The 126,890-nt window shown below is 45.9% G+C and overlaps 21 protein-coding genes, 2 long non-coding RNA genes and 4 pseudogenes across 29 annotated transcripts; 12 read left to right on the forward strand and 15 right to left on the reverse strand.

The window, feature by feature from the left end:
* Nucleotides 1-6,080: 6,080 nt before the first annotated feature.
* On the reverse strand, nt 6,081-6,476 carry LOC112347447. Its single transcript, XR_002992769.1, has 3 exons — nt 6,418-6,476; nt 6,206-6,358; nt 6,081-6,145 (listed from the first exon to the last, which is right to left on the reverse strand). It is a non-coding gene; the product is annotated as an uncharacterized LOC112347447 (long non-coding RNA).
* Nucleotides 6,477-12,441: 5,965 nt separating this feature from the next.
* Nucleotides 12,442-13,615, reverse strand: LOC112347346. The gene is made up of 5 exons (XM_024678062.1): nt 13,499-13,615; nt 13,133-13,441; nt 12,861-13,070; nt 12,709-12,790; nt 12,442-12,651 (listed from the first exon to the last, which is right to left on the reverse strand). Exons 1-5 carry the CDS (start codon nt 13,580-13,582, stop codon nt 12,545-12,547), a joined length of 792 nt encoding a protein of 263 aa, XP_024533830.1. The 5' UTR covers nt 13,583-13,615; the 3' UTR covers nt 12,442-12,544.
* A 2,721-nt stretch (nt 13,616-16,336) lies between these two features.
* LOC112347461 (LIMR family protein SELMODRAFT_432208-like) lies at nt 16,337-23,240 on the forward strand. Its single transcript, XM_024678383.1, has 11 exons — nt 16,337-16,432; nt 16,526-16,797; nt 16,924-17,009; nt 17,069-17,199; nt 17,271-17,381; nt 17,434-17,532; nt 17,594-17,791; nt 22,657-22,721; nt 22,787-22,896; nt 22,948-23,062; nt 23,105-23,240. Exons 1-11 carry the CDS (start codon nt 16,337-16,339, stop codon nt 23,238-23,240), a joined length of 1,419 nt encoding a protein of 472 aa, XP_024534151.1.
* Nucleotides 20,560-21,686, reverse strand: LOC112347412. The gene is made up of 5 exons (XM_024678180.1): nt 21,592-21,686; nt 21,226-21,534; nt 20,954-21,163; nt 20,813-20,894; nt 20,560-20,755 (listed from the first exon to the last, which is right to left on the reverse strand). The coding sequence occupies exons 1-5, from the start codon at nt 21,673-21,675 to the stop codon at nt 20,649-20,651; spliced, it is 792 nt and encodes a 263-aa protein (XP_024533948.1). The 5' UTR covers nt 21,676-21,686; the 3' UTR covers nt 20,560-20,648.
* A 6,243-nt stretch (nt 23,241-29,483) lies between the features above and the next one.
* On the reverse strand, nt 29,484-32,747 carry LOC9637784 (nuclear pore complex protein NUP85). Its single transcript, XM_024678179.1, has 18 exons — nt 32,386-32,747; nt 32,268-32,334; nt 32,090-32,197; nt 31,949-32,032; nt 31,811-31,882; nt 31,701-31,757; nt 31,515-31,634; nt 31,261-31,461; nt 31,101-31,208; nt 31,015-31,052; nt 30,813-30,969; nt 30,661-30,762; nt 30,551-30,607; nt 30,339-30,491; nt 30,208-30,278; nt 30,037-30,151; nt 29,928-29,984; nt 29,484-29,875 (listed from the first exon to the last, which is right to left on the reverse strand). The coding sequence occupies exons 1-18, from the start codon at nt 32,706-32,708 to the stop codon at nt 29,678-29,680; spliced, it is 2,088 nt and encodes a 695-aa protein (XP_024533947.1). The 5' UTR covers nt 32,709-32,747; the 3' UTR covers nt 29,484-29,677.
* A 1-nt stretch (nt 32,748) lies between these two features.
* On the forward strand, nt 32,749-35,582 carry LOC9641369 (LIMR family protein SELMODRAFT_432208-like). The gene is made up of 14 exons (XM_024678181.1): nt 32,749-33,190; nt 33,307-33,392; nt 33,452-33,594; nt 33,688-33,798; nt 33,850-33,948; nt 34,012-34,134; nt 34,216-34,278; nt 34,339-34,403; nt 34,465-34,574; nt 34,626-34,740; nt 34,803-34,868; nt 34,917-35,027; nt 35,103-35,169; nt 35,228-35,582. The coding sequence occupies exons 1-14, from the start codon at nt 32,844-32,846 to the stop codon at nt 35,327-35,329; spliced, it is 1,608 nt and encodes a 535-aa protein (XP_024533949.1). The 5' UTR covers nt 32,749-32,843; the 3' UTR covers nt 35,330-35,582.
* Nucleotides 35,583-36,748: 1,166 nt separating this feature from the next.
* Nucleotides 36,749-37,499, forward strand: LOC112347462. Its single transcript, XM_024678384.1, has one exon. The coding sequence runs from the start codon at nt 36,749-36,751 to the stop codon at nt 37,316-37,318; it is 570 nt and encodes a 189-aa protein (XP_024534152.1). The 3' UTR covers nt 37,319-37,499.
* A 1,330-nt stretch (nt 37,500-38,829) lies between these two features.
* Nucleotides 38,830-39,886, forward strand: LOC9637785 (octanoyltransferase). Its single transcript, XM_002973064.2, has one exon. It carries the CDS (start codon nt 39,163-39,165, stop codon nt 39,874-39,876), a length of 714 nt encoding a protein of 237 aa, XP_002973110.1. The 5' UTR covers nt 38,830-39,162; the 3' UTR covers nt 39,877-39,886.
* Nucleotides 39,887-39,922: 36 nt separating this feature from the next.
* On the forward strand, nt 39,923-40,528 carry LOC112347342. Its single transcript, XM_024678058.1, has 4 exons — nt 39,923-40,134; nt 40,192-40,218; nt 40,272-40,364; nt 40,412-40,528. The coding sequence occupies exons 1-4, from the start codon at nt 39,923-39,925 to the stop codon at nt 40,449-40,451; spliced, it is 372 nt and encodes a 123-aa protein (XP_024533826.1). The 3' UTR covers nt 40,452-40,528.
* Nucleotides 40,529-41,034: 506 nt separating this feature from the next.
* On the forward strand, nt 41,035-44,058 carry LOC9637786 (L-galactono-1,4-lactone dehydrogenase 1, mitochondrial). 3 transcript variants are annotated; one of them, XM_024678049.1, is made up of 10 exons: nt 41,035-41,062; nt 41,119-41,147; nt 41,196-41,227; nt 41,280-41,495; nt 41,549-42,350; nt 42,408-42,658; nt 42,718-42,900; nt 42,958-43,435; nt 43,491-43,631; nt 43,694-44,058. In XM_024678049.1, exons 5-10 carry the CDS (start codon nt 41,550-41,552, stop codon nt 43,856-43,858), a joined length of 2,019 nt encoding a protein of 672 aa, XP_024533817.1. In that variant the 5' UTR covers nt 41,035-41,062; nt 41,119-41,147; nt 41,196-41,227; nt 41,280-41,495; nt 41,549; the 3' UTR covers nt 43,859-44,058. The 3 variants fall into 3 exon arrangements, with proteins under 3 accessions (XP_024533817.1, XP_024533819.1, XP_024533818.1); XM_024678051.1 differs by lacking the exon at nt 41,119-41,147 and having other exon boundaries at nt 41,036-41,062; XM_024678050.1 differs by lacking the exon at nt 41,035-41,062 and having other exon boundaries at nt 41,137-41,227.
* An 82-nt stretch (nt 44,059-44,140) lies between these two features.
* LOC112347339 (pentatricopeptide repeat-containing protein At4g02750-like) lies at nt 44,141-46,315 on the reverse strand. Its single transcript, XM_024678048.1, has 2 exons — nt 46,130-46,315; nt 44,141-46,072 (listed from the first exon to the last, which is right to left on the reverse strand). Exons 1-2 carry the CDS (start codon nt 46,297-46,299, stop codon nt 44,152-44,154), a joined length of 2,091 nt encoding a protein of 696 aa, XP_024533816.1. The 5' UTR covers nt 46,300-46,315; the 3' UTR covers nt 44,141-44,151.
* LOC9637787 (O-fucosyltransferase 1) lies at nt 46,281-48,651 on the reverse strand. 2 transcript variants are annotated; one of them, XM_024678052.1, is made up of 8 exons: nt 48,542-48,651; nt 48,132-48,342; nt 47,970-48,048; nt 47,828-47,898; nt 47,679-47,767; nt 47,489-47,609; nt 47,158-47,441; nt 46,281-47,106 (listed from the first exon to the last, which is right to left on the reverse strand). In XM_024678052.1, the coding sequence occupies exons 1-8, from the start codon at nt 48,547-48,549 to the stop codon at nt 46,362-46,364; spliced, it is 1,608 nt and encodes a 535-aa protein (XP_024533820.1). In that variant the 5' UTR covers nt 48,550-48,651; the 3' UTR covers nt 46,281-46,361. The 2 variants fall into 2 exon arrangements, with proteins under 2 accessions (XP_024533820.1, XP_002973302.2); XM_002973256.2 differs by lacking the exon at nt 48,542-48,651 and adding an exon at nt 48,420-48,535.
* A 661-nt stretch (nt 48,652-49,312) lies between these two features.
* LOC112347341 (uncharacterized protein sll0103-like) lies at nt 49,313-51,010 on the reverse strand. Its single transcript, XM_024678053.1, has 2 exons — nt 49,573-51,010; nt 49,313-49,509 (listed from the first exon to the last, which is right to left on the reverse strand). Exons 1-2 carry the CDS (start codon nt 50,993-50,995, stop codon nt 49,412-49,414), a joined length of 1,521 nt encoding a protein of 506 aa, XP_024533821.1. The 5' UTR covers nt 50,996-51,010; the 3' UTR covers nt 49,313-49,411.
* Nucleotides 51,011-52,883: 1,873 nt separating this feature from the next.
* LOC112347463 lies at nt 52,884-55,027 on the forward strand (annotated as a pseudogene).
* Nucleotides 55,028-55,690: 663 nt separating this feature from the next.
* Nucleotides 55,691-56,340, forward strand: LOC112347464. Its single transcript, XM_024678385.1, has 3 exons — nt 55,691-55,957; nt 56,021-56,137; nt 56,191-56,340. The coding sequence occupies exons 1-3, from the start codon at nt 55,691-55,693 to the stop codon at nt 56,317-56,319; spliced, it is 513 nt and encodes a 170-aa protein (XP_024534153.1). The 3' UTR covers nt 56,320-56,340.
* LOC9641371 (O-fucosyltransferase 1) lies at nt 56,312-58,289 on the reverse strand. Of its 4 annotated transcripts, none has more exons than XM_024678055.1 (8): nt 58,181-58,289; nt 58,059-58,073; nt 57,771-57,981; nt 57,617-57,695; nt 57,475-57,545; nt 57,326-57,414; nt 56,846-57,256; nt 56,312-56,794 (listed from the first exon to the last, which is right to left on the reverse strand). In XM_024678055.1, the coding sequence occupies exons 1-8, from the start codon at nt 58,186-58,188 to the stop codon at nt 56,575-56,577; spliced, it is 1,104 nt and encodes a 367-aa protein (XP_024533823.1). In that variant the 5' UTR covers nt 58,189-58,289; the 3' UTR covers nt 56,312-56,574. The 4 variants fall into 4 exon arrangements, with proteins under 4 accessions (XP_024533823.1, XP_024533825.1, XP_024533824.1 ...); XM_024678057.1 differs by having other exon boundaries at nt 58,052-58,073; XM_024678056.1 differs by lacking the exon at nt 58,059-58,073.
* Nucleotides 58,290-65,642: 7,353 nt separating this feature from the next.
* Nucleotides 65,643-67,413, forward strand: LOC112347465 (annotated as a pseudogene).
* Nucleotides 67,414-68,240: 827 nt separating this feature from the next.
* Nucleotides 68,241-69,246, reverse strand: LOC112347466 (annotated as a pseudogene).
* Nucleotides 69,141-70,132, reverse strand: LOC9637789. The gene is made up of 3 exons (XM_024678202.1): nt 69,586-70,132; nt 69,468-69,509; nt 69,141-69,396 (listed from the first exon to the last, which is right to left on the reverse strand). The coding sequence occupies exons 1-3, from the start codon at nt 69,797-69,799 to the stop codon at nt 69,248-69,250; spliced, it is 405 nt and encodes a 134-aa protein (XP_024533970.1). The 5' UTR covers nt 69,800-70,132; the 3' UTR covers nt 69,141-69,247.
* An 8,841-nt stretch (nt 70,133-78,973) lies between these two features.
* LOC9641374 (sugar transport protein 7) lies at nt 78,974-80,958 on the forward strand. Its single transcript, XM_024678042.1, has 4 exons — nt 78,974-79,119; nt 79,199-79,518; nt 79,777-80,403; nt 80,455-80,958. Exons 1-4 carry the CDS (start codon nt 78,978-78,980, stop codon nt 80,890-80,892), a joined length of 1,527 nt encoding a protein of 508 aa, XP_024533810.1. The 5' UTR covers nt 78,974-78,977; the 3' UTR covers nt 80,893-80,958.
* A 2,524-nt stretch (nt 80,959-83,482) lies between these two features.
* Nucleotides 83,483-85,802, forward strand: LOC9637791 (annotated as a pseudogene).
* LOC112347467 (pentatricopeptide repeat-containing protein At3g26782, mitochondrial-like) lies at nt 85,775-87,950 on the reverse strand. The gene has a single exon (XM_024678387.1). The coding sequence runs from the start codon at nt 87,948-87,950 to the stop codon at nt 85,797-85,799; it is 2,154 nt and encodes a 717-aa protein (XP_024534155.1). The 3' UTR covers nt 85,775-85,796.
* Nucleotides 87,951-87,969: 19 nt separating this feature from the next.
* On the forward strand, nt 87,970-90,853 carry LOC112347468 (pentatricopeptide repeat-containing protein At4g39530-like). Its single transcript, XM_024678388.1, has 2 exons — nt 87,970-88,229; nt 88,348-90,853. The coding sequence occupies exons 1-2, from the start codon at nt 87,970-87,972 to the stop codon at nt 90,851-90,853; spliced, it is 2,766 nt and encodes a 921-aa protein (XP_024534156.1).
* Nucleotides 90,854-90,974: 121 nt separating this feature from the next.
* On the reverse strand, nt 90,975-91,883 carry LOC9637792. Its single transcript, XM_002973261.2, has 2 exons — nt 91,663-91,883; nt 90,975-91,607 (listed from the first exon to the last, which is right to left on the reverse strand). The coding sequence occupies exons 1-2, from the start codon at nt 91,880-91,882 to the stop codon at nt 91,066-91,068; spliced, it is 762 nt and encodes a 253-aa protein (XP_002973307.1). The 5' UTR covers nt 91,883; the 3' UTR covers nt 90,975-91,065.
* A 397-nt stretch (nt 91,884-92,280) lies between these two features.
* LOC9641375 lies at nt 92,281-93,152 on the reverse strand. Its single transcript, XM_002973262.2, has 2 exons — nt 92,924-93,152; nt 92,281-92,874 (listed from the first exon to the last, which is right to left on the reverse strand). Exons 1-2 carry the CDS (start codon nt 93,144-93,146, stop codon nt 92,336-92,338), a joined length of 762 nt encoding a protein of 253 aa, XP_002973308.1. The 5' UTR covers nt 93,147-93,152; the 3' UTR covers nt 92,281-92,335.
* Nucleotides 93,153-95,229: 2,077 nt separating this feature from the next.
* LOC9641376 lies at nt 95,230-95,597 on the reverse strand. The gene is made up of 2 exons (XR_002992763.1): nt 95,458-95,597; nt 95,230-95,405 (listed from the first exon to the last, which is right to left on the reverse strand). It is a non-coding gene; the product is annotated as an uncharacterized LOC9641376 (long non-coding RNA).
* A 4,318-nt stretch (nt 95,598-99,915) lies between these two features.
* Nucleotides 99,916-100,840, reverse strand: LOC9637793. The gene is made up of 2 exons (XM_024678209.1): nt 100,608-100,840; nt 99,916-100,556 (listed from the first exon to the last, which is right to left on the reverse strand). Exons 1-2 carry the CDS (start codon nt 100,825-100,827, stop codon nt 100,012-100,014), a joined length of 765 nt encoding a protein of 254 aa, XP_024533977.1. The 5' UTR covers nt 100,828-100,840; the 3' UTR covers nt 99,916-100,011.
* Nucleotides 100,841-126,890: the final 26,050 nt, after the last annotated feature.

Below are 126,890 nucleotides of genomic sequence, written 5' to 3' on the forward strand. Positions count from 1 at the left end.
CTGGTTCTACCACTTCAATTCCTGCTGCAAGTCAGAGTGGAAGCAATCCCAGTGGGAGCAACTCCAATAAACAGAAGAGGTGGCCTATTCGTTGTAACTATTGTAAAAAGCCTGGCCATTATGCAAAGGAGTGTCTGGTAGTTTTTGGTAGTCTGGCTTATACCAAAAATCTGGATCGAGCTTGCCTCTAGGACTATCAAAGCAATTTTCGTTGGTTATAGAGATGACACTAAAGCTTATTGACTTTAGAATTCTTTATCTCTAGGGATGTTCGTGTGTTTGAAGACATATTTCCTTTCAAGCAGCTTGAACTGCCAACCCTTGCAAAATGGCAGCTGGTTGATGACTGGCCAGTAGCAGATGTTCCAGTTCTAGTGGGAGCACTCCCACCACCGCCACCTATAAATCTGCCTCCGTCGCCACCACCTCCTATTCCACCTCAGGATGATGCTGATCGGCCGCAAGCTCAAAGTGATACTTCTAATATCTATTCAGGTTTAAGCTTTTTATTTTGCTAATGCTGAAACTATTCCTGAGCCACAGTCAGTTGATGAAGTGTTATCAAGTCCACATGCCTCTTCTTCGAGAGTAGCCATGGACTCTGAGTACAATTCTTTAATGCGCAACAACACTTGGATTTTGGTTTCCAAGCCAGCAGATTTGAGTACGAAGTGGCTCTTTCGTGTGAAGCGCAATGCTAACAATCAAGTTATTCGTTTCAAAGCCCGATTTGTTGCACGCTGCTTTACACAGATTGCAGGGCTTGACTTCACCGACACTTACTCCCCAGTGGTTCGAATGGCCTCTATACGAGTCATGTTGGCATTGGCAGCGCAGTACAATTGGGAAATCCATCAATGGACGTGCGTATAGCATTTCTGCATGGCGATTTAGAAGAAGAGATTTTTATTTCCCAGCCTAACGGATTTCCCGAAGAGCCAAACTTATTAGCTTGGTTCACCAAGATATTGGTTTCTCTCGAAATGCAGCTGATCAAAATGTTTATTTCAAACACTTTGGTGACTTGCTTGTGATCTTGGCTCTTTACGTTAATGATTTAATCTTAGTCTCCAAAAATCTGCCTTTTCTTCATGAGATTAAATCAGAGATCACATCTCAGTTTGAGATGGATGATATAGGCGAGATTCAGTATTGTCTTGGCCTTCATATTTTGCGAGATAGAGTTCGCGGCTATCTTTATCTATCTCATCAGCGATACATTGACGAGGTTCTATAGATGCAGGATTGTACTCCTATGGAGATCGATCTTCATCTCTCCTCTGGTCAGTCTCCTGAAACTCCCGCTAATCGTGAGGCTATGCAACGTTTTCCTTATTGAGCTGCCATGGGCAGTCTCATGTATTGGTCTGCACTCGTCCAGATCTAGCACATGCAGTGGGCATTGTCGCCAAGTTTTCTGAGAATCCAGGCATGGCACATTGGCAAGCGATCAAGAGAATTTTTCGCTATCTTCAAGGGATTTGCTCCTTTGTCCTCATTCTTCTGTCCTAGATGACTTCCAGCTACGTGGATATTGTGATGCCGACTGGGCTGATGATTTTGAGACCAGGAAGTCTACATCTGGCTATATTTTCTTTTTGGGCAGCAGTGCTATTACTTGGCAGTGAAGAGAAGAAGAGTGGAAGCTAAGATGGACAAGGATGACTCGAAAAATAGTCGTATATAATATCATAAATATATATACATGATCAAGAATACCTGGAGCAGTGAAGTGACACTACTGCCACCTAAGATCATGTCATAGAGAGCGTATACCTCAACAGGTAGAGCAAGTGCCAATCTGTCACAGCTTTATCTTCCAAAGAGTCTGAGTATATTACAACTTGCTCCACCTGTAAGGAAGCAGCATGGCTGCGCCTCTTTCTGTCAGAGCTTGGCTTTTCCCAGGATCAGCTGACTCTACTTTACTGTGATAATATCAGTGTTATACTTTGACCAAGACAACCAAGTTTCATGAATATTCAACTTCGATATCATTATGTGCAAGAACAAGTTTTACATGGCATGATTGTTCTCCAGTTTTGCACTACTTATGAGCAGCTAGCTGACTTGCTCACGAAGGTGTTAGTTCTTGAGAAGTTTATTGCTGATTGCAGTAAACTTCAACTCTTGGAGTTGCCAGATAAATAAATCCAGACACTGGAGTTTCATTTATCTAGCTAATGGAGGTATAGCACTATCCAGCTCATGGAAATATGCAGCTTATATGCAGATCCAGCTATTGGAGACCTTGTGCACCACTCTGAGCAGTAAGTCCAGACCCAAATTGAGTGGGAGTGTTAGTAGCTTTTGAACCAAAAAATTTATAACTTTAAACTGGCTGTGGTTGGATGGCCGTCCCCCGTCAGCAGTCAGCAGGGCAACATGGCGGACGGAAGATGTTCCCTCCACCAAGATTTACAAGGCTGGAGACAAGATCAAGCTTGTCTTTCCTTTCCTCAACGTAGGACGGAAGGATGTACACCCAGAGCCCAAGGAAGATAGTGGCAGACATGGCATCTAAGGCTTTCCCAGCTTAATGCGTGGGGAACCCGACTTGTATCGACACAGGACAGAAACACCCTCCATCTTCTGAGTTGTGGCGAGGATTGGCTATCAGAAGGCGTGGCCCGTGGAAGTGAACGCTCCTGCCTAGCATGGAGAGCTGTTATTGCGTTCTCCCGCAACGAGTTTGGCCTGCAATTCACCTTCAGAAGAGGTATGTACACCAGAAGAAGACTCAATTTCTATAATGGCGTAAATGAGTTAGTTTAATGTTTATACCAAAATGAAGTATAGCTTGACTCATCGCAGCACGTGCTGCATGACTTTGTCATACATATACCTCCAAAAATGCAGTATACCCGGCAAAACGTGATTAGGTGGATTGAGCGTTCTGATGAATTAGTTTAGTGCAGAACACGAGTTCGGTGCAGGAAACGCGTTTACACCAAACGCGTTCGGTGCAGTAGCCATGACTTTGAAAAAAATCAGGTATCGTTTCATATTCTTTACGCATATGCTTTTAAGGCATGATAAGGTTCCGTACAGTTCTCTGGTTACTCCACTTGGTAGATTGCAGCGAGCTCAGACTTCGGATTCTCCTTGCCAAACGCGTATACGACTTTGCCCCAGCCGGTTGCTGGAACGGCATCGCGTCGCAAAGGAACCAGCGCTTGTGGAAAACCACAGGTCCACTAAGTCACAAAAGCTTTGACAGCATCGTCCCGGAGAGTTCAAAAACATAAGCTTTATTCGGAATATTGATGGTGAAGGAAAACGACTGGCAAGCCGTTCCCCCTGCGTTTCAGGAAATGGGCCGTGAACGTCAACAGGGAAGGACCTTTTGCAAGCACGTTCCCACCTAAGCCCAGGTAACCTGAGACGGTCCAGATTGTGAATTAAATGTCCCAAGTAGAATATTCTTTTAATTCCATGCCCTTTATATAGTCATGCCATACCCATGCATCACCCCTGCTCATTCCATGTCATACCTCGTGTCCATGCATCCAAGTTTAATGCATTGCTACTTCACGTATCTAAGATGTTTGGAGGACCAAAATGAAACCCTTTTTCATTCACCAAACTTTGGATAAAGAGCATGAAAATGCCAAGAACATTTTATCCACTTGACCTAAAGCATAAATCTCTATAACAACACTTTCTGAGTCACAACTACTCCACTTTTCACCATAAACAATAAATGCTGCTATTGTTTTTACTTCCCTAGGATACATAAAAAACCTCCAACATTTATGTTCTTCTAGTAGTGTTATGTGCCTTATCACATCTCGACCCACCTATTGCAAGTGCTCAATGTAATTTGTATTGCACCTCCTATATAACTCTGTGATATATTGTTGTTTTACTAACCTAGAAGTAGAATTTAATATCAATACTGAAGACATTAAGTAACATAAACAAATTTAATGTCATTTGCGAGTACATACTTGTGAATTAGAAATAAAGCTTTATTTTGTAGTGAATCAAGAATATGACCAAAGTGCTTTGCTAAAATCTAAATTTATATTCTTTTAACCTCATCATAACATTTGAGAATGTTTTTTTCTTCGTCATAAGAGTAAAAATGTTCAATGACAATATATTTAAAACAACATTCAATATATAATACACTTATGTTCCTTTTCCACTTAGACAATGTTGGATAGTGTTTTGAAATATGCTGTCTTCTGTAAACATAAGTGTTATATAACATTTAATCTTTCCAATAGATCTTTCTATTTGTGGATGTCAAAGTAACACAATATTTGTCACATATTGCTATTAGTGATGTTGCCACATCACGTGAAACTCCTCTATCCACCATTTTCTTCCTGGATTATTAAAAAATACATTAATATCAAGATCTATAAACAAATAAAGAGGTGTTTTTTTGTTTTGCCATAACATTAACAATGCAAGTATCTATGAAGAGAATTTAAATTTTCCCATCTTGAGTAGTCATAATGCAAAAGCTTAGAATAGAGGGTCCTGACCTATTGACATTATGTTAAAACATAAGATGACATTCAGTACATATGATAGAAATATTAAGTTTCATATTGATCTTGTTTGTATCATATAGATTCATATCTAGCAATACTTTTTTGATTTTGTGTAAGAATCCCAAGAGATTTTGCTATAAGATCTAGATTAAAATCAATCTAAAAAGAAAAAAGGAAACAAAGCTATCTAAATTTTTATGTTACTAGTATTTTCAATACTAACACTTCTTGATCAACACTTGGGGTTGGCTCAACACTTTAGTCTTGTTTGGCCGAAAATTTTCAATCTCACTTTTAATTTGATTGTTAATTTAAAAATAAAATTTATTGAGAAGAAAAATATTTTACAAGGGCAACAAACTTGCATAAGTGGAAGATCCAACTTTTCCCATACTAGATGCTTCTTTTTGCAATTCAACAATCAAGATTTTTCTATGGCATAAACAATTAAACACAATCAACATTTTCATAGTTGTTTATGTGCGTTTTTTGGGTATGCACTAAGCTAAACAATCTTAACCATACCAAAAAGAAGTATATTAAAACCTAAAGACAAGAGATTCAATGTTTATTTTTTCTTGGATTGATATCCTTTGAAGGAAAATTAACTTATTAGTGATCATAGTGTAGGAGATTTAAATTGTCACCATCATAACCATTCCATATTGTAGAATTCAGTTCTTGCAAAACCCTACCCTAATGAGCTTACAAGATACATTAAATTTTTAGAGACATTTAGTGTTTAGCCAATGTCCTAAAATTTCAAATCAAAGCGGGAAAATAAATATGCCCATGACATGGTCATCGACCCATAATCTACCTAGTAGACATTAAATTTAACATAATGTCTACTACAATATTTAGTTCAGATCTGGATAGTCTGCAAGATCATGTTACATGGGCTAATGAGACATTCCTTTGCTAGAGTAGCAAAAGCTTGTTTGGGCTTGTCCAATTGGGATGGAACTAAGCATGAAATGCTTCTAGTGTAGGGAGGTGTTGCACATATCTGGTTTCCCGATCCCAGCAGAGTATGAAGGGACAATGTTGCTGCAGTAGTGCTTGGTTTTTGAGGGTGACTAGCAAATCAACGTAGCCATGATTAATTGCTGATGAAAAGCTAACATTTTCGATGACTGAAGACCATGTTGACTAAATATTGACTTTTACGGTCAAACTATTTGCTCAGACTCAGGCTTTTGAATTGTACACTTCAAGAAGAATTCCAACAGAAAAACGATCAGCTTTGCAAGATGGCACGGCCCAAGTCGGATGCCAGCGCCAATCTCACGCGATCCACAGCGCCAGGCTCTGCGGTGCTTAGGATGTCGTTCTCTAGCCGGTCCCTGGCGAGGAAGAGTTCCTGGCAGCAGAGTAGAGTGTTTGTTTCGGACTCGCTAACCAGCACTTGCTCCGGCCATTCCAGCAGCTCCACCTGATCGATCGGAAGTTTAGAGTGTAAACGAGATGCGAGAAACAGCTCCATACCGATGCTGCCTTGAAGTTCTTGTACCTGCGTCAAGTTAGACGTTAGCTCCGGATAGTTTCGCAACTGTATAAAGTGAGTACCTTGCTAAGAACGACAGGCCTTGATGCTTCGTTGCTCCCGAGCCAAGGATGTCACAGAGACCCTCAAAATGCTGGCATGGGAAAAGAGCGTTAAAAGTGTGCGTGTATCAAATAAAACGTAAGACTGCTACCTCGAGATTATCCAGATTATCAGCTTCACCAGACGTTATTGTGTCCAAAATCTGATCCGCAAGAGTAGAAAGCCTCTGCTCGTCTCGGGCCAATCGAAGCCACATTATCCCTTGGCCCTTCTTTCCATGCTTTAAACTATGAACACCAACAGCCTGGAAGACATAAAACACAGGTGAGAACCCCAAGCCTGGAAAGGAAGAGGATACTAAACCCTGGCGATGGCTGTGCTCACGGTATCAAGTTCATAGAGGCGGCATATCTCTAGTGCCTGTTGAACAAAATTCACATTGAGATTTAAGAAAACGTCACACCAAGACCAACCGTCAATGCCAGTTTCTGATTGGAACATCTCTGCTTCATTAGGAGAGCTTCAAGCATTCCCAGGCCTTGCTTTGGGCAAGCCGCGAGGTAAACAGGTGCTAGCTGAGACAATTGTTAGACAGACATCAAGAAGGAGGACAGTACTTGAGAATAAACCAAACGATGGAGTTATTTCAAGCTCAAGCCGCCTAGAGTTTGCCTGCCTTCTTCAAGAAGAGATCGAACGTCCTCCCCTTTTGCTATCAGGAGATCATCAATGCGCCATCATCCTGATAGAAAATTTATATAAATATTCGACATGAGAAGTTCTTACCACTGTGAGGGGGAAGAGCATTTACCTAGGTGTCGTTGCTGATAATTGCAGATAAAAGTTCTTGAAGGTCTTCGTCCCCAGAACTTTTCAATCCTTTGCACTTGGAAGCTATGCTACGCATTCCATCTAAGACCTGCACCCGATAATTGCAAGTGAACTTAGCACACTACACAGTTCATACATACCAAAGAACAAGGTATCAGATGTAGGAAATGCGCCACCAGCAGCTCCATCCAGTGAAACGTAGAGCGCTGTAGAACATCAACGTTTCCCAATAGCACCTGTATTAGCTTCTGAAGACCAAGAAGCATCCCACGGTGGTTGCATTCCGCCCAAAACACACTATTTTCAAGCTTGGAAACCTGACTTCGCCAATTTTTCCCTTGCCTGCATGTAATAAAATCTGAGAAACTAAAAACTTTGCTGCAACCACATCAAACCTTAGAAAAGTCAGGCTTAAAACCTATAGCAACACCAGGACTTCCATCAGGGAGCCTCGGGCGCAGCTGCGGCATTTGCATAATGAGCAGTGTCACTGCTTCTACGAGGCCATTTTCAGTCTGCCAAGACATAAAAAAAGCATCCGGAAGTTAACGCAAATCAACAAAACAGCATGGAGAAAGAAACCTGCCGGTGATCGCATTAAACACAATAATAGGATCAATACTCTTCACGGTAATGTCGTTTTATGTTTTGTTTTCTTCCTGCAGATGTTTGGAGGTGTTGGAATGGCAACATTACCACTGAGCCTCATATTTGCGTTCAAGAATAGGCCCAAGTGTGTTATTACTCGTGCTCAATACGTAAAGGTGTGTGCTTCAATTCTTTTTACGTTTCTTGCAACTAATCTCTTCAAGGTGATGGCTTGGCAGGAGGTGACTGCCAAGCGCTCCAACGAGCTTGGGTCTCCAACGCGAAGAAAGAGGTGGGAAGAAAGGACGAAAGTTTCGGAAAAATGTGAAGAAAGTCCAGCAGGTCAGCTCCGCTGGGCACAGAGGAAAAAAAAAAAAAAAAAAAAACAACAATGGTGGACGTGATCGTGTTGACAAATGCATATGTGTAGCTCGATTCAGGAGCTTGTCTTTTTGGAAGATGATGTTCAAGCTCTGAATGAGGCATTCCCACAGGGAGAGAAGGTATCTCTAGTTTCCCATTTAAGTTATTTCATTGCTGGATTTTCTCTCAGGCAGACACATCCTGGGCTGTTACAGTTCTTTTCTACTTAGCCAAGCTTGTTTTTGGCATTCTCGGGTAAGAAATAGACTCCGAAGGCTTGACAAAGATATTCACTTTTTCTTTTCTTTTTCTTGTTGCAGCTTGGCTTTGTCTATAATTTGGCTTCTCCACATCATTGTTTTCATGCTAGTCAATCCTCCAGCTTTTCCGTTTCTGAACCAAGTCTTTATTCAGCTCGACAGTGCTTGGGGTACTTGCTGTAGATGCGATTTCTAAATCTGATTTGGTTCCTTCCTTTCAGGCTTGCTAGGAACCACAGCGTTTGCAATCTTTTGCTACTACCTCATCATGTCTGTCATATCTGGAGAGATGCATTCCATTCATCCAATGAAGTAAGCACATTTTTTATAAAAAAAAAAAGTTTTTTCTATGAAACTATAGGTACCAAGGCACGCTCATGAACTCGTTTCTTTTCAACGTGGCCATTATCCTTCTATGTTCAACAAGGTGATCCAGCGATCCAATGTGGCTCCACGCGCAGAGCATGCACGAGAATGTGATCGCATCGGGCGCGCACATGGTTCCAGCAGCTGGAGCGCCGATCGGCCGTGCCCAGTGCGGCATAGCATCGAAGACCGATCGCGCGAGATCGACCTCGCTGGAGGAGACGCTGGGGTGGAGGAAATTGTTCCAGCTCGAGACGTCCCTCTCGGCGTCGCGGAAGAACTCCTGGGCTTCGCAAATTTGCCCGCATTGGGCAATTGCTGCGATCATCGCGTTCGCCGAGTCGACGCTCCGGGCAGGCATCCGCGCGAAGACCTCCCGCGCCTCCCCGATTCGGAGGCGCTGTGCGGCGATGGTGAGCATCGAGTTCCAGGTGATGACGTCGCGGCGGGGGGATTCCACGAACAGGGATCGCGCGTCGAGGAAGCAGCCGTTCTGGGCAAGCGCGGCGATGATGATATTGATGGTGAAGAGGTTGCGGACGCGGAGCTCGCGGAAGGCGGCCATGGCGCTGGCAATGGAGCGGCAGGCGCCATACATCTGGATGAGGAGATTGGCGACGAAGAGATCGGTGCGCCAGCCAGAGCGGACGATCTGCGCGTGCAATCGCCGGCCGCCCTCCAGATCCCTGCCCGCGATGCATCGCTGCAGCAGCACGACGTAGCCCGACGCCCCGGGATCGCTCATCCTCCTCGTCCCCGTGCATTTCCAAGGAGGAAGAACAAATCTGGATAGGCATAATCTAAACTCTAAAGTAACTTTAAACTCAGCTAGCCCTAAACTCTAAAGTAACTTTAAAATTAGGGCTCTTGGAAGAATATAAATAAGCATAATCCACGTCCGCCCTAATTCTTGTATGGCAAGAGAAGCCTTTAGCAGTGGAAAGAGCAGTCCTTGCTCTTTGGTGACTTCTGCAGACTGGAGCTGATGGAGGTCGGATTAAATCGTGTAGCGCCAGTCGGCCTCCAGGCTTGTCGCGATCCAGCCTTTAAATCGAAACGCTGGCACTTCTTCATTCTTGCAGACGCTCTCCAGATCGATCAGCACGTACTTCTCTTTTGAGTAGTCATACATGATCTTGTGCACCAAGCCTGGAAGTTTACAAACAAGGATGAGACAGACACTAGAAGAAAAGAAAATTAAGAATGCTTACCAGCTTCGTGCAAAGCTTTCAATCCTCGCAAAACTCCCTACACCATGTCGCACATGTCCTCCTCGTTGTCGGGGTATTTCTTCGCATAGACCAGTAGAGTTTCCACCTTGTAAACCGCCTTCATCGCCTTGATCACTTCCGTGCTCTTGGTGATCATCGCCAATCTCGCTCTCTTTCTCCTCCTGCCGCCACTGCCGCTGCTACTGTCTGATGAAGAAGATCGTTCTGATGATTCCGAGATATCAGAACCTACGTGTGCTTCGGGATGGCAGTGAGAGTCACCTCGCACATGAGTTCTACCTCCTTGGACTCAAGTGTAAGCCCGAACACGCTACTGATCATATGTCCGCCACCTTCTATGGCAGCAATGTAAGCGGCCTCGAGACCGGAAAGACAGACCTCGTGCTCGGAAGAATACGCTTCGAAGTGCACGATTCTCTTCACAGCGCCCTTGAGCGTGAGCTTGATTTCCCAGTGACCATGGAGAACAAACGTATCAAGCGGAGGATCTAGTCAGTACGGAATCGGTGCGAGCTTGTTCATCACTCACGGCCACGCTCGCATCCATTCATAGCAACAAGAAGTAGAGCTTGAGCGGTACGTGCTTAGTCACATCCAGCACGTCAGTCACTGGCGCGAGGACTCCCTGCGCCAAAAGAACGTTAGAAAACAGAGATTTCTCAGTGTATCAACGCTTCTTGCTTGCAGCATGAAAAACTGGACGAACTGGCCTGCAGCTGCGTAGCATATCACAATCTTGAGCTTCCGATTCATTGCCGGAGGGAGTTCCATGATCTTCGCAGCGAGCTCGGCCTTCGCCTTCTCAAAATTGTTGGGATTCTTCCTCTCCTCGCCAAACGCGCTTTGTCCCCGGCCCATGATGATATTGCGCGGCCGATTCGACTTGCTGAAGAAATTCCATCATGGAAGTTCCATGATGACTCCTTCGCAATCTTCCCGGTAGCGCTCTTCGATAAGCATCTGGGACACACAATCTCTCAGCAGGTCCCAGATTCGCTGGAACTGCGTCGGAGTACTCCTCCCCGGCCACCAAGGAACCAAGCAAGTGGAAAACCGCCCAGCCTCATTCGTGACATCGAAGAACTCATCCATGGAGGAAGGAGGGGGAACACGACGTCGAGACGTCGAAGTCGGATAGAAAAGCTTTCACGTCGTCGTCGGGCCCAGACGATATACAGCGAGCAGGCTTTCAGGATCTCCTCGGTGCCTGGAAGAGATATCAATGCTCATTCTGATCAAGAAGAAATCACGAGGGGCTGCTGGCTGCTGGTTGGATGGCCGTCCCCGTTAGCAGGGCAACAAGGCGGGAGGGCTTGTACGGAAGATGTTCCCTCCACCATACAAGGCTGGAGACAAGATCAAGCTTGTCTGTCCTTTCCTCAACGTAGGGCGGAAGGATGTACACCCAGAGCCCAGGGACGATGGTGGCAGACATGGCAGCGAAGGCTTTCCCAGCTTAATGCGTACTTGTATCGATGCAGGACAGAAACACCCTCCATCTTCTACTCGACTGCAATATGAGTTGTGGCGAGGCTTGGCTAGGATTGATCTTCAGAAGGCAGTGGAAGTGAACGCTCCTGCCTAGCCTGGAGAGCTGTTATTGCGTTCTCCCGCAACGAGTTTGGCACCAGCCTTAAGATTGGGAGGTATTTGACAGGCAAGGAGGGAGCGAGCACCAAGTACGACGGGACCTGCTGCGAGAGGAAGAAAATCAAAGTAGCCGTACATGTGTATTGTGTGACTAATATTGACTTTTAAGAAGGTCATGGGCAAACTATTGGCTTAATGTTTAAACTTTAGACTGGTCGTAAATATGAGCAAGGATAATTCAACCATGTCAGAACGCAGGACGTATTCATTCAGAACTCATGCTTGAGTTAGACAAACCTATGCTCTCAGCTGGACAAGAAACTAAGAAAAGAAAAAAGTGAAGTTGATGTTTTGGAAAGATTCGCGCATTTGGCTTATTAGATTTCAATAATTTAAAATTTTACAACTGTATTAACGTCTGGATCGTCATGTCCCGGAGTAGATTTCTAGGATCCTAAAAAATTGACCCTATAGCAGGAGATGTCACGCCTACTGATCAGTACGTAAGCATTTGCCAAAGAAAACTTACAATGTGCTCGCCACAAAGTTCGTGAGTTACAGGAGGAGGAAACGCTCGACGGTTTTGAGGGCCTCCCTTTGCCTTGTTCCATCAGCACTAGCTCCAAGCCGTTTACAACAAAAACGCCCAGTAACATTCTTTAAAGTTCTATTCTCGAAGTTCTGTTCCTTTTCAAAGTAAATTTAGATATTACCTTGTCTGAGAGACCTTGTTGCTCTACAATATTATTGCGACAGTGTTCCTGTGGTCGTTTGCATCAAAGCGACAGGATCGGAAAATCCAGCACCAGATGGAGAGCCAAATGGCACTCGGCTTAGAGCTGATTGAGCGTGTCCCTGGCTAACTTGTGGTAACCTTGAGCGCGAAGAACCTACAGAGACCAACGAGACAATGATCTACACATGGCAAACTGTCCTGTTTCGTTTTATTAATATATCACAAAGAATACTTGATGGGCACCACAAGACTATAAACAGTATATAGATAGATAGATAAACTTATCATCACCTTTCAATGTTCCAGTGGAAGGCAAAACATTGCTACATTGACAAAAGTACTTGGAATCCAAAGCATCTAGCTTTTAGATATTTATTACTTTATTGTAGTTTGTCGTTCCAGGCTGATTGTCTCTTTTCAGAAATTGAGATTAACACATGTAAACACAATAGATCATTATTATCTAGGAAGATGTTTTAGCTTGAAGAAAAGGGCATCTTGGCTCGATTGACACAGCCTGGATATTAGAAACAAAAGATGTTATCTGCAGCCTCCACAGCCTTCTTTTTGGCATCTGGGTTCATCTTGTCAATGACCTCCTTGCATGGCTTAAACTTACGGAATGTGAACTCTGCAAATAGAACAAAATGACCGTGCAATTTTCAGTGGTTTACATTAGACACCTCACCTCCAGTGATGCCATTGGAATCCTCCTGATGGTACAGAATACGGTTGCTATCGGACCAAGCAAAGAGTTTGATGCGGTACACCTGTACTGAAAAACATGAGCTGTGACTGAAATACAAAGGGCAGCCTGGGCAAGGCTGAAGAAATACAAACCTTGAAGTACGGGTTTTGCATATCAGGGTACATTAAGACCCTGATGTCAATTATGGTCTTCTCGTGGTGCTCATTCTTGGCTAAGAAGGTTTTAAAGCTGTTAATGGTCGCCCCTGACTGAGCAACAATGCGCCCAAGAACTTCAATGTCGATCTTGGTTGATTTCAGGACGTCCTCATCTGCAATGAGATTCACAAACCAGGTCTGAACCTGTGACGAGAGAAGGCCGCAACGGTTAATAGAGCTCTTATATAATACATAACTTCTATTACCGCTTTCACAATAGCTGCATCCGGTGACCCGTCAAACTTGAAATCGTCAGAGCTTTTGTTGATAAACTTGTCAGCTCTGCTAATCCCATCGCCCATTGGCTCAACCAGGGGATTTTGCATGAACATGGAGTTGACCTTCTCCCAAGTTCGCTCTTTCGGTGGCACTTTGGCAAGAAGGGTTGTGGTTCCCGAGATGCAAACTTTGAGAACCTCATCCATCTTCTTCACTGTTTCTGCATTCAATCCCCCAAACGATGGTGTCAGGTTGGTTTGGAGGTAGTCCTCAGCACTCTTGGAACGCACATCAATCTGGAGCATTCCACAAGGAGTTAAGCACTGCTTTGGGCAATACAGGTTCCACTTTACCTTGCTGAAATCAAAATTCGCCACAATGTCACCAATCTCCTTCAATGAACCGAAGGCTCCCAGCATTGTCGCCATGGTTGCCATTGCAATTCACCTTCAGAAGAAGTATGTACACCAGAAGAGGTATGTACACTCAATTTTTATAATGGGGTAAATGAGTTAGTTTAGTGCAGAAAAGATGTTTATACCAAAATGAAGTATAGCTTGACTCATTGCAGCACGTGCTGCATGACTTTGTCATACATATACCTCCAAAAACATGCAGGTATACCCGGTTAAAAAACAAAAGGTGATTTGGATTGAGCGTTTTTTCGCAATGGATCGCGATCGCGAGCGTGAGCGATGCGATCCTATTAACACACCTCCTTCTTAAATGCTACCTAGGAAAAGAGTACGACTTGTTTAGTGCAGAAAAAGAGTTCGGTGCAGGAAACGCATCTACACCAAACGCGTTTGGTGCAAAACGCCAAGCCTCCTTCGTTGCAGTAGTCTAGCTTGACCCAACGCCAAAAATCAGGTATTGTTTCATATTCTTTATGCATATGCTTTTAGGGCATGATAAACTGCAGCATTTAACTTGTTTGGATTCTTCCTCTCCTCGCCAAATGCGTAGACGGCTTTGCCCCAGCCGGTCGCTGGAACCACATCGCGTCGCAAAGGAACCAGCGCTTGTGGAAAACCACAGGTCCACTAAGTCAAGTTTCACAGCATCGTCTCGGAGAGTGGTGAAATGAAATGGGCCGTGATGAAATCACACACTCGTTTCATGCGCTGGTCTGGGGCCTTTTGCAAGAGTAGCAAAAGCTTGATTGGGCATGTCTGAGATTGGGAGCCCGACTTATATCCATCCAAGGCAGGCGTGAGATGCTTCGGGTGCCTGAGACTAGGGAGGCGTTGCGGGCATCTGCAGAGTACGAAGGGACGACGCTGGTGTAGCAGTGCTTGGTTCTGAGGGTGCCTAACAAATCAACGTAGCCGTACATGTATAGATTAATTGCTGAGTTCAAGTATGAAAATCAATGAAAAGCTAACATTTTCAATGACAGAAGACTATGTTGACTAAATATTGACTTTTAGCGAAGTTCTACGGTCAAACTATTAGACTCACGCTTCTGAATTGTACAGTTCAAGAAGAAATCCTACCTTTGTCTGACAACGAAGAAACGATCAGCTTTGCAAGATGGCACGGCCCAAGGTGGATGCCAGTGCCAATCTCAGGCGATCCACAGCGCCAGGCTCTGCGGTGCTTAGGATGTCGTTCTCTAGCCGGTTTAGACATCAAGAAGAAAGAAATCAAAGACATACCTGCCAGGTTAAGCTGTGTGAAGACAGTACTTGAGAATAAACCAAACGATGGAGTTCTGTCAAGGTCTTCTTCAAGAAGAGATCGAACGTCCTCCCCTTTTGCTATCAGGAGATCATCAACATGCGCCATCATCCTGATAGAAAATTTATATAAATATTCGACATGAGAAGTTCTTACCACTGTGACGGGGAAGAGCATTTACCTCGGTGTCGTTGCTGATAATTGCAGATAAAAGTTCTTGAAGGTCTTCATCCCCAGAACTTTTCAATCCTTTGCACTTGGAAGCTATGCTACGCATTCCATCTAAGACCTGCACCCGATAATTGCAAGTGAACTTAGCACACTACACAGTTCATACATACCAAAGAAAAAGGTATCAGATGTAGGAAATGCGCCACCAGCAGCTCCATCCAGTGAAACGTAGAGAGCTGTAGAACATCAACGTTTCCCAATAGCACCTGTATTAGCTTCTTAAGACCAAGAAGCGTCCCACGGTGGTTGCATTCCGCCCAAAACACACTATTTTCAAGCTTGGAAACCTGACTTCGCCAATTTTTCCCTCGGCCTGCATGTAATCAAATCTGAGAAACTTGCTGCAACCAAATCAAACCTTAGAAAAGTCAGGCTTAAAACCTATAGCAACACCAGGACTTCCATCAGGGAGCCTCGGGCGCAGCCGCGGCATTTGCATAATGAGCAGTGTAACTGCTTCTACGAGGCCATTTTCAGTCTGCCAAGACATAAAAAAGCATCCGGAAGTTAACGCAAGTCAACAGAACAGCATGGAGAAAGAAACCTGCCGGTCATCAAGCTGATCCAATCGATACGATCCATGCATCCGCAAGAACGCTATCTGGAAGATTAAGATTACCAATGGAACTTACACGGACACTTTTACAACTTCCAACAACGTCAAGCCATCCGACTGACAACGCCGAAGCCATTGCATCCCAGAAAGCTACATCGTCTTCGGGAAACTGCAAGTGCACGTTAAAAAATGATACACAAAGAGAAAACAAAAAGCTGCAAGACTTCGAACTTACTTGAATCTCGGAAAGCTTCCGCTGGAACGACACCACCTTGGAATGTACAGTGTCTTCATCACTGAAGAGGACTTCGTCATGCTCCTGCAAAGCTCACAGGCAAATCAATCATAAGTCAAGAAAAAACTCACTGCTTCTTACCGCTAGCCAGTCTACAAGACACTCCGGAAGCCACCATGTCGCGCTTCTGTCCACATAGAAAACTTCTATGAGCTCCCACACAGCCTTAAGCATCGAGGTCTTCTCCTCCTGCAAGAAAAAAACAAAAAAAATCTTTCACATCATTCGCTCACGCATGATACAATGGCTAACCTTGCCTTGCGTGGGCTGGTCGAGAACGCTGTGAATGCTCTTGCTATACTCTAATACATGCTCCCACCTGCGATCACACCTAGCGTTTCTAGAGTAAAAAGAGAAGAATTTTTCATACCATGGGTTGTAGCCCAATTGCCGGTGGTTCTGGAGAAGAGCAAAAGCCGGGAGAGAATCATGCCGCCTCTCGGCATCCCATCCTTCTCCCAGATGAATCTCCGTGACTCTTCCACCGCCTCCCACAGCATTCTCGATGTAGGAGAGCTGGAGCTGGTTCCCATTGCTCCACGACACCCACGCTATAGATTACCGCGGCCGAGGAGCTGAGGATCCATCGCCACCGGCATTACGCTCCCCGTTCTCCAGCTCCTCGAGACGCCGGATCCCCGGCATCACGCGCTCCAGAATCAGGCCTATCTTCCCAAGATCATCGTCGTGATTGGGCTCAGCATTGCCCAACTCTCGATCCTGATGCTCCCGGCGGACGTCGCGAATCGCCATTCCTGCGAGAAGAATCTCTACGTCGGGGCGTGTAAGCTCACTCTCCCGATGAAGCAGCTGTGGTGGGCGGTTTACATCATCGACACTGTGCTCGTCATTCCTTTCGCGATCTTCTTCTACGAGAGCGACCAGGAGAAGTAATCTTCCATCTTTTTGTTCTTGTTCTTAGAACACTCGATCGACCGAGCTCCTCCTAGAGTTTCTTAAGTTCTTTCTATTCCTCCATGATCTCAAAAGCTTTCTTTGTTCGTGGTGATTTCCAGGACTGTGACACAAAGGGTAAAGAACGCTCTCTTGTGGGTGGTGATACTCCTCACAGTCCTCTGCCTCCTCTTGGGAATTCTCTATGGTAAGAAGCTGTTTTCCATCTTTTGTTCTTAAACCCTTTTTCTACGTGATTGCTTGAAGCTGTTATCGGCTATGCTGATTTCACCGTGAGACGTCTTTCATCCACGACGTTGGCGTTCACCAATGATTTTAGCTCGCTCAATGCAAAGGTTCCGTGCTTGTTTTCGGCTAGTTTCTCATTGTCTTCTAATGTTACTCTCATGGTAAGCCTTTTCTTCTACATTTTCCCTTTCTTCATTCATGTGGCAATATTGTGTGACAGTGTGCAGCTTATACGTCTGGATCTCTGGTTAAAACTACGTGGTCTGTGCGTGCGCCCTTCCCGACTTACGTGATCGCATTAAACACAATAATAGGATCAATACTCTTCACAGTAATGTCGTTTTATGTGTTGTTTTCTAGAAGATCTGATTTCCTTCCTGCAGATGTTTGGAGGTGTTGGAATGGCAACATTACCAGTGAGCCTCATATTTGCGTTCAAGAATAGGCCCAAGTGTGTTATTACTCGTGCTCAATACGTAAAGGTGTGTGTGTGATTTGTTCTCGTTTCTTGCAACTAATATCTTCAAGGTGATGGCTTTACAGGAGGCGACTGATCTAGCCAAGCGCTCTAACGAGCTAAAAACGGCGACTTTGGGCCTCCAACGCGAAGAGAGAGGTGAGAAGAAAGGACGGATGTTTCGAAAAAATGTGAAGAAAGTCCAGTGTAGCTCGATTCAGGAGCTTTTCTTTTTGGAAGATGATGTTGAAGCTTTGAACGAGGCATTCCCACAGGGACAGAAGGTACCGTTCTAGTTTACCATTAAGTTTTTGTGCTGATTCTACTGCTGGTTTTCTCTCAGGCAGACACGTCCTGGGCTCTTCTAGCTAGCCAAGCTTGTTTTTGGCATTGTCGGGTAAGAAAGTCCTTCAAGTCTTAAGAAAAAGATTCAGTCTTATTATTTCTCTTGTTGCAGTTTGGCTTTGTCTATAATTTGGCTTCTCCACATCATTGTTTTCATGCTTGTCAATCCTCCAGCTTTTCCGTTTCTGAATCAAGTCTTTATTCAGCTTGACAGTGCCGGGGGTACTTTCTGTCAATGCGATCTCTAGACCTGAATAGTTTCCTTCCTTTCAGGCTTGCTAGGAACCACTGCGTTTGCAATCTTTTGCTACTATCTCGTCATGTCTGGCATATCTGGAGAGATGCATCTGGGAATGAGGCTTTTGTTTCTTTCCATTCATCCAATGAAGTAAGCACTTTTTTTTATATGCATTTTCTAGAATGTAATGGTTTTTATTATGAAACTATAGGTACCAAGGCACGCTCATGAACTCGATCCAATGTGGCACGAGAATGTGATCGCGTCGGGCGCGCAACCGTCGAGCGCCATGGATTCCAGCAGCTGGAGCGCCGATCGGCCGTGCCGGCCTTGGCCGTGGCCGTGATGGCGATATTCCAAGAAACCGTGCTCTGTCGATCATCCCCTGGAAGATCTCGCACGCGTCGTCCAGCCGCCCCGATCGGCTGAAGAGATGGACGAGGGAATTCCCCACCGCGCCCTCGTGGTAGAGGCGCTGTGGCGGATATCGGGTAGGATGTGGTGCGCCAGCGATGGATCTTGGATCGCCGTGGCCGCGAAAAGCACGCTCATGATCGTCTCAAGATCCATGATCCGGAAGAGCTGGATCGCGTCGGCGCCGGCGCCGTGCTGCGCGTAAGGCCGTGATCATCGTCGTCCACGACACGATGTTTGGCTCCGGCATGGCGTCGAGGATCGATCGCGCCTCGCGGAGCTGCCGCGTGCATCACCGCCGCCCAGGTCACCACGTTCTTGTCCAGGGTTTGATCGAAGAGCTCCCTCGCGCGATCCACCAGTCCCGCCTGTGCGTAGGCCGAGATGATCGTGTTCCAGGACGAGAGATTCCTCGGCGCCGTCATCGAATTGAATGCCTGCCGCGCCTCCTCGATTCGGCCATTCTCGGCGAGCGCCTGGATCATCACGTTCCAGGCAACGGTGTTCCAGTGCTTCATCCGCGAGAAGAGCTCCCTCGCCTGGTTGATCTTCCCCACGGATCCATAGCCCGTGATCATGGACGTGATGGACATGAGATCCGGATGATCCAGCGCGAGGAATAGCTCCTCGGCGTTGCGCATCAGCGCTCGGCGTAGCCCTGGATCATGCTCAACCACACGACACAATCCCAGTGCGGCATAGCATCGAAGACCGACCGCGCGAGATCGACCTCGCTGGAGGAGACGCTGGCGTGGAGGAGATTTTTCCAGCTCGAGACGTCCCTCTCGGCTATGGCGTCGCGGAAGAACTCCTGGGCTTCGCCAATTTGCCCGCATTGGGCAAATGCTGCGATCATCGCGTTTGCAGAGACGACGCTCCGGGCAGGCATCCGCGCGAAGACCTCCCGCGCCTCGCCGATCCGGAGGCGGTGCGCGGCGATAGTGAGCATCGAGTTCCAGGTGACGACGTCTCGGCGGGGGAATTCCACGAACAGGGATCGCGCGTCGCGGAAGCAGCCGTTCTGGGCAAGCGCGGCGATGGTGATGTTGATGGTGAAGAGGTTGCGGACGCGGAGCTCGCGGAAGACGACCATGCGCTGGCGATGGAGCGGCAGGCGCCATACATCTGGATGAGGAGATTGGCGACGAAGAGATCGGTGTGCCAGCCCGAGCGGACGATCTGCGCGTGCAACCGCCGGCCGCCCTCTAGATCCCTGCCCGCGATGCATCGCCGCAGCAGCACGACGTAGCCCGACGCCCCGGGATCGCTCATCCTCCTCGTCCCCGCGCCCTAATTTTTCTTCTATGGCATATTCTTATTCCAACTAAAAGCCTTTTAACTTTTAAGAAGGTCATGGTCAAACTATTTGCTTAATGTAAATATGAGCAAGGACATCAGAAGGCTGGACTATTCATTTAGAAACTCATGCTTGTAGACAAACCTATGTTCTCAGCTGGACAAGAAACTAAGAAAAGACCAAAGTGACGTTGCTGTTTTGGAAAGATTCGCGCATTTAGCTTATTAATTTAAAAAATTTACAACTGTATTAACGTCTTGATCGTCTTGTCCCGGAGTAGATTTCTAGGATCCTAAAAACTTGACCCTATAGCAGGAGATGTCACGCCTACTGATCAGTATGTAAGCATTTGCCAAAGAAAACTTATAATGTGCTCGCGACAAAGTTCGTGAGTGACAGAAGGAGGTAAAGCTTGACGGTTTTGAGGGCCTGCCTTTGCCTTGTTCCATCAGCACTGGCTGCGCTGTGCCAAGCCGTTTACAATAAAAACGCCCAGTAGCATTCTCTACGAAATTCTGTTCCTTGTCAAAATCCAATGATAATGATCTCCACATGGCATACTGTTCTGTTTCGTTTTATTAATAATACGTAAGACTACCACTAGACTATAAACAGTATATAGATAAACTTATCATCACCTTTCAATGTTCCAGTCATTGACAAAAGTACTTGGAATCCAAAGCATCTAGGTTTTAGATATCTATTACTTTTATTGTAGTTTGTCGTTCCTTTTTTTTTGAAATTGAGATTAAAAAATATCAAGACAATAGACAGCTGTTATTTTCAAGTAGGTCATGTATTTAGAAAGATGTTGTAGCTTTAGAGGCATCTTGGCTCAATTTAGATATTAGAAACCAAAGATGTTATCTGCAGCTTCCACGGCCTTCCTTTTGGCGTCTGGGTTCATCTTGTCAATGACCTCCTTGCGCGGCTTAAACTTACGGAAGGTGAACTCTGCAAATAGAACAAAAGGAGCGTGCAGTCTTCAGTGGTTTACATTAGACACCTCACCTCCAATGATGCCATTGGAATCCTCCTGATGGAACACAATACGGTTGCTATCAGACCAAGCAAAGAGTTTGATGCGGTACACCTGTACTCATAATAAGCATGAGCTGTGACTGAAATACAAAAGGCAGCCTGGGCACAAACCTTGAAGTACGGGTTTTGCATATCAGGGTACCTTAAGACCCCGATGTCAATTATGGTCTTCTCGTGGTGCTCATGCTTGGCAAAGAAATTTTCAAAGCTGGTAATGGTCGCCCCTGACTGAGCAACAATGCGCCCAAGAACTTCAATGTCGATCTTGGTTGATTTCAGGACGTCCTCATCTGCAATGAGATTCACAAACCAGGTCTGAACCTGTGACGAGAGAAGGCCGCAAAGGTTAATAGAGCTCTTCTATAATACATAACTTCTATTACCGCTTTCACAATAGCTGCATCAGGTGACCCGTCAATCTTGAAATCGCTAGAGCTTTTGTTGAGAAACTTGTCAGCTCTGCTAATCCCATCGCCCATTGGCTCAACCAGGGGATTTTGCATGAACATGGAGTTGACCTTCTCCCAAGTTCGCTCTTCTGGTGGCACTTTGGCGAGAAGAGTGGTGGTTCCCGAGATGCAAACCTTGAGAACCTCATCCATCTTCTTTACTGTTTCTGCATTCAATGCCCCAAACGATGGTGCCAGGTTGGTGTGGAGGTAATCCTCGGAACTCTTGGAACGCACATCAATCTGGAGCATTCCACAAGGAGTTAAGCACTGCTTTGGGCAATACAGGTTCCACTTTACCTTGCTGAAATCAAAATTCGCCACAATGTCACCAATCTCCTTCAATGAACCGAAGGCTCCCAGCATTGTCACCATGGTTGCCATTGCAATTCACCTTCAGAAGAGGTATGTACATACTCCTTACTCCATACTCCATTTTTATAATGGGGTAAATGAGTTAGTTTAGTGCAGAAAACATGGTTAACAAAAATGAAAGTAGCTTTACTCATCACGTGCTGCATGACTTCGTCATACATATACGGTTAAAAAACAAAAGCTGATTAGGTGCATTCAGCGTTCTGAAAGATTAGTTTAGTGCAGAAAGCGATTTCGGTGCAGGAAACGCATTTACACCAAACAGAAAACGCCAAGCCTCCTTCGGTGCAGTAGTCTAGCTTGACCATGACTTTGAAAAAAATCAGATAATCGTTTCATATTCTTTACGCATATGCTTTTAGGGCATGATAAACTGCTCTCCTCTCCTCGCGTAGACGACTTTGCCCCAGCCGGTCGCTGGAACCGCATCGCGTCGCAAAGGAACCAGTGCTTGTGGAAAACCACAGGTCCACTAAGTCAACTTTCACATCGTCTCAGAGAGTTCATTCAACTTTAAGAAAGTTTAAGCTTTAAAAACCCCTTGGAGAATTGATGGTGGCCGCGAACGTCGGAGAGTAGCAAAAGCTTGATTGGGCTTGTCTGAGATTGGGAGCCCGACTTGTATCCATCCAAGGCAGGCGTGAGATGCTTTGGGTGCCCGAGACTAGGGAGGCGTTGCGGGCATCTGTTTTTCCGATCCCAGCAGAGTACGAAGGGACGACGCTGCTGCAGTAGTGCTGGGTTTTGAGGGTGACTAACAAATCAACGTAGCCGTACATGTGTATCGAAGTATGAAAATCAATGAAAAGCTAACATTTTCAATGACTGAAGACTATGTTGAGTAAATATTGACTTTTAGCGAAGTTCTTACATTGTACAGCTTGTCTTTTTGGAAGATGATGTTCAAGCTCTGAACGAGGCATTCCCACAGGGAGAGAAGGTATCTCTAGTTTCCCATTTAAGTTATTTCATTGCTGGATTTTCTCTCAGGAAGACACATCCTGGGCTCTTACAGTTCTTTTCTACTTAGCCAAGCTTGTTTTTGGCATTCTCGGGTAAGAAATAGACTCGGAAGGCTTGACAAAGATATTCACTTCTTCTTTTGTTTTTCTTGTTGCAGATTGGCTTTGTCTATAATTTGGCTTCTCCACATCCTTGTTTTCATGCTTGTCAATCCTCCAGCTTTTCCGTTTCTGAACCAAGTCTTTATTCAGCTTGACAGTGCCGGGGGTACTTTCTGTCGATGCGATCTCTAGACCTGAATCGTTTCCTTGCTTTCAGGCTTGCTAGGAACTACCGCCTTTGCAATTTTTTGCTACTACCTCGTCATGTCTGTCATATCTGGAGAGATGCATCTGGGAATGAGGCTTCTGTTTCTTTCCATTCATCCAATGAAGTAAACACTTTTTTTTAAAAATGTTTTTCTATGAAACTATAGGTACCAAGGCACGCTCATGAACTCGTTTTCTTTTCATCCATGTTTACACGTGGACGTTTGCCCGAATAAGCCCATTCTGGGTCTATCCGATTCCTTTCTCCGAAAGATGCCCTTCCTGGGCAAATGCGTGAATTGACGTGAAAACCCTGTTCTTGCGGATGACTGGCCACAATGTGAATTGATCTCTTGACGATCGATCTCTTCTCTGCGCTTCCAGCGATCGCGATCGATTTCAGCGACACCTCCACGGATAAAACTTGCAAATTGGATGCTCCAATTAGCTGTCTTTTAAGGTCTCTTTAAGCTCTTGGAGCAATCAGTACACATTTCATCCTTTCTTGAGTAAAAGAATGCAGCTTATCCATATACTCGTAGAGATTTTTCTTGAGGAACGTAGCGCTTGCAAATTGATGGTCTCGTCCAAGCTCCAACCAGGTGAAGTTGTGAAGCGAAACCAAGATCTCGTACGGGTTGTTTCCAAACGCACCAGCGCTGATAGCAATCTCCCAACACCGCACACTGTCCACTTACTCTTTTGGCACTCGTCCCACGAAGAATGCCTTGGATCCGTGCGAACCTCCTGTGCGACATCCACCGCTTCTGATGAGCAGAAATGCTCCAAATACAAGCATCACAGCCCGATGCCCGATGCATGAAGAAGACCTTTTGCTTGAAAATGGAGAGCATTGAAAATGCGAGTGACTTTGTCCGTGGTCACCGCTTGCGAGGCGCAGAGGTCGCACATCTGGAGAATCCACCTGACCAGACAGGGATCTCCTGCCATCAAGGACAGCGCGAAATCGATGAAGAAAGCTTGAGTTAGAAGCTTGAGAGTGTGGTCACCTTGGATTGCTCTTGACTTTTTTCAGAGATTCCAGCTACGTGCTTTCGACACGATCGCCGACATTTGACCGGCTCCTCTGGTGCGAGTAGACATCGCTGAGCTTCGTTTGCACGATCCACAGAGCGAATTTGTCGAGCCTGAGCACGCGGCGGGATTGAGAGAGAGATTGGGCTCTTGTTCTTCTAGAGACGGGGAGGAAGGGAAAAGATCGCTGGCAGTGCACAACGAGAGTGGACTTGAGCCCGGCCTACGCATTTCGGAGATGCGAGCACATAATCTACCAGAAACCATCGCCATCACAAACGAAGCCTCCAGATCTGGAAATTCCAACTGAAAACCTGCTTATAAACAGTGGGCTTAAATATTTTTTTGCTCAAAGTGCTTTTTCGTGTGCTCTTACCAAACATCCAGTTTTATACTTCCCAACGCGCGGGCCTCGTTTACGCTGCCGGAGTTTCTGTTCACGGCAGGCAATGGTGTTGGTTTCCATCCACCTCGCATTGCCTTGGAACAATGGAATGTTGGAAAGTCGCCACTCAAACACTTAAACGTTGAGGGTCTCGCATGTGCAGGAGGAAAGATGACGCTGGTGGTGAGCAGCGAGATCTGAGTGGAGGTTTTGGTGGACGAGATTTTCTGCTAGCGATGGGATAGGCACACTTGTGCCTTTCGGATTGTCATTTATTTATTGACCAGTTTCTATTCTTGGAATCGCGAAGTCCACGAAGGCGAAAAGATTTCATGCTAAGCGAGCGCTCTACTTAACAGGAAGATGAAAATGCAAAAAGCTTTTACCATTTTCACAAACAGAGCTATCCCCGTTTTGCTCTACTCCTGTCTCGAACCTAAAGTATCGAACAGTGTTTCAAGGGCTTTTGATGGTAGTGGTGGAGTGTCGCTGTTTCCAATGCTCAGAGGTATCCAAATCCTGGCCATTCTCAAGCTCAGGAAGAAAGAGTCTAACATTTCCTGGGACATGAGTGTGCACCTGGAGGCTTAAACTTATGTTCACTATACATGTATTGTTGTTATTTTTTATGTTATTATTTTGTTGTTATTTATGTTAATTTACAATTGTAAAGTTTGTAAATATATGTATGCATATATATGCTAGGTAATACATTAATTATAATACTATACCATCCATTTAGGACTAAATTAGTCCATCCATTTTTGTATATAATTCATATACCTATTCATATATTTTGAACACTCACATTGGTAAAGGTGAGGAAAGGCAACTTTTTTTTGTAATCTAGTATTCAAGATGCATTTGATCTAGTGTTTAGGATATTGTTCTTTGTTTTTATTTTTTCATTCTTTTTTAAATCTAGATTTTTATTAGCTTTTTGCAAGATCTAAAACTCTAATTGTAGTTGTGCTTAGATTTACTCTTTCTTTTTATTTTTATTGAATTTTTTTCTTCTTCTACTATGCCATGTCATCATCAATCAAGGAATATGTTATTTGAGATTGTTAATGTTACTCCATTGGATCAAACCTTTAATGCTATGGGGTATAATTATATTGGTGTTCTTGGTGTGTTGCTATCTCAAAATTTTATAGGTGATTATATAATTTGTTCTGTTCTCGGTATTATGCCATCTTTTGTTGATATGAAACATGATTGTGACATCAATTGGTGAATTATAGATGATGTAATCTAGTTTTTGGCAAATGTTCAAGGATCTAATTTATAAGTATGAGCTTGAGTGAATTCTAGATTGTTTTGAGATTTTGCGAGATAAGTGTTAATCCTTTAATTTCTTATTTGATCCTTTTATTTTTACCTTTTGTTCTTTTTGAATTATTTATTTATTTTTTGATTTGAACCACCTTTTTTTATTTCTGATATTTCTTCCTCATTTGTAATGTTTCCTTTTCATAGCACATGGATCATTTGTGACTTTTATCATTCTCATTCTCAATCTAGTGTCCATCTTCTACTCCACTGCAATGAGTTATGGCGAGGCTTGGCTTGGATTGATCTTCAGAAGGCGTGGCTAGTGGAAGTGAATGCTCCTGCCTAGCATGGAAAGCTGGTATTGTGTTCTCCCGCAACGAGTTTGGCACCAGCCTTGAGATTGGGAGGTATTTGGCAGGCGAGGAGGGAGTGAGCACCGAGTACGAAGGGACCACCTTGCTGCGAGAGGAAGAAAATCAAAGTAGCCGTTGATTATGCAATCAACATTTTCAATGTGACACTTTTAAAAAGGTCATGGTCAAACTATTTGCTTAATGTTTAAGCTTTAGACTGGTCGTAAATATGAGCAAGGATAATTCAACCATGTCAGAACGCAGGACGTATTCATTTAGAAACTCATGCTTGAGCTAGACAAACCTCTGTTCTCAGCTGGACAAGAAACTAAGAAAAGACCAAAGTGAAGTTGCTGTTTTGGAAAGATTCGCAGCTTATTAATTTAAAAAATTTACAACTGTATTAACGTCTTGATCGTCTTGTCCCGGAGTAGATTTCTAGGATCCTAAAAACTCGACCCTATAGCAGGAGATGTCACGCCTACTGATCAGTACGTAAGCATTTGCCAAAGAAAACTTACAATGTGCTCGTGACAAAGTTCGTGAGTTACAGGAGGAAAAGCTTGACGGTTTTGAGGGCCTCCCTTTGCCTTGTTCCATCAGCACTGGCTCCAGTAGCATTCTCTAAATTTCTATTTTCGAAGTTCTGTTCCTTGTCAAAATCCATTTAGATATTCCCTTGTCTGAGAAACCTTGTTGCCCTACAATATTATTGCGACAGTGTTCCTGGGGTCGTTTGCATCAAAGCGACAGGATGGGAAAATCCAGCAAGATGGAAAGCCAAATGGCACTCAGAGCCGCACGACTAAGCCATCAACTCGGCTTAGAGCTGATTGAGCGTGACTTGTGGTAACCTTGAGCGCGAAGAATCTACAAAGACCAATTAGACAATGATAATGATCTCCACATGGCAAACTGTCCTGTTTCGTTTTATTAATATATCACAGAGAATACTTATGCTTCTTGATGGGCACCACAAGACTATAAACAGTATATAGATAAATTTATCATCACCTTTCAATGTTCCAGTGGAAGGCAAAAATTTGCTACATTGACAAAAGTACTTGGAATCCAAAGCATCTAGCTTTTAGATATTTATTAATTTTATTGTAGTTTGTATATAAAGTCTTTGTTTCCCTGATTGTCTCTTTTCAGAAATTGAGATTAAAAAATATCAAGACAATAGATAGCTGTTATTTTCAAGTAAATGAAGGTCACGAGGGGCTATGATTTGATTATTATTTAGAAAGGTGTTTTAGCTTGAAGCAGGGGACATCTTGGCTCAATTGACACAGTCTGGATATTAGAAACCAAAGGTGTTATCTGCAGCCTCTACAGCCTTCTTTTTGGCGTCTGGGTTCATCTTGTCAATGACCTCCTTGCGTGGCTTAAACTTACGGAAGGTGAACTCTGCAAATAGAACAAAAGGAGCGTGCAGTCTTCAGTGGTTTACATTAGACACCTCACCTCCAATGATGCCATTGGAATCCTCCTGATGGAACACAATACGGTTGCTATCAGACCAAGCAAAGAGTTTGATGCGGTACACCTGTACTCATAAGCATGAGCTGTGACTGAAATACGAAGGGCAGCCTGGGCACAAACCTTGAAGTACGGGTTTTGCATGTCAGGGTACCTTAAGACCCCGATGTCAATTATGGTCTTCTCATTGGTGCTCATGCTTGGCAAAGAAATTTTCAAAGCTGGTAATGGTCGCCCCTGACTGAGCAACAATTTCCCCAAGAACTTTAGTGTCGATCTTGGTTGATTTCAAGACGTCCTCATCTGCGATGAGATTCACAAACCAAACCTGAACCTGTGACGAGAGAAGGCCGCAAAGGTTAATAGAGCTCTTCCATAATACATAACTTCTATTACCGCTTTCACAGTAGCTGGGTCCGGTGACCCGTCAAACTTGAAATCGCTAGAGCTTTTGTTGAGAAACTTGTCAGCTCTGCTAACCCCATCGCCCATTGGCTCAACCAGGGGATTTTGCATGAACATGGAGTTGACCTTCTCCCAAGTTCGCTCTTCTGGTGGCACTTTGGCGAGGAGAGTGGTGGTTCCCGAGATGCAAACCTTGAGAACCTCATCCATCTTCTTCACTGTTTCTGCATTCAATGCCCCAAACGATGGTGCCAGGTTGGTGTGGAGGTAATCCTCGGAACTCTTGGAACGCACATCAATCTGGAGCATTCCACAAGGAGTTAAGCACTGCTTTGGGCAAGACAGGTTCCACTTTACCTTGCTGAAATCAAAATTCGCCACAATGTCACCAATCTCCTTCAATGAACCGAAGGCGAGCATTGTCGCCATGGTTGCCATTGCAATTCACCTTCAGAAGAGGTATGTACACCAGAAGAAGACTCCATTTTTATAATGGGCTAAATGAGTTAGTTTAGTGCAGAAAACATGGTTAACCAAAATGAAAGTATAGCTTGACGTGCTGCATGACTTCGTCATACATATACCTCCAAAAATGCATACCCGGTTAAAAAACAAAAGGTGATTAGGTGGATTGAGCGTTCTGAAAGATTAGTTTAGTGCAGAAAACGAGTTCGGTGCAGGAAACGCATTTACACCAAACAGAAAACGCCAAGCCTCCTTCGGTGCAGTAGTCCCAATATAGCTTGACCCAAGAAAATCAGGTACGCATATGCTTTTAGGGCATGATAAACTGCCGTACATTGCTTTGGGTAGATTGCAGCGTCCTCTCCTTGCCAAATGCGTAGACGACTTCCGCATTGCGTCGCAAAGGAACCAGTGCTTGTGGAAAACCACGGGTCCACTAAGTCAACTTTCACAGCATCGTCTCAGGAGAGTTCATTCAGCTTTAAAAAAGTTTAAACTTTAAAAACCTTTGTGAAGGAAATGGGTGAAATCACACACTGATCAGGGGAGAGTTCCTAGATTGGGAGCCTGACTTTGAAGGCAGGATAGGGAGGTGTTGCGGGCATTTGTTTTTCAATCCTAGCATGTTATGATCCTATTTTTTACACTTTAAGTTAACTGGTTAAAGGGGTAATCATTTGATTGTAAGGTTTCTTCTTTATCCTATTATCTTGACCTGTTATGTAACAATGTTTTTTTATCCTATTATCCTGACCTGGTGCTTAACAATTTTCCCCTCATCAGGAAATAAATTGCAATCATAATTAAGTTACCCTTTAGTTACCATGGTCCTTTTTTAGTGTTTATTAAACTTTGGTTTTCCTTTTAGATCCATTATGTTAAGTATTCTTTCAAAATATTTTTGCCCCACTTGTTAACAATAGGATCTTATCTGTTACACCTTAAAACCAACTGACTAAAAGGGTGTTTAAGGCTCTTTCTTTATCATATTATCCTGACCTAGTGCCTAAGTTTAGCTTTTGACCCATGACTTTGAAAAAAATCAGATAATCATTTCATATGCTTTTAAGGCATGATAAACTATTCAACTTAAAAAACAGTTTAAGCTTTAAAAACCTGACATTAGTGCTGGGTTTTGAGGGTGACTAACAAATCAACGTAGCCGTAGATTAATTGCTGAGTTCAAGTATGAAAATCAACGATAACATTTCCAATGACTGAAGACTATGTTGACTAAAAATTGACTTTTAGCGAAGTTCTACGGTCAAACTATTTGCTTAATTAGACTCACGCTTCTGAATTGTACAGGTCAAGAAGAAATCCTACCTTCGTAGAAACGATCAGCTTTGCAAGATGGCACGGCCCAAGTTGGATGCCAGCGCCAATCTCAGGCGATCCACAGCGCCAGGCTCTGCAGTGCTTAGGATGTCGTCCTCTAGCCGGTCCCTGGCGAGGAAGAGTTCCTGGAGGCAGCAGAGTAGCGTGTTTGTTTCGGACTCGCTAACCAGCACTTGCTCCGGCCATTCCAGCAGCTCCACCTGATCGATCGGAAGTTTAGAGTGTAAACGAGATGTGAGAACAGCTCCATACCGATTCTTGGAGCAAGGACAGCCAGAATTTACGTGGAAAGGTTCCAGATTTTAGAAGCTGCAAGCCGGGGTATTAGCGAGCAAGAAGAAGTTCCGAACGGATTGGTAACCTGGAGAAGAGAGGTCACCGCTGCTCTGCCAAGCGCAGCGAGGTTTTCCGTGTAGGAAGCCTCTCTACGACGCAGATCTCTGATGTTTTGCAGGGCTGCCTTAAAGCTTTTGTACCTGCGTGAGGCTGGAAGTGAGCTCCGGATAGTTTCGCAACTGTATGAAGTGAGTACCTTGCTAGGAACGACAGGCCTTGATGCTTCGTTGCTCCCGAGCCAAGGATGTCACAGAGACCCTCAAAATGCTGGCACGGGAAAAGAGCGTTAAAAGTGTGCGTGTATCAAATAAAACGTAAGACTGCTACCTCGAGATTATCCAGACTATCAGCTTCACCAGACGTTATTGTGTTCAAAATCTGATCCGCAAGAGTAGAAAGTCTCTGCTCGTCTCGGGCCAATTGAAGCCACATTATCCCTTGGCCCTTCTTTCCATGCTTTAAACTATGAACACCAACAGCCTGGAAGACATAAAACACAGGTGAGAACCCCAAGCCTGGAAAGGAAGAGGATACTAAACCCTGGCGATGGCTGTGCTGACGGTATCAAGTTCATAGAGGCGGCATATCTCTAGTGCCTGTTGCACAAAATTCACATTAAGATTCAAGAAAACGTCACACCAAGACCAACCTTCAATGCCAGTTTCTGATTGGAACAACTCTGCTTCATTAGGAGAGCTTCAAGCATTCCCAGGCCTTGCTTTGGGCAAGCCGCGAGGTAAACAGGTGCTAGCTGAGATAATTGTTAGACAGACATCAAGAAGAAAGAAATCAACGATATACCTGCCAGGTTAAGCTGTGCGAAGACAGTACTTGAGAATAAACCAAACGATGGAGTTCTTTCAAGCTCAAGCCGCCTAGAGTTTGCCTGTCTTCTTCAAGAAGAGATCGAACGTCCTCCCCTTTTGCTATCAGGAGATCATCAACATGCGCCATCATCCTGATAGAAAATTTATATAAATATTCGACATTGAGAAGTTCTTACCAGGCATTGAAAACCTTCGAACAATTCGCCAAGAGTATCTGCATAGTACTAGATTAAACTCCATTGTGACGGGGACGAGCATTTACCTCGGTGTCGTTGCTGATAATTGCAGATAAAAGTTCTTGAAGGTCTTCGTCCCCAGAACTTTTCAATCCTTTGCACTTGGAAGCTATGCTACGCATTCCATCTAAGACCTGCACCCGATAATTGCAAGTGAACTTAGCACACTACACAGTTCATACATACCAAAGAAAAAGGTATCAGATGTAGGAAATGCGCCACCAGCAGCTCCATCCAGTGAAACGTAGAGAGCTGTAGAACATCAACGTTTCCCAATAGCACCTGTATTAGCTTCTTAAGACCAAGAAGCGTCCCACGGTGGTTGCATTCCGCCCAAAACACACTACTTTCAAGCTTGGAAACCTGACTTCGCCATTTTTCTCTCGCCTGCATGTAATAAAATCTGAGAAACTAAAAACTTTGCTGCAACAACATCAAACCTTAGAAAAGTCAGGCTTAAAACCTATAGCAACACCAGGACTTCCATCAGGGAGCCTCGGGCGCAGCCGCGGCATTTGCATAATGAGCAGTGTAACTGCTTCTACGAGGCCATTTTCAGTCTGCCAAGACATAAAAAAGCATCCGGAAGTTAACCCAAGTCAACAAAACAGCATGGAGAAAGAAACCTGCCGGTCATCAAGCTGATCCAATCGATACGATCCATGCATCCGCAAGAACGCTATCTGGAAGATTAAGATTTACCAATGGAACTTACACGCACAGTTTTACAACTTACAACAACGTCAAGCCATCCGACTGACAAGGCCGAGGCCATTGCATCCCAGTAAGCTACATCGTCTTCGGGAAACTGCAAGTGCAAGTTAAAAATTGATACACAAAGAGAAAACAAAAAGCTGCAAGACTTCGAACTTACTTGAATCTCGGAAAGCTTCCGCTGGAACGACACTACCTTGGAATGTACAGTGTCTTTATCACTCAAGAGGACTTTGTCATACTCCTGCAAAGCTCACAGGCAAATCAATCATAAGTCAAGAAAAAACTCACTGCTTCTTACCGCTAGCCAGTCTACAAGACGTTCCGGAAGCCACCATGTCGCGCTTCTGTCCACATAGAAAACTTCTATGAGCTCCCACACAGCCTTAAGCATCGACGTCTTCTCCTCCTGCAAGAAAAAAAAAAAAAATCAAATAAATCTTTCACATCATCCTCTCACGCATGATACAATGGCTAACCTTGCCTTGAATGGGCTGGTCGAGAACGCTGCGAATGCTCTTGCTATACTCTAATACATGCTCCCACCTGCGATCACACCTAGCGTTTCTAGAGAAAAAAGAGAAGAATTTTTCATACCAGTCGCCTGGGTTGTAGCCCAATTGCCGCTGGTTCTGGAGAAGAGCAAAAGCCGGGAGAGAATCATACGCCAGTCGCCGCCTCTCGGCATCCCATCCTTCTCCCAGATGAATCTCCGTGACTCTTCCACCGCCTCCCACAGCATTCTCGATGTAGGAGAGCTGGAGCTGGTTCCCATTGCTCCACGACACCCACAATCGCCCTGGATCCCTCAATCCGCCCGGTACGCTGTAGATTACCGCGGCCGAGGAGCTGGAGGACCCATCGCCACCGGCATTTCGCTCCCCGTTCTCCAGCTCCTCGAGGCGCCGGATCCCCGGCATCGCGCGCTCCACCCAAAGCTAAAACCCTAATACGCTGGATCAAATCCCAGCCGTTGAAATTAGGGTTCTTGGGCGTGTGGTCTGGTGAAAACCGCCCAGGAATGCTCACCCGGGCTATCGATCGATCCGATCGGGATGGAGTACAATGTAGTGCTGCTGGTGATCGTGGTGCTCCTCACTCTGCTCGTCTTCGCGATCAATATCTACATTCTCATCAGGTACCAGCATCCGGATGACTCGAATCAGGCATATCTTCCCAAGATCATCGTCGTGATTGGGCTTAGCATTGCTCAACTCTCGATCCTGATGCTCCCGGCGGACGTCGCGAATCGCCATTCCTGCGAGAAGAATCTCTACGTCGGGGCGTGTAAGCTCACTCTCCCGATGAAGCAGCTATGGTGGGCGGTTTACATCATCGACACTGTGCTTGTCTATCTCGTCATTCCCTTCGCGATCTTCTTCTACGAGGGCGATCAGGAGAAGTAATCTTCCATCTCTTTGTAGAACACTCGATCGACCGAGCTCCTCCTAGAGTTTCTTAAGTTCTTTCTATTCCTCCATGATCTCAAAAACTTTCTTTGTTCTTGGTGATTTCCAGGACTGTGACACAAAGGATAAAGAACGCTCTCTTGTGGGTGGTGATACTCCTCACTGTCTTTTGCCTCCTCCTTGGAATTCTCTATGGTAAGAAGCTCTTTTCTATCTTTCGTTCTTAAACTCTTTTTCTACGTGATTGCTTGAAGCTGTGATCGGCTATGCCGATTTCACCGTGAGACGTCTTTCATCCACGACGTTGGCGTTCACCAATGATTTTAGCTCGCTCAATGCAAAGGCTCCGTGCTTGTTTCCGGCTGGTTTCTCATTGTCTTCGAATGTTACTCTCATGGTAAGTTCTTAGCGCTTTTCTCCTTGTTTTTTTTTTTTTTGTTTTTTTGTTTTTTTGTTTTTTTGCATTGATCTGGGCAATGTTTTATAATAGTGTGCAGCTTATACGTCTGGATCTCTGGTTAAAACTACGTGGTCTGTGCGTGCGCCCTTCCCGACTTACGTGATCGCGTTAAATACAATAATAGGATCAATACTCTTCACGGTAATGTCGTTTGTGTTCTATTTTCTAGAAGATGTGATTTTCTTCCTGCAGATGTTTGGCGGTGTTGGAATGGCAACATTACCACTGAGCCTCATATTTGCTTTCAAAAACAGGCCCAAGTGTGTTATTACTCGTGCTCAATACGTAAAGGTGTGTGTGTGTGATTTGTTCTCGTTTCTTGCAACTAATATCTTCAAGGTGATGGCTTTGCAGGAGGCGACTGATCTAGCCAAGCGCTCTAACGAGCTAAAAGCGGCGACTTTGGGCCTCCAACGCGAAGAGAGAGGTGGGAAGAAAGGACGGAAGTTTCGAAAAAATGTGAAGAAAGTCCAGCAGGTCAGCACCACTGCGCACAGAAACAAAAGCAAATGGTGGACGTGATCGTGTTGACAAACGCATATGTGTAGCTCGATTCAGGAGCTTGTCTTTTTGGAAGATGATGTTGAAGCTCTGAACGAGGCATTCCCACAGGGAGAGAAGGTACCGTTCTAGTTTACCATCTAAGTTTTTGTGCTGATTCTACTGCTGGTTTTCTCTCAGGCAGACACATCCTGGGCTCTTACGGTTCTCTTCTACCTAGCCAAGCTTGTTTTTGGCATTGTCGGGTAAGAAAGTCCTTTTAAGTCTTGAGAAAAAGATTCAGTCTTATTATTTCTCTTGTTGCAGTTTGGCTTTGTCTATAATTTGGCTTCTCCACATCATTGTTTTCATGCTTGTCAATCCTCCAGCTTTTCCGTTTCTGAACCAAGTCTTTATTCAGCTTGACAGTGCCTGGGGTACTTTCTGTTGATGCGATCTCTAGACCTGAATAGTTTCCTTCCTTTCAGGCTTGCTAGGAACTACCGCGTTTGCAATTTTTTGCTACTACCTCGTCATGTCTGTCATATCTGGAGAGATGCATCTGGGAATGAGGCTTCTTTTTCTTTCCATTCATCCAATGAAGTAAGCATTTTTTTAAAAAATGCATTTTCTAGAATGTAATGGTTTTTATTATGAAACTATAGGTACCAAGGCACGCTCATGAACTCGTTTCTTTTCAACGTGGCCATTATCCTTCTATGTTCAACAAGGTATCGTAGTTTTAACATGGTTTTTAGCAAGCTCAAAACTGTTTGCAGCGTGATTCAATTCTGCACGAAAGCCTTTTCATTGTACGCCGAAGCTACTGCCGCTCAGGAAATATTTGGCCACTCGCTTGAGTCATTGAGAGGTTTGAAGTATCTCTTCATGTACGGCTTGCTTTGTTTCAGTTCCTGGCTTGTTTGTTTTGATCGATTAACTCGGCCTTCGTATGGCTGTTGCAGATTCAACGTTTTCCAAATAGCATTCATCGTGTTTGCGTTTTTGAGCTTCCTTTGCTACTGGACATGCGTAAGTTTTCCCTTGAACATTCCTGGGAACTATCTGACGAGCACGGGAATAAACTCAGGGTAAAAAGCGACAAAGGAAGACAAAGTTTACTATCGAACGGGACAAGAAGGAAAAAGAGAAGAGGGACAAGAAGAAGAAGAAAAAGAAGGAAGAAGTGTGAGAACTACACACACGAGGTAACAAAACACATTCTTTACAACTCGCTGGGGTAATAACGTGAACAACACAGGGAAAATAGAAGCTTTCGGGATGAGCACAAATGGATGCAATCCATTGAGGGCTTTTGGGATGAGTATAGAAGTTACTCAAAAGGCAAAGTTGGAAGGTTTACACGTTTCAACTGTGGCATCTGGCAGCGCGTATATAAGCCGAGGCAGGCACTGCAAGGCAAGGTATCTAGATCTCTTTCGTTTTTTCGCGTTCCTGGTTTCCACTCTAGTGTTTGCTCGATCGATTGATCGCTCTCTCGGCGATGGCTACTGCGATCTCGCGCGCTCTTGTCATCGCGCTGCTGCTCGCGGCCGCGATGCTAATGGTCGTGGAAGGAAGTGCGAGGATGGCCGCCAAGAAGAATGCTGATCACGATGGAGATGACGACGATCGGGAGTGGGACGAAATCCATGCTCAGAATCGTCACGACGATGACGATCCCCACCACTACTACCGCCACCGCCACCGCTGCCACCATGGTTACTGCCCGCACTATAGTTCTAGCGCTGAAACTGGCAAAGCTGGTGGAGCCGACGTTAACTCCAGTGGTGGTGACACCGCCGCGAAAGTCAACGCCGAGGGTGACAATTGAAAGTTACTCCGAAAAGTCAAGCCATGTACTGAGTTGTATATAGGGAAATAAACAATGAATAAAATCAACTGCGTTGCAATGTTTATCTTTATGGCATCTTGCTGTCCAGCATTTTATGTCAAGTTGCAAGTTTTTACATCGCCATTGTAGTCCAAATATTTATGCCATTCGGACTCTCAATAAAACCACAGATAAAAAAGAAGTTACAAGAGAGAACCACAGGAAAAGAAAAAAAAAAAACTCTCAAGAAGAGTGGAGAGAACCACAAGAAAATAAAATCGGGCTCAATGACACTATCAATGGCAATTCCTAATTCTCGTGCTCTTCTCCTTGTGCTGATCACTGCTGCCATTTAATAGTGACAGGAACTGCGAGGATGGTAATCTTCAAGCTCAAGACCACCCACACCACCACCAACACGCTCTTGCATTGGATGATCTTAGTGAAGCTCAACACGACTATAACTACTACTACTACCACTAATTATGGAGGTGACGCCACAGCCACGGCAGCTACTACCATGGTCCTGCAATAAGAACGCCAGCGTCCACGCCAGCGGTACCGGTGGTCAGGCAGTCAACTCCGGTCGCCCCAATGCCAATGGCGGCGAGCAAGTTGCGTTGCGGCTGGCAAAAGTCAAACGGCGGGCTAGTCACTTGGTTTTGACTGTGAAAATAAATAATTTCAGTTCCGCGTCCCATTTCTCGTGATAAACGAGCGCGCCTGGAAGGACGGGATATGCCACGTGGGCATATTCCTTGAGGAATATGCCCCAACATGCCAGGAATAAAAGGCTTTAGTATTTTAGGGTGGTCCAAAAATTTGGGGCCTGGGCCTCTGGAGTGGCGAGAGGGCAGGATCGAGCGAGAGCGAGCGAGCGAACGAGCGAGAATAGAGGAGTATCGAGGGGAGATGCCAATAGCGCAGCGATTGAGGATCACCAAGAGCGACACGAGCGATCAAATTGCCTTGTTTGATCATGGCGATGGCGGCGACAACAGTGGTAGGAGGCGATCGTTCGATTACACAAGCCTCAGCGATCTCATGTCCAGCCGCGTAAAGAAGCAGCAATCCCAGCACCAATCTCTCAAGAATCCCAGCCCCTCTCCAAGGATTCCCATCAAGAACAGGCTAGTGGAGCAGGCCGCCAAGGCCTACCTCCGCCCATCGTCTCCACCGACAGCAAAAGCGAGGAACTCCGCCAAGTGCTCTCCCTCGAGCTGCGCCTGGCGGAGCTACATCAGGATCCCGTTTGATGCCTGCCGCGCGCTCTTCGTGTGGCTGGATCTTCGCAATCTCTTCCGGCCTCTCAAGTGGCAAGCGTTTGCGACGACGAGGATGCGATGAGTCTCGACCGACGGCGCAAGAGTTTGATCGATCCAAAGTCGTGGGCTCACGAGGAAACCGCAGTGGAGGAGTTTTCCATCCATAGCTCTCTCGCTCGGCGCCGTCGAGGAGAAGGCAAAAGGTTGTCGTGTACAAAAAGACGTTTTCTCCTGTATAAATGGAAGCATTCATTAAATGATCACAGACTGTGTAGCGTGTTTTCTTTGCGGATCTGTTTCACGTACCTCTGAAGGAGTCAATCGAAACTTCGCCAGAGCGTAAAAACCAAGTTTTTTCAGATCATCGCTGGAGAAGAAAGATCAAACTCTATAAACAAAAGAGCTTACACTCATTGGAGATTCGCCTCAATGATCGCGCGCGCTGGAAAAACAATGGATTATACGACTTGTGGTAGCGTGAAAACTTGGAATCCCTGTTTGATTCACGGCGAGGTGTCCAAAAATCTTCAAGGCCCCTGTCACACCACACGAAACATTCAAGTCAATGGGACCCAAGACAGTTTAACAAAGTGGCACACCTCCAAAGCTCTGGCGAGAGACGACGAAACCATCAAATCGCCGCGCCGCTACTTGGCTGCTGCTTGCTCGCTTTGGCTGCTGCTGTTTTCCTTGCTGCCACTGCTTCCAGAATCCAGATCCAGACCAGGAACCTCGAATCCACAGCCAAATCTGTCCACCTCCACCCGTAGCTCCATTAATTCGCTGCTGTCCTCTAGTCCCCCGAGAAACTCCCCGTGTTCTCTCTGCACGGGACGAGCTGTTTCGTGGCCGGTGTTCCTGCGGCCATGAAAGAATAAATAAAAAATACACTCCTATACGGCAACAGCGTTTTTGTTTGGACTTCTCAGTTCTGGAAAACACTCCGGCTGCCTGGAACAAATGCGACGGTGCGTAAGTCACTGTTCGAAAAGGACTGCTGGTGCTCACCAGTGAGACCAAGACGCCGCCGCAAAAATCCCACTGCAAGAGATGGTTGCTTGTTCCATCTCTTGGGCGAGCCTGAGTGTTCTTCTTTACTTACCTGATGTAAGCTGCGTGCTGTTCACTTGCTTGAATGCGACTTGCCGCGCCGCAATATGATTTGCGAGGACAATCACAACAAACCGCGAGCAGACTTCGGCCTCGCGAGATTTTTCTTGCCGGTCGCTTTCCTCTTTGGTAAAAGACCATTCCTCCGCAGGGACCCCTGAGAGAGAGAGACTTTCATGCGCCATCAACGTAACAAAAAGTCGAAAAACATAACGTACCTTTAAGACCAGCCATAAGATTAGCATGGATAAGCGCATCCTCGGCCAAAACTCGCAAGCTTTCTCCTCAGTCCGGCAAGCTCTCGTGAAAAAATCGATGCTCCAGACATCTTTTTGCCGCAAGTGTTGTATCTCCATGACTGAAATACATAAGTAGCAGTGGACTCCGAGTGAATGGACGAGAGAAACTCGTTCGTATAAGGTGCCTGCCAAGAGCTTCTTCTATCAGGTGAAGTTTTTGGATGAAATAAGTTACATACCTCTTCGTTGCCTGTTCTTCAGAAGTGTGGATCATCCACACAAGAAAGCGGCCGATTCGCCCACACACCCCTGGATCATTGTGACAATGAGGAGAAAGTTCTAAGAGCATAGTTAACGGTGGCAGCATTCTTCTTTTGGCCGAGTTGTGAGCTCCTCTTCCCTGTAACTTGTGTAAAATGCGGCTGATCTTACGATCCCGGAGCCAGCGCCTCGCAAGAACCATCAATCCCCTTCTTGGAGCTCGTGAAAATCAGCCCTCCATCGCAGTGAGCGATCAATCCACGCTCTGGCGCTATCTTTCTTCCTCAAACCCTAATCCAAATATTTTCCCTCTAGAATGAGAACGCTCCAGGTCTTGCGGGCGGGGACGATACCCTACAATCGAGCTCTGGCACTTCAGCGCAATCTCCACGAGCAGCGGCGCAGTGGCGGCATCGATGACACGCTCGTCCTGGCGCAGCATCCTCCCACGATCACGCTCGGCCGCCATACCCTAAGCCGCCACAGCCTCTCCGACGCCATTCTCACGCCCCAATCCGAGCTCCAGCGCCTCCAGATCGAGGTCCACCAGACGCATCGCGGCGGCGATGCCACATTCCACGGCCCCGGCCAGCCGATTCTCTACCCTATCGTCTCGCTCCGGGCGCTGGGGATTGGAATCCGGCTCTTTGTCGAGCGGCTGGAAGATCTCATGCTGGAAGTGGCGAGGGATTACAAGCTCCAGGCCGGAAGAATCCCTTCCCAGACAGGCTGCTGGATCGATCAGCGACGGAAGATTGGCGCGCTGGGGATCAGCGCTCCCCAGGGCGTGACGATGCACGGCCTGGCATTCAATGCCAACACCGATCTGGATGGATTTAAGCACATCGTCCCGTGTGGAATCCTGGACAAGGAGGTCACGTCGCTCGCTCGAGAGCTCGGGCAGGAGAGAGTGGATGAAAAACTAGTGGAAGAACAGCTCCTCCAAAGCTTCGTTCGTCTTATGGGCTACGAGAGAGTGGTTTCTACTGAAAACCTTGGGGAAGGGATTCGAACCGGGGACGTCCTCTAGCTTACATAAATTCCCGCCCATTTTTTGAAGCTAGGGTCGAGTTGCAATGCCTGGCAAGGTTGTGAGAATGGCGCCGCGGCAGCGGAAGAGAGAGCGCACGCCGGGGGAAGCTCTCGTCGATCGATTCCTGGCGCTGTGCTCCTCGGAAGATCGAGGTAAACTGCTGTTCAAGTTCTTGGAGCTGGAGCTCGCGGATTCTCGCAAGGAGGCCCGGATTATCAAGCGACAGATCATCCGGATGGTCCGCGACAAGATCCCGTATGCTCTCTTGTGAATCTCCTCTTTCACGACTGAAATTTGGGGGTGTTTTGGCAGCAAGTCCTCGCATCTGGCACGACACAGGTATGATCTCCATTCTTTCTTTCTGGCGCCATGGCTAACGGTGCGATCGTCAGGAAGAATGTACCCAAGGCATCGCCGGAGGAGATCATGAAGGCAAGAACGCGAGAGGAGGCGGAAACCATCGAGAACCCCGATTACCCCGACTGGTACTGTTTCAAACGATTTCATTGGGATGAAAACCTCTCCACTGCAGCCTTGATGACGAGGAGGACGCAAGGTTCGATGCCTGGTAAGACCGCGATTCGTAATAGGCAGACTATACAAATTTGATCCTTCTTTCTTTTTCCCTATATACTTTTCATTTGCTTGATCGATCAGCTATTGCCGTCTAAGCTGGAAAAGGCTGAGTGAGTTTGTCCGGCAAGAGAATCCAGAGCTCTACGGGAAACTCGATAAGGTGATACACGGAATGATAGGTGGCATGCCGGACAGCAACGATTTGTACTACCACACCGAGTAAGGACTTTGCAATTTGATCAATTGTTCGATTCGAGCTCTTCATTTTGCAGCTTTTTTGAAGGACCAGAGGGACTGTACTCTGCCTACTGCTATCTTCACCTCATGTTTCACGGGTCACAGCAGCTGGAAGACCTTCGTCCGGCTCTGATGACGGCGTTGAGGAAAGATCTGCCAAACGGCAAGAACTTAACGGACAAAGGCGTGATGAAACTTTGCCTGCGTCGACTCAATGACCGCAATGCACTGATCTTCTCCGTCCGTCTGAACTCCAGTGACTCCCAATGATCCCCGGGGTACGTTCTTACTTCCTTTGCCAGGAAGAAAAACTAATCGATTGTTTCTGCATCCTTCTCACAGGCCGAAAATCGAATGGATCCATCTGGAGGTAAGTTCTTCGCAATTAAACGAAGCTCATCGAATGCTTTGTATGGTTCTTCTCAGGCCGGGAATCGAAGTGGATCCATCTGGAGGTAAGTTCTTCGCGAAGCTCATCGATCTTTTTTCATGGTTCTTCTCAGGCCGGGAATCGAATTGATCCAGCTAGGTAGAGGTAAGTTCTGTGCAATTAAACGAAGCTCGTCGGCTCACTTTTGCTTTCCCAGGGATTAATTTTCCAGTGTTTGCCACGTCATCTTGTTCTCTCTGCCACGTGGTTTCTCGCGCATGCACATATAGCGAAGTTTTAAAGCCCTAATAGATTCTTGAGGTTTTGGCTATGGCGACGGGATTCCTGGAATGTAGGTACTGCTGAGGATGCGCGCGTCTGCTGAGGGTGATTCCATCAACTGCTAGCTTTTCCTCTGATCGTTCTCGCGGAGGTAAAAGTTTTCTCTCCTCTTCTTCTTGCGATTTAATTCTGGGTGCTTTCCAGGATGAGGAGATCGGAGCTTTTTAAGCATGTTTTTGCGGCTTACAGGGCTCGCCTGGCTTCATCCGCCACTGGCGCTGGGATTCTACGCACTGAGTCCACTAGCTGCGCTGCTCAAGATGTTCTCCGGGGCCAGCTTTACAGGTTTCTCCCTTCCAGCAATCCAGGAACGCTTGGGTTTCCGCGAGGAATTAGTTCTTGCGCTACTGCAAAGCCCGATTCGAGCAAAAGATTGATTTCCGCGGTGAGACTGGGCACCGCTCACAGCAGCAACCTTCCTCCTTTGTTTGGGAATTCGTGGAGGTCTGTGGCAAGTCTTCCTCCGGTTGGCTCTCTCCCCAATTCCATACGCTACAGCTTATATGGGTTGCTGCTGCTAACGTGCGCTGTTGGGACGTACTATGGTACTCCGTGGTCTAGGACTCAAGAGGACGAGAGCATCACCAGCAAAGAAGAGGAGACCGTGACTAATTGGAGTAACACTCACGAAGCTCATCCGAGGTACTACCATCACCCAGAGACCCTCTACGACTTGGAGAGGATTGTGAAGCTCGGGCATGTCACGACGAGGACCATCAGGCCTACTGGATCCGGCCTTTCGCCGAATGGACTGGGATTCTCCAACGAAGGGATGGTGAACATGGCACTGATGGACAAAGTCTTGGTTGTCGACGCGACGAAGAAGCAGATAACGGTACAGGCAGGAGCTAGGATTGATCAAGTGGTGGAGGCCTTAAAGCCTCACGGGTTGACTTTGGAAAATTACGCCTCTATCAAGGAACAGCAAGTAGGAGGATTTATCCAGGTATAATTTCTTATTGAGTTTTTCGACTTCCGCAAAGATAACACTCGAATTTTCCAGGTCGGAGCTCATGGAACTGGAGCAGCCATTCCACCCGGCGACGAGCGGGTGGTAAAGATGAAGGTTGTTACTCCTACCCGGGGGACGATCGAGCTTTCCGAAGAATCCGACCCGGAACTGTTTCATCTTGCTCGCTGTGGTCTCGGCACATTGGGAATCGTAGCTGAAGTTACTCTTCAGTGTGTGCCTGCCCACAAGCTTGTGGAGCAAACTCTCGTCTCCAACATGAAAGAAGTACGAAAGAATCACAAGTAAGCTTACTTTTTTGGTTTACTCCTGACTTGCTAATTTGATTAAATGTCTTTTATAGGAAGTGGCTTCAGCAAAACAGGCACCTCAGATATATGTGGATTCCTTACACGGACGTGGTCGTCGTAATCCAGAGTAATCCTCTGCTTGAAGGCCAAGAACCTCCTACCGAGAAGGAGAAAGATGACGCTGGCAAAATAAAGTCGATGATGGACGTCTATAACGATATGGTTCGAAAGCGCGGGTATGTAGTACCAATATTTCAAATGGATCTTGTATGACTGTGAGCCGTTTTCTTCAGTCAGCCGGAAACGAAAAGTGAGATGCCCCCAAAAGTTAATGCCATGGCTGGAATATGGAGTGGCACTGCTGCTGGAAGCAAAGGATCTACCGGGACGGTATACCAAGAGGCTATGACTTTCCCGGCAATGCGCGACAGAGTGCTGGCATTTGCACCTCTTGATCCCGAGCATGTCAAGCGCGTCAACAAGGCCGAAGCAACCTACTGGAGACGAAACACAGGTTATCGCGTGGGCTGGAGCCACGAGATCCTGAGCTTCGACTGTGGTGGCCAGCAGTGGGTGTCAGAGGTTTGCTTTCCCGCGGGAACAGTGGACGAGCCCGACATGAGCGACATCAAGTTTATGGAGGAGCTGCTGGAGCTGATCAGAAAGAGAAACATTCCAGCGCCAGGGCCTATCGAGCAGCGGTGGACTTCGAGTAGCAGAAGCTCCATGTCGCCAGCATCAGATCCTTCTCCAGATCGCTTGTTCTCCTGGGTAAGCAAATCTGATTTTTCCTTTCTTTCTCAAACTTGTTTGTTGTCCCATGTAGGTTGGAATCATCATGTACTTGCCGACTGAAGATCCTGCGCAGAGGCAGGCGATCACCGAGAGCTTCTTTGACTACCGTGGTGCTGTCCAAAAGAATCTCTGGGATCCGTATGGAGCGTACGAGCACTGGGCAAAAGTCGAGGTGCGTGACATTAGTTTTCAAAGATTGCGATAGATCGATCACTCACTCTTCTTTACTTGCAGATTCGAGATAAGGAGGAAGCCGAGTGGTCCCGGGAGCGGCTCAAGAAGAGATTCCCCGTGGATTCTTTCGTCAAAGCTCAGATTGAGATCGATCCCCGGGGAATCTTTACCAACGAGCTTATAGAGACACTCTTCCCGAAGTACCGCCATGTCCAAACCCAGTAAGTAGATTTGCTGACAGAGAAACAAAGATGTGATAATAAGTAATAGTTAGAATTGTAGAAGTATAAGTATGGAACCTGCCTGATTATCGATCGTCAAGACAAGATCCATCGAGAGTTTCAAAGCGAAACTTTTGTCGCTTGCTTTTTTGTTTGTAGAAGAAAAAGAAGTGTAAGTTCATACAAGCTGGTCGATCCAACGTATCCAGGGCTCTAAGATCAAGAACTCCACGGATTTTTCAATCCCCAAAGAATATTTAGCAGCGAGCTTATAGAGACACTAAACTAAGAAATAAACTAAGGACTATTCGCATTTAGAGGGTGACGAATCAAGTTCATAGCCAAAACGTAAGCACCTCCATAGCCAGGATGAGATTTTACCATAAGCTTGGCTGTGTTGAGGCTGTGCTTTAGGCTGTCATGATTTCTACACGCCCCAAGGAGGCACATCCAGTCTAAACCATCAGCCGCAAACGGCATCTCATTGATCACCTCCTGGGCATCTGTCAGATGCCCGGCCCTCGCTAGCAAGTCCACCATGCAAGTGTAGTGCTGCTTCGAGGGCTCTATGCTAAAGTCTGTGGCCATGGAAGTGAAGCACTGCATTCCTTTGACGAGCTTTCCTTGGTGGCTGCACGAGATCATGGCCATGGTGAAGTAGAAACCATCTGGGATCTCGATTGTGAGCATGAGCATGAGGTTGAGATCACAGACGAGCATAAACTCCCCCACCTGGAAGTAGGCATGGAGCATGATGTTCCAGATTACAAGGCTTTGGAGATGTGGGATTCGATCAAACAACTGTCTTGCTTTTAACAAATGCCCTTCTTGGGCATATGCACAAAGAAGAGACGTCCAAGATACTTCATCTCTTTGGGTCATACTGTAGAAGAACGATTTTGCGTCTTTGATGTAGCCCATATGGATGTAGGCCGCGAGCATTGAGTTCCAAGTATAAATGTCTTGTGCCGGCATCTTGAGGAACAGGCACCGGGCATCTTCTAGATTCCCTGCCCGTGAGAAAGCGGCTAGCATTGTGTTAAAGGAAACCATGTCGTGCTGTGGCATCACTTCATTGAACACTTGTTTGGCTTCCTCCAGCTCCCCATTGTGAGAAAATCCAGCCAGCATTGCATTAAGAGCTGGTAGATCGTGGAATGGCATTTGCTTAAAGATAGTGGCAGCTTCAACCGGAATCTCATGAAGCAGCATTGTGGTGCATGATGCTATATTCAGCCTTGGCATTTTACTGAAAGTATCTCTCGCAAGGCTCAGATTTCCTGCCTGTGCCACCGCTGCCAAGATCAAAGACATGGAAACCATGTTATGAAAAGGCATCTCTTTGTCAAACAAGTGTTTTGCCTCTGTCAAGCACTCGTTTTGGATGTACGCCGAGAGCATAGAGTTCCAAGAGACAATGTCCAGCTCGGGCATAGAGCCAAACACTTGCTTTGCTTTGTTGAGCTGACCACGTTGACCATACATTGAAAGCAACGAATTCCAGGAGACAACATTCCTCTGTGGCATCCGGTCAAACATTCCACAAGCATCCCGCTGATGCCCACTCTGGGCATACGCGGACACAATTATGTTCCATGTTGTCAAGTCCCTTACCGGCATTTGCCAAAACAAACTCTTACATTCCTCCAAATTGCCGGATTGACCAAATACGGTCAACATGGTGTTCCACGTCACGATGTTGGGAGAGTCAATCTGGTCAAAAGTGGACTTGGCCTTTTCAACGTTTCCCGCCTGGGCATACGCGGTCAACAAGGAGTTCCACGTCACTAGATTCCACTCGGGCATCTGGTCAAACACAGCAAAAGCGTCAACGAGATTCCAGGCCTCCACGTAAGCCGTCAGCAAGGCAGTCCATGAGATGAGGTCGCGAAATGGCATTTCATCAAACACACGCTTTGAGCTCCGCAAATCCCCTTTCCTGGCATATGCTGTAAGAAGAGTTGTCCACAACACAATGTCCTTTTGGGGTATCTTGTCAAAAAATCTCTGGATTCTTTCCACGCAGTTATTGTGAGCTATCAGGAAAAACACTGTGGAAAAAGAGATGAGGTCGTGCTGTGGCATTTGATCAAATAATGTTTGGGTGCTTAGAAGATGCCCTGCACGGGCATATGCTGAAAGAAGAGCATTCCATGCGACCAGATTGGGCTGAGCCATAGCGTCGAACGTTTGCTTCGCAAGGGCCAGTTCGCCGTTTCTAGAGTAGGCATTCATCATTATAACCCAAGAATACGAGTTTCTTTGTCTCCCCAACCTGTCGAAGATCTCTCGGGCTTGACTCAAGCTCCCGACCCTGCCATGCATTTCAATCAGCTTGTTACCAACAAACGTATCGAGTGGGGCCTGAGATGAAGCAACGCGATCGTGCAAATCATTCGCCTCTACCAACGTCTTGCATTCCCTGATACTCTCTATGATCTCCATGTACTCTCATCATAAACTCTCGATAAGTATCAATCCAAAACAATGAGATACTATGCACTATTTCATTCCACATCGTCCGAAAGGACGCGTTTGATCCCGTCGCTACCCTCCTCCTCCGAAGCCGTGGCATTCATCCTGGTGTTCGCCGGGCACCTCTCGCGCGGATCATCGCTCTCCTTCCTACAGAAGCACTCCGGCCAGGGATTCGTGTAGAACGACTCGGGATTCACCCGGCGGTGAGACCTTCCAAACGTTCCACCGCTCATCACGCCTCTCACCATGGCCTCGAAGTTTGCGGCGGCGGCGCCGCCACCACTCTCGCGAGCCATGAAGATCGGTGCCAGAGCCTTCCTGTTGGGCTGGATGGACGTCCGGAAGCCGTAGTAGAGCCTGTGGCCGAGGAGATTGTTGGCAAAGTTGCTGGGACCGTCGTAAGTTGGCATGAAGATGTCCGAGAGCAAGCACACCATGTAGTCCACCGCCGGTCCCAGGAGTCCTCTCCCCTCGGCCTGGACAGCTTCCAGCTCCTCCGGAGCGGCCACGGTGGTGCGATTCTCCAGGTGAGGATACATCTCTCGCAGTGGCTGCATGAATCTCTCGCCTCCAAAGATGTCGCCCGCTGCGAGGTAGAGGCGGGTCGAGTTGTCGAAGCCCATTGCCTGGAGGATGAGCCCGACTTCTTCCGGTGTCAAGGGACACTTCCCGATTAAGCGCCTCTCGTTGTAGACGAGGCGCTTCTTGGCAAAGTTTTGCTCGCGGTACTTTCGTAGTATCTCCTGCTCTTCCGGTTTGAATATGGCGAGGCACCTGAGAGAAGCTTGTCGGTGGAGAAAGACTACGAAAGAAGGAAGTACGTACCCAGCGAATGCAAGCATGTCCATCTCGAAACGGAGATGGATCGACATGAAGTGGCCTTCAGCGCGGAGCCTGCTCACGATCTGGTTGCTCAGCTGCATCACGTCCGGCTTGAAACGCAGTGCGTGGAAGTTTACTCGGCACCTCAACCGCTGGTACTCGGCGTTTGGAACCTCTTCGGCTAGGCGATGGGAAAAGGGAGTGAGATATATCGCGCCGTGCTGTTTCATCTTAGCCAGCGCTTCGGTCTCGTACCAACTTGGAGGACCATCTCGCGGTGGTGCGATCTACAGCAGACAAGAGTTACGTTGGTTTGAAAGAACGAGTAACCAACCTGGAAAGCCTTCATCTTTTTCTTCTTCTTGTCGGAGACGTAAGGAAGGGACTCCACAATCTTGACGTCGTGTCTAAGGGATTTGATAAAGTGTTCTACATCATAAATGCCAGCAAAACCACTGCAACATCAAAAACAACTGTTTGCTCTTTATCATAACCAAGGACGAGAAAGCAAAAGATATACGGACCTTTTATCGTTCCAAAACGAGTTAGTATCCAACTCCGGCAACACAAGCGTTGCATTCATTATCCTCGCTGCCAAAACTGCATTACAAATCTGCAATGACACATCGATGAAGCTGGAAATAAAAAGCAAGGAGAATAGAATGTCTCTTACGGCACTACGCTGCTGGTTAAGCCCGCCATTGCACCGAACGACGAGATAGCCATTGCTTTTCTTGGGAGGGGCTGCAAGCAAGATAGTCCACTAAGTTACATACAAGAAGAAAAGAATGATATGAGAAAAAAACTCTACTTACGCGGCCAAAAAGATCTGGGAGCCGAGGAAGGCCTCCAACCAGAAGAAGAAGAGCTCGTCCAAAGAGAATTCACATCAATCTGTCAAAAGAAAAAAAAAAAAGGAGCAAGAGAGACAAAACGCTTTAAAAACGAGGAGCAAGGAAAGCGCGAGGAATGCTTACATGAGAGTGAACGATGACACCGTCTTGCCGCAACTGCGAGACCAGCGACACCATGCACAGAAGCAGCACCAGGCCAGAGATGGACAATCGACCAGCAAATCCCTTCATACTGGCAGTCACTTGCTTCCATTGCCTCTGCCCCCTTCTTCCTAATGCCGACGCTCCACCCGTGAGAGAACGCTCATCATCGTCTTGCGAGTGGCTAGATCCCCTGGACAAGCCAAACACAAACCCACGAATCAGGCTCCCGAAACCAGAGAATGCAGCTGCGCTAGAGCTACCACACACAGCGAGGGATCAGATCTGTTGCGCAGCACGAGCACCATTCTTTGGTTGCGAGAGAGAGTGTGAGAGAGAGTAGATCTATCCCGCCCCTGTTGCCCTAAGCGAGGAGAGACGAGAGCGCTTACCTACGCATCAAATGGGGCGCTTGTTTTCTACGCGTCAATGCGTCGTGTCGGGGGCCGAGCGAGCTGGATCGATGCGCTCCTCTCGCAAGAACCCTAAAACTAAACCCAAATGCCGCGAAATATTTTCAACGAAAGAGACGAGTTTATTCCCTTTTATTTTCCAAAGGGAAGACTATGTTTGACTATCTTGGACTACATTGACTAATACGAAAGATTGGGATTTCACAAAGAGCGCCAATGCTTTAAAAGGGACTCAACACTCTTGCCCTGATTGATCTCTCCCGGTGGAGCTTTAAAGTGATTTGGATTGAAATGTAGGCCAGAATCGAGCTCTGCAAGGACCAAGGTGGGATTGAGCGAGGAGGATTCAAAGCTTAGCTCCGGCTGCGGTGAAGAGGATGAGGAGCTAAATTCCTCGACCTCTTCGAGTTCTTATGAAGTTCCATGAGAACTTTGAGTCGTCCCGGCAAGGCATGGATTCGAAGAAACTATTGTAGCAGCCACCACACTCCTTGGAATCAAAGAGATCCATTGCTTGTTCCGCGAATGCATTGAGAGTGTAGGCCGTGAGCATGGCGTCCCAGGACGGAACGCCACCTCTTTCCGAGATTGGTCGCTCTAATACTTGTAGCAAAACTTTTCGAGAAAGCGCATGCAAATTCTTTGCTTGGAAGTTGGAAGAGATCGAAGATCGAAGAAACTTTCTTTGATTGTAGATGGTGTTTCCTTTTCTTTTCGCTTCGCAGTTGTAAGTTCTCTGTTTCCAGCGAATATCCGAGAACTATTAACACACAGCGTGGTTATTTACATTGGGAGTAAACATCAAACCGTTAGGATCAAGCTCTCGCTTTGTCAAGTTGAAATCTAAATCTATCTCTCACTCTTGAACTTTTTGGATTTGTCCAGCATATCTACCATCGCCGAAGTTCGATAGGATGTCAGCGAACATTCTCTTTTCGCAGAAGGAGCTGATTTAAACAGAGAAAATTCACAAGAGTTAGAACACAAAAGAGCTGTCCAAAATGTCTTACCTCTCGACTGGTACGTAGATCGCTGGTTGACGTGAGAATTCTCGGCCGCAAGCAGCACAGCATGTCCCCCGGAACGGTAATAATCCCCCATCATGCACTGGATCAGCTCCTCGAGTTCGCTCACCAATCCCTTGGACAAGACATCGCCAGCTCCAAACGCTCGGGAGCTCTCAATCTTTTGCTTCACGTCCAGCAGCGCTTGCTTTGCCGACGCCAAGTCTTCCGAGCTGCGACATCCGAGCCTCCGAGCGGCAGCCATGGCCTTCGAGGCACTCACACGGTTCTTCTGCCTGTCCACCTCGATCTTTGTCGCTTCCTCTTCCTCGCCAGCTTTGAGCTCCTGGATCACCAGGCTCGAAGTTGCAAGCTGCTGGGTCTTGTCGCTGGACGGGTCTCGAAAGCTCCCTCCAACTTTGAGAAGTTCCAGCGACGAAGAGCTCGAGTCAGAGCCAGGCAGCAAGAGCTCCACCAGGATATCTCTCTCCTCTTCCGCGTACAAGGATCCAAGCTTCACTGTCGCAGCTCGATCGCCAGCCATGGCCGTTGTCCCGGCGGTGGCTTCCACACTCTTGATCCGCGCTCTGCCGCTTGCCTCCATCCAGACCTCCACTTCCTGTGCCACCACGCTAAGCAGCCCGCCAATGAACTGAGCAAACGCGTGCTGGACGGCAAACTCCTCTTGCACGTAGCAAAAGCTGCCACCCGTGGCCTCGGCGATGCTCAGCATGGCCTCGGGATCATGGTCACTTCCAAATCCAAAAGTGTGCACTGGAACTCGCTCGCTCCCATTCTCGAGGTAGGAATCCACCGGAAGAACTTTGCATCGCTTGAACATGATCGCATTGTCCATCCCGTCCGAGAGAAGCAAAATGCTCGACACCGGGTTCCTGTTCTTGCGCCGCGAGAGAAGATCGAATCCAGCCTTTAGACCCGGACGGATCTCGGTTCCTCCCAGGCTCCGCAGCTTCTCCACTGCATTGAGCGCCGCGGCTCGACCTTCGTGGGTCATCCTCTTGAGACCGAGATGGACTTTGGGCTCGTCCGAGAAGGAGACGATCGCGAGGCGATCCTGCTGTCGCAAATTCCGGATCACAAACTCCATGGCGGTCTTGACAAGCTCCAGCTTCTGGCCGCGCATGCTGCCGCTCACATCCAGCACTGTCACCAGATCGACCGGGGCGCGGGCACTGTCGGCGGCCGAGCTCTCATCTTTGGGAGCTTTGAGATGGACCAGCGCTGTAAAGATTCGCTCTACTTGTTCTTCTCCCTTGGCCTTGATCTTGTCGACCTCGCCGATGATCTTGAGCTCTGGCTGCTCGCCAATCACTAGCCAGCCTAGCTCCTCGCTAAGATGAACAATTTCTTCTTCCTCGAGCGTGACATCCATGCCGCTTACCTCGAATTTCTCAAACCCTGCCGCCATAGCTCCTGATCGATATGGGAGAACTTTATACCTTTAAGAGGTCAAGTTGGCCCTACATTCCAATTTAAATTCTTTTTTTTTTCGGACGGTTCAGATGAGGACACCTGGACAACGTTTACGTGGGTAGTGAGCACGCCACTGACGCTAAAACGATAGCATTTTTGCATCCATCAATCTCATGCTTCCAGTTGGGCACTACAAGACTATCAAAACAATATATATATAGAAAGATAGATAAATAGATAATTTGGGATTTCTTGGATTTTCAGATCCTCCAAAGTGATTGGCAAGGGCGAGACTGGGGCCAGACGCAATACGAGAGGGTGATTATAATTGAGTTGCTTTGGAGCATTGCTCCTTTTTATTCTATTCTATTAGTTTCTTGGTGGTTGATAACCATTGATGGGAATGCTCTCCTTCTCTATCTCTTTTTGTCCTGCATTATCACTGCCAAGTAAATCTCTACGCTCTTTTTTTTTTGCAGTTGTCAATTCCGAATTCTATGGTTCACAGGCTGTTCCCAATCAATATTTTGCTTTCTCTTTGTTATATTGTTCTATTTCTGACACTGTCGCACCAGAAGGCCTCCTCTTTCTTGCGTAGGCAGTCTGGAAGCCATCTTCTCCGAGAAGTTCCCCATGCCAGAAACATCTGCTGGCGTCTTCTTTTTCTTCTTTTTCTTTTTCTTCTCTTACATTCTTTGTATGGCCAACGTTCAAATTTGTTTGTTTTTTACGATGGTTTTCTCAGCTTTTTCACAGGTGTTCCAATTCCAATCAAAGAAAGAGAGGTTTTGGCATTGTGTCCCAACTTTTTCTCCATCCAGATTTTGAGTATGAGATTGTTCTGATTGACCAGGTTTTCGTGTCAACGATCTTTGTATTGCTGGTGTTGAGTTCAGCAATGAGCTGAGCAAATTCATTAGATGTGACGTGCACGAGGAGGATTCCCATGTCAAGGAAATTGTTCATGTCGCTCTCATTGAGGTCTGGAGTTTTCCTCGGTTTCTCTTCACGGTTTTTAAAGGTGCTTCATATCAAGCAGGCTAAGGAGATCTTCAAGCCAATGTATGGTGTAGTTATCTCATTTCATGGAATTTTGATTTAGTTCTTTGAACAGCGCGATTCGACGAGGCTACTCAGCACAAGGCTATTGGAGCTTTAGAGAAATTTGCTGAGGCAACAGGAAACGATTTACCAGCAAATATGAAAAGCCTGAAGCCAGAATATTGTAAGCTTACGGCTAAATATGTTACGCTTTCTTTCCTCAAATGTAGTGATGATCGAACTAGAGGAGCATTGATGCTACTTTCGCAGGCATGTAGCAGCTTAATAACCTATGTCTTAGAGCGAGCAATGATTGTTATTAGCTCATATATCAAACCAACTGCCATGGTTTGGTTTGCGTATTTAATCACATGTGGCTATGTGGAAAAATGCGATCCATGGAAATAATAAAAAAAATTGCTACGTGTTGCATGTAGCAACGCTTGGTTTGCTTAATACTAGTGTTATTATTACTTATTAATCCAATTGATCAAATCAAGCTTATGATTATAAGCATGTTTGTAATTTATATATACAAGATTAATTTTATTGCATATCAACCGTTAGATGGTAGAATAAAAAAGAATATACTAGAAAAGGTTTAAGAAAGTTTATAAATTATAAATACAAGATTAATCTAAATGAATAACAACCGCTAGATAGTAGAATATCTTAGAATATTCAAGCATATTCTAAGTATATTCACTACCATCCCAATCCCCCTATAGGTTTGCTTAAGCAAACCAAAAACGTGACATGTGATCTCTGTTGTTGGAACACTGTATGTAGTATAAATATCTTCTTGTAAGCGTAGAAATGTTGTTGATAATCGCGTGGAATCCATGGCGCCCGACGCCCACACTGGATCGCTGGAGCTGGTAGCGGAGGACCTCACCGCGCCACCGCTAGGGTTGTCAGTGCCACATCGTCGGGAGGAGCTGGGCGGCGCGGCCAGCGGCGCCATGGCGGTGATCAAGGAGGAAGGCCTTCTCGGCTATCAAATGCCTCTTACTGAGTTCTTCCATTGTTTACTTTTGGGCTTCTCTTCTTTTTCTGGAATCGTTGCTTGGATTTCTTTTAAGAACGATGGATTTTTTTCGTTGTTTGCTTGGAGTTTTTGGAAGAACGATGGATTTTTTCGATTGGAAATGTAGATCGTTTCTTTTGTGGATGCGGTGATAGCCATACACTTAAACGTTCTTATGTCTTCGTGCTCTTCCAGACGTTCATACTACGTTTGGTCTTCTCCCTCGTTTTTTTTGTTGAGGATCTGGATGGTTGCTTGGATAGCTGTATTTTTTTCTTTGACAGAAGTTCGTGCTGGTGTGGGAAATGCCTTTGGAAATCTCTTCTGCGTTGCAACTTTTACGGTGGAGGAGTTGGATGTGCCATCGTTGGATGCCCTCCGGCGCTCAATCTCACCGAGGAGGGATCTAGACAGAAGGTATGCTCTTTCTTTTCTTTCTACTTTTTTGTTTCCTTTTACTTTGAGTTCTTTTTGTGTAGTTCTTCGTGTTACTCTTTGCGTGTTCTTTGTATGTTCTTTCGTTGTTTGTTATAAAGTACTATGTTCTTCGTGTCTTCATTGTATGTTGCTCATTCTCTTCATTTCTCAACGAACAGGAGGCCGGGCCAAAGTCGGATCACAACTCCAAGGAAGGAAACAGGCACTTGCAAATTTCTCTCTGGCGTGGCACAAGGTAATGTAGCTTCTTGCTTTTCTTTTCTTCTGTAAGTTTACCAATTCTTTCTCATAGGAATGGACACTTGCTGTTCTAGTTCCAAACACGGATCAACGTAGAAGAGTAAGTTTTCGTTAACGGAAGAAAGAAAGTGAGACGCTGGAACTTAATGTGAGGTATTCTGCAGGATTGGCTCTAGCTTATCTAGCGGCCGTCTCATGCCGATGCTACTTACGGATTCAAGTAGCTGTCCAGGTTAAATCTAAACGTTTCCTTGCAAACTCTCTCGGGTCTTAAGCTTAAAAACCTCGTGCAGGGTGGAGGAAGATCATCCACCCGAGAAAGAGTAGCATCGGGGACAATCGCAAAGAAGCTACTCAAACAGCAAGGCGGAACCGAGGTCCAGGAAAAAGAGAGGAGTACTAAGCAATTTGTGCTTTAATATTTCCTTGGTGTTCGTAATTCCCGGTGGAGAGCAACATCCGGATCAAGCTATGGCGGAAGAGACGATCGCTGCCATCGACGCTGTGAGAGTGAGGGGAGATTCCGTGGGAGGAGTCGTCAGTTTGGATTGCTAGAAACGTTCCTCGGGTAAGAAATCTACTCCCGCATTCACGCAAAGCTGTATTGATCACCCTTCTGTCTACTTTCAGGGACTTGGGGCTCCTGTTCTTGACAAGCTAGAAGCCGAGCTCGCCAAGGCTCTCATGTCTTTGCCTGCCACCAAAGGCTTTGACTTTGAAGGTAACACAAGATGGAACCAATCTCCGTTTGCAATGTTTAGACCTTTCTGTCTACACACACAAGAAGTATGAAGGAATCTCATGGGTTTCTAGACAGGATCTCCTTTCTGTTTTTCCCTCAACTTGTGAACAAGTCATGCAGGGAAGAAGAGACGATAGTGATGAGAATAGCATTCAAGCCGACGTCTACAATCACTGTAAAGTTCATCAATTCTCACTGCGCTGGCATTGATTTTGCTTGCGTGATTGCTTCTTACAGAAATTCCAAGAGACTGGAACGAGAGACCGGCAAGAAGAGCTCGTGTTCGTCATGATCACTGCGTCGTTCCTCGAGGTAACATCCAGGAATCCTTTCTCCTCTCGTGAATGCCTATCGATCGATTTCTTGCAGCTGTTCCAATGGTGTCCAAGGCGATGGTGGCCTTGGTTCTCGCGGATCAGCTCCTCCAACACTACGCGCAGTGCCAATTTCTCCCTCTGGCAGAGCTCCACCCTCGTTTCTAATCCACCGGAGGAAGAACGTCTCGCTTGCCATTTTTTTTATTTGAATTCGAGCGCCAAATTTTTTCCAAAGAAAACTCGGAGGGATTGCGTAGAACCCTAGCCAAAATCTTGGAGCAATGGAGGAGCCTCTTCTCCCCGGGCGCCAGGAGGATCTGGAGAACCCTCCCCTGTCCGATGACGAGAATCCTCAGGTATGTCCACGCCTAGCTTTCCTGCGTGAAATTTCGCCAGGATCTGCCCCCGGAGGATCGGCGCCAGGAGGATCAGCGCCAGGAGGATCGGCTGCCAGGGGATCGGCGCCGGGAGGATCTGCTGCCAGGGGATCGGGGCCAGGAGGAGAATCAGCGCCAGCTTCAGGTAGCTACATTTCCTGGTTTTTTTTTCTTTGACACAAACATGATTCATTGACAGCACCAGGAGGATCGGCCGCCCCAGCAGGAGCCAGGGAATCAGCAGGAGGTACATTTCATTCTTCTCGTTCTTTGCCACAACGAGATTCACAGCCACAGGGATTTCCAGGAATTCACCACCAGAAAGTTTTTGGCCGCTGTACTGTCTCTTCTACTTTCTCTGATGCCTCTCATCTCGGGTGCCATGTCTGGGCCTGTCGGGATGGACATCCAGAACGCGAGCATGATCGAGAGCCTGGTCTTCTTTGGCCTTGCTGGTTTTTTTTTCTAATTCTAAGCTAGTTTTTCTCCAAACTCTAAATGTTTTTCAATGTTTGTTGCAGCTTTGAACTGCACTACCTTGGAGCTCTGTTGCTTTCTCAGTCGGGATCTTGTAACTTCTGAAGTGAACAAGTTTGGAACGCTGGTGCAGATACTCTACACTGTCCACACCTCTGGCAGCTTCCTCTGGCCCCCGGTGATCGTCACAGCGTGGTATGTTTCCTTCAGGCTTTTGGACCTCTCCTTTCCTACTTGGGAGCTTGTGGGTTACATCGGCATTGCGACCACGCTACTCTCCACAGCATCGCCCCTGGGAGTATAAGTTTTCTATTGTCTTCTCTTGGTTTCTAAACGTTTTCTTTTCTTCCTTTTCATGTAGTTCGCAGCCTATTATGGACGACTGCCTACTGTCAACGTCCTCACGTCTTTGGTTGCATTCTGCTGCCGCGCTCTGTGGGCGTATCATGGTCATGTGACCAAGAACAAGAATATGAAGGTAAGGTTTAAGAATAGCGATATAAAGTAACAAGTCTGTTTTGCTTATAATAGTGGGGAAATGGAATTGCAAGCGGCTTGGCCTTGGTGCTCCTCTCCGTCGGGTATGTGAGATTGTTTCTTTTACTTTCTAACACTTACTGTTTTTTAAGGTGCATTTCTCGACTGCTTACTATGATGTAGAACTCGCGATCGGTTCTTTTTTTCTCTACATGTGGTAGAGTTTTGTGAACAAATCGTCTACTTTTTCCCGGATAATCCACATCGTCCCAAAGGACGCGTTTGATCCCCCCTCCAAAGCAGTGATATTCATGCCGGTGTTCGCACGGCACCTCTCGCCAGCCAGGGATTCGTGCAAAACGGCTCGGAATGCACCCGACGTTCCACCGCTCATCACGCCTCTCATCAAGATGTCCGAGAGCAAGCACACCGGGTAGTTCACCGTCGGTCCCAGAAGTCCTCTCCCCTCGGCTTGGACAGCTTCCAGCTCCTCCGGAGCAGCGACGGTAGTGCGGTTCTCCAGGCGACGATTCTCTCGCCTCCAAAGATGTCGCGCGTTGAGTTGTCCAAGTCCATTGCCTGGAGAATGAGACCGACCTCTTCAAGCGCTTCTCGTTGTAGTATCTCCTGCTCTTTCGGTTTGAATACGGCGAGGCACCTGAGATAAGCTTGTCGGTGGAGAAAGAATGCGAAAGAAGAAAGTACGTACCCAGCGAATGCAAGCATGGATCGACATGAAGTGGCCTGCCTGCTCACTATCTGGTTGCTCAGCTGCATCACGTCGGGCTTGAAACGCAGTGCGTGGAAGTTTACCCTGCACCTCAACCGCTGGTACTCGGCGTTTGGAATCTCTCCGGCTAGGAGATGGGAAAAGGGAGTGAGATATATCGCGCCGTGCTGTTTCATCTTAGCCAGCGCTTCGGTCTCGTACCAACTTGGAGGGTGCGATCTACAGCAGACAAGAGTTCCGACGTTGGTTTGAAAGAACGAGTAAGCAACCTGGAAAGCCTTCATCTTTTTCTTCTTCTTGTCGGAGACGTAAGGAAGGGACTCCACAATCTTGACGTCGTGTCTAAGGGATTTGATAAAGTGTTCTACATCATAGATGCCAGCAAAACCACTGCAACATCAAAAACAACTGTTTGCTTTTTATCATAATCAAGGACGAGAAAGCAAAAGATATACGGACCTTTTATCGTTCCAAAACGAGTTAGTATCCAACTCCGGCAACACAAGCGTTGCATTCATTATCCTCGCTGCCAAAACTGCATTACAAATCTGCAATGACACATCGATGAAGCTGGAAATAAAACGCAAGAAGAATAGAATGTCTCTTACGGCACTGCGCTGCTGGTTAAGCCCGCCATTGCACCGAACGACGAGATAGCCATTGCTTTCCTTGGGAGGGGCTGCAAGCAAGATAGTCCACTAAGTTACATACAAGAAGAAAAGAATGATATGAGAAAAAAACTCTACTTACGCGGCCAAAAAGATCTGGGAGCCGAGGAAGGCCTCCAACCAGAAGAAGAAGAGCTCGTCCAAAGAGAATTCACATCAATCTGCCAAAAACCAAAAGAAAAAGAAGAGATAAACGCTTTAAAAACGAGAGCAAGGAAAGCGCGAGGAATGCTTACATGAGAGTGAACGATGACACCGTCTTGCCGCAACTGCGAGACCAGCGACACCATGCACAGAAGCAGCACCAGGCCCGAGATGGACAATCGACCAGCAAATCCCTTCATACTGGCAGTCACTTGCTTCCATTGCCTCTGCCCCCTTCTTCCTAATGCCGACGCTCCACCCGTGAGAGAACGCTCATCATCGTCTTGCGAGTGGCTAGATCCCCTGGACAAGCCAAACACAAATCCACGAATCAGGCCCCCGAAACGAGAGAATGCAGCTGCGCTAGAGCTACCACACACAGCGAGGGATCAGATCTGTTGCGCAGCACGAGCACCATTCGTTGGTTGCGAGAGAGAGTGTGAGAGAGCTTAGATCTATCCCGCCCCTGTTGCCCTAAGCGAGGAGAGACGAGAGCGCTTACCTGCGCATCAAATGGGGCGCTTGTTTTCTACGCGTCAATGCGTCGTGTCGGGGGCCGAGCGAGCTGGATCGATGCGCTCCTCTCGCAAGAACCCTAAAACTAAACCCAAATGCCGCGAAATATTTTCAACGAGATAAAAGTTCTATAGGTTTTTTTCCAAAGGAAGACTATGTTTGACTACATTGACCAATACGAAAGATTGGGATTTCACAAAGAGCGCCAATGCTTCAATAAAAATCGAAGGGACTCAACACTCTTGCCTTGATCGATCACTCCCGGTGGAGCTTTAAAGTGATTTGGATTGAAATGTAGGCCAGAATCGAAGCTCCGCAAGGACCAAGGTGGGATTGAGCGACGAGGATTCAAAGCTTAGCTCCGGCTGCGGTGAAGAGGACGAGGGGTAATTCCTCGACCTCTTCGAGTTCTTATGAAGTTCCATGCACCGAGAACTTTGAGTCGTCCCAGCAAGGCATGGATTCGAAGAAACTCTTGTAGCAGCCACCACACTCCTTGGAATCACAGAGATCCTTTGCTCGTTCCACGAATGCATTGAGCGTGTAGGCCGTGAGCATGGCTTCCCAGGACGGAACGCCACCTCTTTCCGTGATTGGTCGCTCTAATCCTTGTAGCAAAACTTTTCGAGAAAGCGCTGCAAATTCTTTGCTTGGAAGTTGGAAGAGATCGAAGATCGAAGAAACTTTCTTTGATTGTAGATGGTGTTTCCTTTTCTTTTCGCTTCGCAGTTGTAAGTTCTCTGTGTTTCCAGCGAAAATCCGAGAGCTATTAACACACCGCGTGGTTATTTACATTGGGAGTAAACATCAAACCGTTAGGATCAAGGTCTAGCTTTGTCAAGTTGAAATCTGAATCTATCTCTCAGTCTTGAACTTTTTGGATTTGTCCAGCATATCTACCATCGCCGAAGTCCGATAGGATGTCACCGAACATTCTCTTTTCGCAGAAGGAGCTGATGTAAACAGAGAAAATTCACAAGAGTTAGAACACAAAAGAGCTGTCCAAAATGTCTTACCTCTCGACTGGTACGTAGATCGCTGGTTGACGTGAGAATTCTCGGCCGCAAGCAGCACAGCATGTCCCCCGGAACGGTAATAATCCCCCATCATGCACTGGATCAGCTCCTCGAGTTCGCTCACCAATCCCTTGGACAAGACATCGCCAGCTCCAAACGCTCGGGAGCTCTCAATCTCTTGCTTCACGTCCAGCAGCGCTTGCTTTGCCGACGCCAAGTCTTCCGAGCTGCGACACCCGAGCCTCCGAGCGGCAGCCATGGCCTTCGAGGCACTCACACGGTTCTTCTGCCTGTCCACCTCGATCTTTGTCGCTTCCTCTTCCTCGCCAGCTTTGAGCTCCTGGATCACCAAGCTCGAACTTGCAAGCTGCTGGGTCTTGTCGCTCGACGGGTCTCGAAAGCTCCCTCCAACTTTGAGAAGTTCCAGCGACGAAGAGCTCGAGTCAGAGCCAGGCAGCAAGAGCTCCACCAGGATATCTCTCTCCTCTTCCGCGTACAAGGATCCAAGCTTCACTGTCGCAGCTCGATCGCCAGCCATGGCCGTTGTCCCGGCGGTGGCTTCCACACTCTTGATCCGCGCTCTGCCGCTTGCCTCCATCCAGACCTCCACTTCCTGTGCCACCACGCTAAGCAACCCGCCAATGAACTGGGCAAACGCGTGCTGGACGGCAAACTCCTCTTGCACGTAGCAAAAGCTGCCACCCGTGGCCTCGGCGATGCTCAGCATGGCCTCGGGATCATGATCACTTCCAAATCCAAAAGTGTGCACTGGAACTCGCTCGCTCCCATTCTCGAGGTAGGAATCCACCGGAAGAACTTTGTCCCGTCCGTGAGAAGCATGATGCTCGACACTGGGTTCCTGTTCTTGCGCCGCGAGAGAAGATCGAATCCAGCCTTTAGACCCGGACAGATCTCAGTTCCTCCCAGGCTCCGCAGCTTCTCCACTGCATTGAGTGCCGCGGCTCGACCTTCGTGGGTCATCCTATGGGAGAATTTTATACCTTTAAGTGGTCAAGTCGGCCCTACATTTCAATTTAAATTCTTTTTTTTTCCGGACGGTTCAGATGAGGGCACGTGGACAACGTTTATAGTCGATCATCAATCTCATGCTTCCAGTTGGGCACTATCAAAACAAAATATATATATTGATAGATAATTTGGGATTTCTTGGATTTTCAGATCCTCCAAAGTGACCAGAGCGGATTCTTTCGGATAATGGTCTTGCATTTATGGTTGAGGTATTTCATGTTTTGACATCTCGGTTGGGGATACACCACACTTTTACGAGTGTTTATCATCCACAATCAGACGGTCTGGTGGAAAGGCTCGTTCGGACATTCAAAAGGATGATTGCGAAGTATGTGAACTTTCAGCATTCGGATTGGGATGGTTATTTGCCATCTCTTTGGTATGCCTATGTCACAGGGGTGCAGAGTTCTGTTGGTGCTTCACCATATAAACTTTTATATGGTCATAATCCAATATTACCAATAGAGTTGGGTTTACCTTCGCGATTGCCACGAGCTCCTGATGCTAGGTCATGGGATCAGTATTTGACAAGCATTCTTCCACTTGTCCGAGCAGAGTCTGCCGAACACTTAGGCCGCGTACAAGTGGGATAACAACGGCGCTACAACTCCCATCATCGTCCACCTGCGGAGTACAAAGTGGATGATTTGGTGTTAATCCGTTTTCCCCATCTTACGGTACATGTTTTATTTCGTTAAAGTGAAATTTTTCATTATCCCACTTATAGTGTGTGGCCACATGCCATTTTTATAACAACAATAAAAAATTGAAGTTTTAGCTTTATAATTTATAAATTAAAAACTTTTTATATGATTTTGTGTTATAATATTGTGAAATATAAAAAATAAATTAAAAAACTGATAGAAATATTAATAAATATTAATTAAGTACTAGGAAATGGCATGTGGACACATGCTAATTAATGTCCCACTTTACTGAATAAGTTCCACTTTAACGAAATAAAGCATGTACACCACGTTTATCTAAGGGGCTCCTTGCGCAATGGAAAGGACCGTATCAGGTGTTGCGGCAAGTTGGACTGCAAGTTTATGAAGTTCGGCATGATGTTCAACAAGCCGATCCTCCGGAGATTGTGCATGTGCAGCGGTTAAAACGCTTCATACAAAGGGATCAGGAGTAGTTAATACTGTCTACAGATCTGTCGATGCCTCCTCTTGACATTCCTCCAAATCCCGGCCCATCTACAAGAAAACCCTGACGGCCTTCCATTATTCCGAGAGGAGGGGATGATGTGAGGGCCAAGTGTACAGCTACGATGCCGTATACTAATATTAGTGCAGTGGATTTTGGTAGCCGTCATATTGGTTTCAATCCGGACCACTCGCTCCTGTATATAAGCTAGGGTTTTTGGGCTAATTGATATGCACATTTCTGTATTCCCTTTCCATATTCCATGCACTCACAAAATTTAAATTCAATTTTGTGAATAAATTCAAGTTTTATATGAAATTCAGATCTCTATTGTTACATTCACTAATAATTTTATAGTTATTAAATTACATTTTAAAAAGTAGCAAAGTTTTCCAAAAGATATTGAATTTTTATCAAAACTATAGTTATTAAAAATTAATAAAATTTGACAAAACATATTTTAATAACAATTTTTTTAGTGTTAAGTTGAAGTTTAGAATTATAAACATGTTTATAATTTATAAACACAAGATTAATTCTATATCAAGGAAAATTTATAAATTACAAATACAAAATTAATCTAAATAACCTTTCGAAATAATAAAAACCTGAACTATAAATAAAGAACTATTCATAATCTAAGTTTCTTAAATGTCAAAACCAACAATTCCTAGTATTGGTTTAAAAGCTTAATATATTCTGGCTTCAGGCTTTTTATATCTGCTGGTAAATCATTTCCTGTTGCCTTAGCAAATTTCTCCAAAGCTTGAATAGCCTTGTCTTGAATAGCCTCAATAACTTGCATGTCGAGCTGTTGCGTCTTGAGTTCTTCTAAACCATATCCTCTTCGCAGAATTTCAAGTGGAGACTCCAGCATGTAGACATGAACCAGTAGCGCATAGACAAGCGCAACACCTGCTCCCAAAAATTGCCATCCTCGTGCAATGGGTTGAGCATACCACATACAAACACCATAAAGTGCAGCCCTTACAAGGAGGAGCACGCCCTCGCATCCATACCAATCGTCGAAAGGTACGATTCCTGATGGAGTTGCAAACCCCCAGAACTGTATCGCCTGAAAAGGGAGCACCACCCACAAATTCGTGGTCGCTGTGGAACAGATACCGCTGATGCCAGCAACAAGACAGCCATACGCGATTGCCTTCTTTCGACCCACGGTAGCCAACATTCGCGCTGTTCAAAGTTTCCTCAAGACTACATAAAATAAAACAGGAAAATAAAACTTACCTGAAATGGCACAGGCCACCATAACCGCACAGACTCCCACAAACCGTCTGAATTCAGTATCTAGAGGGGGCAGATATGTATTACCCATCCAGATCCCATATGCGGTGTAGCAGTGACTAACGAGATTCAGAAAGAACTGGCGCCATATAATCCAGTGACGACCAAGCTTCCAACCCTGGTAGATATCAGCAAGATCATACTCACCCTTTGGGGGGTCCAACAATCCCTCCTCCATACCTCTCGCCCGAAATGGCCATTTCAAGACTAGCTTTTTAACATCTTGACCGTTGGATTGGAACGGCCATTATTAGATTCTTTGTAATGGAAAAAACCACCAACAGAGGATATTTATACCCAACATTAGTATCCATGGTTTGATTATTCTGGTATATGAGCTTATTGCTCGCTCTAAGCTACTGCCCCAGGGGAGCTAGGCATTGGCAAGACGACGATGATGAGCGTTCTCTCGCGGGTGGAGCGTAAGAAGGGGCCAGAGGCAATGGAAGCAAGTGACTGCCAGCATGAAGGGATTTGCTGGTCGATTGTCCATCTCTGGCCTGGTGCTGCTTCTGTGTACGCTGGCCTTGCTTTTTATTTCCAACTTCATCGTTGTGGCTTTGCAGATTTGCAATGCAGTTTGGCAGCGAGGATAATGCATGCAACGCTTGTGTTGTCAGAGTAGGATGCTAACACTTTTATCTTTTGCTCTCTCGTCCCTGGTTATGATAAAGAGCAAACAGTTGTTTTTGATGTTGCAGAGGCATTTATGATTCAGAACACTTTATCAAATCGCTTAGCGACAACGTCAAGATTCGTTTCAAACCGGACGTTATGTTGCTGAGCAACCAGATCGTGAGCAGGCTCCGCCACTTTCTCCGATTCTAGATGGGTACGTACTTTCGACTTTCGCACTGACAAGCTTCTCTTAGGTGCCTTGCCATCTTCAAACCGGAAGAACAAGAGATACTATGGAAGTACCGAGAGCAAAACTTTGCCAAGAAGCGCCTCGTCTACAACGAGAGGCGGGAAGTGTCCACCGGAGAAGTCGTCCTCCAGGCAATGGACCTCGACAAATCGACGCGCCTCTACCTCGCAGCAAGAGGTTCAGGCAGCCACTGTAAATCCACACCTGGAGAATCGCACCACTGTCACTGCTCTGGAGGGGCTGGAAGCTGTCCAGGCCGAAGGGAGAGGGCTGCTGGGAGCGGCGGTGGACTACATGGTGTGCTTGCTCTCGAACATAACTTTTTCAACAATCTCCTGGGCCACAGGCTCTACTATGGCTTCCGGTGTCCATCCAGCCTAACAGGAAGGCTCTGGCACCGATCTTTATGGCTCGTGAGAGTGGTGGCGGCGGCGGTGCAGCAAACTTCGATGTAATGGCGAGAGGGTGATGAACAGTGCATCTTAGCAATTGTTAAAAGCCTTTTTAATCATAGTGAAGCTTGCACAACATAAATTATATAGGTAAAGATACATTTTTATTAATTAAATTACTTTTTCTAAAATTTGTTCTTAATGACTCTGATTAAGAATGTTTATACTCTTATTAGTATACTATATATGTTATTAGTAAATTTATGAATTGTACATTTTGCATTTATTAGTCATAACTTCAACAACAAGTTATTTAACAATAAAAGAACTATTTTTTGTATTATATATAAAATTTAATGGCTAAAAATCTGTATTTACAAGTCAATTTTAAACCTTAATTGATAGTTATTCTGTACTATAAAGTATTTTTAGATATGGTAATATGGCTGAAATAAAATAAAAATATTTTTAAACCTAATTTGATTGAACTACTTAAGATTTTTCCAGTGTTAAAAATAAAAATAGTTCTAATATTTATTGGTTTAGTAATTTGGGTTAAAATAGTTTTTAATAAAGCATAACGTTATTTATATATCCAATCAAAAAGTGTTTTTATGTATCTAATGTTATATAATCTGCTTATAGAAAAATTCGTATTATAGTCTACAATTGACTACTTCAATAAATCTTTATTGATAAACAAGTAAAACTATACTAACAATAATTTAAGTAATAAAGCTTTACCTAACTTGTAACTATTTTGTGAAATTATGTTAGTGCTTCTCTTAATAAACATATAAATGACTGAATTATTAGCCAAAATAATAATTTTTTTACTTAACATATGTATATTTTCAGGTTAATTTTAGGCAGTAACTATACAAAATTAACTATAAATTTAGAAATTAAATGACTCTGTCTACGCATGGTGATGAGGCTGGAGGATCTGTTCTTGCTCCATCGCTCACAAATAGGACTGCTTGCGGTATCACATTTGCCATAAGCTTGGATCAAGAATGTCCTATGACATGCGAGCGTGGAGCTGCTGCCTCGATGAAAGATTGCCTGCATTCGCACGAGATTGGTTGAGGGATGCTAGGTGTGATCGAAACATATGACAAAGTTTACGATGCTTGAGAACTATTCTTGCGCAGGAAATACTTGATCTGGAACTTAAATCCCTCTCTTTTTTTTCTCAAGCTTGTGAACACTTCATGCAGGGAGGAATTTCAAATGGAGAGACGATAGTGACGAGAATAGCATTCAAGCTGACGAGGCTCTCAGAAATTTTCTTTCGCCATATTTGATTTTGCTTGCTTGCTTGCTTCTCAAAGAAATTCCAAAAGAAAGTACTGAGCTGCGAGCTTGTGCTCGTGATGATCATGTGTCGAGGTAATTTCCAAGAAACTGTTCTCCTTTCGTGGATCTCGTGAATGCGATCGATTTTTTACAGCTCGAGGGGATGGTGGCCTTGGTTCTGGCGGATCAGATCCTGCAAAATTACACCCAGTGCCAATTTCTCCCTCTTTGCAAAGCTCCAGCTCCAATCCACCGGCAGCCCATGCGTGATCGTGTAAGTTGAAATTTAGCGCCAGCTTTAAGGGGCATGAAGGCTCGGCCAGTGCTAATTTGCGGTCATCTGTGCGTGGAAAAGGGTTCCGGAAAGCAGCGTCAGTCCATCTCGTCATGGAGCTGTGCACCAGCGGGATTCACGTGGAGAACAAGATGGGAGTCACTGCTCTTCTGTATCAATTTTAATAAGTATTTAACCTTGATTATAAACGAAATAGAGAAAAACAATTCTAAAGTATCATGAATGTTCTAGGAATTCGATATCTTAAACAATACAAAACAGTATTTTAACATATCATTCGACCATTTTCTGCTCTTAGAATGTCATTTAAGATAAAGTTTGAAAGTCGTTGGTCACCTTGAAAATCATAGCAAAGAGCACTTAGTTTAACTGTCTTGTCTGGTGAAATTGGGATGTTAGCACCTTCACAGCTCCATTGAAATTTAGCACCTCTTATAAGATTGCCATTATTATTTCCAATGCAATTGTTAAGAACAATAGGTGATATTTTGTTTTTGAAACGTGCACATGTAGCTTCAAGCTGTCATCCTTTGGACTCATCATTCACATCAAGCTGTTCAATTTTTATGGTCTCAATATCACATTATCAGTAAAGTCTGCTATAGCCTAGTGAATTTGTATTAGTAAGTACAAAAAGAAAATAGAAATTTAAGGTTTACCAATGAGAAAGAGACCAACACAAACACAAATTAAGAAATAAAAGTATAAGTAGCCATGAAATGAAAAAAAATTTTTTTTTATGTATGTTTCTGATTTATCATCAATTTATATAGTGAATCAATCAAAAGAAAAGAAAATACAGAACAATTTGAAATTATTTGGCTGTGCATGCATTTTCAAAACTTTATCCTTTTAATTTCAATCTCTTTTTGAATTTAAGCAATATAAAACAAATATTCAAATATCTTCTCGACTAAACCTTGGACCAGGACAGTGTGCTGCCTTCTGAGTCTTGTTGTTTTGTCAAGAACAGTTTTGGGTTTGTTCGTTCGTCCTCGATGGCTGGAGGATCTCTCCTTTCTCCAACGCTCACAAACAGGCAGATCGATTAATACCATTCCAGTTTTGCTGGCTTGCATCACGGCCGCCAGTAGAGGTTTGATATTTGGACATGACACTGGAATCTCAAGTACAGAAGACGCTTCAACGCTTAGCAAGTTCTATAAGATCGCCATGGACGATTTTCTCATCAGTTTTTCTATGTCCGCAAGCACGCTGCCCCCGAGAACAATTACTGTAAGTATGACAACCAGGGTCTCCAGGCATTCAAGTCCTCGCTCTATCTCGCAGCTCTCTTTGCGAGCTTTGGAGAGTACGTGACGAGCAACAAGGGGCGATGCCCAACAATGCTAATTGGTGGCCTCAGCTTTCTCATTGGAGGGGCTCTCCATGCTGCCGCAGAGAATTTGGTGATGCTTACCAAAAGTTCTTATTAGGTAAGCTTGATATATGTTCTTGGTTTGTTTACTAAATATTTGGCAGTCAGTACCACTCTACCTGTCAGAGATGGCACCACCAAAACTTCGCGGTGATCTCAACATAATGTTCCAGCAAGCCGTCAACTTTGGGGTCTTGTGTGCCAATCTCATCAATTATGGCACCGCTAATCTCCAGCTCTGGGGAAGGAGGCTCTCGCTCGGCCTTGCGGCAGTCCCAGCATCACTCCTCACTTTTTGCGGCCATTTTCCTCTCCGACACTCCAAACAGAGGCCATCTCGAGCAAGGCAAATCACTCCTCCAGAGCCTCAGCTTGCAATGGCCGTGCTCATCCCATACTGTCAGCAAGTCACAGGCATCAACTACGCTCTTGTTCTGTTCCAGTCGATTGGGTTCCACACAATGCCTCGCTCTACTCGGGAGTGATCACCGTCATGATCAATGATTTTCAAAGTGGCCACTAGAATTATTTTAGCTAGTTCGAGTTCAAGGGGAACGAAGAGCTCAAAGAGATTCGCAGTAGGCGTTCACATGATTTCTTTCGCGTGGTCTTGAGTTGCCTGGTTCCCAGCGAAGTCTTTTCTCTTGAGATCTGCTGACCAGTGCAGTAAACATGGATGACGCTCTTCGTGCATTTCTTCTTGCCTGAGACGAAGAAAATCCTAATCGAGGAGATGCGGCAGGAGTGGAGCAAGCACTGGTACCAAGATGATTCCAAGTTCTCTTGGAGCTGGTTGTCGTCAAAGAGGAATACGCCGCAATTCATCCCAGGATCTCGTTTAAAATCTTGTACTTGAAGCTGAAAATAGTATCTCATTGGGTAAGGGGAAATTTTAGGGTACCCTATTGAGCAGGGATTGTTGAGCCCTGCGATCAAGATTACCTTTGTCATGGCTTCACTGCAGCTATCATACATTGGCCACCTCAGCTATCTGAAGAGGTATCTGAAACGATTGGAACCTTTGCTTTCTTAGCCAGTTTTTTTCTCTTCTTTTCCTAGAGACTTACAAGGGTGTCCATGTAGTTATGTTTTCTTTGGTGGAAAGAAAACGTACACATACGGTTTTCTTGTTGGGGGCATCTGTTCCATAACGAGCATGCTGGTGATATCATGCTGCTGCTGGTTTTCCAACAATGAGCTTGTGTTGATAAACAGCTGCTGAGGTCACGATCCTATAAATTCAAGCATATCCTTTTCTTTTTTCAAACCAAGAATGTAGACAGCATCAGTAGAAAAAAAAATGACCATGGCCTGAGATGAAGCAACGCGGTTGTTCATTTGCCGACGTTCTCTCATTATAAACTAACAAGATACATGAATTATTCGATTCTTCCACCCGAACGGGCCGTCGCCACCTTCCTCCAAAGCCCTGACGTTCATGCTGGTATTCGCTGGGCACCCCTCGCCCGAGAAGCACTCCGGCCAGGGATTCGTGAAGACGACTCGGGATTCACCGGGCGGGGAGACGTCCCCTCTCACCATGGCCTCGAAGTTAGCGTCGCCGCCGCCGCCACCACTCTCGCGAGCCATAAAGATCGGTGCCAGAGCCTTCCTGTTGGGCTGGATGGACGCCCGGAAGCCGTAGTAGAGCCTGTGGCCCAGGAGCAAAGTTGCTAAGACCGTCGTAAGTTGGCATGAAGATGTCCGAGAGCAAGCACACCATGTAGTCCACCGCCGGTCCCAGCCCCCTCGGCCTGAACAGCTTCCAGCCCCTCCGGAGCAGCGACGGTGGTGCGATTCTCTAGGTGAGGATACAGTGGCTGCATGAACGTCTTGCCTCGAAAGATGTCGCCCGCTGCGAGGTAGAGGCGCGTCGAGTTGTCGAGGCCCATTGCCTGGAGGATGAGCCTACTTCTTCCGGTGTCAAGGGACAGTTCCCGATCAAGCGCCTCTCGTTGTAGACGAGGCGCTTCTTGGCAAAGTTTTGCTCGCGGTACTTTCATAGTATCTCCTGTTCTTCCGGTTTGAAGATGGCGAGGCACCTAAGAGAAGCTTGTCAGTGGAGGAAGAATGCAAAAGTCGAAAGTACGTACCCAGGGAGCATATCCATCTCATATCGGAGGTGGATCGACATGAAGTGGCCTTCAGCGCGGAGCCTGCTGCATCACGTCCGGTTTGAAACGAATCTTGACGTCTGCAACATCAAAAAAAACTATTTGCTCTTTATCATAACCAGGGACGAGAAAGCAAAAGATAAAAGGACCTTTTATCGTTCCACAGAGAGTATCCTACTTGGGCTTAACCAGCAGCGGAGACATTCTACTTTCCTTGCTTTTTATTTCCAGCTTCATCAGTGTGGCTATGCAGATTTGCAATGCAGTTTTGGCAGCGAGGATAATGAATGTAATGCTTGTGTTGCCGGCCATTGTAACGAACGACGAGATCGCCATTGCCTTCCTTGGGAGTGGCTGCAAGATAGTTCACTAAGTTACATAGGAAGAAGAGAAAGATATGAGAAAAACACTCGACAATTACTTACGCGGCAAAAAAGATCGGGACGGCCTCCAGCCAGAAGAAGAAGCTGCCAGAAAAAGAGAACAAAAAAAGGAGACAAACACGTATAAACGAGGAGCAAGGAAATGTTGACGAATGCTTACATGCGAGTGAACGATGAGCCGCAATTGCGAGATGGACAATCGACCAGCAAATCCCTTCCACTTCAATCACAGACCTCCACTTCCTGTGCCACCAACGCGTGCTGGACGGCTGCCATCGGTAGCCTGGGCGATGCTCAGCATGGCCTCGGGATCCAAATCCAAAAGGGTGCACTGGAACGCCCTCGCTACCACTATCACCGGAAGAACTTCGCATGATGCTCGACACGGGGTTAATGTTCTTGCGTGGAGAAAATCGACTCCCGCCTTTAGCCCGGACGGATCTCAGTTCCTCCCCGGCTCACTGCACTGATTGCCGCAGCTCGACCGGCGTGTCTCATCCTCTTGACTTTGGGCTCGGCCGATCACGAGGCGGTCCTGCTGTTGCAAATTCCGGATCACAACCAGATCGACCGGGCATTGTCCCAATCACTAGCCAGCCTAGCTCCTGGCCGAGATGGAAGATCTCGTCTTCCTCGAGCGTGAGATCCATCCTGCTTACCTCGGATTTTCTCAGACCCTGCCGCCATAGCTCCTGGAAACTATGACCTAATCGAAGAGAGCGTGTGGACGAAATTTTTGAAACTTATTCGTTATTTTGGACGATCTATATGCGCCAGTCAAGAGAAGCCACCGACCCACATGAAATATTTTCAAGATGGTAGGACTATCTAGGACTATTTGTTGACCGATATTTATATCTACTACTCTAAGCCAAATCTCTTATAACTGGATTGCAAATTGTTATTTGTACAGGTGCCCAAATCATAGAAGAATATCTCAATGAATCTCCTCTCTTTACCATAATACATCTTTAATTATTTCTAATGTTTGAATAAGTCAGGATAATAAGATAAAAAAGGGCTTTACAATCAAGTGATCACCCTTTTAGCCAATTGGCTTAAGGTGTAAAGGATAAAATCTTAACATTGGCATGAGTGGGTAGAAATATTCATCATGGTGAAGGTTTAGTAAAACCATGGTGACTGTAAGGTGGTTTATGATTGCAAACTATCATTCCTTGCCAAGGGGAAGATTATTAGGCATCAGGTCAGAGTCATAAATTGCTGGATATGTAAATTTTTTCTCACCCTACATTATGAAAATCTTTGTATCATAAATTGCTGGATATATAAATTTTTTCTCACTTATGAAAATCTTTGTATCCAGGGAAATTATGAAAGTCTCTTTTTCTTACAACTAATTCTTCATTTCAAACTTGACCATTTGAAATCTCCTCTCACCTTTTTATCTATTCACTGCCACCTTTGACTCCTCATATCCCTCTACTTCTAAAGTTCATATACTTTTTTCCTCTAGTTTTGGAATTTTCATGATTCTTTTGTGGCTCATAATAATCTCCACAATCATTAATGCTACTTATTTCCTCAATAATTGACGCTCTATTAGCAGAATCCCAAACACTTATCTGGGCTTTTTCTTATTCAATCCTTTTTTCCAAATAGCTCCTACTTTCATCCTTATCATATTTTCTCCTAATTTACAACCTTATTTATACCATAAAGGAATCTGTCTTACTTCATCTCTTCATAAAGAGGGTATTACTTTATTTTAACCCTACATTGATTTTTTATCTCCACCATGCTAAGAAAATCCTAATAGAAGGATGGAAATATTATATTATATGTTCACCTATTCCTCCTTCTATATTTATTTTAATCTCTTGGTCACAAAATTTACATGTTTCCTCTCTTCATCCTTTAACCACTTTTTATCTTTTTTCCTTCATCTTTTAACCATTCTTTCTTTTTTTTCTTTTTCCTTATCTCTCTTCTTCCTCTCTTTATCCTTTAACCACTCTTTATTTCTCTTCATTTTTTAACCATTCTTTCTTTCTTTCTTTTTCTTTCTCTCTTCCTCTTCATCCTTTAACCACTCTTTATCTCTCTTCCCTCATCCTTAACCATTCTTTCTTTCTATTTTTTTTCTTTCCTAACCTCACAAGAGGAAGGATGTTAAATGCTTAATATATATGATTTTGAAGTTGGGTAAAAATATACTTTGCTCAAGCATATATTATATTTTAAGTAGCCACTAATTAATGGGAATCGAACTAATACCCCTGGCTCTAATACCATATGTAGTGCACCCTACCTTTCTCCTTTTAAGTTAACTAGAAAATTTTAAACCAACTAAAAAAAAGACAATTACTTAATAAAAAAGCCCTTAATGGTTATTTTATCTCTATATATATATTCCCCAAAGCTACAGTGGTTATTTAAAGTATCTGCATTAGGTTCTTGAAATAATCCCTACCAATCCTTTATAAAACTACTTTGATATTACTACAAAACACTCTAAATGCCTTATCTTAGTCTGTTATAAATCCTCACACTATATATTCCTTGATTCTCTTATGAATTAAATGCTAATATAACCCAAATTCAAGCTAAAATCATATGCTGTGATGTATGTTGCCTCTACGTAACTAATATAACAACATTTTCGACAATTTTCTTTTGATTTACCAATTCCATTGCCCTACTCACCTTAGGAATTTTGTTTCATAAAAGCAATTTTAGATTTCAAACTCAACCACCTGAGTCACCACTTTGCATATGAGTCATATAGTATATTTTTATATGATCCCTCAATTGAATCTTCAATTCTTCCATGAAATATTATTTTATGTGCCAATCAATGATAATGGATGGCTCTAATTGCATTGCAAGTTGACTTAGGGTATTAGCGAAAGTCCAAAATAGTCTCATTGTCCTTCTGAATCCTTGTTATAAACTCATGTAAAAGTCTTTGCCTATTTAAATTAAGGAACTAATTCCTAAACTTTTACTCAAACCAACTAAGTACAATTTTACATCCCTCTAGATAACCCAAGAATTATTCCTTTAAGGAATTTTATTAGATTTCAGCTAGTCTAATGGACATTGCACTTCTAGCTTATAATAGTGTTTTGTTATAAAGGTCACCAACAAATTTTGATTTTTATCTAGTTTACTATCTCCCTTAAAGTTAGGCAATTTAAACTTGCTAAAGATAATGGCATTTTATTCACATGCAACAAAACCTTTTAAATTTCTAAACATCTTAGGAGGGTGAATGACTGGTCCTTTGTAAACAAACATTTCAAACATAAAACTATAAGTAGCCATGATATAAAAATCTTTCTTTTAGTGAACATTTTTATATCCAATTGATTCAGTTTTTTGCGCCCCAACCAAAATAAATACTCCCTTGTTAAGGGGTTTAGAAACAGCCCTCAAGTCCCCTTAACCCCCTTAGTCACAAACTATTTAATCACTAAGGCAAATATTTCTTTTTTTAATTATATCCTTTCTTCATATGCTTTTGTTTTTTTGACATTCTTATTATTGGAACTTTCCAAATAAATTGATTATGATTTTTTGGCCTCCACAATCATTGCATCTACCTTAATAACCAAATTTCAAAAAACCCCCATGATTCTAACCATTTCCACTTCAAAGTACTTTTTATTGTAACATTGTAAAATTGTTTCATCTAGAATCCATACCCTTTTCTTCTATTAAGATTTTTACTTTTGTGAATAAAGTAAAATCATTATGTAGTGGCTCCTCTTGATTGAGGAACTCAATGGGTTATTATTTCTTTACTTGGAACTCTTATTGACTTTATGCTTTTACATTATTATAAAAGCTCGTAATATAATTTGGTAGAATATTAGCTGGTGACATATGCCAGCTAAGTGAATTGAACAATTTCCCCTTTTTGGATGGTACAAACTACAAGAGTTTACATTCATGATTGAGTTATCAAGTATATATATTCCCATTTATTTATTCTTTTTATAATTTTCAAAATTTTTTATTTCTCTCATTATCATGTAATGATTAATTGCATATTTCTGATTTATTACAATTAATTGATGGATAAGGTGGTTGTTTAGAATTTAAATATGTTTGGCCTTTTTTGGGAGCTATTCTACACTCTCCAAGCTCACACAGTGCTTAACAATATCAACTATCTAATTTACATTCATTATTTGTTTCTATTTGTATATTCAAACTTTGAAAACAATTGAAATCATATTCTAATTAATGAGACTACATTAAGAAGTTTTCAAAAAAAATTAATACCATAATTTTTAGTGTTGAAATAAAGGTAGAGCAAGAAATTGAGCAACCCATTTTCTAGGATGTGAAAAATTTTCCTCCCCCAACCAATCCCTAAGCATGCATAATAAGTAAGGTTTAAATTCTCAATTACTAAATGTTATTGATTAAATGTTATCCTAGAAAGATTTAGGACTTCAAGAGGAGGTAACTAGATTCCTTTATTTTCTTTCTTTGCTACATAAAATAAATTTCTAAAGTAAGCTATTGGTATTTATTTACTCATACAGCATTTTATTAATTATTATATTTTCATCATAATAAAGAGCATATAAACCAATAGCGTCGAGGTTTTAAAACTTACATACATATAAGATTTATTAATTATTTTCTCATCAAATTTTATATTGACTCTCTTAAATCCTTTACAATGAATAAATGGAGAATGAAGAATATAAGCTGTTGGTAATGCTAGTATTTATTTAATCATAAATTTTTTCTCTTTTATTTTATAAATCTCTCATAATGAACAAAAGGAGGATGAACTTATAAGCTTGCCATGATGACACTTAACACTTGAGGATATAAATTTTGACACTCATATACTAATAAAGTAGCCAGTTATTCTAAACATAAAGATTCATATTTAATGTTTTCTTTTGTAAATCCTTTATAATGAGCAAATGGAGAATGCATCTGAGTAGTAAAAGAATGAATAAAAATGTTATTTATAAATAAATTTATAATAGATTTTATACTTATTATTTATTAAAATTTTATACAAGTGAAAAACAATGCATACTAATAATTCAAGATGGTATGTATTGACCTCACACTCATTGAAGAATTATTATTTCTCATTATTATCTATGTCTTATGCATTCACCAATAGAAGCTAAACAAAACAAAAAAATCTAGCTAAACATTTTATACAAATAAAAAAATGCAATACACTATTTTTGCATATCTTAAGTGGTTAGCCATGCTTTCAAGTAATATCTTTATTATACATTTAAAAACTCTATAACATTAAAATATATTTGGATTTCATTTAGACTTATTCTACCCTTTTCACATTTCACATAATGACAATTTTAGAATGTTAGTTATCTTGTTTACATCCATTGTTATTTTTTCTCCACACCCTCAAAACAATTGAAGTTATGTTTCAATTGCGTTACAAAGTTTTCAAGAAAAATACTAAAACCTTAACTTTTATTACTAAGATAAAAACAAAATAAAAAATTGAGTAGCCCCTTCTCCAAAATGTGGAGAACCCTTCTCCCTCACTAAATACCTAGGTATATATAGTAATAAAGTTTAAATTTATATTTGCCAAAAGCTACAGTAAATTCAAAAGGATTAATGCTAAAAAGATTTAAAGGTTCAGGAAGAAATAGCTATATTTTTTATTTCTTTTTTTGGCCAAGAAAAATTATTTTTTAAGGTAAACTATTGGCTTTTATTTACTCACAAATTTTCTTAGTCACTCTTCTGTTTGAAAATCCTTCACAATAAGTAGTATTAAGAATAATAAAGTTGAAACAATAAAACTTACATAATAGTAAGTTTTATTAATTATTTTATTATGAAGCTTTATATTCATTTTTGTAAATCCTTCATAATGAACAAATAAAGAATAAAAAATATAAGTTGTTGGTAATACTAATTTTTATTTAATCACATATTTTTATAATTTTATTTTTTACATCTTTTATAATGAGTAATGGAGGATGAGCCCTTAAGACAAAGGCTTTAATACTTACATGCTAAAAAAGTAGCTAATTATTTTACTCACAAGGCTTTATATTTAACTTATTTTTTTTATCTCTTTCATGATGAACAAATGGAGAATACTTTTAAGTAGCAAAAGAATGAATGAAAATGTTATTTGTAAGTTTTATACTCACTGTTGATTGAGATTCTATAGGTGAAAAATAGTCTACGCTAGTATCTCAAAATAGTATATATTGATTTTACCTTCATTGTGCAATTTTTATATCTTATTATTGTTTATATTTTTTACATTTACAAGTAGGAGTTAAAAAAAATGAAAAGATTAGTTATACTTTTCATATATTATATTTAAAAACCTCCATAACATTAAAATATATTTAGATTCATTATGGAGCTATTTTACATTTTCCACAACTGACATAATAATAATTTAAAAATGTTAGATATTTAGGCTGCATTCATTATTGTTTTTATACTTGTGTCATGCAAACTTTGTAAACTTTGCAAGGAGGTAACTACATTTTTTTATTTCCTTTTTTTATTACAAAAAAATGATTCCGAAGTAAGTTATTTATTTATAAATTTTTTTATTCACTCTTTTGTTTTGTAAATCCTTCACAATGAGTGATGTTTATATTAGCTTTGAGAGTTATATGTAGTAAGTTTTGTTAGTTATTTGGTCACAAAACTTTATATCCACTTTCCTAAATCCTTAGTGAAGAATAAAAGTGAATTATATACTAGTAAATTATATTATGTTACAAAACTTTATTTTCACTTTTGTAAATTCCTAATGAAGAATAAACAATAAAATTTTTTAAAAATATTATTTTTTAATCATAAAGTTTTAAACTATTTTGTTTTGTAAATCTTTCATTATAAGCGAGGGGAGGATAAACCCCTAACATTTCAAGACAAAAGACCAAGTAAGAATTTAGTGAACTACAAGAAAACTAAATAAAAATTATTTAACAAAATTATTTAGTAAAATTAAATTTTTATCAAAACCATTAAAAACCAAGTGCATTCTCACTAGCACTTATAATCTAATTAAAAATATTCCAAAAACACTTTTAACTTATTTTAAACATTATTAATCACTTCAAAAAAAGAGAAATCCCTAGCCTAACCCTTTTTTATTGTTTCTCTTATTTTGAAGCAGAAATAAATAATAATAATGAATGCAAATTAGATAGATAGCATTCTAAAATCATCATTATGCAAATTATGGAGAATGTAAGATAACATCAAAAAAAGTCCAAGCATATTTAAATGATAGACCACCACCTTGTTGATAAATTCGTTATAATGAACCAAAGATAGTTAATTGATCACTGTATAATAAAGAGAAAATGTATACCAAAATTTTTGAGAATAAAAAAAAAGAATAAATAAACTGGAATGTATACCTAACATCTCAATCAAATTTGTGAACTCCACTTTTGAAGACATTCTCAACCATGTAGGGATTGAGAGAATAAAAAAGTTTTTGGCTGAAGGAAATATCTAAATAAAATAATGAATGCAAATTTTATTGCATTCTTACTTATATAAAGAATTTGGCGAAATTTTTTACTTTATTTGGCTGCTATTAGTGAATGTAAAAGATTTAGACAATAGTGATAAAAAATAAACATTAAATAAGTGTGAAGTCAATATATACCATCTTGAAACACTAGTATGTGTCATTCTCCATTTATGAAATGTCAATAAATAATGAATATATAAATTAATATAACTTTACTTACAAATAGTATTTTTTCTCATTCTTTTGCTACTCAAAGGCATTCTCCACTTTCCTATCATAAGAAATTTACAAAAAAAAACATTAAATATAAAGTTTTATGAGTAAAATAACTAATATCTAAATGTTAAAGTCTTTATTATTACGTTCTAGAGGCTTATCCTCCCCTTACTCATCATAAAAATTTATAAAGTAAAATAATGAAAAGTTTTGTGATTAAATAAAAACTTAACATTACCAATAGTTTATATTCCTTATTCTCCACTTAAATGAGGGGAGGGTTCTCCACATCCTAAATAAAGGATCATTCTGCCTCCATTTCAACACTAGAAACTAGGTTTTAGTGTTTCTTTGAAAACTTTTTGATACAAATTTTAATGCAATAGAAATAAATAAATATTACTTCACAAAATTGCTCAAGGATTTTCTATTGCTATGAGTTACAACCAAAATTCTCTAAAAAATTTCAAATCTTACTAAAACCAAATGCAATTTCACTAATACTCTATCTCTTCATTACTCACTTGGGGGTTTGGGCCCTTAATCAGGTACATATGCAATTCCTACCCAAAGGTCTCCAAAATTATATTTATTAAAAACTTTTACCAATCAAGAAAAGATGGCATCCTATTCCTAACTTGCAAGATTTAATTGGTTTGCAACTATCATTTGAATTTAATAGGATTTTTGCTAAAACCAAGGCTAAAAGGCACTTTACCATGTAGATTCTATTATGTGCATTTCAACAAGAATCTAATGAGCTATGAGTATTGCCAACCATAAGCTATAACCAAAACTCTTCACTAATCTGAACATTTATAATCTCCTCACTAAGAATACTCCAAAAACACTTTTAAACATTGTTAAACATTTGTAAATGCTGTTGTCACCCTCTTTTTATTGTAGGCTCTCCAACTGATTTCATCTATATCTTTATTGTCCTTGAGTATAGATCACTCCCAAAAAATATCTATGCATCTCTATATCACACCTTAAATGCTATGTCAATCAAAACATGACTTTTGATTGTTTCCAAAGTGAGGCCCAACCTAACCATTTCTATCGCTATCCTCCTCCTTATATCTCCTACTCCCATGTTGGGTAAAGCATTCCATTGGCCGATATCTACAAGGCCTGGAATCTTGGTTGCAACTGGATTATGTTCCTCTGTATGGGTTTTATATGGCTACCATACATTCCCCTCAGCGATCTTCTCTGTAGCGATTATGTATATTTTGTTTGGTCGAAAGAAAACGTACACATAACGTGTGTTCCATAATGACCACAAATCAATGGGTGGTGCTTCCGCTGCTATGCTGTGGACTTTTCACTCCTTTCCTGGTATGATGGGGTTGGAGTGTTCGCGTTCATCGTGATTTCCATGGGGGTTCTTTTAGTTTGGCCACCATGGCAAGTACAAGCCCTTGTACTTGTGGGATCAATTTTCTACGCAGGGCTGCTTCATTTCTACATGTTACAGTCTCCACTTGAACTTCTATGGGTGGTTTTCCAGCAGACCTTGATGTTGACAAACAGCTTGCTGTGATGCAAGAGAGCGCCATTCAAGCTTTGAGGGAGTTTGCTGAGGCAACAGGGAATGCTTTACCCAAGAATTTACTCAAGAAACGTGCACGATATGCTTAGCTCATAGTTGAGTTGGTTGCAAGTAATCCTTAAGAAATCCATTCTTCCTAGTGAGAATTTGTAGTTTTAAAATATTATGTGAATTTATATAAAGCTGACAAATATCCTCTTGGTCAAAGTCCACGCATGGCGACGAAAGCTTGGACCAGGACAGTGTGCTGCTTAACACAGTCTTGGGTTTGTTTGTTCGCTTGTCCTCGATGGCTGGAGGATCTCTTCTCGCTCCATCGCTCGCAAATAGGCAGATCAATTACAAGGGTCGCACTACCATTCCGGTGTTGCTAGCTTGCATCGCGGCTGCCAGCGGAGGTTTGATATTTGGATATGACATTGGAATCTCAGGTATAGAAGAGGTTTTTACTTATTGCAAGTTCTACAGATCTGCTCTCTCTCCCTCTCCCTCTCTGTTTTTTTTTTCTAGGTGGTGTTATTGCCATGGACGATTTTCTCATCAAGTTTTTCCCCACTGTCTATGTCCGCAAGCACGCTGCCCATGAGAACAATTACTGTAAGTATGACAACCAAGGTCTCCAGGCATTCACATCCTCGCTCTATCTCGCGGCTCTTTTTGCGAGCTTTGGAGCTTCCTACGTGACGAGCAACAAGGGGCGACGCCCAACAATGCTAATTGGTGGCCTCAGCTTTCTCGTTGGAGCGGCTCTCAATGCTGCCGCAGAGAATTTGGCGATGCTTATCATCGGCCGGATGATGCTGGGTGTTGGAGTCGGCTTTGGAAATCAGGCATGAGACTCCCTTTTTGTTTTCATTCTTTTATCTTCGTCACAAACTTACAAAGGTTTGCATTTTTCTTCGCAGGTAAGCTTGATCTATGTTCTTGGTTTTTTTGGACAGAGCTAAAGTTCTGGTAAAGGAAGATTAACCATGCGGTTTTCTCCTCCAGGTAAGACTGCATTGGGATGAAACATTTTAACTTCAAAGGGAACTTCATCATAGAGAACGAAAACAGTCTTTTATTTATTTTTTTCTTTTTGTTGCCAGTCAGTACCAGTCTACTTATCAGAGATGGCACCACCAAAACTTCGCGGTGGTCTCAACATAATGTTCCAGCAAGCCGTCAACTTTGGGATCTTGTGTGCGAATCTCATCAACTATGGCACTGCTAATCTCCAGCCCTGGGGATGGAGACTTTCGCTCGGCCTTGCGGCAGTCCCAGCATCGCTCCTCACCCTTGCGGCCATTTTCCTCTCCGACACTCCAAACAGCCTGATTGAGCGAGGCCATCTCGAGCAAGGGAAATCAGTCCTCCAGAAAATCCGAGGAACTCCAGACGTGGAGGCCGAGTTCCAGGATCTGGTGGAAGCCAGCAGAGTTGCGTCGACGATCAAGGATCCATTTCTTAGCATCTTTCGCCGGAAGAACAGGCCCCAGCTCACAATGGCCGTGCTCATTCCATACTTTCAGCAAGTCACAGGCATCAATGTTATAACTTTCTACGCTCCGGTGTTGTTCCAGTCGATCGGGTTCCACAGCAATGCCTCGCTCTACTCGGCAGTGATCACGGGATTGATGCTGATCATTGGAACTGGAATCTCGATCTTCACGGTTGACAAGTTTGGCCGGAGAGTTCTCTTTCTCCATGGAGGAATTCTTATGTTTATTGGCCAGGTAAGTCATGATCGATCACAGTACTTACAAATGTTTCCAATGATTTTCAAGGTTGTCACTGGACTGGTTCTAGCATTCGAGTTCAAGGGGAACGAAGAGCTCTCTCGGGGATTTGCAGTTGTGATTTTGGTGGTGACATGCGTTTACGTGGTTTCTTTCGCGTGGTCTTGGGGACCTCTGGGATGGCTGGTTCCCAGCGAAGTTTTCGCTCTTGAGACGAGATCTGCTGGTCAATGCATCACCGTCGCAGTAAACATGCTCTTCACCTTTGCGGTCGCGCAATCTTTTCTCTCGATGTTTTGCCACTTCAGGTTTGGGATCTTCTTGTTCTTCGCGGGCTGGGTGGTGGTCATGACGCTCTTCGTGCATTTCTTCTTGCCCGAGACGAAGAAAGTCCCAATCGAGGAAATGCAGCAAGAGTGGAGCAAGCACTGGTACTGGCGTCGATTTGCTCAAGAACAAGAAAACCAAGATGATTCCAAGCCGTAGTGGAGGAATTTGATCGCCAAGAGAAAAGAATAATTTAATAGTCAACGCAGTCTTGTTTGACGGGTAGAAATAGTTGACGAGCCACAAAGCTTTGACTAAATCCATGGAGAATTTCCTTACTAGAAGAGAAGAGAGGTAGGGCGAGGAAGGCGAGAGGGAGAGGAGTGAGAGATTTGGATCGGGGGGGAATTCTTGCTTGTCTAGGAGGCTTTGGAGCGCGCATTTTCGATCCAGCGCCATAGTCGATCCACCATGGCCGCCATGATGCAGATGGGTTCGTCGATCTTGGCGCAATGCAGCAGCTCCGAGGCTGGGAATCAAAATCGGTCGCAAACGGATGGAGCAGCTGGGTTGCGAGTTTCCAGGCTAGAGTGCGCGAGGCTGAGCGCGTCGGGGAGGCACTCCACGAGTAGGTCATCCTCGCACAGGAGATTGGGTGAGAGGATAACCTGCGCAAAAGAGCGATAGATTTGATATTCTTTCTCTTTGGCAGAAGTTCGTGCTGGTGTGGGAAATACTTTTGGAAATCTCTTCCGCGTTACCACTTTCGGTGAGTCTCACGGTGGAGGAGTTGGATGTGTCATCGATGGATGCCCTCCGAGGCTCAATCTCACCGAGGAAGATATGCAAGAGGATCTAGACAGAAGGTATGTTCTTTCTTTCTTCCTTTTGCTTTGAGTTCTTTGTGTGTAGTTCTTCATTTTATTCGTTGTTACTTCTTGTTACTCTTTGTGTGTTCTTTGTATGTTCGTTGTTTGTGATGAACTACTATGTTCTTTGTGTCTTCATTGTATGTTTTGGGAGCTTTGCTTATTCTCTTCGTGTTTTAACGAACAGGAGGCCGGGCCAAAGTCGGATCACAACTCCAAGAAAAGAAACAGACACTTGCAAAATTCTCTCTGGTGTGGCACAAGGTAATGTAGCTTCTTGTGTTTCCATTTGTTTCTTTTCTTCTCTAAGTGTACCAATCTCTTTCTCATAGGAATGACACTGGGGACTCCTATTGCTGTTCTGGTTCCAAACACGGATCAACGTGGAGGAGTAAGTTTTCGTTAATGGAAGAAACACTGGAGCTTAATGTGCGGTGTTTTTCTGCAGGATTACTCAGAGATGGCTCTAGCTTATCGGCCATCTCATGCAGATGCTACTTACGACTTCAAGTATGGAATTCGAGCTGTCCAGGTTAATCCAAACTTTTCTTTGCAACATCTCTCGGGGTGTTAAGCTTAAAGTCTTTTTCAGGGTGGAGGAAGATCATCGGCCCGAGAAACAATTGGAAGAGTAGCAGCGGGGGCAATCGCAAAGAAGTTACTCAAACAGCAATGTGGAACCGAGGTACAGGAAAAAGAGAGGAAGAAAGAGTGAAAGGATTTACAAACGACATTTTATTTTCCTTCTTACTAGGTGCTAGCTTATGTGTCAAGAGTTCATCAAGTTGAGCTTCCCGAAGGAGCAATCGACCATGACAACTTGACGCTAGAACAAGTACTAATTTGTGCTTTTATATTTCCTTGGCGTTCTCAAGTTTCGTGATTCCAGGTCGAGAGCAACATCGTGAGGTGCCCGGATCAAGATATGGCGGAAAAGATGATCGCTGCCATCGACGCTGTGAGAGTGAGGGGAGATTCCGTGGGAGGAGTCGTCACTTGCATTGCTAGAAACGTTCCTCGGGTAAGAAATCTTCTTCTGCATTCACGCAAGTTTATATGATTCAAGCTTTTTTCTACTTTCAGGGACTTGGAACTCCAGTTTTTGACAAGCTAGAAGCCGAGCTCGCCAAGGCTCTCATGTCTTTGCCTGCCACCAAAGGCTTTGAGATTGGAAGTGGCTTTGAAGGTAACACGAGAGCGCTTTTTACAAAAGTTTACAATGGTTGTGAACTTTTCTTGCAGGAACTAAAATGACAGGCAGCGAACACAATGATGAGTTCTACATTGACGAAATTGGTAACGTAAGAACACGTACAAATCGATCTGGTGGCATCCAGGTACGTGGAACTATAATCTACTGACTTCCTCTGCTTCTTTTTTTCTAAACTTGCGAACAATTTATGCAGGGAGGAATTTCAAATGGAGAGACGATAGTGATGAGAATAGCATTCAAGCCGACGTCTACAATCACTGTAAGTTCTCTTTCGTCATGAATTCTCACTGCGCTGGCATTGATTTCGTTTGCTTGCTTGCTTCTCGCAGAAATTCCAAAAGACTGTAACGAGAGACCGGCAAGAAACCGAGCTGAGAGCTCGTGGTCGTCATGATCCCTGCGTCGTTCCTCGAGGTAACCTCCAGGAATCCTTTCTCCTCTTGTGAATGCTCATCGATCGATTTCTTGCAGCTGTTCCAATGGTGGAGGCGATGGTGGCCCTGGTTCTCGCGGATCAGCTCCTCCAAAACTACGCTCAGTGCCAGTTTCTCCCTCTCGATCCAGTCTTGCAAAGCTCCAAACTCGCCGCCAATCCACCGGAGGAAGAACCAGCAGCAGCCCACGCGTGATCGTCTCCCCCTTGTCAAATTTTTTTAAACTTGAAATTGAGCGCCAATTTTTTCCAAAAGGAACTTTAGGAATGGGTGGGACACGTGGCGGAATTTAGGGTTCTTAAGATTGCTCGCTAGGGCTTTAGAAGAGAATGTGGTGTAGCTAAGAAATGGGGAACGCGTGCATCGGCTCCACTACCAACAGTAAGAACGGATTCTTCCATCGATCGAATTCCGAGGCGCCGCCGGCGTCGACACCAGCTCCAGCAATCGATCCGCCTCCCGGCGCGGTCCCTGTGGCAGCTCCCGTCATTGTTGTTCCACAGCGTCCGCAAGAGCAGGGCATGAAGGCGGCGGGCGGGATCGCAGCATCGACGCCGCGCAGTGCGATCACAGCATCGGTGCTAGGTCGCAGCACGGAGAGCGTCCGCGAGCTCTATACTCTGGGCAGGAAGCTCGGGCAGGGCCAATTCGGGGTCACGTATCTGTGCGTGGAGAAGAGCTCCGGGAAGCAGTACGCTTGCAAGACGATCCCCAAGCGCAAGCTCATCTCGCAAGAGGATGTGGACGATGTGCGGCGCGAGATCCAGATAATGCATCACCTCGCCGGGCAGCCCAACGTCGTCCAGATCAAGGGCGCCTACGAGGACGCGGGGTCGGTCCATCTCGTCATGGAGCTGTGCGCCGGTGGGGAGCTCTTCGATCGGATCATCCAGAGGGGGCATTACAGCGAGAGGAAGGCCGCGGAGCTCATCCGGGTGATTGTCGGCGTCGTCCAGGCGTGCCACTCGCTCGGGGTCATGCATCGCGATTTGAAGCCCGAGAATTTCTTGCTTCTCAGCAAGCACGAGGATTCGCTCATGAAGGCCACCGACTTTGGATTGTCTGTGTTCTTCAAGCCAGGTAGGCTACTGCCATCTCTTTCCAGAGTTTCTAGGCGGAATCTTTCCAGCTGAAAATCTATCTAGACTGGATTGTCACTTTCCTCATCTCTTTTTTCTGTTCTTCCCAACAGGAGAAGTCTTCACGGACGTCGTTGGAAGCCCATACTACGTTGCTCCCGAAGTTCTTCGAAAAAAGTATGGACCCGAGGCGGATGTGTGGAGTGCCGGCGTGATCCTATACATTCTTCTCAGCGGCGTTCCTCCCTTCTGGGCTGGTAAGCCAAGCTTTCATCAGACTTTGATCAACTTTCGCTTACATTTCGACCCTTCTCGTAGAAACTGAGAAGGGGATATTTGAGCAAGTTCTTAAAGGAGAGATAGACTTTGAGTCGCATCCATGGCCTGTGATCTCGCAGGATGCTAAAGACCTGATACGGAAAATGCTGTGCCCGGTTCCTGCTAACCGCTTGAAAGCTCACGAAGTTCTAGGTGCGTCTCTCTCTCTCTTCTTTCGTTTTGTCATTTGCTAGTCTAGTACATTGCGTTCTCTATAGACGTTCTTGTCATACTGAGCTTTGTTTATAGGCCATCCTTGGGCAAGGGCGGACGGCGTGGCCCCCGATAAGCCTCTGGACTCTGCAGTGCTTTCGAGGATGAAACAATTCTCAGCGATGAACAAAATAAAAAAGATAGCTCTCAGGGTCGGTCTTCTTGTCCCTTCTTGTTTGTTTCTTTCCCGACTGAGGTACTTGTGCTTTGCGTTTCAGGTCATCGCGGAGAGTCTGTCCGAGGAAGAAATAGCAGGCCTGAAGGAGATGTTTAAAATGATGGACACTGACAACAGTGGATCAATCACATTTGACGAGTTGAAAGCTGGCCTGGAGAGGGTGGGGTCGAACTTGGTGGAGTCTGAGATTCGGGACCTCATGGCTGCTGTAAGGCTTTTCTCTTTTGTTTTGTACCGTCGCTAATGGAATGATGACCGACAGGCGGATGTTGATAACAGCGGCACTATTGACTACAAGGAGTTCATTACAGCGACATTGCACTTAAACAAGATTGAGCGCGAGGAACATCTACTTGCGGCATTTGCGTACTTCGACAAAGATAACAGTGGCTACATTACCAAAGACGAGCTGCAGCAAGTATGCGCAGAGAACCACATGGGAGACGAGGTGATTGAAGAGATGATGCGGGAAGCTGATCAAGACAATGTATGGTGGTCACGTTTGTTTTCTCTAAATAATTGTTCTCAATCTTGCAGGATGGACGCATCGACTACAGCGAGTTTGTCACGATGATGAGGAAGGGGGCCGGTGGCATCGGCCGTAAAACCATGCGCAATAGCCTCAGCATCACCTTCAGGGACCTGCTCACTGTTTGACTGACAATTTTCACGTCGATAGGTGTTCGTTACAGGATCAGGATCAGATATTTTTTCTTCTTTTTTGGCCGACGGAAGAGCTCGAAGCTTTGGTTTGTAGATACAGGTTCTTTTCCGTTCTTTGTTGATTTCGGTTTTAATCAAGCTGCAGCAATGCGATTGCTACCAGAAGTTGTTACAGGAGCACCTTCCGTTTTCAAAGACGTGAAACCGGCTCGAATCCCTGCAGACAATCTGACGCTGCTCGAGCTTGGAAACACCCGCAATCACCGAGTGACAGTCATCGCAGAATCTCAAGCTCTTGACGACTCGTATAGCAGTTCCTGGTGCCGTGTTGACGAGTGCACAGGCAATGGCTAGCCGCTCGCTGTGTTCACACAGAGCATCTTCTTTGTCAACGTCGGAGATGTTGTGAAAGACACTGCTCAGGTCGGCTACGTGCCCGTTCTCCTTCAACTGAAGTGCCAGAGTTCTCAGCTTCGAGTTTATTGCTTCAATCTGAGGATGGCTCTTGTCACCAACTTTAAAGGCGTGGACGAGTCCGCGATCGTCAGTCCACCAGCTTAGTCCGGGTTTCTTGGAGGTCTGAGCAGCGGACCTGAGATGAAGAACACTGGTTTGCTCGTCCCACATTCCCAGGCTGCCATACAGATTCGACATCAAGAGGTACGTTGAATCCTGCTTGGGGTCTAACTTCACCAGGTTCTCAAAGGCAACTCTTCCCAACTTGGCGTTCTTCCACTTTCGACAAGCACCCAGGACGGTCTTCCACGTTACTACGGTGGGTTTGAAAGGCATGACAGTGGTCACCATTTCCAGAGCTTCATCCAGATGGTTGGCTCTGCCTAGAAGATCAACCATGCAGTGGTAGTGCTCGATCTCGGGGGCTATGGCGTGACGGGTTACCATCTCTTCGAAGTAACGGCGCCCGTGTTCAACGAGACCGGTATGGCTGCACGCAGTGAGAACGGAGAGGAAAGTGATGCCATTCACGCCGACGCCAGCGTCTTTCATGGCCTGGAAGAGATCGAAGACGCGCTGAGCATCACCCTGGCGACTGTAGCCGGCTATGAGGGAGCTCCAAGAGACCAAGCTACGCCTAGAGCTTCCCATGGCGTGGAAGACTTTCTCGGCTTGAGCCAGGCAGCCACACTTGCCGTAGAAGTCGATCAGCGAGTTTGCCACGAAGCAATCGTTCTGGAAGCCGTGGCTGGAGAGTTCTTGCTGGATTCGTTTCCCAGTCTCAAGATCAGCCAGGCTCGAGCAGGCAGTGAGTGCTGCAACGAAAGTCCGAGCGTCTGGAGAGCAGCCATGGCTCCTCATGCAAGAGAAGAGCTGGAGACATAGCTCGGGTTCGTCATTCTCGGCGTAGCCAGTGAGGAGAGACGTCCAGCAAATCACGTCGTGGCGAGGCATGCTATCGAAGACTGCCCGAGCTTCGATCATGCTTCCACACTTGGCATACGCATCGATCAGAGAGCTGCTGATGAAGATGTTGGAGGCGTAGCCGCGAGCAAGAGCGTCGGAATGGATGGATCGAGTTTTCTCCAGGCCGAGAAGTTTGGTGGAGTCAGTGGCGCGCTCTTCTTTCTCGGCAGCGAGCGAGCAGGCCTTGAGAGCTGCGACGAGGCAGTGAGCGTCGGCTTGACAGGTATTTTGGATCTTCATTCTCTCGAAAAGTTCTAACGCCGTGGCTCCATCGCCAACGTCTACGTATCCCAGGATGAGTGACGTCCAGGACACCACTGTGGGACGAGCTATGGAATGGAAGACTCGCTGCGCTCGATCCAAGCTCCCACACTTGGCGTAGAGATCCACCAGTGTGTTTGCGACGAAGACGTCCGAGTCGCAGCCGCTGGAACGAGCTAGCGAATGGATCTTCACCGCTCTCTCGAGGTGGTGGTGGAGTTCTCCAGTGCTCTTTCGAAGGTGGCTAGAATCCAGCACTGTTCTTGGCGAGAAATCTCCTGCTTGGACAGTCTCTCCAATATCAAGATGGATAGTTCCTTCGATTGTTCTCTCCGGATCTAGCACTGTTCTTCGCGCAAGGTGATTCTCAGTTCCTTGGAAGTTTTCTCCACCCGGAAGAGCTCTGGCTATGGCGAGGCTCACACAGGCCTTGAGAGCCGCGAGGAAGGTCCTGGCATTTGGGCGGCAGCTCGAGCGTAGCATTCGATCGAAGAGCTCCAGCGCCAAATCGCCGTGGCCATTCTCCACGAATCCCAGCATGAGAGCCGTCCAGGCGACGACGCTGTCCTCGCGCATCGCCGCGAAGACCGATTGGGCATCGCTCATACTCCCGCATTTGGCGTACATGTCGACGAGCTTGGATGCGATGAAGACGTCGCTGGCGCGATCGGTCTCGGCAGCATTGGCGTGGATCCTCTTGCCCAGCTCCAAATCCCTGGCGCTGCTACACGCCTTGAGAGCGGTGAGAAGCAGGGGTATGGTGATGATCGAGCTCGACGATTCTTTGATGCTGCAGCGATGCGCTGCCGCTGTAGATCGCGGGAAGCATCGACAGAGCATTGATCGCAAGAAATTTAGGGTTCTTGGGCCGCATTTTAGGGTTCTTGGCGAGGAGGATGAATGGCGGCAAGAATGCGTGACCACCAATGCGCGCGGATGGAGCTGCAAAGCATTGCATAGATTGCTGTAGCAGGAGAAGGAAGAATCGCAGCTCCTCCACCTGGAGGACGCTCGATCGGGTCAGTATTTCGGAGACTTCGTCGCGCGTCACCGATATTTCGTCGCGCGGTGCCATCGATCAGGCATTCGTGTGGATCCTGCTCGACGCACTCAAGGCCTGCATTGCCTCCAAGAATCTCGACGCAGGGAAGAGGATCCATGCCGATTCCGTGGAATCGGGAGCGTTCTTCTCTGGCGCGCACGTCCCCAATGCAATCCTCGGGATGTATTCCAGGTGTGGATCGCTGCCCGACGCTAGAGCAGTGTTTGAGACGATCGCATCGCCGGGCTTGGCCTCGTGGACGGCGCTCATGTCTGGGTATGCCAACAACGATCAAGGCGAGGAGGCTCTCGGCATCTTTGCTCGAATGGAGGAACAGGGATTGGAGGCCGATGCTAAAGCCTACGTCGCGGCGCTCATCGCCTGTGGAAGCTTGGCCGCGAAAGAGACTCCACAGATGGTTGCGGGTGAGAGGAGTTTTAGCGTCAAGCTTGGATCACTGGAGAGAGGGATGGATCTCCACTCTCGAGCGATGAAAAGCGGCTGTTACTCCGACAAGTTCGTGGCTGGCACGCTCGTGGATATGTACTGCAAGTGTGGGAGCTTGCTCGATGCTCGCAGAGTTTTCGACCAGATGGTGGCGAGGGACGTGGTTGTGTGGAACAGCTTGATCCTGGGCTATGCCGAGAATGGAGAGGAGGAGCTAGCTCTGGAAGTTTTCTGCCGAATGGACTGCCCGAGCCCGCGGACTTTCCTGGCGGCCGTGATCGCGTGTGGGAACCTGGCCGCCAGAGAAGAGAGCAAGGTGGTGGACGGGAAGCTTGTCAAGGTCCGGAGCTTGGAGAAAGGATTGCTCGTCCACTCTCAGGCCGAGAGAAGCAGCGGTGGAGTGGATATCTTTATTGCTAGCGGCTTGGTCGGGATGTACTCCAAGTGCGGCAGCATGATGAATGCCGGGCTGGTGTTTGAGAAGATCGTCCGCAAGGATCTGGTGCTGTGGAACTCTCTCATTCTCGGCTACATCGACAACTGGGAGTTCGACCTCGCTCTTAAGTCCTTTGAGCGGATGCAAGCGGAGGCCTGCGCACCGAATTGCCGGACTTTCGTGGCTGCTCTCATGGCCTATGGAGGACTCGCTGCTCGAGAAGATTACGGCAGCGAGCCAAGGAAGCAGGCCTTGAAGGCGGAGCTTCTGCGGAAAGTCGAGGCCATTCACGCGCAAGCTGCCAGATCCGGGTGTGAGTTCGACGTCTTCGTGGCGAGCACGTTGGTGGACTCGTATGCAAAGTGTGGGAGCCTGGAGAAATCTCGGGAGGTGTTCGAGAGGATGCCGCTCCATGATCTGGTGACTTGGAACTCGCTCATCATGGGACACGCCGATAACGGTGAAGGCGTGCTCGCTCTCGAGTGGTTCCAACGCATGAGGTCTCAGGGCTGTGTTCCAGACTCTCGGGCCTTCTTGGGAGCGCTGAAAGGTTGCATCGACATAGCCACCAACTCGAAAGAAGCCGAAGTGGAAGTTGACGAGAACAAGTTCGTGAAGCCTGGCTGCTTGGACAAAGCAATGGCAGTTCACTCTCAGGCGATCGAGTTTGGCTGCGAATCCGACATCTTTGTGGCCAGCGCTCTTGCCGACCTCTATGTGAAATGCGGGAGCTTGTTGGACGCCCGGGTCGTCTTCGACAGGATCCCGTCCCACAACGCGGTGCTGTGGACGACTCTTTTGATGGGATACGCCGAGAAGGACGAGCCCGAGCTGGCTCTGGAGCTCTACTGGAGGATGGAACCCGAGAGCCGTGCCGCCAACACGCGGATCTTCGTTGCTGGCCTCACAGCATCCAGCGGGCTGGCAGCGATTGAGATTGGTCGGAAGATCCATGCGGAGGCGTGCCAGAATGGAGGCGAGAAGGACCAGTTCGTGGCGAACAGCCTGCTCGACATGTACTGCAAGTGTGGGAGCTTGGCCGCGGCGGAGCACGTCTTTGACTCGATGAGCTCGAGAAACGTTGTAACTTGGAGCACGGTCATCGCTGGCTATAGCCGGGAGGGCGAGACGGAGCTGGTGTTTGAGCTCTTCCAGGCCATGATCGATGGAGGGATCGGTCTCAACGGGATCACTTGCCTCTCGGTTCTCTCAGCCTGCGGTCACGCTGGCCTAGTCGATCGAGGCACCAAGTTCTTCCGCGAAATGTCCTCGAAGTTTGGAGTGACTCCGAGCTTGGAGCACTACCACTGCCTGATCGATCTGCTGGGCCGGGCCAACCGAGTAGAGGAGGCTCTGGAGCTGGCGAGCAGCATGCCTACGAGAGCAAGCTCTTTGACGTGGAAGACTGTTCTTGGCGGATGCTGGAAGTGGAAGAACGCCAAGGTTGCCGAGGTTGCGTTTGAGAAGCTCTTGGAATTCGATGACAAGCAGGCGAGTGCGTATATCTTGATGGCAAACATCTATCGGAGTGTAGGGATGGAGAAGGAAGAGCTTAGAGTAGTGAGAATGGGAAAGAACGAGTGTAATGGTATTGACTTCTCTTAAATCACACACTATTTCCTCTAATATTTTTTTCAAACTCCAAAGCTTTTGGCTTTATAAAATAACCCTTTGCCATTTTCAACTAACCATAGATTTATTGGTTCAAGACATTTGAATCTGAGTTTCCTAGCGTCTCATAAAAAGACATTTAAATCTGAGTTTTCTATCTAGGGAATTCAGAGAGAATTAACAACTCTGAGGTTTTCTGAAGAGCCTCAACTTTGAGGTTTTCTGAGGCTCTTCAGATTTTTTGGTAAAGTATTCCCTGTAGCCTCGGCAAACTCCCTCAAAGCTTCAATGGCCTTCTCTTGGCGCACAGCAAGCCGCTCGTCCATATCCATTTCTCCCAACCTATCGCAGCTACCATATAGCATTTCGAGTGGAGACTGCAACATGTAGAAATAAATCAGCATCCCGTGGACAATTGCAGCGATCGATCCCACAAGTAGAAGGGCTTGTCTATGCCATCCCAACGGTGGAGCAACGGTCCCCAAAACACAGGCAGCCATGTAACTCAAACCCCTCGTCATGTACACCACCATGAACTTGAACAATCCGGGCCCGTCGTACCAACTGTCAGGAGCTGGTTGTAATACCGGAGTGAAAAGTCCACAGCATGATATCGCCAGCAGCGGAAGCATCACCCATTGATTTGTGCTCATTATGGAACACACACCACTGAGAAAACCGCTGGTGCCTCCAACAAGAAAACCATATGCATTGCTTTTCTTTCGACCCAAAAGGGCAACGAAAAATACTGCATGGACGCACTTGTCAGTCAGTCTCGAGAGAGAAAGCAGTGAAACACTTACATGCTACGAAGACGGGAACCAAAGCAGAAGCTCCGCTTCCTTCGGGGAACTCAGGGGGCCAAAATATGGCACCCATATAGAACGCATATATACTGAAGCAATGACTAACAAGATTCATCAAGAACTGGCGCCGTATAATCCAGTGCCCACTGAGGTTCCAACTCTCGTAGATATCAGCAAGATCATACTCACCATTTGGGCTCAACAATCCCTGCTCCATAGGGTAATCCTCTTTCCCCAAATATATCCTTGACAGTAGCTCATCCGACGGCTATTAGAAAAGGTCTTAGCTGATGTGTGAGACTGATTTGGCTGCCATTTGGCACCCATATCAGCCCTAAACTGCCACGACGATTACACATAGTTTGTGGAAAACGAAAGAAAGAGGAAAGAGCAGAATCCCAATCGTGCTCCAGGACGCGCGTCGACTTCCCTGTGGGGCTTCATCGCCGCGCAACCTGCGATTGAGCCATCAACCAAGGACAAATGTGGGACGAATAAGCGTAATGCCATGCACATCAACGCCAGAATCCTTTGGCTCGTGCTCTCGTGGCCCCGCGAGTTTTATATTTTAAAAAACGCGCGGGATTAGATTTTTAAAATAGGTTACTGATGAAATATCTTTGACTTGGTTTTTTATTTCTGGCAAGAGAACTCAGGAACTACAAGCCGATTACAGAAGCGGACAGCACTCAGTTTTCCTGAGGCTCTTCAAATTTTCTGGGAGAGTCTTCCCTGCGGCCTCCGCAAACCCCCTCAAAGCTTCAATGGCCATCTCTTGTCGAACAGCAAGCCGCTGGTCTATATCCATTCCTCTTAAACCCTCGCAACCACCTAGAATTTCCAGTGGGGACTGCAACATGTAGAAATGAAACAGCATCGCATAGACAATAGCTGCGGTCGATCCCACAAGTGCAACAGCTTGAACTTGCCATCCGACCGGTGGAGCAACGATGGCAGCCACAATACAGGCCAGGTTAGCCATTTGCCTCATTATGAGGACAACCATGAAGATAACCAAACTGCGGCCGTCATTCCAAGCTTCAGGCGAAAGTATTGCTGCTGGAGTGCAAAGTCCACAGAATAATATCACCACCGGCAGAAGCACCACCCACTGATTCGTGATCATTGCGGAAAGAACACCGCTGATGCCCCCAACAAGAAAACCGTATGTCAAAGCTTTCTTTCGACCAAAGCGAACGAGCATACTTACTGCATGGAGCTCTTGTTAGTCTTTAAAAAGGGAAGAAAGAAAACTGACCTGATAACAACATGGCCGGAAAGCAACCTACTGGAGCTAACTGAGGGGATAGCTGAGCGGGCCAATGTATGGTAGCCATATAAAACCCATATGCAGTGAAGCCATGACAGACAAGGTTCATCAAGAACTGGCGCCACATAATCCAGTGGCAACCAAGGTTCCAGCCCTTGTAGATATCAGCAAGATCATACTCACCATTTGGGCTCAGCAATCCCTGCTCCATAGGGTAACCTAGCAATTCCTAGAGAAAGCAGCCCTTTTCTAGTATCTTTGACCGTTGGGTGGCACCTTATCCGATATTTCCAGCTCTGAGGTATAAAAATAAAACCTTTTCTTGTATTCTCAGCGTGAACTACGGCACCGATGGCGCTACGAAACTCCAATATCTTACCACCCGCTTTACTCCTTAACTAAGGATCTAAGTCCCAGCCGGGTTTTGGATCAATCAGCTACTCCAAATTCTCGGGGTAAATCAGGCACTGGAGGAGCGACCAAAGTCCAAATAGTATTGCGTTAGAGCCAGTGCCCCAATCCGGTAGAGAGACAACAGCCCTAAAAATAGCGCAGCCTTGAACCGAAACAAGCGTCCCTGTTTTTCTCTCCATGCCTGTGCTTGTCCGGAAGATTTGACAGAAGGAAAGCTGATCCACGCCCGTGAGGAATGCTCTTGTAGACATGTATGGAAAATGCGGCTGTCTAGAGAAAACTCGCGAACTGTTTGAATCTGAAACAGTGGAGAGGAACTTAGTCAGTTGGAGCGTCATGGTTGCGGCTTACGCACGTGATATCCATGCTGCCACTCCACGCCACCAAGAGGAATCGCAGTTTAGGGTTTGGCACAGGTGCGGGCTGATGTGGCGTTGAGACTGCTGAGGTGGCGGCCGTAGCTGCCACGCGGATATGCCACAATTGTCCTATAAATAGTTTGTGGCGGAGCAGCCCGGTAGAAACTATAAACTTTTCCAACGAGAAGATGATAACAAATTGGAGTAAAAATATATACCAATGCATTTTATATTTCCAACAATGTATAGTTTCTTTGGTTTGTTACATTGTTTTAGCAAATGGATATGATTTGTTATTTAAATATAAATTTAAAATGTCCATAATTTATGCCTTGACAAAAGTACTTGGAATCCAAAGCATCTAGGTTTTAGATATTTATTACTTTTATTGTCTATGAAGATGCCTTGCAAGTATTACTAAGGGAAAGGTGCATCAGATCCACCAGCAAGCATCACGTCCTGTGCAGAAAGGCTTTCTGCTCTTTCTTGTCTATAGAACCGATGCAAATTATGTGGTCTAGGAAGTCTTACGAGTTGAAGGATCTCGTCAAGGAAAGAGCAATGAGCGCATTCACGAGCTCGTGGATCGGAGTTCCTGGCGTCGGCCTTGCACTCTCTTCTTGGCTTGTGGAGTTTCAAAAGAGGAGTCGAGGAGAAGCTTAAGACCCATAGGGATCTTCTCGCTATAGGCCTGAATTCTCTTCGTTCTAACTGGAGTTCTCGTTCAGGTTCTTCCTTGGTACCTAGAGCGGCCTCCGTCAGGTTTTCGCCCATGTACTTTCAGGTATATGATTGGATACGACAATGAATGTTGTTTCGCAAGGGATCCTGATACTGCGTTCTTCAGGAGGTTGGAACTTGGAAGGCAGCCTGTTTCACACGTTTTTTTTTCTTTGGTTTCATGAAATGCTCGTGCACACAGTTACACCATCGAGCAAAGAACGCAGTGCAAATTGAGGACCATGTAATGGCAAAAGGAAGGAAGGTATACGTGATTTTGAAGCTCAGTACCACGACGTAGTTCTGTGAGTTCTTGTCACATTCCTTTTGGGAGATCATGGAAACAAAACGCAGCAATTCTATTCAAAGCCCGCATTTTTTGAAGAACCGGAACAAGATCCCGGAGCTCCAGGAATCGCAGGTTCATTGTCTCCGCTTCTCTGGGCTTCACCAGTGATCAGTAGGAAAACTTCATTGGTTTTTCGTCCAGAAAGAGATCTCTCTTTTCTCTGTGGCTTTGTTTAAGAACGGATGCTCGCGCTAACTCCAGCAATCCTATGTGGCAGAAGGCCAGGGCAATTGAATCCACGAAACCCGGGACCTCGTTCGATCGGATGCACGAGAGCGACATCATCAGCTGGAATTCCATCGTTACAGGCTATCCCTGGTGGGGAAGTGGCACGGTCTCTTTCACAAGGTGGCGGAGAAGAACACGAATGCGCCACGGATGCCGACGCTTGCTGGTGAGATCAGTGCCTGCTGCTTGGCAATCTCTGCGACTACCTAGAACGCAATCTAACGTGGTGATAGAACAATTTTATTTCGCGAACCCCACGTCGAGCAGAGTAAAAAAAAACAAAACTCAGCGAGCGAGCGAACTCTACAACAATGTTTGTAGAGTAAAAACTAGAAAGGCCTCAAACTAGCATCAGGCAGGTAAGAATTGCTGCACAGCCCGCGGCAAACATGGTGGACATCTGAAAAACCAACCAAAGTTTTAATCCAGAACGAAGAAGATTAGAAACTTACTAGGATGGCCTTGTTGTCATCGAGGGTCGCAAACCAAGCCCATGCCACGTTACAAGCCAGAGATACGAGTGGCACCACCCAGCTCCAACGGGCACTGCTGTGAGGGAGGGTCGCCACTCGAACAGCAAGGGGAGCAAGAATCGAGGCTGCTGTGGTCGCAGGCAGAACTCCTCCCCGTCGTAGAAGTTGCGCAACAGGTACACTAGACAGTAGTGACTGATCCCAAGCACCGGGGGCCAGAAGAGGGGCTTCCATGTAGCCTTCCATGCATATGCAGCATAGAAAACTCCCGTGATGAACCCCAGAAGATTCACCACCTCGACCACACGATCGTTGTGCTCACGGCCGAAAATATACCAAGATATCGAATTTATCTCTGGAGAGAAAAAAAAAAACGTTGCAAACTGGAATGAAAATGAAAAAAAGAAAACGCACCGGAGAGGCCGAAGAAAACACTCGACTGAATCCCCGTCTCAAGGAATGGAAGGGGAATCAGGAAGAGGACGACAGTGATCGAGACAGCTGCACGCTAAACAAAGAAACACACACTTGTTCCAGGACAGGCAAGCATTGGTTTCTTACTCGGATGTTCTTCTTCGGCACCGCGCCCAGGATCTTGCTTATTGCGCCTCCGGCAGTCCCTGGTGCTGCGCCCAGGAGAGTGTCGCTCGCCGCTTCACCACCAGCGCCATGATCGGCCGCCGTCACGGGGAGCGCATCGCCGCCGCCCGCCATTCCGCCGGACCCCGACATTGCTTGTAACTAGGGTTTTTCTACCTGATTTTCTTTTCATTCGACCGCCCGAATCGCGCAAAGAGGTAATGTTCATTCCAGTCTCCAGTTCTTACAAAGGGAATCGCGCAGTGAGTGCTTCGTTCAAGCGAGCAGCTCAAAAAGCGCCTTCCACTGTCAGCATTTTTCCAAGCTCCAGGATCCAGGCGAAGCAAAGGATCCAGAAGACTAGCGAAGTGCAGTGCGCAGGGAAGAAGACGACGAGAGATGTGTATCTTTGGCTGTTTTATATTGTTTCACTCGTGTTGGGAAACTTGAAGAGACAAGGGTGAGCATAAATATTCTGGACAGCATTTGTAGCTTCACTGTCGCTGCAGGCGAAGGAGGGAACCAGACTGTGACGGGAGAATTGGAGCCTCTGTCTGTCTGTCGACTGGGAGATAAGCATCAACATCAAGGCTGAAAGGATAACCGTACGCACGGATGAGGTGTGCTTGACATGAACACGCGCCTGATTTACGTAAGAGTTCTTTCTTCTGATTCTACGCTGTTGTGCTCTCAAGTGCTGGAAAATTGGAGTTCCTGACCCTTCGTCTCACGGATGGATTGACCAGGAGAACGTGCTGAAGTCTCATCCAGATTGAGTGAGAAATCGTTCCAGACAGATGGAAACATGAAGTATACAAAAAAGATGGATCTATAAAACCGGAGGAAGCTGTGTTTCTACCACACGAGCAGAGGCAGAAGTCGTACATGGAAAAAGCAGTTTTCACCAAGATCTCCTTGAGTTGCGCCTTGTTCGCCACCAACCCAGTGTAAACATCGTAGCCGAGCTTATGGCGGCAACGAGCTTCTCTTTCCCACTCGCCTGGCGGCCATGGACGAGGTAGCTCCTCTTCCACGCCTTCCCAATCCTCTTGTAGTAGTCCTGAGCTCCCACAAACGCCTCCAGATCCTTGACCAGCGTCTTCTTGAGCTCGACATCCATGGAGCAATCCAGCGTCTCCAAGCTCGCGTGATGATCGAATTCGCAGCTCCCCCAGCTCATCTCTACATATCCACGGTGAAAAGGCGGCGGCGCTTGGAGGCGGTGGCGATGATGTGAGAAAAGTAGGCCTGGATCACGTCGTTGGAGTAGTGCGGCGGGAATGCCCGCACGGGAAAGCCCGAGATGAGGGGCGTGTTGTCGTCGATCAAGCTCGCCCTCAAGAGCACCGGCTGCTCCGGATTGACTGCGAGAGAGGAGAGGTCCGTTGACGTAATTATATCGTTCTCGTACACCGCGTGGCAGACTGTGGCCACCTCATCAGTCAACGCCACATCAGCCTGCCACCTGTGCCAACCCTTGGATGCGATTAGGAACATACAAAAAGCCATAATTCCTCTAATTCATGGGATCTCAATCTGAAAAACAAGGAATCTAGGCAAGATAGAGAGATATAAACATGCATACGAGGTCCACTATCCATTATCCATTTTCCAGGTCTCAAAACTAAATAGCTACGTCCTTGCGCTTGTTTCTCCCAGCTCATATTCATTATTAAAAGTCTGCAAAGCTTCTCCAGTGTTTCACCCGTATCGAGCAGCTCCTTTGCAGAAGTAGGCAATCGATGCACAAAAGTTTGTAGACATCAAAATGCTTGGACTCACGCTTGTTTCTCCAGGCTTCCCAAGCTGAGCTTGAGCACGATCACCCATCAGGTGCGTGATATCCATGCTACCACTCCACGCCAGCCGACCCAGATCACTCTACATGGCATTCTCGGACGATGGCCAGGACCTACTTATCAAGAGTGTGGCGGAGCAGTGTGGACTAAAAGCTGTCCATGAAGATACCTTTGAGTCTCTGGGATGCGATGAACTAGATCTGGTGCAGTGAACTCTTGTTGTCATGCAAATGTTGTGTTATAACGTGGAACAAACAAAAGATTAGTTCGACACTGTCCATGACTATAACAAAAGTCACAACATAAACTGTGTAGAAGTAGCATTGCTGTCCTCTACAATATGCTCAACCTTATCTATCCAGCCGTGCAGCATCTCTTTGTTGTTTTTTTCATGGCCGCTTACATTGTTTGTGACTTCATTGAAGAATCACAGCTAGAAATCATTCTTTTGTTAATTCTCTACTTGACAATGCGTTTCAGCCTATGTTCAAAATTGACCAAGTCAAAAACAGTCTTTAAAGAATAATTACACATGCAAGAGAATATTTTATATAAATGAATAATACTTTTCTGTGGTTATCTTAATAATAGTGCTTATTATTTATTAATCATATTGACTATGTTTATAATTTATAAACAAGAGATTAATCTTATTACATAGAATAACTAGAATATACTAGGAAGTGTTTATATGTTTATAGTTTATAAATACATCATTAATCTAAATGAAAAACAACCATTAGATGGTAGAATATTCCAAAATATCAAGTATATTCTAGGTATATTCATTAACCTGTTTGCTTATAAATTTTTTAATAAAAATAAAGTATTTATAATATTAAAAACACTTTAAATAATATTTAGAATAATTTTACATATATAAACTATCCAGAAACCATGTTTTAACCATCAGTGGATCATTATAGAGCACTGAAGTTAAATCTTTTGCACTCTAGGCCTCTACCACCACCATCCTTTTTTATTGCATTTGTTGTAAAATCTTTCTTTTCTTAGAGGCTTTGGCAATTTACAGATTCAGAATATTGAAGAGAGAGAGGTAAGATTCCCAGTCACCCTTGCATGGACAACCAAAATCACATGACATGTTCTTTCTTTTCCTTTTTATCGAGAAAGTGTAAAAGTCAAGGTCTTCTTAGGAGCATTGAAAACAAGGTTGACAAGATACACCTGGTATATCAGTAGAAACTATAAACTTTTCCAAGGAGAAAGATGATAACAAATTGGAGTTGAAATATATGAAGATATAATGGCGAGGACACCAAGAGAAGGTTTGGTGAAGAGGACAGCAACAGGCCGGACTAGAAAATCTCGGATAACCTCCAGCACCTCCTACGACATTTGCGGCAATCACAAAGTCAACATGGCTCCAAGCTTTTACTTTTCCGATGCTCAACAGCAGAAGCAAGCCTCTCAGGTGGTGGAGAGAAGACGAACAACCTCCCAAAGTCAGCCTTCCTCGGACCTGTCTTCTCGAGAGCGCATGGAACCTGTGACGTTAACTTGTTCCACGAAAAAGTCCCTCGTCACGCTTAGAACCACGAGGAGTTGCAATAGCTCTCGAGAGGAGGAAGTAAAACCAAGAGTTACTCGTGGAAGATCTTGAGTGGGACGTTTATTCGATCGTGATTCCAGTCTAGTGGCAGTAGCAGAAATGGAAACAGGAAACATTTAGGAGCAGGCAAACCATTCGAGGGGTCAGCCACGTCGACTAACTGTCGGGGATTACAGGACGAGCCGCCTGGCAAGCTGATCGACGCTGCATGTCTGTGCTACTCAGACATGCTGACATGCACGGCTCGATGAAATTATCCACGCACATCTGGAGCTCTATGAGTCGGAAATCTGCGTTATCATACGTCATTCAGAAAGCCGTTAGCGCGAGTTGTTTTTTCCAGATTGGAGAAAGAGAACTTGGAAAATACCAGGGTGGGATATTGGGTTTCTTTTTTCGCAACAGGTAAGGCTTGCTTGGAGCATGCGGTTATTCAATTTTGTCATTTTAGGAGTTCTTACACAGCTTACATTTCTAAGAGTGGGAAAGCATGAAACGAACCATAAATTTATTGGTTCAAGACATTTAAATCTCTAGCCTCTCAAACCTCTCATCTAGACAATTCAGAGCGAATTCTCAGAATTAACAACTCTGAGGTTTTCTGAGGCTCTTCAGATTTTTTGGTAAAGTATTCCCTGTAGCCTCGGCAAACTCCCTCAAAGCTTCAATAGCGTTCTCTTGGCGCACAGCAAGCCGCTTGTCCATATCCATTTCTCCCAACCTATTGCAGCTACCATATAGCATTTCGAGTGGCGACTGCAACATGTAGAAATGAATCAACATCCCGTGGACAATTGCAGCGATCGATCCCACAAGTAGAAGGGCTTGTCTATGCCATCCCAGCGGTGGAGCAACGGTGCCCAAAACACAGGCAACCATGTAACTCAAACCCCTCGTCATGTACACCACCATGAACTTGAACAATCCGGGCCCGTCGTACCATCTGTCAGGAGCTGGTTGTAATACCGGAGTGAAAAGTCCACAGCATGATATCGCCAGCAGCGGAAGCATCACCCATTGATTTGTGCTCATTATGGAACACAAACCACTGAGAAAACCGCTGGTGCCTCCAACAAGAAAACCATATGCATTGCTTTTCTTTCGACCCAAAAGGGCAACGAAAAATACTGCATGGACGCACTTGTCAGTCTCGAGAGAGAAAGCAGTGAAACACTTACATGCTACGAAGACGGGAACCAAAGCAGAAGCTCCGCTTCCTTCGGGGAACTCAGGGGGCCAAAATATGGCACCCATGTAGAACGCATATATAGTGAAGCAATGACTAACAAGATTCATCAAGAACTGGCGCCGTATAATCCAGTGCCCACTGAGGTTCCAACTCTCATAGATATCAGCAAGATCATACTCACCATTTGGGCTCAACAATCCCTGCTCCATAGGGTAACCTAGATTGTCCTCTTTCCGCGAATATATCCCTGACTGTAGCTCATCCGACGGCTATTAGAAAAGGAGATTTCTTGCGATTGCTACAATTAAGCCGGTGTGGCGAGAGCCTTTCGGGCTGTGATTTTCACACACATAGGGTGACAAAGATTCCAAGGAGGCTGTCTGCCGGCTTTACTTGGCTCCACGGGCCATGATAAGTGCGGCTTGGTCAGACACAACTAGATCAAAAAGCTTCTACTACCATCAATCTAAAACTTGGAGGGAATCTAAGTGGGGGGAGTTTTTTTTTCTGCACTGGGTTTTGCTTTGCAGAATGGGGAGTTTACGTCCAAGTTGTCCATGGTCACGCAGTAATGCTTGTCCAAGTTGTAGCAGCGTTAAAACTTCGCTCGCGCCTCCTCCGGGGACACCTCCGCCGCCGACGCCGCCGCCCCAAATGCAGCACTGGGCGTGCTTGCTGGAGCTCCTCCTCCGCCAAAAATCGCCGCCGCCGTCCCAAATGTGCTCGCTGGAGTCCCTCCGCCAAACCAGCCTCCGGAGGACGTGTTCTTTGCTGGAGCTTGACTCGATACCTGCTCGAAAATACGCGATGGTGTGAAGAAGGCCCCGGACCACGCTTGAGCTCTGCCAAAACACGGGCCAAATGTGTGCTGGAAAGCATGCGACGGTGCTGCTGGTGCGAAGGGTGATTGTGGGTGATTGATGCTGGTGCGAATGGTTGTGGCGGTGGTGTTGCGAAGGGAGATGGAGAGGCAGGCGACGTTTTCGTTTTCTTGCTCTTGATATGCTCCGCCACCTTTTCAAGCACCACGTCCGGATTGGAGCCGCTGTTCGTCCCCAGCACTAGCGCCAGGAGCTCGCCGACGTCGACCTCCTTCTTCCGATCATCATCAGCCCGTTGATCTCGCCCAGGAGCCTGTGATCCTCCACGCTCAAGTGGATCTTCACTGTCGACTTGAGCATCTGGAAGTCGCTGGTGTCCATGGCCACCGAGCCGGGCAGCCGGGAAGACGGTGTCCTGCTTGGCTTCGTCCGACACGAACACGAAGATCCTCTCGTCCGGAGCCCACAGCCCATCGCTCACGTCCAAAACGTCTGCCATCTTCACATTCATGGCCGACTGGTTATCGATCCCATGCACACCCTCCTGGTTTTCACCAAGATCTCCTTGAGTTGCGCCTTGTTCGCCACCAACCCAATGTCGAGATCGTAAACATCGTAGCCGAGCTTGTTGGCTATGGCGGCAACGAGCTGCTCTTTCCCACTCGCCTGGCGGCCATGGACGAGGTAGCTCCTCTTCCACGCCTTCCCAATCCTCTTGTAGTAGCTCCCACAAACGCCTCCAGATCCTTGACTGGCGCTCGGCATTCATGGAGCAGTCCAGCGTCTCCAAGCTCGCGGGATGATCGAATTCGCAGCTCCCCCAGCTCATCTCGTCCACAGTGAAAAGGCGGCGTCGCTTGGAGGCGGTGGCAGTGATGTGAGAAAAGTAGGCCTGGATCGCGTCGTTAGAGTAGTGCGGCGGGAATGCCACCATGACATAGCGCGATGGCCCGCGCTCCACTTGAAATCTAGGCCTTGGAACTTGTCACGGGAAAGCCCGGCTGGAGTCCCAAGATGAAGGGCGTCTTGTCGTCGATCAAGCTCGCCCTGAAGAGCGCCGGCTGCTCCGGATTGACTGCGAGAGAGGAGAGGTAGCTGTTGACGTAATTATAGAGCGCGCCGCCATCGTTCTCGTATCCGCGTGGCAGACTGTGCCAACACAGCCGCCACCTCAGCAGTCAACGCCACATCAGCCTGCCACCTGTGCCAAGCATTGGATGCTCAAAAAGCCAAATTCACGGATCTCAACCTGAAAAACAAGGAATTTAGGCCTGGCAAGATAGAGAGATATAAACATGCATACGAGGTGAGTTCTTCCATTATCCACCTTTCCAGGTCTCAAAACTAAATAGCTACGTCCTTGTGCTTGTTTCTCCCAGCTCATATTGATTATTAAAAGTCCACAAAGCTTCTCCAGTGTTTCACCTGTATCGAGTAGCTCCTTTGCAAAAGTAGGCAATTGATGCACAAAAGTTTGTAGACATCAAAATGCTTGGACTCACGCTTGTTTCTCCAGTCTTTTCAAGCTGAGCTTGAGCACGATCAGGTCACCCATCAGGTGCATGATATCCAAGCTACCACTCCACGCCAGCCGACCCAGATCACTCTACATGACATTCTCGGACGATGGCCAGGACCTTCTCATCAAGAGTGTGGTGGAGCAATGTGGAATAAAAGCTGTCCATGAAGATACCTTTGAGTCTCTGGGATGCAATGAACTAGATCTGGTTGTCATGGAGATGTGTTATGCTGTGGAACAAACAAAAGATTAGTTTGACACTGTCCATGACTATAACAAAAGTTTCAACGGAAAAACTTTGTAGCATCTACAATATGCTCAACCCTATCCGTCCAGCCATGCAGACTTGGTTTGCATCTCTTTGATTTTTTTTAATGGCTGCTTACATTCTTTGTGACTTCATTGAAAATTCACAGTTAGATCATTCTTTTGTTGATTCTCTACTTGACAATGCCTTTTCATCAATGAATAGCCTATGATACTCTTGTTCAAATATTACACATGCAAGAGAATATTTTATCTAAATGAATAAGACATGAATAATAGTTTTTTGTGGTTTTCTTAATAATAGTGCGGTGAGGGCCAAGTGTACGGCTACGATGCCGTATACTAATATTAGCATAGTGGATTTTGGTAGCCGTCGGATTGGTTTCAATCCGGACCACTCGCTCCTGTATATAAGCTAGGGTTTTTGGGCTAATTGATATGCACATTTCTGTATTTATGTTCCATATTCCATGCACTCACATTGGTGGAGGTGAGGGGCACCTTTGATTATCCCTGGGGAGTGCTTGGATTTGGGATTTTGGTTTAGATCTAGCTTTTGCATCGTCTAGATCTAATTTTTTCCATTTCCTTTCTTTTGTTCTTTCCTTTCAGGATTTTGGTTTCGATCTAGCTTTTTGCATTGTCTAGATCTACCATTTCTTTCCAGCTTTTTTGTCATTTCTCTTCTTTTGCTCTTTCTTTTTCGTTCATCTTCATGGCCGATCTGCAATCTCCTCCTTTGACTCTAAAGCAGCAGTTGGTTCAATTGCTTGATGTTATGCGCTTGCAATTGAACAACCAAACTCAGTTGATGGCGGCGTTCACGGCACGTGGTACAACTCCTCCTGCTCTTGGTGCCAATCCTCGCGTTCGGCCGGAGTTCTTTCGCAGGAATCTTGGGGATGATGTGTACCATTGGTTCAATCACTTTACGGTGATTGCCACATATCATTCTTGGGATGATGCTTGACGGTTGCGTGAGTTTCCCACGTGTCTCCAAGGGACGGCGTTGCAGTGGTACAATGGTTTGAGCGCAGCTACTCGTGGGGATTGGAGTGTTCTCCCAGACGTCTTCAAACGCGCCTTCGGACATGCCGATGATTGTGATGATGCTTTCCAACAATTGCATCGTCTTCGCCAAGGGCCATCGGAGTCGCTGATGCAATTTGGCGTTCATTTCCGAAGTCTTTTGCTTCGTGCGGAGCCAAATATGTCGGAGCGGATCAAGCTAGGAATGTTGTGGCCAGCACTTCGTCAAGATCTTGTCGGACTTGTGCATGCACTTGCTCTTGCCACCCTTGACGATGCTCTTCGCTTGGCACAACGTTATGAGACGTCGCCTCTTCCACTTCTCACTGCACGTCCTTTCGCTCCACTTCCTATGGGTGATGGTCCTATTCCAATGGAGGTTGATGTTGCTGCTACTTGAGTCCAAGGACAAGCGCGAGGACGTGGTCGTGGTCGTGATGTTCGCTGCTGGGCGTGTGATGAAGTTGGTCATACTTATCGGCGTTGCCGTCGTTTTCCGGATTGGCGACCTCTATTTCCTGGGTGGAGACCTTGGCGTTAGCAACGTCCCCTGGGTGCTGCTGCAGTGGAAGGTCTGGACACCGAGATGCATCAGGGAAACGAGGAGTCGCGCAAGTAACAGAGGGACCTTGCGCGAATAAATCAGTGACCCCTCCATCTTTCTTTCGGGAGTATCATCAAGGGGTTCACTCGGCACTAGTTCATCCAGTGTTTACTTTCCAAGCTTGTTTTTATAACAAGAAGTCTCCTATTATTCTCTCCGTGTTGGTTGATACAGGTTCGAGTTTATCTTCTATTGCTCGACCTGTTGCCACACGTTGTCGTCTACACTTGCGTCGTGCGGCAGAACCAATTTTCATTCTTTATGGCAACGGCCGTACACATGCATGTGCACGGGATGAGGTGGACCTGGTTGTGCGTGTGGGCAATCTCGAGCTTGAGTTGTAGTCGTTGCGGGTGGTGCCGAGTTAAGCTTTTGACCTCATTTTTGGTATGGATTGGTTGCAGCGCAATCATGCCAAGTGTGACTTTGAGGCTTCTCCCCCTTGTCTCATACTTCCTTATGTTTCATCCATTCCTCTCACTTCCATACCTCTTCGTCCCTCTACTTCTACCTCTGCTTCCATTACTTTTGTTTCCTCACTCTTTCCTTCTGTGTTTCCATCTTGTTCTGCTTTTCCCTTTTCTGATCCCTCCGACGATCTTTGTGTTGCAGCAGTTGACCGGCTCATGAAGGAGTATTCTGATCTCTTTGAATTTGACCTATCGTCTGGGGCCAAGATTGCCACACGTCATCCAATTCCCACCGGGGATGCTCGTCCAATCAAGGTTCCTGTTCGTCGTCGGTCACCTAAGGAGATCAAAATTTTACGAGCAAACGTCAAGGAAATGCTGGAAAAGGGTGTTATTCGGAAGTCGCGGAGTCCTTGGGCATGTGAACCTCATCTTGTGACGAAGCCTGATGGGAGTATTCGTTTCTGCATCGACTATCGTCCGTTAAACGAAGTGACGATCCTAGATGTGTATCCTCTTCCTCACACTGCTGATCTCTTGGATCGTCTGGGGCGAAGTCGTTGGTTCACCAAGCTAGATCTTGCTTCTGGGTATTGGCAAGTACCAATGGCCGAAAAAGATATTCCTAAGATTGCTTTTCGTACACCATTTGGTTTGTACGAGTTTTTGGTGATGCCGTTTGGTTTGAACAATGCTCCAGCAACTTTCCAGCGGATGATGGACGAGGTTCTTTGCGATATGCCGGAGGTGACTGCTGACTTCATTGATGATGTCTTGATCCACTCGGAGGGGACGTGGGAGGAGCACGTTCGTGATGTTTGTAAAGTGTTGGATTGGCTACGTGACGTTGGTTTAAAGCTGAAGTGGTCGAAGTGCGTGTTTGGGTCCAAGGACACAACTTATCTTGGGTACCGTATTTCTCGTGAGGGTTTGCAAGTTGATCCTGACAAACTTGTGGTTGTTCTAAAGTTCCCTACTCCGAAGTGTGTGAATGATGTGCAGCGCTTTTTGGGTAAGGTGCAGTATCTTGGTCGTTTTGTGGATCATCTTTCCGATCGCACTACACCATTGCGAGCATTGCTGAAGTCATCAACGTCGTCTTTCATCTGGTCTCCGGATTGTGAGCGAGCGTTTGTGGATCTCAAAGAGCTATTGACAACTCCTTCGGTTTTGGCATATCCTGACTACACTCGACCTTTTATTTTGCGCGTGGATGCTTCTGACATTGGTTTTGGAGGTGTGTTGATGCAAGAGAGCTCGAGTGTGCCTGGTCAGCGCCATCCCATTGCATACATAAGCCGTACATTACAACCAGCGGAGATGAACTACTCCACGACGGAGAAGGAGTGTTTAGCAGTAGTCTGGGGTTTTGAGAAACTTCATGCATATCTACATTGTTCTCGGACGTTACTTGAAGGTGACTATGCTGCTGTTACTTCATTATTGAAGCGGAAGAACTTGGTTGGTCGTACGGCTCGATGGGCTTTGAAGCTTCAGATATATGATTTCGATGTTGTTCATCGCCCGGGGAGTTCTATGGCTGATGCTGATGCCCTTTCTCGAGCTCCTCTTCCTTCTCCACTCACTTCTCATCATTCTGACGAACCTGTTGTTCCAGCATCTGTGGATTTTCTAGATGAGGATTTTGTGCCGTCGGCGGTTGCTGTCCTTGACATTTAGTGTCCACAGGGTGCAGAGCAAGATCTACCTTCTCTTGAGGAGGTTCGCGAGGCTCAGAAGATTGAGCCGTGGATTCGAAGGCTTCGAGATGGGTTTGAGAATCCTGCATCACTTGTTGATGACTTGCCTTTCCGGCATTTACATTCTCAATATCGCCTTGAAGATGGCCTTCTTTATTTTGTGGGGACGGATCCTGATGATCGTTTACAATTGGTGGTACCTTCGGTGTTTATGCCGCAGTTTCTCCATGCCTACCATGATTCTCCTGTTCTAGGTGGGCATATGGGACACCGTCGTGTCATCGAGAAGCTGCGCAGGTCTTTCTATTGGCCGGAGATGCGACGTGATATTATCCAGTATGTGCGTAGCTGCGTTTGGTGCCAAGCTCGTAATACTCCCCCTTGTGCTGCGGAAGGACGGTTGGAGTCAATTGCAGTTTCCCGTCCGTTTGAGTTGGTGGCGTTTGATCTTATGGGACCTTTTCCACGATCGACTGCTGGCAATGAGTATGTTATTATTGCTTCTGACTACTTGACTTGTTGGGTGGAAGTTAGTGCTCTTGTTAGTGCCTCTGCAACTGCTGTTGGATACTGTAAGCCACAAATTTTTCCTTTCCAATTTGCCAGCTTACCTCGTCTATCCGTCCAACACTGCCTTGGCTTTTGCTAAGTTCCCTTGCCAAGGTTCTCGCCTATGGTACCAGCTCCTACTTGGTCTCAGCTACTCACTGCACGAGCAACGGAGTGTTAGCCATCAATCCACGGATTCCCAAATCACTCCCAATCCCCCTCCCCGGGTTAGACTGGACTTAAGGTTCGGCTACACTCCCCGCAAGCACAAGCAGCCAAGCACACCAAGCTTCCAGGTTCCTAACATCCTTTGGTACCACAAGACTTGATCATGGGACCCTCTAAATCCCAAGTCTTGAGTGCAACACTTGCTTCGGGACGCCGAGGCGAAACACCGTGGCCTAGCGGCCCGGTATGGGTACCTCTCGCCCCCCACTTCCATCCCGAAGGAAGGCCCAAGCCCCTAGGAAGGGCGAGGACCAATGAGCCGCATGGTACTCAAGTGAGGCACCACTCCACATGAGCCGGGAGCACCGCAATCGGTTTCCCTTTCGGGAGTGGGAGCTGCTCTTGAGCACTTCCTTGGATGGCCCCTCCGGCACCAGCCAAGTCCATGCTCACTCCCACCCAAGGCCCCTCGGTCCCAGTCTCAACCTCAAGTCGGTTTGGAAGCCTAACTGGAGAGTCCCTTCAAAACTGGTTCCTGGACCTCACTATCCCTACTATACTTTTGGAACCCCTTGCAGCCCCCCCCCCCTGGGAGACGCACGCTTTGGGCTTTCACCCCTTGACCCGTATTAGTATTTGGACTTAGTCTCTGGCTCGATCTCGGACCCGATTTTGGATCCGACTTCGGATTCGGGTTCGGACTCGATCACGGACTCGATCTCGGACCCGATCTCAGACTCGACCTCGGACTCGACCTCGGACTCGGTCTCGGACCCGATTTCGGATCTCGGACTCCGTCTCGAACTCGGTCTCGAACTCGGACTCGAACTCGGTCCCCGAGTCGGTCTCGGACTCGATTCCGGACTCTATCTCGAACTCGGTCCTAGAGTCGGTTTTGGACTCGATCTTCGACTTGGTCCCATCCGATGAACTCTTTGTCATTTTGGTCATGCTTTCGGGGTTCCTTTAGCCTACGACACCTCGGCGAGTTGGTTCCTTACAACTCCACCACCCATAGAAGAAGTTCGATGCCCACATCGAACGTCTTGTTTTATCCTACGACTTGTTGACCATGTCTCCGGGGGCATCCCCCCACTTAGCGGTGTGCCTAAGTTAGCCTCCCCGGCCAAGAGCCCATGACAACGGAATATAGGTGTCCCTATACTCCTCACCTCACCACGCCCTAGTATAGGGTCGGGACTTAAACCCAGCCTTGCTTTACTAGGGGGTTGGGACTCGAACCCAACCTCCGTAGAATACGTCTACGGATTCGACATCCCCGCAGGGAGTCGGGCGTAGCTCCCTACGCCTGGTCGACCTAGCTAACCCATGCTAATTAGCTTACCTTCGGCGCGCCTTCGGGTCCCAACATATGCCATTGCTCAACTTCTCAAATTGATACTTTTAATTGAACTTTGCATAAGTACATAGAGTTCTATCATGCAGAAATTCCTCCACTAGATCTCGCGCGTTCGCTAGGTTCTCCTCCGGTTCCCATGTTGCTTCGCAGTGTGGAAATCCTTTCCACTTCACATGGAACTCTCTCACCTCGCGTCCTTGTCGCTTGCTCTTGCGCGCATTGAGGATGGCCTCGACTTCGTATTCCTCTTCCCCTTGGATAACCTCAAGTAAAGGTCTTACTTAGTCCTTGCGAAGCGGATCCTCAAAATACGGCTTGAGTAAGTTCACGTGGAACACGGGATGCATCTTCCCCATCTCTCGAGGAAGTCGGAGACGGTAAGCCACTTTACCGATTCGAGCCTCAATCTTGTAAGGCCCCGCGAACCTGCTTAAGGAACTCAAGATCAATTCATTTACAGGAATACATGCATTTTTACCTTTGGGTTAACTTCCAGCTGATCCCACTTGGTAGCCTGAGGTTCTTGGTGTTCAGCCACACCTTCTCCCCAGCTTGGAACTCCACATCCCGACGCTTTTGGTTCGCATACTTAGTTTGCCTTTGTTGAGCCCGTTCCAAGGAATCCCTCACTAGATTCCAAATGTTGAGTCTTTCCGCCGTGAATGCCTCCACTGCGGGTAACTCTCCATGATACTCGGCCACGCCGAGTTCCACAGGACCTTCAATAGCTCGCCCATTGATGACTTCCCATGGACTCACCCCGATGCTCGAATGTGGTGAGTTGTTATAACACATTTCCGCAAGTCCCAAATGACTTACCCAGTCGGTCTGGTCTCCCGAGACATAGCATCGCAAATAATCCTCCAGCTGCCTATTCACCCTTTCCGTTTGTCCGTCTGTCAAGAAGTGTTAGTGCCATCAATCTTGACTCAATACCCATTACCTGTCTGTGGGTGATAGGCTGTGCTGAATTTCAACTTGGTGCGATACTGTTCTAGGAGTGTCCTCCAGAACCTACTGGTGAAGATCTTATCTCGATCTGAGATAATCTCTTCCGGCCTTTCCCGCACTCGAACCACTTGTTCGAAGAACAGCTTCGCCACACCTTCCGCATCCACATCCGTTGTGGTGGGTATGAAATGTGCCATCTTTGAAAATCGGTCCACCACAACGAATATCGCATCGAACCCCTCGCTTGGGGGTAGTCCCGTGATGAAGTCCATCGTAAGACATTTCCACGGACGATCTGGAATGGGGATGCTTTGCAACAAGCCCCCACTAGCCTTCGTCACGGCTTTGACCTGCTGACATGTTGGACATGTCTTTACATAGTCTTGGACGTCCTTAGCCATATCTAGCCAGTGATACTTCCTTTTGAGTAAGCCCATCGTCTTAGGCACTCTGCCATGTCTCGCGAGAGGTCCGTCATGACACTCTTCCAAGGCTACCTTCCTTAGTTCCCCTTCTGGAACATACACCCTCGTTTGCTTGTAGTATATGAGTTCGTTGCGTTCCGCATAGCCCGTTTTCTCTTCCGTTGGCAGCTCACCTTTCTGGTGAGCTTCCCGCGCCTCCAGATTCCTCAGCAACACTTCTTGTGCTAGACCATCACTCTCGTATGCGGTCCGCACATCGTCCCAAAAGGTTGCTGTCGCGCTAGATATCGCCAACTTCAAGCTCGCTTTTCGACTTAGCACATCTGCCACGATGTTGCTCTTCCCAGGCTTGTACAGGATCTCGCAATCAAACTCGGCCAAGGCATTGGCCCACCGACCTTGTTTCCCTCTCAGGTCGGGTTGTGACAAGAAGTGTTTCGTTGCCACATTGTCCGTGTAAACCTTGAAGTGTCTCCCAAGGTAGTGTCGCCACTCCTTGAGCGCCTTGACCACCGCAAACAATTCCTTCTCGTGGGCAGGCCACTTCCGTTGAGCCTTGTCCAGCTTCTTCGAGAAGAACGCTACTGGATGGTTGTCTTGCTTCAAAACTGCGCCCAACACAAAGTCCAAAGCATCCGTGTCTACCTCGAAGTCCTTACCAAAGTCCGGTAATGCCAACACGGGAGCCTTCCTCAATTTCCCTTTGAGGTGGACGAATGCTGCCTCGCATTCTGCTGTCCATACCATCTTCCCTTTTCCTGTTTGGTCCGTTAAGGGCAGAGCTACTCTCGAATAGTGTCTGATAAACTTTCGATAGTAGTTGCATAGCCCCAAGAATGCCCTCAACTCATGTACATTCGATGGTCGTTCCCATTCCTGGATCGCTTGGACCTTTTCCGGGTCCACCTTGAGCCCGTCCTGGCCCACCACATGCCCGAGAAACTTTACCTCTAGTTGAGCAAAGTCACATTTGCTCTCTTTAGCATACAGTTTGTGTTCCCTTAGTTTCTCAAACACCTTCGCCAAGTGTTCGGCATGCTCCTCTAGTGTCTCGCTATAGATCAGGATGTCGTCTATATAGACGACCACAAAGTGATCCAAATAGGGTACAAAGATGTGGTTCATCAACGCCGAAAACGTTGCCGGCGCATTGCACAGCCCAAAGGGCATCACCAGAAACTCAAAGCTCCCATACCTCGTTCGACAGGTTGTCTTCTCGACATCTTCCTCAGCTACCCTGATCTGGTAGTATCCTGACCTTAGGTCAATCCTCGAGAAGTATTTTGCCTTTCCCAACCTATCGAATAGGTCCTCAATCCTTGGCAAAGGGTACTTGTTCTTCTTGGTATACTTGTTGAGCAACCGGTAGTCTATGCACATGCGCATAGATCCATCTTTCTTTTTCACAAATAGCACCGGCGCCCCATACGGCGACTTGCTCAACCTAACATACCCTTTGTCCACCAACTCCTCTAGTTGGCTCTTGAGCTCCTTGAGTTCTTTTTCGTTCAATCGATAGGATGGACGAACCACCGCCTCAGCACCCTCGACCAGCTCAATCTTATGTTCTATCGGTCGTGCGGGGGGCAACCCCGTGTGAGACACAAAATCCCTAGGCCCCAAAGTGGAGCTGGAAGGGCGCCACATGGTAGTGGCCGAAGCGAGAGCCAAACGAGCGTTACACGTTTGGACCAAAAGCTCCGACTTGAAAAGTCAAGAGCGGGAGTGGAACTCCCAACGAAGTGCTCGAGGAACGAGCACAAAGCGAGCAAAAGGCGAGGCTCCAAAAAAGGGACCCAAAAGGGCCAACACATGACACGTGGGAGAGTCCGAGACGGACCCGAGTTGGAGTCCGAAGTGGAGTCCGAGATGGACCCGAGTTGGAGTCCGAAGTGGAGTCCGAGATGGACCCGAGATGGAGTCCGAGAAGGAGTCCGAAGTGGAGTCCGAGGTGGACCCGAGATGGACCCGAAGTGGAGTCCGAGATGGACCCGAGATGGAGTCCGAGATGGAGTCCGAGGTGGACCCGAGATGGACCCGAAATGGAGTCCGAGATGGAGTCCGAGATGGACCCGAGATGGAGTCCGAGATGGAGTCCGAGATGGACCCGAGATGGACCCGAGATGGAGTCCGAGATGGAGTCCGAGATGGAGTCCGAGATGGAGTCCGAGATGGAGTCCGAGATGGAGTCCGAAGTCGAGACCGAGACCGGGACCGAGACCGAGACCGAGACCGAGACCGAGATCGGGACCGAGACCGAGACCGAGGCCGAGGCCGAGACCGAGGCCGAGCCCGAGCCCGAGTCCGAGTCCGAGTTCGAGTCCGAGTCCGAGTCCGAGTCCGAGTCCGAGTCCGGAGCCTGAGAGGGTGAAAGCCCAAAGCGTTCGTCTCCCAGACCCTGGGGGGTTTGGTGAGCTCCAAAAGTATAGTAGGGGGAGGACTGCAGTGGAGCCAGTTTGGCCAGGAAAGGCCAGTTTGGCCCAGGAAGGCCGGACCCAGTGTTGGGTGATGAGCTGCCCACTGGGAAGTCCAAGACTAGAGTGAACACGGACTGACAAGTGGGGTAGCTTGGTGAAGTGTTCAAGAGCCGACTCTAGTTCCCCCGGGAGATCGACTGGCCGATGCTCCCAGTCCAAGTGTGGGTGGCACTACCTACTTGGACACCTGTCGTGGCTCAACGGAACCTCGCTCTAAGCCCATGGCTAGAGCACCTAAAGGCGAAAGGCGAGGAGAGTACCCAGGTGGCTCGCGTAAGGCCACGGTGTTCCGAAATGTTGTCCCGAAGGCCCAGACTGTGGAAAGGAAGAGGAACAATCCTCTGGGGTAGTGACCAAGGACACAGTCGTGTGGTGGGGAAGTCCCAGAGGACCGTGGGACTTAGTGGTCGGGCCTGTGGGTCTTGATCCAGTGGCAGTGTTGGCAAACACGGCCAGGGGCAGAAAGGGACTTGGTGGGGACTGACAGAGGGATATTGGGGAAGGCTATTCCCCTTGTCGGTGGGCATCCTAAGGATGCTAAGGAGTGGATCTGAGATGACCACTCACGGATGGTTTGCCTAGTCTTGGAGAGCCAAGACTGTGATGCAAGTGGTATTGGACTACCAGTGTGGCAAAGGTGATTGGGCATGGCCTTAGCGTAACGGGCTGCTATGTCGGTGGTACCTTTGAGTGTCGGTCATGGGATTGGACACGTGGAGCACTTGGACCAAGTGCAAATGTTGAGTGGCATAGATGCCATTCTCGGGGCTAGCAAGTCCCAAGTCCTGGATTGGACTTATGGAGGTGGTGAATGAGACTCCTCCAAGTGGTCAGAGGTGTGGTTAAGTGACTAAAGTAGAATGGAAAATTTAGTCGCTTACAATTTGGTATCGGAGCTGTTCCTTAGTCCGACTTTTATTGGTGCTCAAGTATATCACCACTAGTGTTGGCATCGGAAGGTCTGAGGAGGGGGCCTATCCTTGAGGAGTAGCAAGTCGGGAAGACATGGCTCTCCATTACAGTTCATGTGTGAACTTGTAGACGAGGTGGTGGATAGAAAAGGGCCAATAATGGAACGACTTTGGGATCTTGGGAACAGTGCAAGGTTTTCCTCATTGAGTTGAGGATGTGATCCGGATGAGCATTTGTCTCAGCAAATTGGCTAAGGTAGTTGTGGTAAACAACTATAGTTGGGATCACGGGAAAGATAAAGACTCCAAAGCAATAAAGGAGTCACAAGATTATCCTCATATAGTTGAGGTTGGTGCTCATGAATGTGAGACCAGAAGTAATGACCGTGGGAGGTCAAATACGGAAGAGGACTCAAGTCCTTGAAAAGGTAGCCGGGGCTACCACTAATAAATGCTGGAACAACCCAAGGAGTTGGGGGTGTATTAAGTGGATGAGTTGGTGTTCTCATCACATGGACAAGTAGTCCTAAGGGGCAAAGGTTGCCCCCAGAGAACAAAATCAAGTGTCGGAGTAACACTTGTGAAAATAGTCATTTTGAATAGGATAGGAATGCAGAAGTGTATTCCAGTGAGCTAGTGCCTCACAAGTAGGACCTTACGGGTTTGTGGATTAACCAAGTCCAAAACTGCTGGATGACTCAAGTAGAGTCAACAGATGGTCCTAAAAGGACTGATGGAAGCATTTGGACTGAGGTGTGTTGTACCCCACAAAGGATGGGGGGGGATCATAGGATCCAAGGATGAGAACAGAGGGTATCTCATCGATGGCAAAATGTGCCATGCTAAAGTTATGGGAAAGGTGTTCCCAGAAGAAAACAACTTCGACATAAAGTTGTGTGTGACCTCTATGGTGCAGTGCTAACGGATGGTTGGCATGAGAAAGAGCGGTGTTGGTCTTGGCAAAGACTTAGACACGAAGGGGAAATGTCATAGAGGTAGGCTCGTGGAGCCGATGGTGTGGAGACACCAAATGTGCCAAGGTGTGATACCTTGAGGCTATGTTGGTGGGTTCATGAGAACCCCTTGCCAAAGGAATCCCAATGGAAATGGGAATAGCATAGCCTAAGTTGCAGAGCATGCAGTTGGAGTGTGGTGACCCAGATAATGATGGAGGTGTGAAAGCACCAAGCAATGAGTTGTAGGACTTGACAACTATGAGGCAACTAAGCAAGAGGTGCAAAATAACTGGTTAAACGGGTAGAAGGTAGCTACCCAAGACTTCTTAATAGCATAGGGAAGTTGGATATACCCTTATGGGGGATAAGTTGCTTGTGTTGCGATATAGTAAGTCAATGTCATAAAAGGAAATACTCATTGTCAAGAAAGCCCATCATTGGGACACCCGAACACTGTAGAACACCAGAGGGTGGTGTTTGATATCACGAGGGCAATGGATAAAGCCCAAGGGACTAAGTCCCTAGCGAATGATGGATAGAAGGTGCTATCCAAATGTCTAAGGTTGCGGAGACAGGAGAGGACTGTCTACCCGAGTTGGACAAAGCCAAAAATGGAATTTTGGCAAGGCTAATGATGGGCATGTAAAGGCCCATAAGCAACAATGTAATCCCAGTGTGTGGGATTATAAGGTGAGCATACCCGGATTGAGGAACCACTCCCTAGGCTATTGGGTAGGTTCATCCCTAAGAATACTTGCTAAAGCATGATAGAAAGTGCAAAGCTATCCTCCTGGTCTGGAGGAGAATGACCAAAGGAAAGGTGTGAAGCCAAAAAGCAAAAAGTAAGGGGATAGAACCGAACCGTAGGAATCAAAGTGCATAACCAAGGTTGGTTATGCCAGCTGGGAGTGGAGAATCCAGTGGGGGCTCGAGGGTGTTGCCGCTAGCAACCGTGATGCCATGGAGAGTCTAAAATATAGAATTGTCCATGTTAGACTATGTGGCATTTGGAAGGCTTGCAAAAAGGGAGGCCTTAGCAAGCTGAGGGACAGAGTTCCTTCAAGGTTCCCAAAAACGATTCTAGGTAGCTTAGTACCTAGAAAGGCCAAGTGTAAATGGTTCATAGAACGCGCGAAATCAGAGTGGCGCAGCAGAAGCGTGGTCTTGAAGCTTGCCATGAGGCAAGGCTATCAAGGTTAGGGAAGTAGTTCCCGAGTGTTCAAAGAGAGGGCTTTGAACGAAAGTCGATGGTCAAGGACTTTCACGCTTATGCAGGAACCATGTTACAGTGGTCGGAGGACTTGCCAAGCGAGATTGGCACGTCAGGGGAACAAATACCCTAGTTAAAGGTGATAACTTCAAAAAGGGTGGGCCATGGGGCCGAGCATGGAGGAGTCCATGCATGATCACAGACATGTCAAGTGAGAGGACTTGGCAGTGTGGAGGAACTAGGTTCCTAAACTGTGATCTGTAGCGCACTTTAAAAATAAGTTGGTGCACCGGCGTGGGGAGTCATGCCAGGCATCTTGTGTGATGCCGTCCGTAGATGCATATACGGAGGTTGGGTTCGAGTCCCGACCCTCTAGTGCTTGGGTTCGAGTCCCAAATCACTAGGGCGTGGTGATGGTTTGGAATATGAGGACACTCATATTTCGGTGGTCATGGACTCTCAGTGGGGAGACTGGTTTGGGCACACTGCCAAGCGAGGGATGCCTCGGAGTCGTGATGCACGGTTAGATTGCTTAGTGTGAAAGCTCAGCATATCTAACTTGAACACTTTGGTGCAAGTGGCACCAAGGTCGTGGTGAGTGAGATGGGGACACCTAATCTCAGTTGCTATGAACCCTTGGCCGTAAGGGCTAGCTTGGGTGCACCGCCAAGTGTGGGGGATGCCCCCGGGGTTATAGTCAACAACTTGGAGGTCTAGAAGACCAAGTACCTCTTGGCAACTCTGTTAAGGTGCCAAGGTGAGATCACCAGGTGATCTTATGGCCAGATAAGGACAAGGTCCTTGGTTGGCTAAGGAATGAAGTTCCTGGTTCAAAATGTTGAAATTGAACTGTTTAAGGTGGTGTGGCTTGGTCGTGATGACCAAGTGGGAAGAGCACCTAAGGGAAATAAACTATGTCCGTGCGATGGCATAGTGAGTCCGAGGAAAGTAGTCTCTATAAAAGACCCATGGGAGGGTCACGAAGTTGGGCCGTGGATAGAGCCCATAGCAGAAGATGCTAAAGAGACGTACTAGGGGTGAACATCCTCCGGACTTGGCAAAGAAGAGTCTTTGCTATGGAACCGAAACAATACCTCAAGGAGGGAGGTAGAGATTCGATGGTGCTTGGTGCAACAATCAATGGATAGGAGCAAAAGATGAGTGGCCAAGATAGGGCCGTGGAATCCCTTGGAAGGAATCCAAGTGACAAAGTTAGGCGAGAAACACTAATGTGTTGGATGCTAACAAGTTGCGGGAAAGGAAGTGTGTTTCCAAGGAGGGATTCCGAAATGCTCCGATTTGGCGAAAGTGGAAGCTCCAAGGGAGGGAGCGGTAAGATAGCCAAATGATAGGGCCATGAACAGCCCTAGCACAAAGTATGATAACTGGAACTTTGGCACGAAATAGAAGAGAGGATGATGGTGCCCTCGAGTAGAGAACTTCCTAGGATGGGAAGTGGAGTTGCACAAAAGGTGCAAGGCAAGGTGTTGGAGACACCTAGGGAATTGACTTCCAAAAGTCAAAAGGGTAAAAGTTTCAAGGTGCAAAACGTTCAATAGATGGAAATTGAGACTACTCTAGAAGGAGTAGTGGGATTGACTTAGAGAAGGGTCTCTAAGAGGTTTAGCGGGAACTAAACCAATAAAAGGAGAGAACCACTACATGTGGTCCAATCAGTCTCTAAGTTGGAGAGACTACCCTCCTTAGAGGATGGGCAAGGCATGGTGAGCCTTTGGTGTCAAACCATTGAAGAATATGCAAAAGGCATGGTGAGCCTTCAATATCAAACCCTTGACAAATATTGGCTAGGTGCCAAGGATGGAAATGGTAACACGTGCGAGTGTTACTTTATAAAATGGTTTACCGTTCGATGAGGACATCGAACTTCGTCTATGGGTGGTGGAGTTGTGAGACACAAAATCCCTAGGCCCCAAAGTGGAGCTGGAAGGGCGCCACATGGTAGTGGCTGAAGCGAGAGCCAAACGAGCGTTACACGTTTGGACCAAAAGCTCCGACTTGAAAAGTCAAGAGCGGGAGTGGAACTCCCAACGAAGTGCTCGAGGAACGAGCACAAAGCGAGCAAAAGGCGAGGCTCCAAAAAAGGGACCCAAAAGGGCTAACACATGACACGTGGGAGAGTCCGAGACGGACCTGAGTTGGAGTCCGAAGTGGAGTCCGAGATGGACCCGAGTTGGAGTCCGAAGTGGAGTCCGAGATGGACCCGAGATGGAGTCCGAGAAGGAGTCCGAAGTGGAGTCCGAGGTGGACCCGAGATGGACCCGAAGTGGAGTCCGAGATGGACCCGAGATGGAGTCCGAGATGGAGTCCGAGGTGGACCTGAGATGGACCCGAAATGGAGTCCGAGATGGAGTCCGAGATGGACCCGAGATGGAGTCCGAGATGGAGTCCGAGGTGGACCCGAGATGGACCCGAAATGGAGTCCGAGATGGAGTCCGAGATGGAGTCCGAGATGGAGTCCGAGATGGACCCGAGATGGAGTCCGAAGTCGAGACCGACAGCAGGACCGAGACCGAGACCGAGACCAAGACCGAGATCGGGACCGAGACCGAGACCGAGACCGAGGCCGAGGCCGAGACCGAGGCCGAGCCCGAGCCCGAGTCCAAGTCCGAGTCCGAGTCCGAGTCCGAGTCCGAGTCCGAGTCCGAGTCCGGAGCCTGAGAGGGTGAAAGCCCAAAGCGTTCGTCTCCCAGACCCTGGGGGGTTTGGTGAGCTCCAAAAGTATAGTAGGGGGAGGACTGCAGTGGAGCCAGTTTGGCCAGGAAAGGCCAGTTTGGCCCAGGAAGGCCGGACCCAGTGTTGGGTGATGAGCTGCCCACTGGGAAGTCCAAGACTAGAGTGAACACGGACTGACAAGTGGGGTAGCTTGGTGAAGTGTTCAAGAGCCGACTCTAGTTCCCCCGGGAGATCGACTGGCCGATGCTCCCAGTCCAAGTGTGGGTGGCACTACCTACTTGGACACCTGTCGTGGCTCAACGGAACCTCGCTCTAAGCCCATGGCTAGAGCACCTAAAGGCGAAAGGCGAGGAGAGTACCCAGGTGGCTCGCGTAAGGCCACGGTGTTCCGAAATGTTGTCCCGAAGGCCCAGACTGTGGAAAGGAAGAGGAACAATCCTCTGGGGTAGTGACCAAGGACACAGTCGTGTGGTGGGGAAGTCCCAGAGGACCGTGGGACTTAGTGGTCGGGCCTGTGGGTCTTGATCCAGTGGCAGTGTTGGCAAACACGGCCAGGGGCAGAAAGGGACTTGGTGGGGACTGACAGAGGGATATTGGGGAAGGCTATTCCCCTTGTCGGTGGGCATCCTAAGGATGCTAAGGAGTGGATCTGAGATGACCACTCACGGATGGTTTGCCTAGTCTTGGAGAGCCAAGACTGTGATGCAAGTGGTATTGGACTACCAGTGTGGCAAAGGTGATTGGGCATGGCCTTAGCGTAACGGGCTGCTATGTCGGTGGTACCTTTGAGTGTCGGTCATGGGATTGGACACGTGGAGCACTTGGACCAAGTGCAAATGTTGAGTGGCATAGATGCCATTCTCGGGGCTAGCAAGTCCCAAGTCCTGGATTGGACTTATGGAGGTGGTGAATGAGACTCCTCCAAGTGGTCAGAGGTGTGGTTAAGTGACTAAAGTAGAATGGAAAATTTAGTCGCTTACACCCCGCTGGTAGCTCCTCCGGCATGGTATCCTGGAATTGGTCTAGCACCTGCTAGATCACTAAAGGTACTTCTTCCGTTCTTGTCTTTTTGTCACTCTTCACCGAGAGTAAGCACAAAAAGGCTGCCTTAGTTCCTTTAGTGAGTTGTCCTCTCGTGAACACCAGGTTTAAGCATGACTCTTTGGCCTTGCTTTGCCCTACCTTTAGATCTTGGGCCTCCACCCTAGATCTTCTTCCTTGGGCATTCGCCAATACCACAAGGTTCCTACCTTGTCCATGCAGGGCTACCACGAATCGATTAAACCAATCCATTCCGAAGATCACGTCAAATCCCGCCATGTCCAAGACGGTGAAATCCATGTCCACTTCCCATGTCCCCACTTCGACTCTCGCTTGTCGAAGTACCTCATCAGTGCTTTGGCTACCTTGAACAAACTCTATAGTCCTTGGTTCGCCTAGCCGCTGCACCGTTAGTCCGGCTTGCCGGACTATGTCTGCAGCCACAAAATTATCCGAAGCACCCGTGTCAATAAGGATCTTAACAAAGCTACCTCTGAGCTTCCCTTGGAGGGCTAGTAGATGTCGCGAACGACTCTCTACCAAAGTTGTTCGTGTAATGAGTAACTTTGAGTTAGGGACTGAATCACATACCTCAGTTTGGACTTCACCCGACTTGATGGCCATATTGGCTCTGGCCTTCTTCGGGTAGGGACATTCCCTCGAGAAGTGTCCCGCTTCGCCGCAGTTGTAGCATACGTTGTTTCCCACGCTGCTATACGACTTGACCTTCTTATCCGTGGGTTTGTCTTTTTTCGCTTGACTCCCCCACGTACTCGCTCGCTGGCTACCGGATTTGCCTTTCCGGAACCCCGAGGACTCATTCTTAGAGAAACTCTTTTTGAATTTCCCCTTGCTATACGTTCCCCTTGGTTTGGCCCCTTTGCTAAATGTGGATCCCGACCCCGTCGTGTTCCCCTTTCGCAGGTTATCGTTGAAATGCACCTTGATGGCCGCATCCAACACTTCCTTGTAGTTGGTCGGGTTCCACCGCATCACCTCACCACGAGCCCAGGTTTGCAAACCTGATATGAAGGCATGGAACGCATCCATATCCCCCATGTCCGTGACAAGTATCCTCTTTGCCATGAACCCATTCACATATTCCTGGATGGTTCCAGTCTGCTTCAGCCTACTCAACTCATCTCTCAGATGCAGAGTGGCATTCGGAGGAACGTATGTTGCGCGGATCCTCGCTTTCATCATGTCCCAAGTGGCCACTGGTCCTTCGTTGGCCTCCGTCGTTCTCCACCAAGACTTGGCATTATCTGCCAAGTATGGTTTTGCACATGGGACCTTCTCCTAGCTCGGTAACCGCAACGCTCGGAAGTAGTCCTCCATATCGTAAAACCAATCCTCCACCACCTTATAGTCGTTCACTCCCTTGAAGACCGGTGGGGGCCTTGGTTTGTACTTGGGAACTGCCTGAGGGATTGATTCTACTTCGGTCTGTTCGACCTTGTCTGGTTTTGCCTCAGTCCCGGCCGAAAGATCCGCACCTTCTGCGCTACCAGCATCCGCAGTCTTTTTCTTTTTCTTCCGCCTCTCGTCACGCTTTAGCTTGCGTACGAGAGTTTCCAGCAGGGCATTAGTCTGTGCCAACTGTCCTTCTAGCACGTCCAATCGAGCCTTGGATGACCGAACCTCGCCACCGGACTCCTGTTTGGAAGTTTCCTCACTAGAGTCCTCCTCATGCAAGGATTCCTCATCCATAGCCTCTTGTTCGACTGGAGGCTCCAGCTCCGGCGGAGGTTCCATCTCCGCCTGGGTTCGCTTACGCCCTGCCCTTGCCATCTCCCAGCAATCCGCCTCTATCCTTCGCTAGAACTGAGATAAAGGCTTCGATACCAAATTGTAAGCCACAAATTTTTCCTTTCCAATTTGCCAGCTTACCTCATCTATCCGTCCAACACCGCCTTGGCTTTTGCTAAGTTCCCTTGCCAAGGTTCTCACCTATGGTACCAACTCCTACTTGGTCTCAGCTACTCACTGCACGAGCAACGGAGTGTTAGCCATCAATCCACGGATTCCCAAATCACTCCCAATCCCCCTCCCCGGGTTAGACTGGACTTAAGGTTCGGCTACACTCCCCGCAAGTACAAGCAGCCAAGCACACCAAGCTTCCAGGTTCCTAACATCCTTTGGTACCACAAGACTTGATCATGGGACCCTCTAAATCCCAAGTCTTGAGTGTAACACTTGCTTCGGGACGCTGGGGCGAAACACCGTGGCCTAGCGGCCCGGTATGGGTACCTCTCGCCCCCCACTTCCATCCCGAAGGAAGGCCCAAGCCCCTAGGAAGGGCGAGGACCAATGAGCTGCATGGTACTCAAGTGGGGCACCACTCCACATGAGCCAGGAGCACCGCAATCGGTTTCCCTTTCGGGAGTGGGAGCTGCTCTTGAGCACTTCCTTGGATGGCCCCTCCGGCACCAGCCAAGTCCATGCTCACTCCCACCCAAGGCCCCTCGGTCCCAGTCTCAACCTCAAGTCAGTTTGGAAGCCCAACTGGAGAGTCCCTTCAAAACTGGTTCCTGAACCTCACTATCCCTACTATACTTTTGGAACCCCCTGCAGCCCCCCCCCCCCCCCTGGGAGACGCACGCTTTGGGCTTTCACCCCTTGACCCGTATTAGTATTTGGACTTAGTCTCTGGCTCGATCTCGGACCCGATTTCAGATCCGACTTCGGATTCGGGTTCGGACTTGATCACGGACTCGATCTCGGACCTGATCTCGGACCCGACCTCGGACTCGACCTCGGACTCGGTCTCGGACCCGATTTCGGATCTCGGACTCCGTCTCGAACTCGGTCTCGAACTCGGACTCGAACTCGGTCCCCGAGTCGGTCTCGGACTCGATTCCGGACTCTATCTCGAACTCGGTCCTAGAGTCGGTCTTGGACTCGATCTTCGACTTGGTCCCATCCGATGAACTCTTTGTCATTTTGGTCATGCTTTCGGGGTTCCTTTAGCCTACGACACCTCGGCGAGTTGGTTCCTTACAGATACTTCCTCCTCAATCGAGTGGTGTTCCAGCATTCTTGTCTAGAGCGGATTCTTTCGGATAATGGTCCTGCATTTATGGCTGAGGTATTTCATGTTTTGACATCTCGGTTGGGGATACGCCACACTTTTACGAGTGCTTATCATCCACAATCAGACGGTCTGGTGGAACGGCTCGTTCGGACATTCAAAGGGATGATTTCGAAGTATGTGAACTTTCAGCATTCGGATTGGGATGGTTATTTGCCGTCTCTTCGGTATGCCTATGTCACAGGGGTACAGAGTTCTATTGGTGCTTCACCATATAAACTTCTATATGGTTATGATCTAATATTACCAACAGAGTTGGGTTTACCTTCGCGATTGCCACGAGCTCCTGATGCTAGGTCATGGGATTAGTATTTGACAAGCATTCTTCCACTTGTCCGAGCAAAGTCTGCCGAACACTTAGGCCGCGTACAAGTGGGACAACAACGGTGCTACAACTCCCATCATCGTCCACCTGCGGAGTACAAAGTGGATGATTTGGTGTTAGTCTGTTTTCCCCATCTTACGGTACGTGGTTTATCTAAGGGGCTCCTTGCGCAGTGGAAAGGACCGTATTGGGTGTTGCAGCAAGTTGGACCGCAAGTTTATGAGGTTCGGCATGACGTTCAGCAGGCCAATCCTCCAGAGATTGTGAATGTGCAGCGGTTAAAACGCTTCATACAAAGGGATCAGGAGCAGTTAATACCGTCTACAGATCCGCCGATGCCTCCTCCTGACGTTCCTCCAGATCCCGACCCATGTACAAGAGAACCCTGACGGCCTTCCATTATTCCGAGAGGAGGGGATGATGTGAGGGCCAAGTGTACGGCTACAATGCCGTATACTAATATTAGCATAGTGGATTTTGGTAGCCGTCGGATTGGTTTCAATCCGGACCACTCGCTCCTGTATATAAGCTAGGGTTTTTGGGCTAATTGATATGCACATTTCTGTATTCCTGTTCCATATTCCATGCACTCACAGTGCTTATTATTTATTAATCATATCGATCAATTAGGAGATTATAATTATAAAAATGTTTATAATTTATAAACAAGAGATTAATTATTACATAGAATAATTAGAATATACTAGAAAGTGTTTATAGATTATAAACATGTTTATAATTTATAAATACACCATTAATCTAAATGAAAAACAACCATTAGATGGTAGAATATCCCAAAATATCAAGTATATTCTAGGTATATTCATTACCCTAATTTGTTTTAAAAATTAATAAAAATAAAATATTTATAATATTATAAATTTTTAAATAATATTTAAAATTATTTTGCATATGTAAAGTTTGTAAATACATGTATTACCCTGGCTAGGTAATACACTAATTATAGTACTAAAATATATGGACCATCCATTTGAGACTGAATTTAGTCCATCCATTTTTGTATATAAATAGGGGTTTAAACCCAATTAATATATCACATTGGTGGGCATTGCAATTTATCCCTAAAATACAAAACTTTTTGGTAGTGCTTTGGTCTATTGTTCAGGATTATGCTTTTTGTTTTTATTTCTTCATTTTTTTAAATTTAAATTTATATTAGCTCTTTGGAAGATCTAGAACTCTAACTATCACTATGTTTAAATTTATACTTTTTTTTTCTCATTTTCATTGCATTCTCTTTTTCTATTATGCTATGTCATCATTGATTAAAGAGTACCTCACTTAAGGTTACTAATGCTACTCTATTAGATAAATTTTTTGGTGTTGTGAAGTGTGATTATATTGATGTTGCACCCATCATTGATGTGTTGCCATTTCCAACTTCCATGGGATGTGATTACACAATTTGTTTTATTCTCAATGTTTTGTTATTTACCATTGCTATGGAGTATGATTGTGATATTGATTGGCAAGCTATGGATAATGCTTTAGTTCTTAATTCCTAGTTTGAGTTTATGGAAAGACGATAGGAGATTTTGTGGGGTAGATGTCAATTTTTCAATCTAACATTTAATCCTTTTTTTTTTACATTTTGCTCTTTCCTAACTTTTTTTTATTTCTTGACTTAAGCCAACTTCTTTATCTACAGAATATCCTTTTTATAGCATATCAATCATTTGTGATTTTTATAATTCTTATTCTTAATCAATTCTTGAATTGAGTAGTTTCTATCTTCTTTATACTAATTTAAATGTTAAATATGTGTGGGAAGTTAAGAATCTTGTTTTTGTTTCTTTAGCAAAGTTTTTGATCAATTTTGGTGTTGAATATTCCTTTCTTCCAAGGTTAAGTCACTTTAGTTAGAGTTTCAAGTTGAGTGCATGTTTCTAATTGTAACTGTTAGTGAGAGTTTTTGTTTTATTGTTATTGTTAAGGAGTTTATGTATTTCCTTGAGAGTGTGAACATTTCTATTGATTTTTTCATATCGGGTGTTGAGTTATATGTTGAGGACCTTGAACAATATGAATTTTTTGCTTCTTTCGTATTGGTTAAAATATTTTATGATAAAAAGTCCTATGCTTTCCAAGCTTTGAGTATATATCCTTTTTTTGTTTTCCTATTTTGCATTGACAGGTACTAAATATTTCTCTTCTAATGTTTCTTTATCCATTTTTTCTTCTTCCACACTATTTCTTCCTCAATTTTTGTCACTTTCTCCTTTTTATTCCAATGCTTTAAACTTTTTTTCTTCAGAGGAAGGGGTAGAGGGGATTGACCGGAGTTTAGCCCTGATAATAAAGTGAGGATAAATAGATATAATAGTGGAGTAAGGACGAATAACATAAATTATGGAGTGAGGACAAACATAGTGAGTCTAAATGGAATATTTAACCCTGCAGATTTAGAGACGGGATATATTATTTGTTACAATAGTGGGGTTTAAACCCTTGCTTATATACAAAAATGGATGGACCAGATTCAATCCTAAATGGATGGTTTAAGTACTATAATTAACATATTATCTAGTTAAGCTAATTGAATATCTGAAGCTTTTGCTGAGCAATTATAAATTATCACAAAAATCTAAGGCTCCCATAAAACCACTTATAAATTTGTTAATAACCATGATTAAAATAAAACCCAAAGCCATGGCATAAGCATTAGTCGATTATAGAATTTTGATGAATCAATTGTAACTCCATATGCAACTTTTAAATGTTTAAACCAACCACAAAACCATAACTTTGAACTGAAGCAAGAACCCACTATAATCAATTATTCCCAGAACATTCACACATATATAAATTATCTAATATTTTAGGATATGTACTAAATAAATTACTAATAAAAACCATGTTTTAGGTTGTCATGCAATTTTGGTTATCCATGCAAGGGTGACTAGGGAATCTTACCTACATAATAGTTCTCTCTCTTTAATATTATGAATCCCTAAATTGCCAAAACCTCTAGGAAAAGTATAAAAAAATTGCAATTAGAGAGGGTGGTGGTGGTAAGTTAAATCTTTTGCACTTCAAGCTCCTACCACCTTTCTAATTGCATTTTTTGTAAGCTTCTACTTTCCTAGAGGTTCTAGCAATTTAAGGATTCATAATATTGAAGAGAGAGAACAATTATGTAAACAAGATTCCCTAGTCACCCTTGCATAGACAACCAAAATCACATGACAAGTTTTTTCTTTTCCTGTTTCTCGGGAAAGTGTAAAAGTCAATGTCTTCTTAGGAGCATTGAAAAATAAGGTTGATGAGATACACCTGATATATAGGTAGAAACTATAAGGAGAAGATGATAACAAATTGGGGTGGAAATATATGCAAATGCATTTTATATTTAATTTAGAAGATATAACGGCAAGGACACCAAGAGAAGGTTTGGTGAAGAGGACAGCAACAGGTCGGAAGAGAAAATCTCTGATAACCTCCAGCACCTCCTAAGCAAGTCAACATGGCTCTGAGCTTTTACTTTTTCGATGCTCAACAGCAGAAGCAAGCCTCTCAGGTGGTGGAGAGAAGACGAAGAACCTCCCAAAGTCAGCCTTCTTCGGACCTGTCTTCTCGAGAGCGCATGGAACCTGTGACGTTAACTTGTTCCACGAAGAAGTCCCTTGTCACGCTTAGAACCACGAGGAGTTGCAATAGCTCTCGAGAAGAGGAAGTAAAACCAAGAGTTACTCGTGGAAGATCTTGAGTGGAACGTTTATTCGATCGTGATTCCAGTCTAGTGG

This window comes from Selaginella moellendorffii, unplaced genomic scaffold (assembly GCF_000143415.4).
Source record: "Selaginella moellendorffii unplaced genomic scaffold, v1.0 SELMOscaffold_21, whole genome shotgun sequence".
Taxonomy (NCBI): Eukaryota; Viridiplantae; Streptophyta; class Lycopodiopsida; order Selaginellales; family Selaginellaceae; genus Selaginella; species Selaginella moellendorffii.

Coding starts and splice junctions, on each gene's coding strand:
- LOC112347346 (XM_024678062.1), bottom strand. CDS start 13,582: ATGGCAACCATGGCGACAATGCTGGGAGCCTTCGGTTCATTGAAGGAG. Junction 13,442..13,498: donor CGAATTTTGATTTCAGCAAG/GTAAAGTGGAAC, acceptor GGAATGCTCCAG/ATTGATGTGCGTTCCAAGAG. Junction 13,071..13,132: donor ATGCAGCTATTGTGAAAGCG/GTAATAGAAGTT, acceptor CTCTCGTCACAG/GTTCAGACCTGGTTTGTGAA.
- LOC112347461 (XM_024678383.1), top strand. CDS start 16,337: ATGCCGCCTCTCGGCATCCCATCCTTCTCCCAGATGAATCTCCGTGAC. Junction 17,382..17,433: donor TAGGATCAATACTCTTCACA/GTAATGTCGTTT, acceptor TCCTTCCTGCAG/ATGTTTGGAGGTGTTGGAAT. Junction 22,722..22,786: donor CTTGTTTTTGGCATTCTCGG/GTAAGAAATAGA, acceptor TTCTTGTTGCAG/ATTGGCTTTGTCTATAATTT.
- LOC112347412 (XM_024678180.1), bottom strand. CDS start 21,675: ATGGCAACCATGGTGACAATGCTGGGAGCCTTCGGTTCATTGAAGGAG. Junction 20,895..20,953: donor TGCAAAACCCGTACTTCAAG/GTTTGTGCCCAG, acceptor TTATGAGTACAG/GTGTACCGCATCAAACTCTT. Junction 20,756..20,812: donor TTCCAATGGCATCATTGGAG/GTGAGGTGTCTA, acceptor TTCTATTTGCAG/AGTTCACCTTCCGTAAGTTT.
- LOC9637784 (XM_024678179.1), bottom strand. CDS start 32,708: ATGCCGGGGATCCGGCGCCTCGAGGAGCTGGAGAACGGGGAGCGAAAT. Junction 32,198..32,267: donor ACCAGCCCATTCAAGGCAAG/GTTAGCCATTGT, acceptor TTTTTCTTGCAG/GAGGAGAAGACGTCGATGCT. Junction 30,970..31,014: donor TCGAAGGTTTTCAATGCCTG/GTAAGAACTTCT, acceptor ATTTTCTATCAG/GATGATGGCGCATGTTGATG.
- LOC9641369 (XM_024678181.1), top strand. CDS start 32,844: ATGGAGTACAATGTAGTGCTGCTGGTGATCGTGGTGCTCCTCACTCTG. Junction 34,741..34,802: donor CTTTCCATTCATCCAATGAA/GTAAGCATTTTT, acceptor ATGAAACTATAG/GTACCAAGGCACGCTCATGA. Junction 34,869..34,916: donor ATCCTTCTATGTTCAACAAG/GTATCGTAGTTT, acceptor AACTGTTTGCAG/CGTGATTCAATTCTGCACGA.
- LOC112347462 (XM_024678384.1), top strand. CDS start 36,749: ATGCCAGGAATAAAAGGCTTTAGTATTTTAGGGTGGTCCAAAAATTTG.
- LOC9637785 (XM_002973064.2), top strand. CDS start 39,163: ATGAGAACGCTCCAGGTCTTGCGGGCGGGGACGATACCCTACAATCGA.
- LOC112347342 (XM_024678058.1), top strand. CDS start 39,923: ATGCCTGGCAAGGTTGTGAGAATGGCGCCGCGGCAGCGGAAGAGAGAG. Junction 40,219..40,271: donor TCGCATCTGGCACGACACAG/GTATGATCTCCA, acceptor TGCGATCGTCAG/GAAGAATGTACCCAAGGCAT. Junction 40,365..40,411: donor AACCCCGATTACCCCGACTG/GTACTGTTTCAA, acceptor TCTCCACTGCAG/CCTTGATGACGAGGAGGACG.
- LOC9637786 (XM_024678049.1), top strand. CDS start 41,550: ATGAGGAGATCGGAGCTTTTTAAGCATGTTTTTGCGGCTTACAGGGCT. Junction 42,659..42,717: donor GAAGTACGAAAGAATCACAA/GTAAGCTTACTT, acceptor TGTCTTTTATAG/GAAGTGGCTTCAGCAAAACA. Junction 43,632..43,693: donor AGCACTGGGCAAAAGTCGAG/GTGCGTGACATT, acceptor CTTTACTTGCAG/ATTCGAGATAAGGAGGAAGC.
- LOC112347339 (XM_024678048.1), bottom strand. CDS start 46,299: ATGGAGATCATAGAGAGTATCAGGGAATGCAAGACGTTGGTAGAGGCG. Junction 46,073..46,129: donor GCCCGAGAGATCTTCGACAG/GTTGGGGAGACA, acceptor TGCCTACTCTAG/AAACGGCGAACTGGCCCTTG.
- LOC9637787 (XM_002973256.2), bottom strand. CDS start 48,457: ATGGTGCTCGTGCTGCGCAACAGATCTGATCCCTCGCT. Junction 47,899..47,969: donor TCCCAGATCTTTTTGGCCGC/GTAAGTAGAGTT, acceptor TCTTGCTTGCAG/CCCCTCCCAAGAAAAGCAAT. Junction 47,610..47,678: donor TCGTTTTGGAACGATAAAAG/GTCCGTATATCT, acceptor TTGATGTTGCAG/TGGTTTTGCTGGCATTTATG.
- LOC112347341 (XM_024678053.1), bottom strand. CDS start 50,995: ATGGCGGCAGGGTTTGAGAAATTCGAGGTAAGCGGCATGGATGTCACG. Junction 49,510..49,572: donor ATCTACGTACCAGTCGAGAG/GTAAGACATTTT, acceptor TGTTTAAATCAG/CTCCTTCTGCGAAAAGAGAA.
- LOC112347464 (XM_024678385.1), top strand. CDS start 55,691: ATGTTTGTTGCAGCTTTGAACTGCACTACCTTGGAGCTCTGTTGCTTT. Junction 55,958..56,020: donor CCACAGCATCGCCCCTGGGA/GTATAAGTTTTC, acceptor CTTTTCATGTAG/TTCGCAGCCTATTATGGACG. Junction 56,138..56,190: donor CCAAGAACAAGAATATGAAG/GTAAGGTTTAAG, acceptor TGCTTATAATAG/TGGGGAAATGGAATTGCAAG.
- LOC9641371 (XM_024678054.1), bottom strand. CDS start 58,096: ATGGTGCTCGTGCTGCGCAACAGATCTGATCCCTCGCT. Junction 57,696..57,770: donor GTGTCATCGTTCACTCTCAT/GTAAGCATTCCT, acceptor GGTTTTTGGCAG/ATTGATGTGAATTCTCTTTG. Junction 57,415..57,474: donor TTAACCAGCAGCGCAGTGCC/GTAAGAGACATT, acceptor GTGTCATTGCAG/ATTTGTAATGCAGTTTTGGC.
- LOC9637789 (XM_024678202.1), bottom strand. CDS start 69,799: ATGCGAAGTTCTTCCGGTGATAGTGGTAGCGAGGGCGTTCCAGTGCAC. Junction 69,510..69,585: donor GGCTCATCGTTCACTCGCAT/GTAAGCATTCGT, acceptor TTTTTCTGGCAG/CTTCTTCTTCTGGCTGGAGG. Junction 69,397..69,467: donor GTCCCGATCTTTTTTGCCGC/GTAAGTAATTGT, acceptor ACTATCTTGCAG/CCACTCCCAAGGAAGGCAAT.
- LOC9641374 (XM_024678042.1), top strand. CDS start 78,978: ATGGCTGGAGGATCTCTTCTCGCTCCATCGCTCGCAAATAGGCAGATC. Junction 79,120..79,198: donor ATATGACATTGGAATCTCAG/GTATAGAAGAGG, acceptor TTTTTTTTCTAG/GTGGTGTTATTGCCATGGAC. Junction 80,404..80,454: donor TTCTTATGTTTATTGGCCAG/GTAAGTCATGAT, acceptor ATGATTTTCAAG/GTTGTCACTGGACTGGTTCT.
- LOC112347467 (XM_024678387.1), bottom strand. CDS start 87,950: ATGTACGCCAAATGCGGGAGTATGAGCGATGCCCAATCGGTCTTCGCG.
- LOC112347468 (XM_024678388.1), top strand. CDS start 87,970: ATGAAGACGTCGCTGGCGCGATCGGTCTCGGCAGCATTGGCGTGGATC. Junction 88,230..88,347: donor GGCGAGGAGGATGAATGGCG/GCAAGAATGCGT, acceptor CGATCGGGTCAG/TATTTCGGAGACTTCGTCGC.
- LOC9637792 (XM_002973261.2), bottom strand. CDS start 91,882: ATGGAGCAGGGATTGTTGAGCCCAAATGGTGAGTATGATCTTGCTGAT. Junction 91,608..91,662: donor GGTTCCCGTCTTCGTAGCAT/GTAAGTGTTTCA, acceptor GCGTCCATGCAG/TATTTTTCGTTGCCCTTTTG.
- LOC9641375 (XM_002973262.2), bottom strand. CDS start 93,146: ATGGAGCAGGGATTGCTGAGCCCAAATGGTGAGTATGATCTTGCTGAT. Junction 92,875..92,923: donor TCCGGCCATGTTGTTATCAG/GTCAGTTTTCTT, acceptor AGCTCCATGCAG/TAAGTATGCTCGTTCGCTTT.
- LOC9637793 (XM_024678209.1), bottom strand. CDS start 100,827: ATGGAGCAGGGATTGTTGAGCCCAAATGGTGAGTATGATCTTGCTGAT. Junction 100,557..100,607: donor GGTTCCCGTCTTCGTAGCAT/GTAAGTGTTTCA, acceptor GCGTCCATGCAG/TATTTTTCGTTGCCCTTTTG.